Source organism: Hemitrygon akajei, unplaced genomic scaffold, assembly GCF_048418815.1.
Source record: "Hemitrygon akajei unplaced genomic scaffold, sHemAka1.3 Scf000033, whole genome shotgun sequence".
Lineage (NCBI taxonomy): Eukaryota > Metazoa > Chordata > Chondrichthyes > Myliobatiformes > Dasyatidae > Hemitrygon > Hemitrygon akajei.
Genome location: NW_027331919.1, coordinates 12851058 through 12995236, shown reverse-complemented (window position 1 = coordinate 12995236; position 144179 = coordinate 12851058). Strand labels below are relative to the sequence as shown.

Genomic DNA, 144179 nt, shown 5'->3' with positions numbered 1-144179 from the left:
AAAGAGGGCAAAAAAGAGAACGAGAAATGGAAGTGCTAAAACTCTTCAGAACGGAGGGAGAAAGGCTGAGGAGGACAGGTAGAATATTGATTACAAGCGAGGAAGACACTGTCCATGCGGTTGAGAAATACCGGAAAGACAAACGAAGGTTGGCTGAGCAGCAGGAAGAGGTGCAAAGAAAGTTAATACAAATGCAGCTCGAAGAACTCAAAAAGTAGAAAAAACAGAAAAACAAAAAGATGCTGCTAGCAACCACCGGTCCGAGTACAGCCATCGAACTGGACAAAGCACTGCTATCTGGAGGAACCGATCATACTGTAAGACAAGGGCTGGAAAACCCCATGCCAATAATCAACGTCTTTGGAGGAGCATTCCCAAAAAAAAACCCTATCAGGAACAGACTAAATTCAAACAGTCCAGGCAAGACTGAAGTCCCAAGGAGGGGGACAGAGGAGCTATGTGCAAAGGGGACCAGTGAGGAAACAGTGGGAAAGAGAGGTAGAGAGATTGTGCTGGGAATGTAATCAGCCAGGTCACATGAGAAGAGATTGTCCGTTTATACCATGGCCTGTCACACACCAGCAGGAACCGATAAGAAGGGAACTAAAGTTTAGCCAAGGACCAGCCCCCACAGGCCCAAGCGGACCTGTGAACCCCTATGCGAGGTATTAGGGGTGCCCCGAGAACTCGAGTGGGAAGGGACATTACCCAATGATAACAAGGGAGGCAGATGAGGAACCCATTGTTCAGGTTATGTTAGAAGGGCAACTGACACCAATGATGATAGATACTGGAGCCACGTACACTTGCGTACAGCCACAGTATGCCCTTCACCTTCCCATGTCAGGAAAGATTATTAAGACGGTAGGGTTCTCGGGGAAAACACAGTTGACACAGTGCAAGGCTCCAGTGCGGTTGAGAATGGGAAATAAAGAAATTGTTTTGCCAGTGCTAGTATTTAAAGGAACTCCGACTAATTTGTTAGGCAGAGATGCCTTATTGAAATTGGAATTAAAATTAGAATGCACCAGAAATGGGCTGAGTGTGGAAAGAGCAGGGGCTCAATTGATAGTGCAAGAAGACAAGAAGGCTAATGTCTTTTGGATAGGAGACATCGCAGATCAGATTCAGGAAACCTGGGAAAAATGGAAAAAGGGCGTGCAGGCTATATTACCCAGGGCTGTCATGCCCAAATCTGAGCTACGTTGTACAGTGATTTTTGACGAGACTCAGAACAGGGAGTTAGAGGAGAGATGGCACCTGGAGGCATGTACCCAACAGCACCTGTAAGGGGAGGCTGTGATAATTGGAAAGCAAGGGGCAGCTTTACAAGTTAAGTGGAACACCTTTTTAGAAAAATGGTACAGGATACCGGAGGCTGCGCCCCACGTAACGTTGTTGGTAAACAAGGGATATCAGTCTAAAGACTTAGGACCCTTAGTTAAGAGTGCTGAAACCGTAACAGTGTGGAGGAAAATCACGCCAGAGGTGTGGATATCAGAAGACAACAATTGCATTAAAATAATGGTAAGTGTAGATATGGTAGGGACAGTGAGAGAGGTCGAAATAACTCCCCAACCACACATGCCCGTGCTGGGAAAGGAAAGAGGCCAGCAGAAAGATAAAAGGTTAGATGAGTTGCCGTCTATTCTGTGGTCACAGCATGACACGGACGTAGGGAAAATAAAAACAGCTAGTCCGGTGGAAATAAGGCTGAGAAGGGGAGCAATTCCACGCAGGAGACCACAATACCCTCTAAGACCAGAAGCAGAAGAGGGAATAACATCGACAGTGCAGGGGTTGCTTGAAATAGGAGTGCTTAAAAGAACAAACAGTCCATGCAATACCCCGTTGCTGCCGGTCTTAAAAGCAGATAAATCTAAGTGGAGATTGGTGCATGATTTGCGAGCGGTAACTGATGTGGTAGAGGACTGGCCAACGGTAGTCCCCAACCCACACACGCTTTTGACTAATGTTCCACCAGAAGCAAGTTACTTTTCAGTGATTGATTTGTGTTTGGCTTTCTTCAGCATTCCTCTGGCCGACCAGTGTTTGCATTTACTTACAGAGGTGCTCAGTATACCTATACCAGAATGCCGCAAGGATTTAAACATTCACCACACGTTTTTAATCAGGTGTTGAAGGCAGACCTAGAGGGCATACCATTGGAAAGTACATTGTTACAGTATGTGGATGACCTGTTGATTTGCTCCCACAGTAAGGAACAGTGTGAGCAGGACACTATAACTCTGTTAGAGAAGCTGGCGCACGGAGGACATAAAGTATCCAAAAAGGAACTGCAATTTTGCACGCAGCAAGTGGAATACTTAGGCAGGGTAATATCCAAGGGAGTGAAGGCGATAGCACCAGATCAGATTGAGGCAATAACTAAGGCCCCAAAACCCCAGACTGTAGGGCAGATGATGACGTTTTTGGGAATGGCAGGGTACAGCTCAGATTGGATAGGAGAATATGCTGAGATTGTGGCACCTTTGAGAAAGATAATGAAAGAAGCAGGACATACAAATTTGAAGAACGGATTACAGTGGAATGGAGAGGCGGAGATAGCTTTCAATACTATTAAGCAGGAATTGCAGTCAGCACCAGCATTAGCTTTGCCTGACTACGAGAAGGTTTTTCATTTGTATGTATCCAACCGACAGGAGGGTTATGTCACAGCGGTTCTAACACAAGAGACAGGCACAGGAAAAGCAAAGCAGCCGATAGCATACTACAGTACAAGACTAGATGAGGTGGCTCAGGGGTATCCACCCTGTTATCAGGGATTGGCGGCGCTGTACTATGCATATGAAAAGGCATCATCTGTAACCCTGGGCTATCCTGTAACTCTGTACACACACCACAAAGTAGCAGAATTGCTGGAAAGAGGGAAATTTGCGCTGACGCCAGCCAGGATAGCAGCGTATCAGATGCTATTGACATTTCCAGACATAACAATACAGAGATGCACTACCAGTAATATAGCCGATTTTGTCCCTTTGGGCTATGAAGGAGAACCCCATGATTGTGTAGGGAAGACGATGGCCAAATTGAGAGCAGATTTACGGTCAGAACCACTAGAGGATATAGATAAAAAGGCTCTGTTCGTAGCTGGCTCTTGTTATAGGGATTACGATGGAAATCATGCAGGGTTCTCAGTAGTGCAGCGGGATCAGTCGAGCTATAAGATTATTAGGATGGAGTCCTGTCCCCAACCGTGTTCCGCCCAACTAGCGGAAATCAAAGCCCTGACAGCTGCGTGTGAAATGATGGAAGGTGAGAAAGTAGACATCTACACTGATTCGGCATATGCTCATGGAGTATGCCATTTGTTCGGGGCAGTGTGGAAGCAGAGAGGTTTTAAAAAAAGGTAATGGAGATCCCATACAACAATGTCAGCAAATTCTAGACTTAATAAAAGCCATAATGAAACCTAAAGCATTGGCTATAGTAAAATGCCAGGCACATAAAAAGGGAAATGATGTAATAACAAAGGGAAATCAAGCTGCGGACGAGGCAGCCAGAAAAGCGTCTGGATGTACGTCAGCTGCCATTGCCCCCCAGGTAAGCCTAGCTCCAGAACCTGTGGTAGAGGACCTAATTGAAATACAAGGTAAGGCAACTTTGGCAGAACAGACGATGTGGAGATGAAGGGGGGCCAAGCAGAACCTGAAAGGCTTGTGGAACACGGAAGACGGTTTGTTGGTAGCGCCCACCCCTCTACTGACGGTTCTGATTTCAGAAGCGCATGGGATTGACCATTGTGCAAGGGGGGAAGTGATAAAGAAAATAAAGAAGGATGGTTTTTGGTCGCCTTATATCCAGGCTTCAGTGGACTTTGTCTTGTCACAGTGCGAGGTATGCGCACAGAATAATGTTCGGAAGGGAATTACAACCCCAATAGGTCACATTCCTGTACCTGAAGGACCATTTAAACATCTAGTGATCGATTACGTAGACATGATAAAGACAGTGAGAGGGAAGAGGTACATGCTGGTAGTAATTGATCGATTTAGCAGATGGGTGGAGGCGGTACCTTCAAGAGATCAAGGGGCAAAGACAGGGGTAAAATTTCTGACAACCGAAGTGATCCCAAGGTTTGGAATACCTACAGAAGTTAGCTCAGACAATGGTTCAGCTTTTATCCAGAAAGCGGTCAAATTGGTACTACAGGCGCTGAGGATACAGCAAAGATTTGGATGTGTATACCACCCTCAGTCGCAGGGCATGGTAGAGAGAATTAATGGAACCCTGAAAGCCAAACTGAACAATATCTGTGCAGATACTAAACTTAATTGGGTCGGTGCTTTACCGTTAGCGTTGATGAGTTACCGCATGCAAACTAATTGAATGACATGCCTGACACCGCATGAGATGCTCACTGGGAGGCCCATGCCAGTGCCCCAGTGGAGAGGGCCGTATAAAGGACCTAGTTTGGAACAATTGGAAATAGAATTGAAACAATACATGCAGCAGCTAACTATGATACATAGGTCTATTTATGCCCAGGAAAAACAGAAAGAGCCGGAGACCGTACAAGGGGAAGGACCGATCAAACCAGGAGACCAGGTTTACGTGCGAGTTTTTCGGAGAAAGTGGAACGAGCCGAGAAGGGAAGGACCCTTTACGGTGACCAAGGCGTCACCCACCGCAGTTCAGGTAGAAGGACGCTCCCACATGGTACCGTCTGAATCACTGCACGAGGGTAGTCCCGCAGGGGCAATCAGGTGAGGCGTCCGAGGTAAGTGAATCGGAGGAGCAGTTAGCAGGAGACAGACAGGAGGAACAAGAAGCTGACACCGCACCTCAGGTGTTTGATCAGTTGGTAAGGGAAATTTTTGGTCCTGAGGACGGGCCTGAAGACCCTCAGGATGTGGTGGTGGACAGTAGGGCTTCTTCAGATAATGGGGATGAGCTGGGAACGACCAGTCGTGCCCCTGTGGACAAAGCACCCACATACTCCAGTGCAGACTTGGGAACCATTAGTGTGGCAGATACGGAATGGGACTGTTAAGTCCCCACAGAACCTACAGAAAAGAAGTAAGAGGAGCACAACACTTACCTCCTCGCCATGGTTACAGACACGTACTAATCAGTGGTATCAATGGGCAACTTACACGGCAGGAATGATGGAGCGACAGAATTACTACCTGTGCTCAAGGGAAAGCCCCACTCAGCATGTAGTCCCCATGCCTTATAACTCCTCCACCTGCACGCGGTGGCAAAGAGAGCACAGGGGAGCAATGTGAACGACAGTGTCCAGGTCCGATTAAGGCTTGCTCCCTGAAGCTTTGTGTTATAACAGACCCCTGCTATCAAAGCTGTATGGGGAACGCACCAATGTGCCCATATTGGTGTATGTTCTATCAGGCTTCCTCGCAGTTTGTGTGATGTTTGGAGAGAAGTGCTGTACTTTTATACCAAATAACACTAGTCCGGAAGGATCGGTTACTAAGGCAATGTATACGTTGAAAAGTCTAAGAAAGGAAGTTAAACAGAATGCAGGGTCCGGACATCAGTTATTTGACTGGTGAGACAGTAGACTCGGAGGATGGGGAGCATGGCTGACTAAGATGGCAAAAACTGTCAGTATTGTATTGTTGAGCTGTGCTGTTTTCCTCCTTGTCTCAAGTCTCTTGTCGTGCGTGCTGCAACCAAACAATTTCCGATGCTCGTGGCAATTACTGAAGCAAGCTTAGTGGAGAAAGAAACACCGAAAATGTATCGTTACAGCCTACAACACCTGCAGGATGAACAAGAGCAAAACGACAGTGTGGGAGTAGATTGCAAGGGCTTCTGAGTTTTTTTCCCCCTGTCGCAGGTACAAAGGGACAGGTTTTTGGCTCAGCGGCCCAGGGTAACAGGGAGAGAATACTTTGAGGTCTTGGCGCAGAAAATTGTAGTTTAACCCGCGATTTGGGAATAAGTGCTTGAGTTTATTGGGGCTTTTGTGCGCGGGCTCTTAAGTCTTCTTTCTCTGTGTGAGACCCTATGGGTCTCAAAGGGGGGATATACTGGAGTATAAAAGTTGCATTGTTTGCTGTGTAATCAGTACTATGTAGTCAGCTTTGAACTTGCTATTTGTTATGCACGTATCCAATTTAGTAGGAGAATGAAATCTTAAGAATGTAGAAGACAATGGTGTGTTAATGAGAGGTAGCTAAGAGATGTAGATTAGCAAACACGAGGAAATCTGCAGATGCTGGAAATTCAAACAACACACACAGAATGCTGGTAGAACACAGCAGGCCAGGCAGCATCTATAGGGAGAGGCGATGTCGACGTTTCGGGCCGAGACCCTTCGTCACGACTAACCTATCTTTCATTTCGGTTAGTCCTGACGAAGGGTCACGGCCCGAAACGTCGACATCGCTTCTCCCTATAGATGTAGATTAAAACAGGATTAAGTCAATGGGTAGAAACAATAGTGGCGGATGTACTTGTGATACGCAACTGTAGACCGATTGGATATGCTAATGCAACTAAACCAGGAGATTGCTATAAAAAATGCTATGTACAAGGATCGGTGGGCAATCGGCGACTAGCTCAACGACTGTTTCAGCTTTGATTTGCAAATTAAAGTTCAACACTTCTTGAAGAACCTTCTGCGTCTCCTGGTCGTTTGTGGGGACCGAGAAACAAAGACAGTCAGCAGTCGGCAGATTGCTCTCGGGGGTGGAGGCGTTGTGGTTGAAGGCCGGAACATTCCTGAGAAGGAGATCCGGGCGGGAATCCTCGCCTGTCCTGGATTCATGGGCTGAGTTCGGCTCGTCGATCTGCGGTCGACATGGGCGCTGGGTCCTGTTCGCCTCCGGATAGTGTTCCCAAAGGCTCCGGTATTTTTGATCGGGGGCGATCAGAGACTGACGGATCTGTAACACTGAGGGAGACGGTGAAGGGGGTGTCGGTGATGCTACAGAGAGCGGGGTGTCGGTACCACGGTGAGGGGTGTGAGTGGGAATAAAAGGATCCTTTTCTGGTCGGCTGCCAGTGACCGGTGATGTTCTGCCGGGGCCGGTGTTGGGACCGCTTCTCTTTATGCTGTGTTCCAGTGATTTAGATGATGGAATAGATGGCCTTGGTGCCAAGTTTGCAGCTACGGAGAGGGTGCAGAGGAGATTTACCAGGATGTTGCCTGGTTTGGAGAACAAGTCATATGAAGCAAGGTTAGCAGAGCTGGGACCCTTCTCTTTGGAGCGTAGAATGAGAGGGGACTTGATAGAGGTCTAGACGATTATGAGAGGCATAGATAGGGTGGATAATCAGTACCCGTTTCCCAGGGCACCAATAGCAAACACCAGAGGGCATAGGCACAAAATTAAGGGAGGGAAGTTTAGGGGAGACATCGGGGGTAAATTTTTTACACAGAGGGTTGTGAGTGCCTGGAAGGACTTGCCAGGGATGGTGGTGGAGGCTAAAACATTAGGGGTGTTTAAGAACCTCTTGGACAGGCACACGGATGAAAGAAAAACAGAGGGTTACGGGGTAGAACTTTTTTTAAAGGATTATATGGGTCGGCACAACATGGAGGGCTGAAGGGCCTGTACTGTTCTATGGTGTGTCAGTGGCAACATAATGGGAAACGGGACTGTGGGGTCAGCGATTAGTTTGGGGACAGACATAAGCCTGAGGGAGAGTGTGGGTCAGTGGGTGTATTCCGGAGGCTGACACAGGGCTGTGTTGTGGAAGTGGGAGATGTTGGGGTCTGCTACAGGTCAGTGGTGAGTGAGGGTGTCAGTGACTTTGGGGACACACGGGGCTGTGTTGTGGAAGTGGGAGATGTTGGGGTCTGATACAGGTCAGTGGTGAGGGAGGGTGTCAGTGACTTTGGGGACTGACACAGGGCTGTGTTGGGGAAGTGGGAGATGTTGGGGTCTGCTACAGGCCAGTGGTGAGGGAGGGTGTCAGTGACTTTGGGTACTGACACAGGGCGGTGTTGGGGAAGTGGGAGATGTTGGGGTCTGCTACAGGTCAGTGGTGAGTGAGGGTGTCAGTGACTTTGGGGACACACGGGGCTGTGTTGTGGAAGTGGGAGATGTTGGGCTCTGCTACAGGTCAGTAGTGAGGGAGGGTGTCAGTGACTTTGGGGACTGACACAGGGCGGTGTTGGGGAAGTGGGAGATGTTGGGGTCTGCTACAGGTCAGTGGTGAGGGAGGGTGTCAGTGACTTTCGGGACTGACACAGGGCTGTGTTGGGGAAGTGGGAGATGTTGGGGTCTGCTACAGGTCAGTGGTGAGGGAGGGTGTCAGTGACTTTGGGGACTGACACAGGGCTGTGTTGTGGAAGTGGGAGATGTTGGGCTCTGCTACAGGTCAGTGGTGAGGGAGGGTGTCAGTGACTTTGGGGACTGACACAGGGCTGTGTTGGGGAAGTGGGAGATGTTGGGGTCTGCTACAGGTCAGTGGTGAGGGAGGGTGTCAGTGACTTTGGGGACTGACACAGGGCTGTGTTGGGGAAGTGGGAGATGTTGGGCTCTGCTACAGGTCAGTGGTGAGGGAGGGTGTCAGTGACTTTGGGTACTGACACAGGGCGGTGTTGGGGAAGTGGGAGATGTTGGGGTCTGCTACAGGTCAGTGGTGAGGGAGGGTGTCAGTGACTTTGGGACTGACACAGGGCTGTGTTGGGGAAGTGGGATATGTTGGGGTCTGCTACAGGTCAGTGGTGAGGGAGGGTGTCAGTGACTTTGGGGACTGACACAGGGCTGTGTTGGGGAAGTGGGAGATGTTGGGCTCTGCTACAGGTCAGTGGTGAGGGAGGGTGTCAGTGACTTTGGGTACTGACACAGGGCGGTGTTGGGGAAGTGGGAGATGTTGGGGTCTGCTACAGGTCAGTGGTGAGGGAGGGTGTCAGTGACTTTGGGACTGACACAGGGCTGTGTTGGGGAAGTGGGATATGTTGGGGTCTGCTACAGGTCAGTGGTGAGGGAGGGTGTCAGTGACTTTGGGGACTGACACAGGGCTGCGTTGGGAAAGTGGGAGATGTTGGGGTCTGCTACAGGTCAGTGGTGAGGGAGGGTGTCAGTGACTTTGGGGACTGACACAGGGCTGTGTTGGGAGAGTGGGAGATGTTGGGGTCTGCTACAGATCAGTGGTGAGGGAGGGTGTCAGTGACTTTGGGGACTGACACAGGGCTGTGTTGGGGAAGTGGGAGATGTTGGGGTCTGCTACAGGTCAGTGGTGAGGGAGGGTGTCAGTGACTTTGGGGACTGACACAGGGCGGTGTTGGGGAAGTGGGAGATGTTGGGGTCTGCTACAGGTCAGAGGTGAGGGAGGGTGTCAGTGACTTTGGGGACTGACACAGGGCGGTGTTGGGGAAGTGGGAGATGTTGGGGTCTGCTACAGGTCAGTGGTGAGGGAGGGTGTCAGGGACTTTGGGGACTGACACAGGGCTGTGTTGAGGAACTGGGAGATGGGGTCTGCTACAGGTCAGTGGTGAGGGAGGGTGTCAGTGACTTTGGGGACTGACACAGGGCTGTGTTGGGGAAGTGGGAGATGTTGGGGTCTGCTACAGGTCAGTGGTGAGGGAGGGTGTCAGTGACTTTGGGGACTGACACAGGGCTGTGTTGGGGAAGTGGGAGATGTTGGGGTCTGCTACAGGTCAGTGGTGAGGGAGGGTGTCAGTGACTTTGGGGACTGACACAGGGCGGTGTTGGGGAAGTGGGAGATGTTGGGGTCTGCTACAGGTCAGTGGTGAGTGTGGGTGTCAGTGACTTTGGGGACTGACACAGGGCTGTGTTGGGAGAGTGGGAGATGTTGGGGTCTGCTACAGGTCAGTGTTGAGGGAGGGTGTCAGTGACTTTGGGGACTGACACAGGGCTGTGTTGGGAGAGTGGGAGATGTTGGGGTCTGCTACAGGTCAGTGGTGAGGGAGGGTGTCAGTGACTTTGGGGACTGACACAGGGCTGTGTTGGCGAAGTGGGAGATGTTGGGGTCTGCTACAGGTCAGTGGTGAGGGAGGGCGTCAGTGACTTTGGGGACTGACACAAGGCTGTGTTGGGGAAGTGGGAGATGTTGGGGTCTGCTACAGGTCAGTGGTGAGGGAGGGTGTCAGTGACTTTGGGGACTGACACAGGGCTGTGTTGGGGAACTGGGAGATGTTGGGGTCTGCTACAGGTCAGTGGTGAGGGAGGGTGTCAGTGACTTTCGGGACTGACACAGGGCTGTGTTGTGGAAGTGGGAGATGTTGGGGTCTGCTACAGGTCAGTGGTGAGGGAGGGTGTCAGTGACTTTGGGGACTGACACAGGGCTGTGTTGGTGAAGTGGGAGATGTTGGGGTCTGCTACAGGTCAGTGATGAGGGAGGGTGTCAGTGACTTTGGAGACTGACACAGGGCTGTGTTGGGGAAGTGGGAGATGTTGGGGTCTGCTACAGGTCAGTGGTGAGGGAGGGTGTCTGTGACTTTGGGGACTGACACAGGGCTGTTTTGGGGAAGTGGGAGATGTTGGGGTCTGCTACAGGTCAGTGGTGAGGGAGGATGTCAGTGACTTTGGAGACTGACACAGGGCTGTGTTGGGAAAGTGGGAGATGTTGGGGTCTGCTACAGGTCAGTGGTAAGGGAGGGTGTCAGTGACTTTGGGGACTGACACAGGGCTGTCTGCTGGAGTTGTCATTTGAGGTGGTTTTCCCCTTGACAGAAAAGTGGCCTCTCAGGTCGTGTACGAGAAGAACGCTGGAGAGTTCGAATGCAAAGGATGTACATGGTACACTCATCTCTCCCGCTGCAGTCAGGTTCGCCATCGTTTCATCTGTGAGAAGCCTGCACCTCTGTGCCCGGATATTTCTGAAAAGATCCGGGATCTCTGTCAACAGCCCGTGGGTCCGACTCCAATCACATGACAACACCCTCGTTCTCCCCATCTCTCTCTCTCCGACTCTCACTAACCCATCCTCTCTGCCCCTCGTCCCTAACCTCCCTCCTTCTATCGCTCTCACTCGCCATCTTGCTTTCTCTTTACCCTCGTCCCTCTGAACTCTCTCTCTTTCTCATCCTCCACCCCTCCGACCTTCGCTGTTACATCCTCATTTTCCTTCCTCTCACTACCTTGCCTCCCTTTCCCAAACTCTTCCCCCTTCCGATTATTCTCTCTCTTCCCATTCTCTACTCCCTCTCGACCCCGCTCTCCCTTTTATCCAACCCCTCTCGCTCTCCCTCTCCCCTCTTCAGCTGCTGGCACCTCAATCACGTGCGCTGTTGCTCTCGATACCCCAGTCCCGGGGGAAATAAAGCGCACGCATTCACCTGATCTGTGCCCCCCTCGTGCTTTCATACGTCTCTGAAATGTCACAGAACAGATCCTCAACATTCCCGAGCTCTCTCCGTATCCCAGTCCCCGTAGTCCTGGCAAGTTCCTCGCAAATCTTCCCCCGCACTCCTCCCAGCTCGGGTGCATCTTTCCCCCAGCAGGGCGACCAGAACCGAACACCGGACTCCAAGTGCGGCCTCACCGAAGTCTTGTACAACTGGGACGTGACCCCCGACTCCCGTACTCAGTGTCCCGACTGACGGAGGTCGGCGTGTCGAATGTCCCGTCCCCCTGTGTCGCATCTCTTCTGTCGGCTTCACGGTCCGATTTACCATCGGTGATTTACACGACCTGAGATTTGTTCTTTTTTGGTAAAGCAAAAAGGATGTAAAGTTAATGGACGGAGGGGGATATAAAGAGAAGGGAGGGGGAAAGGAGTGGAAGAAGGGGATTAGAGAAGGAGTGAAATACAGAGGGGTATGTATCACTCATGCTGAGCCTTGTTGTCCTGGGGAATTGTGTCCCATCGACACCCCCCCCCCAACACACCCACTGCTCTGCTCATCGCCGGGGATTCAGACCCTCTGTGCGGGGGAAACCACGACCCCGGGGACAAACACCCGACACCCACCGAAGCAAGCGAGCCCCCTCCCTCCGAGTGAAATGAACAACTCCTCACAGTCTCTCTCTTCCCTAATATCTCTCCCCCTCCCTCTTTCTCCCTCCCTCCTTATCTCTCCCTCCCTCCCGCTCCATCCCTCCTTCTCTCCCCCTCCCTCCGAGTGAAATGAACAATTCCTCAGTCTTTCTCTCTCTTCCCGAATCTCTCCCTCCCTCCCTCCTTCTCTCTCACTCCCCCGTCCCTCCGAGTGAAATGAACAACTCCTCAGTCTCTCTCTCTTCCCTAATATCCCTCCCCCTCACTTTCTCTCCCTCCCTCTCCATCCCTCCTTCTCTCTCTCCCCCCGTCCCTCCGAGTGAAATGAACAACTCTTCACTCTCTCTTCCCTAATATCTCTCCCCCTCCCTCTCTCCCTGCTTCTCTCCCCCTCCCCCTCCCTCTCTCCCTGCTTCTCTCCCCCTCCCCCTCCCTCCGAGTGAAATGAACTACTCAGTCTCTCTCTCTTCCGTAATATCTCTCCCCCTCCCTCCCTCCTTCTCTCTCTCTCCCTCCTCACTCCCCCATCCCTCCTTGAAGTGAACAACTGCTCAGTCTCTCTCTCTCTCCCTCCCTCCGAGTGAAATGAACAACTCCTCAGTCTCTCTCTCTCTTCCCTATCTCTCCCCCTCCCTCTATCCCTCCTTCTCTCTCTCCCTCTCTATATCTCTTCTCTCTATATCCCCCTTTCCTATTTTAAAGGATGTAAGGTTAATGCAAATTACAAATATATATATATATATATAATAAATACGGCAGAAATGTCGGGGGTGCTCTGACGCATCCAAACACCTGATGGCGGAGGGGAAGAAGGTGTTGATGAATCGTCGAGTTTTCAGGCTCCTCTCCCTTCCCCGATGGCGGCAGTGAGCCGGGAGCCTGTCCCGGTGCTGAGGGAGTCACGGTGATGAGGATCTCCATCATCTAGTTCCAGAGGGAGGTTCGCTGGCCCAGGATCCGGAGCCTGTGGATCAGAACGGAGGGGAGGATGATGCTGAACGCCGAGCTGGTCTCAGTCATCAGCAGCCTGGCGTCGGTGTTATAATGCCAAGGGACCAGGGGAGAGCGAGTGAGATCGTATCCGCGGTAGACCTTTCGTCGAGTTTCCCCAAATCACAGCGGGCCCACGTCCTCTCTGGAGAAGGGGTCGGCTCTGGGTATGACCAGCCTCTCAACCAGATCCCCGCACTTGATTCCCAATCGTTCCCAATTCCTCTCAATCACCAGCACCTGGTTTCTATTACCACCAGAGGATAAGACTCCGACAGCTCCGGTCAGCCCTTGCCAGATTGTTGGTCGACTCTCAGAGAGAGAAGAACCTTGCTCCAAGTCACGACACCAACTGGGTGGCAGTGTGAAATGTATGGAAGATGTTATGAGAATGCAGGGTGACTTGGACAGGTTGGGTGAGTGGGCAAATGTATGGCAGATGCAGTTTAATGTGGGTAAATGTGAGGTTATCCGCTTTGGTGGCAAGAACAGGAAGGCAGATTACTATGTAAATGGAGTCAAGTTAGGAAAAGGGGAAGTACAGCGAGATCTAGGTGTTCTTGTACATCAGTCAATGAAAGCAAGCATGCAGGTACAGCATGCAGTGAAGAAAGCTAATGGCATGCTGGCCTTTATAACAAGAGGAATTGAGTATAGGAGTAAAGAGGTCCTTCTGCAGCTGTACAAGGCCCTGGTGAGACCCCACCTGGAGTATTGTGTGCAGTTTTGGTCTCCCGATTTGAGGAAGGACATTCTTGCTATTGAGGGAGTGCAGCGTAGGTTCACAAGGTTAATTCCCGGAATGGCGGGACTGTCATATGTTGAAAGATTGGATCGACTGGGCTTGTATACACTGGAGTTTAGAAGGATGAGAGGGGATCTGATTGAAACATATAAGATTATTAAGGGATTGGACACGCTGGAGGCAGGAAGCATGTTCCCGCTGATGGGTGAGTCCAGAACTAAAGGCCACAGTTTAAGAATAAGGGGTAGGCCATTTAGAACTGAGATGTGGAAAATCTTTTTCACCCAGAGAGTGGTGGAAGTGTGGAATGCTCTGTACCAGAAGGCAGTGGAGGCCAATTCACTGGATGCATTCAAGAGAGAGTTAGATAGATCTCTTATAGATAGCGGGGTCAAGGGATATGGGGAGAGGGCGGGAACGGGGTACTGATTGTGTATGATCAGCCACGATCACAGTGAATGGCGGTGCTGGCTAGAAGGGCCGAATGGCCTACTCCTGCACCTATTGTCTATTGTCAAAGCAGTTAATCCCAATAGCTGTGAGTGTCACTGGGCGATTGTTGTCGAGACAGCTCTCCCTACTCTTCTCCGGCACTGCTGTGATTGTCGTCTTTTGAAGCAGAGGGGAAATTCAGACTGCAGCGGAGAGACACGTCCTCGGATACTCCAACCTCCGCTGCTGTTCTCCTCACATCAGTCGACACATCCCTCACCTGCACGCCTCTCCGTCTCCTTCGACCCCTTCAACATCTACCACAATCCCCTTCTCCGTCATCGCCTCCCTCCCCGTGACCCACCACAGCCCCCTCGTCTCTGTCACATCCCCTCCCTCCCCAAACGCCTCCCTCCCCGATACCCACCACAGCCATGCAGCCCCCTCGTCTCTGTCACACCCACTCCCTCCCCAAATGCCTCCCTTCCCGATACCCACCACAGCCCCATCGTCACTGTCACACCCCCTCCCTCCCCGATACCCACCACAGCCATGCAGCCCCCTCGTCTCTGTCACACCCCCTCCCTCCCCAAACGCCTCCCTCCCCGATACCCACCACAGCCATGCAGCCCCCTCGTCTCTGTCACACCCACTCCCTCCCCAAATGCCTCCCGTCCCGATACCCACCACAGCCCCATCGTCTCTGTCACACCCCCTCCCTCCCCGATACCCACCACAGCCATGCAGCCCCCTCGTCTCTGTCACACCCACTCCCTCCCCAAATGCCTCCCTTCCCGATACCCACCACAGCCCCATCGTCTCTGTCACACCCCCTCCCTCCCCAAACGCCTCCCTCCCCGATACCCACCACAGCCCCCTCGTCTCTGTCACACCCCCTCTCTCCCCAAACGCCTCCCTCCGCGATACCCACCACAGCCCCCTCGTCTCTGTCACACCCCCTCCCTCCCCAAACGCCTCCCTCCCCGATACCCACCACAGCCCCCTCGTCTCTGTCAAACCCCCTCCCTCCCCAAACGCCTCCCTCCCCGATACCCACCACAGCCCCCTCGTCTCTGTCAAACCCCCTCTCTCCCCAAACGCCTCCCTCCCCGATACCCACCACAGCCCCCTCGTCTCTGTCAAACCCCCTCCCTCCCCAAACGCCTCCCTCCCCGATACCCACCACAGACCCCTCGTCTCTGTCACACCCCCCTCTCTCCCCAAACGCCTCCCTCTCCGATACCCACCACAGCCCACTCGTCTCTGTCACACCCCCCTCCCTCCCCGATACCCACCACAGCCCACTCGTCTCTGTCACACACCCTCTCTCCCCAAACGCCTCCCTCCCCGATACCCACCACAGCCCCCTCGTCTCTGTCACACCCCCTTCCTCCCCAAACGCCTCCCTCCCCGATACCCACCACAGCCCCCTCGTCTCTGTCACACCCCCTCTCTCCCCAAACGCCTCCCTCCCCGATACCCACCACAGCCCCCTCGTCTCTGTCACACCCCCTTCCTCCCCAAACGCCTCCCTCCCCGATACCCACCACAGCCCCCTCGTCTCTGTCACACCCCCCTTCCTCCCCAAACGCCTCCCTCCCCGATACCCACCACAGCCCCCTCGTCTCTGTCACACCCCCTCCCTCCCCAAACGCCTCCCTCCCCGATACCCACCACAGCCCCCTCGTCTCTGTCAAACCCCCTCCCTCCCCAAACGCCTCCCTCCCCGATACCCACCACAGCCCCCTCGTCTCTGTCAAACCCCCTCTCTCCCCAAACGCCTCCCTCCCCGATACCCACCACAGCCCCCTCGTCTCTGTCAAAACCCCCTCCCTCCCCAAACGCCTCCCTCCCCGATACCCACCACAGCCCCCTCGTCTCTGTCACACCCCCTCTCTCCCCAAACGCCTCCCTCCCCGATATCCACCACAGCCCACTCGTCTCTGTCACACCCCCTCCCTCCCCGATACCCACCACAGCCCACTCGTCTCTGTCACACCCCCTCCCTCCCCGATACCCACCACAGCCCCCTCGTCTCTGTCACACCCCCTCTCTCCCCAAACGCCTCCCTCCCCGATACCCACCACAGCCTCCTCGTCTCTGTCACACCCCCTCCCTCCCCAAACGCCTCCCATCCCGATACCCACCACAGCCCCCTCGTCTCTGTCACACCCCCTCTCTCCCCAAACGCCTCCCTCCCCGATACCCACCACAGCCCCCTCGTCTCTGTCAAACCCCATCTCTCCCCAAACGCCACCCTCCCCGATACCCACCACAGCCCCCTCGTCTGTGTCACACCCCCTCTCTCCCCAAAAGCCTCCCTCCCCGATACCCACCACAGCCCCCTCGTCTCTGTCACACCCCCTCCCTCCCCAAACGCCTCCCTCCCCCAATACCCACCACAGCCCCCTCGTCTCTGTCACACCCCATCTCTCCCCAAACGCCTCCCTCCCCGATACCCACCACAGCCCCCTCGTCTCTGTCACACCCCCTCCCTCCCCAAACGCCTCCCTCCCCGATACCCACCACAGCCCTCTCGTCTCTGTCTCACCCCCTCCCTCCCCAAACGCCTCCCTCCCCGATACCCACAGCCCCCTCGTCTCTGTCACACCCCTCCCTCCCCAAACGCCTCCCTCCCCGATACCCACCACAGCCCCCTCGTCTCTGTCACACCCCCTCCCTCCCCAAACGCCTCCCTCCCCGATACCCACCACAGCCCCCCTCATCTCTGTCACACCCCCTCCCTCCCCGATACCCACCACAGCCCCCTCGTCTCTGTCACACCCCCTCTCTCCCCAAACGCCTCCCTCCCCGATACCCACCACAGCCCCCTCGTCTCTGTCACACCCCCTCCCTCCCCAAACGCCTCCCTCCCCGATACCCACCACAGCCCACTCGTCTCTGTCACACCCCCTCTCTCCCCAAACGCCTCCCTCCCCGATACCCACCACAGCCCCCTCGTCTCTGTCACACCCCCTCCCTCCCCGATACCCACCACAGCCCCCTCGTCTCTGTCACAACCCCCTCCCTCCCCGATACCCACCACAGCCCCCTCGTATCTGTCACACCCCCCTCCCTCCCCGATACCCACCACAGCCCCCTCGTATCTGTCACACCCCCTCCCTCCCCGATACCCACCACAGCCCCCTCGCCTGTGTCACACCCCCTCCCTCCCCGATACCCACCACAGCCCCCTCGTCTCTGTCACACCCCCTCCCTCCCCAAACGCCTCCCTCCCCGATACCCACCACAGCCCACTCGTCTCTGTCACACCCCCTCTCTCCCCAAACGCCTCCCTCCCCGATACCCACCACAGCCCCCTCGTCTCTGTCACACCCCCTCCCTCCCCGATACCCACCACAGCCCCCTCGTCTCTGTCACACCCCCTCTCCCTCCCCGATACCCACCACAGCCCCCTCGTATCTGTCACACCCCCTCCCTCCCCGATACCCACCACAGCCCCCTCGTATCTGTCACACCCCCTCCCTCCCCGATACCCACCACAGCCCCCTCGTCTCTGTCACACCCCCTCCCTCCCCGATACCCACCACAGCCCCCTCGTATCTGTCACACCCCTTCCCTCCCCGATACCCACCACAGCCCCCTCGTCTCTGTCACACCCCCTCCCTCCCCGATACCCACCACAGCCCCCTCGTATCTGTCACACCCTCTCCCTCCCCGATACCCACCACAGCCCCCTCGTCTCTGTCACACCCCCTCCCTCCCCAAACCGCCTCCCTCCCCGATACCCCACAGCCCCCTCGTCTCTGTCACACCCCCTCTCTCCCAAAACGCCTCCCTCCCCAATACCCACCACAGCCCCCTCGTCTCTGTCAAACCCCCTCCCTCCCCAAACGCCTCCCTCCCCGATACCCACCACAGCCCCCTCGTCTCTGTCAAACACCCTCCCTCCCCAAACGCCTCCCTCCCCGATACCCACCACAGCCCCCTCGTCTCTGTCACACCCCCTCCCTCCCCAAACGCCTCCCTCCCCGATACCCACCACAGCCCCCTCATCTCTGTCACACCCCCCTCCCTCCCCGATACCCACCACAGCCCCCTCGTCTCTGTCACACCCCCTCTCTCCCCAAACGCCTCCCTCCCCGATACCCACCACAGCCCCCTCGTCTCTGTCACACCCCCTCCCTCCCCAAACGCCTCCCTCCCCGATACCCACCACAGCCCACTCGTCTCTGTCACAACCCCCTCTCTCCCCAAACGCCTCCCTCCCCGATACCCACCACAGCCCCCTCGTCTCTGTCACACCCCCTCCCTCCCCGATACCCACCACAGCCCCCTCGTATCTGTCACACCCCCTCCCTCCCCGATACCCACCACAGCCCCCTCGTCTCTGTCACACCCCCCTCCCTCCCCGATACCCACCACAGCCCCCTCGTATCTGTCACACCCCCTCCCTCCCCGATACCCACCACAGCCCCCTCGTCTCTGTCACACCCCCTCCCTCCCCAAACGCCTCCCTCCCCGATACCCCACAGCCCCCTCGTCTCTGTCAAACCCCCTCCCTCCCCAAACGCCTCCCTCCCCGATACCCACCACAGCCCCCTCGTCTCTGTCACACCCCCTCCCTCCCCAAACGCCTCCCTCCCCAATACCCACCACAGCCCCCTCGTCTCTGTCAAACCCCCTCCCTCCCCAAACGCCTCCCTCCCCGATACCCACCACAGCCCCCTCGTCTCTGTCACACCCCCTCTCTCCCCGATACCCACCACAGCCCCCTCGTCTCTGTCACACCCCCTCCCTCCCCAAACGCCTCCCTCCCCGATACCCACCACAGCCCCCTCGTCTTGTCACACCCCCTCCCTCCCCGATACCCACCACAGCCCCCTCGTCTCTGTCATACCCCCTCCCTCCCCGATACCCACCACAGCCCCCTCGTCTCTGTCACACCCCCCTCCCTCCCCAAACACCTCCCTTTCTGTGTTGACAGGGATTTGTGGAGAGAATGGTGGAGAGTTGAATTCTGGAGTTAGACTCCCCTCTTCAACCGCAAATCAATCTCTCAGTTCTGAGCCTATACTGAATGGTCAGAGGGGACAGTGGGCAGAGAGGGAGATTCGCTGTTTCATAATACCTCACTGTGTAATCGGACCGTGCAGAAGGAGCTGCACTCTGTGTCTGAACCCGGGAGTGTGTGATGGGACGGTGTGGAGGGAGATTCACTCTGTGTCTGACCCCGGGAGTGTGTGATGGGACGGTGTGGAGGGGGATTCACTCTGTGTCTGACCCCGGGAGTGTGTGACGGGACGGTGCGGAGGGAGATTCACTCTGTGTCTGACCCCGGGTGTGAGTGTGATGGGACGGTGTGGAGGGAGCTTCACACTGTGTCTGACCCCGGGAGTGTGTGATGGGACGGTGCGGAGGGAGATTCACTCTGTGTCTGACCCCGGGAGTGTGTGATGGGACGGTGTGGAGGGAGATTCACTCTGTGTCTGACCCCGGGAGTGTGTGATGGGACGGTGTGGAGGGAGATTCACACTGTGTCTGTCCCCGGGAGTGTGTGATGGGACGGTGTGGAGGGAGATTCACACTGTGTCCGACCCCGGGTGTGTGTGATGGGACGGTGTGGAGGGAGATTCACTCTGTGTCTGTCCCCGGGAGTGTGTGATGGGACGGTGTGGAGGGAGATTCACACTGTGTCCGACCCCGGGAGTGTGTGATGGCACGGTGTGGAGGGAGATTCACTCTGTGTCTGACCCCGGGAGTGTGTGATGGGACGGTGCGGAGGGAGATTCACACAGTGTCTGGCCCCGGGAGTGTGTGATGGGACGGTGTGGAAGTAGATTCACTCTGTGTCTGACCCCGGGAGTGAGTGTGATGGGACGGTGTGGAGGGTGATTCACTCTGTGTCTGACCCCGGGAATGTGTGATGGGACGGTGTGGAGGGAGATTCACTCTGTGTCTGACCCCGGGAGTGTGTGATGGGACGGTGCGGAGGGAGATTCACTCAGTGTCTGGCCCCGGGAGTGTGTGATGGGACGGTGTGGAGGGAGATTCACTCTGAGTCTGGCCCCGGGAGTATGTGATGGGACGGTGGGGAGGGAGATTCACTCTGTGTCTGGCCCCGGGAGAGTGTGATGGGATGGTGTTGAGGGAGATTCACTCTGTGTCTGACCCCGGGAGTGTGTGATGGGACGGTGTGGAGGGAGATTCACTCTGTGTCTGACCCCGGGAGTGTGTGATGAGACAGTGTGGAGGGAGATTCACTCTGTGTCTGATTCCGGGAGAGTGTGATGGGACGGTGTGGAGGGAGATTCACTCTGTGTCTGACCCTGGGAGTGTGTGATGAGACGGTGTGGAGGGAGATTCACTCTGTGTCTGACCCCGGGAGAGTGTGATGGGACGGTGTGGAGGGAGATTCACTCTGTGTCTGACCCCGGGAGTGTGTGATGGGACGGTGCGGAGGGAGATTCACTCTGTGTCTGGCCCCGGGAGTGTGTGATGGGACGGTGCGGAGGGAGATTCACTCAGTGTCTGGCCCCGGGAGTGTGTGATGGGACGGTGTGGAGGCAGATTTACTCTGAGTCTGGCCCCGGGAGTGTGTGATGGGACGGTGCGGAGGGAGATTCACTCTGTGTCTGAGCCCGGGAGTGTGTGATGGGACGGTGCGCAGGGAGATTCACTCTGTGTCTGACCCCGGGAGTGTGTGATGGGACGGTGTGGAGGGAGATTCACTCTGTGTCTGACCCCGGGAGTGTATGATGGGACGGTGAGGAGGGAGATTCACTCTGTGTCTGGCCCCTGGAGTGTGTGATGGGACGGTGTGGAGGGAGATTCACTCTGTGTCTGACCCCGGGAGTGTGTGATGGGACGGTGTGGAGGGAGATTCACTCTGTGTCTCACCCCGGGAGTGTGTGATGGGTCGGTGTGGAGGGAGATTCACTCTGTGTCTGATCCCGGGAGTGTGTGATGGGATGGTGTGGAGGGGGCTTCACTCTGTGTTTCACGCCGGTATTCCATCCTCCATCCGTCTCGTACTCGGGACCTCAGTGACTCACGTCTGATATTCGAGCCGATATTAACTGTCTGCGGGGTACAGGAGGGGGGACGGTTAGCCAGGAAGGGGGTTAATTTGAGACGAGATCCTGGGCACCCAGACTCTGCCAGTCCGACCTCCCTCAGCCTGGAGCTGAGAAGCTACTGTGTCAGTGTGAGGAGCTCCGACCCACTGTTACAGTGCACAGGGTGCGGGGGGCAGCGGAAACCTCAAACAAACTCAAGTCCGACACCAAGGCAGGAAGTTACAGCGGTTTATTGAGTTCATCATGATAAATGCAAATTAAACAGTATGTGAGCAGCTGACTTGCGGGAATAAATACACTGTTGTAGCGATGTACTATGTACAGAGCTAGAGACAACGACTCGCAGTCGGTGAGTCTGTTCCAGACTAGTTTATTCAAACTTCTCGGCGCTGGTATTTAATCCCTGGCTATTTGTGAGCCGATGCGCCTGCGCATTTAATCCCGAGTGCCCGCCCTCTCCGAGCGGAAATGACGTCAGAGGTGCTCACCGCGCTGGCTATTTGTGAGTCTATGCGCATGCGCAGAAAGTGGTTCGCCACACTGTTCCCGACTCTCAGTCACTCACAATTAACTGACCGGTAACAACGGGTGACCGGTAGATTAATCAGTCCCGTGTATCACCGTCACTCTGCATCCAATCACACTTCAGGGCCGTGTCCGGGATCGCTGCGGATCCGAGGCCATTGCCGAGGGATTTGTCAATTTAACACCATTGTATCGGCCAGACAGCCGAATGCACCGTCCTCGGCAACGGGAGCAAAAGGATTCTCTCCCGGGACACCGGTGTCCCAGACTGAGCCCCGGCCCCCCGGGACACCGGTGTCCCAGACTGAGCCCCGCCCCCCCGGGACACCGGTGTCCCAGACTGAGCCCCGCCCCCCTCCCCGGGACACCGGTGTCCCAGACTGAGCCCCGGCCCCCCTCCCCCGGGACACCGGTGTCCCAGACTGAGCCCCGGCCCCCCGGGACACCGGTGTCCCAGACTGAGCCCCGGCCCCCCGGGACACCGGTGTCCCAGACTGAGCCCCGCCCCCCCGGGACACCGGTGTCCCAGACTGAGCCCCGGCCCCCCCCCCGGGACACCGGTGTCCCAGACTGAGCCCCGGCCCCCCTCCCCCGGGACACCGGTGTCCCAGACTGAGCCCCGACCCCCCCCCGGGACACCGGTGTCCCAGACTGAGCCCCGACCCCCCCGGGACACCGGTGTCCCAGACTGAGCCCCCCCCCCCCCCCCGGGACACCGGTGTCCCAGACTGAGCCCCGGCACCCCCCCCGGGCTCCTCCTGTCCGGGTAATTCCCCGGGGGGGTCACGCGGGAGAGTCTCGATCCCGCACATCCGGCGGAAGTGGCGCCGCCGGACAACGGGCGGAAATGCGTCACCGCGGGAGTGCTTCCGATATCACCGAGCTCGAGACCGGAGCCAGTTCCGTTAAAACCGTTGGGAATCAGCCCCGGCGCGCGGCCATTAAAGGTAAGGGCGGGAGTTAAAGGGGAGGGGGAGTTAAAGGGGAGGGGGGAGTTAAAGGGGAGGGGTAGTTATAGGGGAGGGGGAGTTAAAGGGGAGGGGTAGTTATAGGGGAGGGAGAGTTAAAGGGGAGGGGGAGTTAAAGAGGAGGGGTAGTTATAGGGGAGGGGGGGGTTAAAGGGGAGGGGGAGTTAAAGGGGATGTGGAGTTAAAGGGGAGGGGGGAGTTAAAGGGGAGGTGTGAGTTAAAGGGGAGGGGTAGTTATAGGGGAGGGCGGGGAATCGGCTCCATTCCGCGGGCGGGGATGTTCACACATTCAGATGTTCACAGTTTCACTCTCAGTCCGGGTCTGACTCCCTGCAGAGATCTCAGTTCCTTCTCCCCGGTCTGACTGAACCTATTCCCGTACAGCCTGAAACAGATGGGAGAATGAAGATGAAATAAACAGATCACACAACAGTGTCAGTAACAGGGGACCGGGGTTAATGTTTCAACAACACTCACAGACAAATATCACCAGAAAACCCGCGGATCCGCTGACATTTTATCACATTGAACATTAACACAAACACTCACCCGATCGACATCAGACTCGGGAGGGTCAGTATGAGGCGGCGGAGAGCGGGGACAGATCCGTCTGTCAGAGAGTTGAATGTCAGGTCCAGCTCCGTCAGGGATGGTTTTGTACTGAGAGCGGAGACAAGATCCTCGGCCCCTGAATCTGTGAGACCGACTTTCCACAGCCTGGAGATGAGAGAGAGTGAGGGTGAAGGACACAGAGAGACAGGAGACGGTACAAATCCCCAGTGTTTATCAGTAACACTATTACTGATTACATTAATGTTCAGTGTCAGACACCCAGTGACTGTAAACACAATCTCCCACAGTCTGGTACTTACTCCAGTTTCTGTATTTTACACTCCGGGTTCCTCAGAGCCGCAGACACCAGTTTCACTCCTGAATCTCCCAGTTTATTATAACTCAGGTCCAGCTCCGTCAGTGATGGGTTTGTACTGAGAGCGGAGGCGAGATCCTCGGCCCCAGAATCTGTGAGACCGACATTGACCAGCCTGGAGATGAGAGAGAGTGAGGGTGAAGGACACAGAGAGACAGGAGACGGTACAAATCCCCAGTGTTTATCAGTAACACTATTACTGATCACATTAATGTTCAGTGTCAGACACCCAGTGACTGTAAACACAATCTCCCACAGTCTGGTACTTACTCCAGTTTCTGTATTTTACACTCCGGGTTCCTCAGAGCTGCAGAGACCAGTTTCACTCCTGAATCTCCCAGTTCATAATAATTCAGGTCCAGCTCCGTCAGTGATGGGTTTGTACTGAGAGCGGAGACGAGATCCTCGGCCCCAGAATCTGTGAGACCGACATTGTTCAGCCTGGAGATGAGAGAGAGTGAGGGTGAAGGACACAGAGAGACAGGAGACGGTACAAATCCCCAGTGTTTATCAGTAACACTATTACTGATCACATTAATGTTCAGTGTCAGACACCCAGTGACTGTAAACCAATCTCCCACAGTCTGGTACTTACCGCAGTTTCTGTATTTTACACTCCGGGTTCCTCAGAGCTGCAGAGGCCAGTTTCACTCTTGAATCTCGCAGTTCCCAATCACTCAGGTACAGCTCCGTCACTGATGGGTTTGTACTGACAGCGGAGGCGAAATCCTCGGCACCAGAATCTGTGAGATTCCTCATCCTGGAGATGAGAGAGAGTGAGGGTGAAGGACACAGAGAGACAGGAGACGGTACAAATCCCCAGTGTTTATCAGTAACACAATTACTGATCACATTAATGCTCAGTGTCAGACACCCAGTGACTGTAAACACAATCTCCCACAGTCTGGTACTTACCACAGTTTCTGTATTTTACACTTCGTGTTCCCCAGAGCCGACAACACCAGTTTCACTCCTGAATCTCCCAGTTTATTATAATTCAGGTCCAGCTCCGTCAGTGATGGGTTTGTACTGAGAGCGGAGACGAGATCCTCGGCACCAGAATCTGTGAGACCGACATCCCTCAGCCTGGAGATGAGAGAGAGAGTGAGGGTGAAGGACACAGAGAGACAGGAGACGGTACAAATCCCCAGTGTTTATCAGTAACACTATTACTGATTACATTAATGTTCAGTGTCAGACACCCAGTGACTGTAAACACAATCTGCCACAGTCCGGTACTTACCACAGTTTCTGTATTTTACACTCCGGGTTCCTCAGAGCCGACAACACCAGTTTCACTCCTGAATCTCCCAGGTTATTCTTCCCGAGTCTAAACACAAACAGACAAATTGATGAACAAAGTGATACAAACCGTGGGTCTGAGGGTAATTCTCTCAAGCGGATATTTCAGGAAACATTAAACCCTTCCGTAAATCACTGATCGGAGTTCCCATCACTGTCAATGTCCCTCACTGCCCAGCTCCAGGGTATTCACCCAATGTCAGTCATTTAGTCTGTTGCTGTGACCCTGTGAACTCCACATTTTCTGTCTCGTTCTCCGTTGCCTAGAAAAGTGTTACTGACCACAGAGTGTCACAAGGGGCAGGGATGGGGGTGATATAGCCCCACAGTGAGGAAGCTTTGTGAATCGGGAAATGTCGATGGGAAATGGAGGAAGAGACCCCACCTGAGGGAACGGATGGAAAGACACAAGAGGAAAGGGATGGGGAAACGAGATCCCACAGGAGGAAGTGGGATGGGGAAAAGAGATACCACAGTTATGGGGGGATGGGGAAGGAGAGATCCCACCGGGGTACGGGGAAGAGAGATCCCACAGGAGAAAGGGGGATGAGGATGAGAGATCCCACAGGAGGAAGGGGGATGGGGATGAGAAATCCCACAGGAGGAAGAGGATGGGAAAGAGATATCCCACAGGAGGAAGAGGAAAGGGGAAGAGAGATCCTAGAGGAGGAAGTGGATGGGGAAGAGAGATCCCGCAGTAGGAAGCTGAATCAGGAAAAGAGATCCCACAGGAGAAAGGAGATTGGGAAAAGAGATCTACAGGAGGAAGGGGATGGGGAGGAGATATCCCACAGGAAGAAAGGGATGGGGAAGAGATATCACACAGGAGGGAGGGGATGAGGAAATGAGATCCGGCAGGAAGAAGTGGGATGGGGAAGGGAGATCCCACAGGAAGAAGGGGATGGGGAAGAGGTCCCATAGGAGGAAGGAGATGGGGAAGAGAGATCCAACAGGAGGAAATGGATGGGGAAGAGAGATCCCACAGGAGCAAGGAGGATGGGGAAGAGATCCCACAGGAGGAAGGAGGATGGGGAAGAGATCCCACAGGAGTAAATGGATGGGGAAAAAGAGATCCCACAGGAGGAAATGGATGGGGAAAAGAGTTCCCACAGGAGGAAGGGGGATGGGGAAGAGAGTTCCCACAGGTGGAAGGGGTTAGGAAAGAGAGATCCTATGGGAGGAAAGGGAATGGGAAGGAGAGATCCCACAGGAGGAAGGTGGATGGGGAAGAGAGATCCCACAGGAGGAAGGGGAATGGGGAAGAGGTCCCATAGGAGGAAGGAGATGGGGAAGAGAGATCCAACAGGAGGATGGGGATGGGGAAGAGAGATCCCACAGGAGGAAGGAGGATGGGGAAGAGATCCCACAGGGTGAAAGAGATTGGGAAGAAAGATCCCACAGTCGGAAACGGAATCAGCAGGAGAGATCCCACGGGAGAAGGGGAGGGCAATGAGAGATCCCTCCGGAGAAAGGGGGATGGGGAAGAAATTTCCAGCAGGAGGAAGTGGATGGGGAAGAGTGATCCCACAGTAGGAAGCAGAATCAGGAAGAGAGATCCAACAGGAGGTAGGGGGATGGGGAAGAGAGATCCCACAGGAGGATGGGGGATGGGGACGAGAGATCCCACAGGAGGAAGGGGGATGGGTAAGTGAGATCCCACAGGAGGAAGAGGGATGGGGTAGAGAGATCCCACAGTAGGAAGGGGGATGTGGAAGAGAGATCCCACAGGTGGAAATGGATGGGGAAAAAGAGATCCCTCCGGAGTAAAGGGGGATAGGGAAGAGAGATCCCACAGGAGGAAAGGGGGATAGGGAAGAGAGATCCCACAGGAGGAAAGGGGGATAGGGAAGAGAGATCCCACAGGAGGAAAGGGGGATAGGGAAGAGAGATCCCACAGGATGAAGGATGATGGGGAAGAGAGATCCCACAGGATGAAGGATGATGGGGAAGAGAGATGCCACAGGAGGAAGGGGGATGGGGAAGAGAGATCCCACAGGAAGAAGGAGATGGAAAAGAGAGATCCCACAGGTAGAAATGGATGGGGAAAAAGAGATCCCTCCGGAGGAAAGGGGGATAGGGAAGAGAGATCCCACATGAGGAAGGGCGATGGGGTAGAGAGATCCCACAAGAAGAGGTGGATGGGGAAGAGAGATCCCACAGGAGGAAGGGGATGGGGAAGAGAGACCCAACAGGAGGAAGGAGATGGGGAAGAAACATCCTACAGGAGGGCAGGGGTTAGGAAAGAGATCCTACGGGAGGAAGGGCAATGGGACGGAGAGACCCCACAGGGGGAAGTCGGATGGGGCAGGGAGATCCCACAGGAGGAAGGGGATGTGGAAGAGAGATCCCACAGGAGGAAGGACGTTGGGGAACAGTGATCTCTCTGGAGGAAGGGGGATGGGGAAGAGAGATCCCACAGGAGGAAGGGGATGGGGAAGAAATTTCCGGCAGGAGGAATTGGATGGGGAAGAGAGATCCCACAATAGGAAGCAGAATCAGGAAGACAGATCCAACAGGAGGTAGGGTGATGGGAAAAAGAGATACCACAGGAGGAAGGGGGATGGGGAAGAGAGATCCCACAAAAGGAGGGGGATGGGGAAGAGATATCCCACAGGAGGAAGGGGATGAGGAAGAGAGATCCCATAGAAGGAGGGGGGATGGGGAAGAGAGATCCCTCAGGAGGAAGGGGATGGGGAAGAGAGATCCGACAGGAGGAAGGGAATGGGAAGGTGAGATCCCTCAGGAGGAAGGGGATGGTGAAAAAGAGATCCCACAGGAGGAAGGGGGATGGGTAATTTCAACATACAGGTGAACTGGGAGAAACAGTTTGGTGCTGGACCCCAGGATAGGGGGTTTGTAGAGTGCCTACGGGATGCATTCTTGGAACAGCTTGTACGAGAGCCGACCAGGGACAAGGCTATTCTGGATTTAGTCTTGTGTAATGAACAGGGTTTGATAAGTGATCTTGAAGCAAAGGAGCCATTAGGAGGTAGTGACCATAACATGATATGTTTTTATCTACAGTTTGTGAAGGATAAGGGCAGCTCGGAGGTGTCAGTGTTGCAGTTGAACAGGGGAAACTATGTAGCCATGAGGGAGGAGCTGGCCAAAGTTGACTGGATGGATAGCCTAGCAGAAAAGACAGTGGAACAGCAATGGCAGGTATTCTTGGGAATAATGCGCAAGGTGCAAAATCAGTTTGTCCCCAGAGAAGGAAGGAATCAAAGGGGGGAAAGGGGCCACAGTGGTTTACAAAGGAAGTCAGAGATTGCAGAACATTAAAAAAAAGGAAGTATGACAGAGCTAAGGTGAGTGGGAGGACAGATGATTGGGACTGGACAAGATAGAGGCAGGAAATATGTTCCAGATGCTGGGAGAGTCCAGTAGCAGAGGGCATGGTTTGAGAATAAGGGGTAGGTCATTTAGGACAGAGTTAAGGAAAAAATTATCCCAGAGAGTTGTGGGTGTCTGGAATGTACTGCCTTGGAAGGAAGTGGAGGCCAATTCTCTGGATGCTTTCAAGTAGGAGCTAGATAGCTATCTTATGGATAGGGGAATCAAGGGATATCGGGACAAGGCAGGAACCGGGTATTGATAGTAGATGATCAGCCATGATCTCAAAATGGCGGTGCAGGCTCGAAGGGCCGAATGGTCTACTTCTGCACCTATTGTCTATTGTCCCACAGGAGGAAGGGGAATGGGGAAGAGAGATCCCACAGGAGGATGGGGGATGTGGAATAGAAATCCCACAGGAGGACGGGGGATGGGGAGGAAATTTCCAGCAGGAGGAGGTGGATGGGGAAGAGTGATCCCACAGGAGGATGGGAGATGGGGAAGAGAGATCCCACAGGAGGAAGGGGGCTGGGGAAGAGAGATCCCGCAGGAGGAAGGGAGATGGGGAAGAAAGATCCCACAGGAGGAAGGGGGCTGGGGAAGAGAGATCCCACAGGAGGGTGGGAGATGGGGAAGAGAGATCCCACAGGAGGAAGGGGGCTGGGGAAGAGAGATCCCACAGGAGAATGGGAGATGGGGAAGAGAGATCCCACAGGAGGAAGGGGGATGTGGAAGAGAGATCCCACAGAGGGAAGGAGGATTGGGAAGAAATTTCCGGCAGGAGTTATTGGATGCGGAAGAGAGATCCCACAATAGGAAGCAGAATCAGGAAGAGAGATCCGACAGGAGGTAGGGGGATGGGAAAGAGAGATACCACAGGAGGAAGGGGATTGGGAAAGAGAGATCCCACTGGAGGTAGGGGGCTGGGGAAGAGAGATCCCACAGGAGGATGGGAGATGGGGAAGAGAGATCCCACAGGAGGAATGGGGCTGGGGAAGAGAGATCCCACAGGAGGAAGGAGAATGGAAAAGAGAGATCCCACTGGAGGTAGGGGGCTGGGGAAGAGAGATCTCACAGGAGGATGGGAGATGGGGAAGAGAGATCCCACAAAAGGAGGGGGATGGGGAAGCGAGATCCCACAGGATGAAGGGGATGAGGAAGAGAGATCTGACAGGAGGAAGGGGGATGGGGAAGAGAGATCCCATAGAAGGAGGGGGAATGGGGAAGAGAGATCCCACAGGAGGAAATGGATGTGGAAAAGAGATCCCACAGGAGGTAGGAGGATGGGGAATTTCAACATGCAGGTGAACTGGGAGAAACAGTTTGGTGCTGGACCTCAGGATAGGGGGTTTGTAGAGTGCCTACGGGATGCATTCTTGGAACAGCTTGTACGAGAGCCGACCCGGGACAAGGCTGTTCTGGATTTAGTCTTGTGTAATGAACAGGATTTGATAAGCTATCTTGAAGTAAAGGAGCCATCAGTAGGTAGTGACCATAACATGATATGTTTTTATATACAGTTTGAGAAGGATAAGGGCAGCTCGGAGGTGTCAGTGTTGCAGTTGAACAGGGGAAACTATGGAGCCATGAGGGAGGAGCTGGCCAAAGTTGACTGGACGGATATCCTAGCAGAAAAGACAGTGGAAAAGCAATGGCAGGTATTCTTGGGAATAATGCACAAGGTGCAAAATCAGTTTGTCCCCAGAGAAGGAATTATTCAAAGGGGGGAAAGGGGCCACAGTGGTTGACAAAGGAAGTCAGAGATTGCAGAACATTAAAAAAAAGGAAGTATGACAGAGCTAAGGTGAGTGGGAGGACAGATGATTGGGAAGTTTTTAAAGAACAACAGAACTTAACTTAAAAGGCAATACGGGGAGAATAAAATTAGGTATGAACGCAAGCTAGCCAGGAATATAAAGGAAGATAGCAAAAGCTTTTTTAGGTATGTGAAGAGAAAGAAGAAAGTTAAGAACAATGTTGGGCCCTTGAAGAATGAATTGGGTGAAATTGTTATGGGAAACAGAGAAATGGCAGAAGAATTTAATGAGTACTTTAGATCTGTCTTCACTAGGGAAGACACAAGCAATCTCCCAGATGTATGGATGGGCCAAGGACATAGGGTAACAGAGGAAATGAAACCGATTGACATTAGGAAGGAAACGGTGATGAGTAGACTGATGGGACTGAAGGCTGACGAATCCCCAGGTCCAGATGGTCTGCATCCTAGGGTACTAAAGGAGGTGGCCCTGGAAATTGCAGATGCATTGGTAATCATTTTCCAATGTTCCTTAGATTCAGGAATAGTTCCTGAGGATTGGAGAATGGCTAATGTTATCCCATTTTTTAAGAAAAGAGGGAGGGAGAAAACAGAGAACTATCGACCTGTCAGCCTGACATCAGTGGTGGGGAAGATGCTAGAGTCCATTATTAAGGATGAAATAGTGGCATGTCTAGATAGCAGTGATAGGATTGGGCCGAGCCAGCATGGATTTACCAAGGGTAAATCATGCTTGACTAATCTGTTGGAGTTTTTCGAGGATGTAACCAGGAAGTTAGACGGGTGAGATCCAGTGGATGTAGTGTACCTCGATTTTCAGAAGGCATTTGATAAGGTCCCACATAGGAGATTGGTGGGTAAAATCAAAGCTCACGGCATCGGGGGGAAGACATTGACATGGATAGAAAACTGGTTGGCAGATAGAAAGCAAAGGGTTACGGTGAATGGGTGTTTCTCGGAATGGCAGGTGGTGACCAGTGGGGTGCCACAGGGCTCGGTATTGGGAGCACAGCTGTTTACAATTTACATCAATGTTTTAGATAAAGGCATTGAGAATAACATCAGCAATTTTGCTGACGATACTAAGCTGGGTGGCAGTGTGACATGTGATGAGGATGTTAGGAGAATTCAGGGTGACTTGGATAAGCTGGGTGAGTGGGCAGATACTTGGCAGATGACGTTTAATGTGAATAAGTGTGAGGTTATCCACATTGGGAGTAAGCACAGGAAGGCAGATTATTATCTGAACGGTGTAGAGTTAGGTAAGGGAGAAATACAGAGAGATCTAGGAGTCCTTGTTCATCAGTCACTGAAGGTGAATGAGCAAGTGCAGCAGGCAGTGCAGAAGGCTAATGGAATGTTGGCCTCTATTACAAAGGGAATTGAGTACAAGAGCAAGGAAATCTTCTTGCATTTGTACAGAGCCCTGGTGAGACCACAGCTGGAGTATTGTGTACAGTTTTGGTCTCCAGGGTTAAGGAAGGACATCCTGGCTGTAGAGGAAGTGCAGCGTAGATTTACGAGGTTAATTCCTGGGATGTCTGGACTGTCTTACGCAGAGAGGTTAGAGAGACTGGGCTTGTACACACTGGAATTAAGGAGATTGAGAAGGGATCTGATTGAAACATAGAGGTTTAAGGGACTGGACAAGGTAGAGGCAGGAAATATGTTCCAGATGCTGGGAGAGTCCAGTAGCAGAGGGCATGGTTTGAGAATAAGGGGTAGGTCATTTAGGACAGAGTTAAGGAAAAACTTCTTCTCCCAGAGAGTTGTGGGGGTCTGGAATGCACTGCCTTGGAAGGAAGTGGAGGCCAATTCTCTGGATGCTTTCAAGAAGAAGCTAGATAGCTATCTTATGGATAGGGGAATCAAGGGATATCGGGACAAGGCAGGAACCGGGTATTGATAGTAGATGATCAGCCATGATCTCAAAATGGCGGTGCAGACTCGAAGGGCCGAATGGTCTACTTCTGCACCTATTGTCTATTGTCCCACAGGAGGAAGGGGGATGGGGAAGAGAGATCCCACAGGAGGATGGGGGATGTGGAATAGAGATCCCACAGGAGGACGGGGGATGGGGAGGAAATTTCCAGCAGGAGGAGGTGGATGGGGAAGAGTGATCCCACAGTAGGAAGCAGCATCAGGAAGAGAGATCCAACAGGTGGTAGGGGGATGGGAAGAGAGATACCACAGGAGGAAGGGGATCCGGAAGAGAATTCTCACAGAAGGAAGGGAGATGGGGAAGAGAGATCCCACAAGAGGAAGGAGAATGGGAAAGAGAGATCCCACGGAAGGTAGGGGGCTGGGGAAGAGAGATCCCACAGGAGGATGGGAGATGGGGAAGAGAGATCCCACAGAAGGAATGGGGCTGGGGAAGAGAGATCCCACAGGAGGATGGGAGATGGGGAAGAGAGATCCCACAGGAGGAATGGGGCTGGGGAAGAGAGATCCCACAGGAGGATGGGAGATGGGGAAGCGAGATCCCACAGGAGGATGGGGGATGTGGAATAGAGATCCCACAGGAGGACGGGGGATGGGGAGGAAATTTCCAGCAGAAGGAGGTGGATGGGGTAGAGTGATCCCACAGTAGGAAGCAGCATCAGGAAGAGAGATCCAACATGTGGTAGGGGGATGGGAAGAGAGATACCACAGGAGGAAGGGGATCCGGAAGAGAATTCTCACAGAAGGAAGGGAGATGGGGAAGAGAGATCCCACAAGAGGAAGGAGAATGGGAAAGAGAGATCCCACGGAAGGTAGGGTGCTGGGGAAGAGAGATCCCACAGGAGGATGGGAGATGGGGAAGAGAGATCCCACAGGAGGAATGGGGCTGGGGAAGAGAGATCCCACAGGAGGATGGGAGATGGGGAAGAGAGATCCCACAGGAGGAATGGGGCTGGGGAAGAGAGATCCCACAGGAGGATGGGAGATGGGGAAGAGAGATCCCACAGGAGGATGGGAGATGGGGAAGAGAGATCCCACAAGAGGAAGGAGAATGGGAAACAGAGATCCCACTGGAGGTAGGGGGCTGGGGAAGAGAGATCCCACAGGAGGATGGGAGATGGGGAAGAGAGATCCCACAGGAGGATGGGAGATGGGGAAGAGAGATCCCACAGGAGGAAGGGGGCTGGGAAAGAGAGATCCCACAGGAGGATGGGAGATGGGGAAGAGGGATCTGACAGGCAGAAGGGGGATGGGGAAAAAGAGATCCCTCAGTAGGAAAGGGGCTGGGGAAGAGAGATCCCACATGAGGAAGGGCGATGGGGTAGAGAGATCCCACAAGAAGAGGTGGATGGGGAAGAGAGATCCCACAGGAGGAAGGGGATGGGGAAGAGAGATCCGACAGGAGGAAGGAGAATGGGGAAGAAACATCCTACAGGAAGGAGGGGGTTAGGAAAGAGATCCTACGGGAGGAAGGGCAATGGAACGGAGAGACCCCACAAGGGGAAGTCGGATGGGGCAGGGAGATCCCACAGGAGGAAGGGGATGTGGAAGAGAGATCCCTCTGGAGGAAGGGGGATGGGGAAGAGAGATCCCACAGGAGGAAGGGGATGGGGAAGAAATTTCCGGCAGGAGGAATTGGATGGGGAAGAGAGATCCCACAATAGGAAGCAGAATCAGGAAGAGAGATCCAACAGGAGGTAGGGTGATGGGAAAAAGAGATACCACAGGAGGAAGGGGGATGGGGAAGAGAGATCCCACAGGAGGTAGGGGGATGGGAAAGAGATACCACAGGAGGAAGAGGATCCGGAAGAGAGATCCCACAAAAGGAGGGGGATGGGGAAGAGATATCCCACAGGAGGAAGGGGATGAGGAAGAGAGATCCCATAGAAGGAGGGGAGATGGGGAAGAGAGATCCCTCAGGAGGAAGGGGATGGGGAAGAGAGATCCGACAGGAGGAAGGGAATGGGAAAGTGAGATCCCACAGGAGGAAATGGATGGTGAAAAAGAGATCCCACAGGAGGTAGGAGGATGGGGAATTTCAACATGCAGGTGAACTGGGAGAAACAGTTTGGTGCTGGACCCCAGGATAGGGGGTTTGTAGAGTGCCTACGGGATGCATTCTTGGAACAGCTTGTACGAGAGCCGACCAGGGACAAGGCTATTCTGGATTTAATCTTGTGTAATGAACAGGGTTTGATAAGTGATCTTGAAGCAAAGGAGCCATTAGGAGGTAGTGTCCATAACATGATATGTTTTTATCTACAGTTTGTGAAGGATAAGGGCAGCTCGGAGGTGTCAGTGTTGCAGTTGAACAGGGGAAACTATGGAGCCATGAGGGAGGAGCTGGCCAAAGTTGACTGGACGGATAGCCTAGCAGAAAAGACAGTGGAACAGCAATGGCAGGTATTCTTGGGAATAACGCACAAGGTGCAAAATCAGTTCATCCCCAGAGAAGGAAGGATTCAAAGGGGGGAAAGGGGCCACAGTGGTTGACAAAGGAAGTCAGAGATTGCATAGCATTAAAAAAAAAAGGAAGTATGACAGAGCTAAGGTGAGTGGGAGGACAGATGATTGGGAAGTTTTTAAGGAACAACAGAACTTAACTAAAAAGGCAATACGGGGAGAAAAAATGTGTTACGAACGCAAGCTAGCCAGGAATATAAAGGAAGATAGCAAAAGCTTTTTGCGTATGTGAAGAGAAAGAAGATAGTTAAGAACAGTGTTGGGCCCTTGAAGAATGAATTGGGTGAAATAGTTATGGGAAACAGAGAAATGGCAGAAGAATTTAATAAGTACTTTAGATCTGTCTTCACTAGGGAAGACACAAGCAATCTCCCAGATGTATGGATGGGCCAAGGACATAGGGTAACAGAGGAAATGAAACAGATTGACATTAGGAAGGAAACGGTGATGAGTAGACTGATGGGACTGAAGGCTGACAAATCCCCAGGTCCAGATGGTCTGCATCTTAGGGTACTAAAGGAGGTGGCCCTGGAAATTGCGGATGCATAGGTAATCATTTTCTAATGTTCTTTAGATTCAGGATCAGTTCCTGAGGATTGGAGAATGGCTAATGTTATCCCATTTTTTAAGAAAGGAGGGAGGGAGAAAACAGAGAACTATCGACCTGTCATCCTGACATCAGTGGTGGGGAAGATGCTAGTGTCCATTATTAAGGATGAAATGGTGGCATATCTAGATAGCAGTGATAGGATTGGGCCCAGCCAGCATGGGTTTACCAAGGGAAAATCATGCTTGACTAATCTGTTGGAGTTTTTCGAGGATGTAACCAGGAAGTTAGACGGGTGAGATCCAGTGGATGTCGTGTACCTCGATTTTCAGAAGGCATTTGATAAGGTCCCACACAGGAGATTGGTGGGTAAAATCAAAGCTCACGGTATCGGGGGGAAGACATTGACATGGATAGAAAACTTGTTGGCAGATAGAAAGCAAAGGGTAGCGGTGAATGGGTGTTTCTCGGAATGGCAGGTGGTGACCAGTGGGGTGCCACAGGACTCGGTATTGGGACCACAGCTGTTTACAATTTACATCAACGATTTAGATAAAGGCATTGAGAATAACATCAGCAAATTTGCTGATGATACTAAGCTGGGTGGCAGTGTGACATGTGATGAGGATGTTAGGAGAATTCAGGGTGACTTGGATAAGCTGGGTGAGTGGGCAGATACTTGGCAGATGACGTTTAATGTGAATAAGTGTGAGGTTATCCACATTGGGAGTAAGCACAGGAAGGCAGATTATTATCTGAACGGTGTAGAGTTAGGTAAGGGAGAAATACAGAGAGATCTAGGAGTCCTTGTTCATCAGTCACTGAAGGTGAATGAGCAAGTGCAGCAGGCAGTGCAGAACGCTAATGGAATGTTGGCCTCTATTACAAAGGGAATTGAGTACAAGAGCAAGGAAATCTTCTTGCATTTGTACAGAGCCCTGGTGAGACCACAGCTGGAGTATTGTGTACAGTTTTGGTCTCCAGGGTTAAGGAAGGACATCCTGGCTGTAGAGGAAGTGCAGCGTAGATTTACGAGGTTAATTCCTGGGATGTCTGGACTGTCTTACGCAGAGAGGTTAGAGAGACTGGGCTTGTACACACTGGAATTAAGGAGATTGAGAAGGGATCTGATTGAAACATAGAGGTTTAAGGGACTGGACAAGGTAGAGGCAGGAAATATGTTCCAGATGCTGGGAGAGTCCAGTAGCAGAGGGCATGGTTTGAGAATAAGGGGTAGGTCATTTAGGACAGAGTTAAGGAAAAACTTCTTCTCCCAGAGAGTTGTGGGGGTCTGGAATGCACTGCCTTGGAAGGAAGTGGAGGCCAATTCTCTGGATGCTTTCAAGAAGAAGCTAGATAGCTATCTTATGGATAGGGGAATCAAGGGATATCGGGACAAGGCAGGAACCGGGTATTGATAGTAGATGATCAGCCATGATCTCAAAATGGCGGTGCAGACTCGAAGGGCCGAATGGTCTACTTCTGCACCTATTGTCTATTGTCCCACAGGAGGAAGGGGGATGGGGAAGAGAAATCCCACAGGAGGATGGGGGATGTGGAATAGAGATCCCACAGGAGGATGGGGGATGGGGAGGAAATTTCCAGCAGGAGGAGGTGGATGGGGAAGAGTGATCCCACAGTAGGAAGGAGAATGGGAAAGAGAGATCCCACTGGAGGTAGGGGGCTGGGGAAGAGAGATCCCACAGGAGGATGGGAGATGGGGAAGAGAGATCCCACAGGAGGAATGGGGCTGGGGAAGAGAGATCCCACAGGAGGATGGGAGATGGGGAAGAGAGATCCCACAGGAGGAAGGGGGCTGGGGAAGAGAGATCCCACAGGAGGATGGGAGTTGGGGAAGAGAGATCCCACAGGAGGATGGGAAATGGGGAAGAGAGATCCCACAGGAGGAAGGGGGATGTGGAAGAGAGATCCCACAGAGGGAAGGAGGATTGGGAAGAAATTTCCGGCAGGAGTTATTGGATGCGGAAGAGAGATCCCACAATAGGAAGCAGAATCAGGAAGAGAGATCCAACAGGAGGTAGGGGGATGGGAAAGAGAGATGCCACAGGAGGAAGGGGATTGGGAAGAGAGATCCCACAGGAGGAAGGGAGATGGGGAAGAGAGATCCCACAGGAGGATGGGGGATGTGGAATAGAGATCCCACAGTAGGACGGGGGATGGGGAGGAAATTTCCAGCAGGAGGCATTTTGGCAGGAATAACCCAAATAGAACATACAGGGTAAATGGTAGGGCATTGAGAAATGCAGTGGAACAGAGAGATCTAGGAATAACAGTGCATAGTTCCCTGAAGGTGGAGTCTCATGTAGATAGGGTGGTGAAGAAGGCTTTTGGAACGCTGGCCTTTATAAATCAGAGCATTGAGTACAGAAGTTGGGATGTAATGTTAAAATTGTACAAGGCATTGGTAAGGCCAAATTTGGAATATTGTGTACAGTTCTGGTCACCGAATTATAGGAAAGATATCAATAAATTAGAGAGAGTGCAGAGACGATTTACTAGGATGTTACCTGGGTTTCAGCACTTAAGTTACAGAGAAAGGTTGAACAAGTTAGGTCTCTATTCATTGGAGCGTAGAAGGTTGAGGGGGGATTTGATCGAGGTATTTAAAATGTTGAGAGGGATAGATAGAGTTGACGTGAATAGGCTGTTTCCATTGAGAGTAGGGGAGATTCAAACAAGAGGACATGATTTGAGAGTTAGGGGGCAAAAGTTTAAGGGAAACACGAGGGGGTCTTTCTTTACTCAGAGAGTGATAGCTGTGTGGAATGAGCTTCCTGTAGAAGTAGTAGAGGCCAGTTCAGTTGTGTCATTTAAGGTAAAGTTGGATAGGTATATGGACAGGAAAGGAGTGGAGGGTTATGGGCTGAGTGTGGGTAGGTGGGACTAGGTGAGATTAAGAGTTCAGCACGGACTAGGAGGGCCGGAATGGCCTGTTTCCGTGCTGTGATTGTTATATGGTTATAGGAGGTGGATGGGGAAGAGTGATCCCACAGTCGGAAGCAGCATCAGGAAGAGAGATCCAACAGGTGGTAGGGGGATGGGAAAGAGAGATACCACAGGAGGAAGGGGATCCAGAAGAGAATTCCCACAGAAGGAAGGGAGATGGGGAAGAGAGATCCCACAAGAGGAAGGAGAATGGGAAAGAGAGATCCCACTGGAGGAAGGGGGCTGGGGAAGAGAGATCCCACAGGAGGATGGGAGATGGGGAAGAGAGATCCCACAGGAGGAAGGGGGATGTGGAAGAGAGATCCCACAGAGGGAAGGAGGATTGGGAAGAAATTTCCGGCAGGAGTTATTGGATGCGGAAGAGAGATCCCACAATAGGAAGCAGAATCAGGAAGAGAGATCCAACAGGAGGTAGGGGGATGGGAAAGAGAGATACCACAGGAGGAAGGGGATTGGGAAGAGAGATCCCACAGGAGGAAGGGAGATGGGGAAGAGAAATCCCACAAAAGGAGGGGGATGGGGAAGCGAGATCCCACAGGATGAAGGGGATGAGGAAGAGAGATCTGACAGGAGGAAGGGGGATGAGGAAGAGAGATCCCATAGAAGGAGGGGGGATGGGGAAGAGAGATCCCACAGGAGGAAATGGATGTGGAAAAGAGATCCCACAGGAGGTAGGAGGATGGGGAATTTCAACATGCAGGTGAACTGGGAGAAACAGTTTGGTGCTGGACCTCAGGATAGGGGGTTTGTAGAGTGCCTACGGGATGCATTCTTGGAACAGCTTGTACGAGAGCCGACCCGGGACAAGGCTGTTCTGGATTTAGTCTTGTGTAATGAACAGGATTTGATAAGCTATCCTGAAGTAAAGGAGCCATTAGGAGGTAGTGACCATAACATGATGTGCTTTTATCTGCAGTTTGAGAAGGATAAGGGCAGCTCGGAGGTGTCAGTGTTGCAGTTGAACGGGGAAACTATGGAGCCATGAGGGATGAGCTGGCCAAAGTTAACTGGACGGATAGCCTAGCAGAAAAGACAGTGGAACAGCAACTGCAGGTATTCTTGGGAATAATGCACAAGGTGCAAAATCAGTTCATCCCCAGAGAAGGAAGGATTCAAAGGGGGGAAAGGGGCCACAGTGGTTGACAAAGGAAGTCAGAGATTGCATAGCATTAAAAAAAAAGGAAGTATGACAGAGCTAAGGTGAGTGGGAGGACAGATGATTGGGAAGTTTTTAAAGAACAACAGAACTTAACTTAAAAGGCAATACGGGGAGAATAAAATTAGGTATGAACGCAAGCTAGCCAGGAATATAAAGGAAGATAGCAAAAGCTTTTTACGTATGTGAAGAGAAAGAAGATAGTTAAGAACAATGTTGGGCCCTTGAAGAATGAATTGGGTGAAATTGTTATGGGAAACAGAGAAATGGCAGAAGAATTTAATGAGTACTTTAGATCTGTCTTCACTAGGGAAGACACAAGCAATCTCCCAGATGTATGGATGGGCCAAGGACATAGGGTAACAGAGGAAATTAAACAGATTGACATTAGGAAGGAAACGGTGATGAGTAGACTGATGGGGCTGAAGGCTGACAAATCCCCAGGTCCAGATGGTCTGCATCCTAGGGTACTAAAGGAAGTGGCCCTGGAAATTGCGGATGCATTGGTAATCATTTTCCAATGTTCCTTAGATTCAGGATCAGTTCCTGAGGATTTGAGAATGGCTAATGTTATCCCATTTTTTAAGAAAGATGGGAGGGAGAAAACAGAACTATCGACCTGTCAGCCTGACATCAGTGGTGGGGAAGATGCTAGAGTCCATTATTATCGATGCAATGCTCCTCAGACAGGATGAAGAGGTCAATACTCCCCAATGCCATTAGGCTTTACAATTCAACCGCCAGGACTTAAGAACTTTTTAAAAGCTATTATTAATGCTTTTTGATATAGTGATTTAGATGCATATCATATTTTTTTTTACTGAGTTAAGTATTGTATGTAATTAGTTTTGCTACAACAAGTGTATGGGACATTGGAAAAAAAAAGTTGAATTTCCCCATGGGGATGAATAAAGTATCTATCTATTAAGGATGAAATAGTGGCATATCTAGATAGCAGTGATAGGATTGGGACGAGCCAGCATGGATTTACCAAGGGTAAATCATGCTTGACTAATCTGTTGGAGTTTTTCGAGGATGTAACCAGGAAGTTAGACGGGTGAGATCCAGTGGATGTAGTATACCTCGATTTTCAGAAGGCATTTGATAAGGTCCCACATAGGAGTTTGGTGGGTGAAATCAAAGCTCAGGGCATCGGGGGGAAGACATTGACATGGATAGAAAACTTTTTGGCAGATAGAAAGCAAAGGGTAGCGGTGAATGGGTGTTTCTCGGAATGGCAGGTAGTGACTAGTGGGGTGCCACAGGGCTCGGTATTGGGACCACAGCTGTTTACAATTTACATCAACGATTTAGATGAAGGCATTGAGAATAACATCAGCAAATTTGCTGATGATACTAAGCTGGGTGGCAGTGTGACATGTGATGAGGATGTTAGGAGAATTCAGGGTGACTTGGATAGGCTGGGTGAGTGGGCAGATACTTGGCAGATGATGTTTAATGTGAATAAGTGTGAGGTTATCCACTTTGGGAGAAAGAACAGGAAGGCAGATTATTATCTGAACGGTGTAGAGTTAGGTAAGGGAGAAATACAAAGAGATCTAGGAGTCCTTGTTCATCAGTCACTGAAATTGAATGAGCAAGTACAGCAGGCAGTGAAGAAGGCTAATGGAATGTTGGCCTTTATTACAAAGGGAATTGAGTACAAGAGCAAGGAAATCTTCTTGCATTTGTACAGATCCCTGGTGAGACCACACCTGGAGTATTGTGTACAGTTTTGGTCTCCAGGGTTAAGGAATGACATCCTGGCTGTAGAGGAAGTGCAGCGCTGATTCACGAGGTTGATTCCTGGGATGTCTGGACTGTCTTACGCAGAGAGGTTAGAGAGACTGGGCTTGTACATGCTGGAATTAAGCAGATTGAGAAGGGATCTGATTGAAACATAGAAGATTATTAAGGGATTGGACAAGATAGAGGCAGGAAATATGTTCCAGATGCTGGGAGAGTCCAGTACCAGAGGGCATGGTTTGAGAATAAGGGGTAGGTCATTTAGGACAGTGTTAAGGAAAAATTTCTCCCAGAGAGTTGTGGGTGTCTGGAATGTACTGCCTCGGAAGGAAGTGGAGGCCAGTTCTCTGGATGCTTTCAAGAAGGAGCTAGATAGCTATCATATGGATAGGGGAATCAAGGGATATGGGGACAAGGCAGGAACCGGGTATTGATAGTAGATGATCAGCCATGATCTCAAAATGGCGGTGCAGGCTCGAAGGGCCGAATGGTCTACTTCTGCACCTATTGTCTATTGTGCCACAGGAGGAAGGGGGATGGGGAAGAGAGATCCCACAGGAGGATGGGGGATGTGGAAGAGAGATCCCACAGGAGGACGGGGGATGTGGAAGAGAGATCCCACAGGAGGAAGTGGATGGGGAAGAATGATCCCACAGTAGGAAGCAGCATCAGGAAGAGTGATCCAACAGGTGGTAGGGGGATGGGAAAGAGAGATACCACAGGAGGAAGGGGATCCGGAAGAGAGTTCCCACAGAAGGAAGGGAGATGGGGAAGAGAGATCCCACAAGAGGAAGGAGAATGGGAAAGAGAGATCCCACTGGAGGTAGGGGGATGGGAAAGAGAAATCCCAGAGGAGGAAGGGGGCTGGGGAAGAGAGATCCCACAGGAGGATGGGAGATGGGGAAGAGAGATCCCACAGGAGGAAGGGGGATGTGGAAGAGAGATCCCACAGAGGGAAGGAGGATTGGGAAGAAATTTCCGGCAGGAGTTATTGGATGCGGAAGAGAGATCCCACAATAGGAAGCAGAATCAGGAAGAGAGATCCATCAGGAGGTAGGGGGATGGGAAAGAGAGATACCACAGGAGGAAGGGGATTGGGAAGAGAGATCCCACAGGAGGAAGGGAGATGGGGAACAGAGAGATCCCACAAAAGAAGGGGGATGGGGAAGCAAGATCCCACAGGATGAAGGGGATGAGGAAGAGCGATCTGACAGGAGGAAGGGGATGAGGAGGAGAGATCCCATAGAAGGAGGGGGGATGGGGAAGAGAGATCCCACAGGAGGAAATGGATGTGGAAAAGAGATCCCTCAGGAGGTAGGAGGATGGGGAATTTCAACATGCAGGTGAACTGGGAGAAACAGTTTGGTGCTGGACCTCAGGATAGGGGGTTTGTAGAGTGCCTACGGGATGCATTCTTGGAACAGCTTGTACGAGAGCCGACCCGTGACAAGGCTGTTCTGGATTTAGTCCTGTGTAATGAACAGGATTTGATAAGCGATCTTAAAGTAAAGGAGCCATTAGGAGGTAGTGTCCATAACATGATATGTTTTTATCTACAGTTTGAGAAGGATAAGGGCAGCTCAGAGGTGTCAGTGTTGCAGTTGAACAGGGGAAACTATGGAGCCATGAGGGAGGAGCTGGCCAAAGTTGACTGGATGGATAGCCTAGCAGAAAAGACAGTGGAACAGCAATGGCAGGTATTCTTGGGAATAATGCGCAAGGTGCAAAATCAGTTTGTCCCCAGAGAAGGAAGGAATCAAAGGGGGGAAAGGGGCCACAGTGGTTGACAAAGGAAGTCAGAGATTGCAGAACATTAAAAAAAAGGAAGTATGACAGAGCTAAGGTGAGTGGGAGGACAGATGATTGGGCAGTTTTTAAGGAACAACAGAACTTAACTAAAAAGGCAATACGGGGAGAAAAAATGAGGTACGAACGCAAGCTAGCCAGGAATATAAAGGAAGATAGCAAATGCTTTTTACGTATGTGAAGAGAAAGAAGATAGTTAAGAACAATGTTGGGCCCTTGAAGAATGAATTGGGTGAAATTGTTATGTGAAACAGAGAAATGGCAGAAGAATTTAATGAGTACTTTAGATCTGTCTTCACTAGGGAAGACACAAGCAATCTCCCAGATGTATGGATGGGCCAAGGACATAGGGTAACAGAGGAAATGAAACAGATTGACATTAGGAAGAAAACGGTGATGAGTAGACTGATGGGACTGAAGGCTGACAAATCCCCAGGTCCAGATGGTCTGCATCCTAGGGTACTAAAGGAGGTGGCCTTGGAAATTGCGGATGCATTGGTAATCATTTTCTAATGTTCCTTAGATTCAGGATCAGTTCCTGAGGATTGGAGAATGGCTAATGTTATCCCATTTTTTAAGAAAGGAGGGAGGGAGAAAACAGAGAACTATCGACTTGTTAGCCTGACATCGGTGGTGGGGAAGATGCTAGAGTCCATTATTAAGAATGAAATGGTGGCATATCTAGGTAGCAGTGATAGGATTGGGCCGACCAGCATGGATTTACCAAGGGTAAATCATGCTTGACTAATCTTTTGGAGTTTTTCGAGGATGTAACCAAGAAGTTAGACGGGTGAGATCCAGTGGATGTAGTGTACCTCGATTTTCAGAAGGCATTTGATAAGGTCCCACATAGGAGATTGGTGGGTAAAATCAAAGCTCAGGGCATCGGGGGGAAGACACTGACATGGATAGAAAACTTTTTGGCAGAGAGAAAGCAAAGGGTAGCGGTGAATGGGTGTTTCTCGGAATTGCAGGTGGTGACTAGTGGGGTGCCACAGGGCTCGGAATTGGGACCACAGCTGTTTACGATTTACATCAACGATTTAGATGAAGGCATTGAGAATAACATCAGCAAATTTGCTGATGATACTAAGCTGGGTGGCAGTGTGACATGTGATGAGGATGTTAGGAGAATTCAGGGTGACTTGGATAGGCTGGGTGAGTGGGCAGATACTTGGCAGATGACGTTTAATGTGAATAAGTGTGAGGTTATCCACTTTGGGAGTAAGAACAGGAAGGCAGATTATTATCTGAACGGTGTAGAGTTAGGTAAGGGAGAAATACAAAGAGATCTAGGAGTCCTTGTTCATCAGTCACTGAAGGTGAATGAGCAAGTGCAGCAGGCAGTGAAGAAGGCTAATGGAATGTTCGCCTTTATTACAAAGGGAATTGAGTACAAGAGGAAGGAAATCCTCTTGCATTTGTACAGAGCCCTGGTAAGACCACACCTGGAGTATTGTGTACAGATTTGGTCTCCAGGGTTAAGGAATGACATCCTGGCTGTAGAGGAAGTGCAGCGCTGATTCACGAGGTTGATTCCTGGGATGTCTGGACTGTCTGCCGCAGAGAGGTTAGAGAGACTGGGCTTGTACACGCTGGAATTAAGGAGATTGAGAGGGGATCTGATTGAAACATATAAGATTATTAAGGGATTGGACAAGATAGAGGCAGGAAATATGTTCCAGATGCTGGGAGAGTCCAGTACCAGAGGGCATGGTTTGAGAATAAGGGGTAGGTCATTTAGGACAGAGTTAAGGAAAAACTTCTCCCAGAGAGTTGTGGGGTTCTGGAATGCACTGCCTCGGAAGGTAGTGGAGGCCAATTCTCTGGATGCTTTCAAGAAGGAGCTAGATAGGTATCTTATGGATAGGGGAATCAAGAGATATGGGGACAATGCAGGAACCGGGTATTGATAGGAGATGATCAGCCATGATCTCAAAATGGCGGTGCAGGCTCGAAGGGCCGAATGGTCTACTTCTGCACCTATTTTCTATTGTCCATTGTCCCACAGGAGGAAGCGGGCTGGGGAAGAGAGATCCCACAGGAGAATGGGGATGTGGAAGAGAGATCCCACAGGAGGAAGCAGAATCAGGAAGAGAGATCCAACAGGTGGTAGGGGGATGGGAAAGAGAGATACCACAGAGGAAGGGGATTCGGAAGAGAATTCCCACAGAAGGAAGGGATATGGGGAAGAGAGATCCCACAAGAGGATGGGGGATGGGGAAGAGAGATCCCACAGGCGGATGGGGAAGATATCCCACAGGACAAAAGAGATGGGCATGAGAGATCCCACAGGAGGAAGGGGGATGGGGAAGAGAGATCCCACAGGAGGAAGGGAATGGGGAAGAGAGATCCCACAGGAGGAAGGGGGATGGGGAAGAGAGATCCTACAGGAGGAAGGGGGGTGGGGAAGAGATATCCCACAGGAGGAAGGGGATGGGGAAGAGAGATCCCACAGGAGGAAGGGGGATGGGGAAGAGAGATCCTATAGGAGGAAGGGGGATGGGGAAGAGAGATCCCACAGGAGGAAGGGGATGGGGAACAGAGATCCCACAGGAGGAAGGGGATGGGGAAGAGAGATCCCACTCGAGGAAGGGGGATAGGAAAGAGTGATCCTACGGGAGGAAATGGAATGGGAAGGAGAGATCACACAGGAGGAAGGTGGATGGGGAAGAGAAATCCCACAGAAGGAAGTGGGATGGGGAAGACAGATCCCACAGGAAGAAGTGGGCTGGGGTAGATTAATCCCACAGAAGGAAGTGGGATGGGGAAGACAGATCCCACAGGAGGAAGTGGGATGGGGAACAGAGTTCCCACAGGTCGAAGGGGGATAGAAAAGAGAGATCCTACGGGAGAAAGGGAATGGGAAGGAGAGATCCCACAGGAGGAAGGCGGATGGTGAAGGGAGATCCAACAGGAGGAAGAGGGATGAGGTAGAGAGATCCTATAGGTGGAAGGGGGATGGGTAAAGGAGATCCTACACGAGGAAGGGGATGGGGAAGAGAGATCCTATAGGAGGAAGGGGGATGGATAAAGGAGATCCTACACGATGAAGGGGATGGGGAAGAGAGATCCCACAGGAGGAAGGGGGATGGGGAAGGGAGATCCAACAGGAGGAAGGGGGATGGGGAAGAGAGATCCCACAGGAGGAAGGGGGATGGGGAAGAGAGATCCCACAGGAGGAATTGGGATGGGGAACAGAGTTCCCACAGGTCGAAGGGGGATGGAAAAGAGAGATCCTATAGGAGGAAGGGGGATGGGGAAGAGAGATAACACAGGAGGAAGGGGGATGGGGAAGAGAGATCCTACAGGAGGAAGGGGGATGGGGAAGAGAGATCCCACAGGAGGAAGGGGGATGGGGAAGAGAGATCCCACAGGAGGATGGGGGATGGGGGATGGGGAAGAGAGATCCTACAGGAGGAAGGGGGATGGGGAAGAGAGATCCCACAGGAGGAAGGGGATGGGGAAGAGAGATCCCACAGGAGGAAGGGGGATGGGGAAGAGAGATCCTATAGTAGGAAGGGGGATGTGGAAGAGAGATCCCACAGGAGGGAGGGGATGGGGAAGAGAGATCCCACAGGAGGAAGGGGGATGGGGAAGAGAGATCCCACTCAAGGAAGGGGGATAGGAAAGAGTGATCCTACGGGAGGAATGGGGATGGGAAGGAGAGATCACACAGGAGGAAGGTGGATGGGGAAGAGAGATCCCACTCAAGGAAGGGGGATAGGAAAGAGTGATCCTACGGGAGGAATGGGGATGGGAAGGAGAGATCACACAGGAGGAAGGTGGATGGGGAAGAGAAATCCCACAGAAGGAAGTGGGATGGGGAAGACAGATCCCACAGGAAGAAATGGGATGGGGAAGATTAATCCCACAGAAGGAAGTGGGATGGGGAAGACAGATCCCACAGGAGGAAGTGGGATGGGGCACAGATTTCCCACAGGTCGAAGGGGGATAGAAAAGAGAGATCCTACGGGAGAAAGGGAATGGGAAGGAGAGATCCCACAGGAGGAAGGCGGATGGTGTAGGGAGATCCAACAGGAGGAAGAGGGATGGGGAAGAGAGATCCTATAGGAGGAAGGGGGATGGGTAAAGGAGATCCTACACGAGGAAGGGGATGGGGAAGAGAGATCCTATAGGAGGAAGGGGGATGGGTAAAGGAGATCCTACACGAGGAAGGGGATGGGGAAGAGAGATCCTATAGGAGGAAGGGGGATGGGGAAGAGAGATCCCACAGGAGGAAGGGGGATGGGGAAGAGAGATCCCACAGGAGGAAGTGGGATGGGGAACAGCGTTCCCACAGGTCGAAGGGGGATGGAAAAGAGAGATCGTATAGGAGGAAGGGAGATGGGGAAAAATGATCGTTTGGGAGGAAGGGGGATGGGTAAAGGAGATTCCACACGAGGAAGGGGATGGAGTAGAGATATCCCACAGGACGAAGGGGGATGGGGGATTTCAACATGCAGGTGAACTGGGAGAAACAGTTTGGTGTTGGACCCCAGGATAGGGAGTTTGTAGAGTGCCTACGGGATGCATTCTTGGAACAGCTTGTATGAGAGCCGACCAGGGACAAGGCTATTCTGGATTTAGTCTTGTGTAATGAACAGGATTTGATAAGCGATCTTGAAGTAAAGGAGCCATTAGGAGGTAGTGACCCTAACATGATATGTTTTTATCTGCAGTTTGTGAAGGATAAGGGCAGCTCGGAGGTGTCAGTGTTGCAGATGAACAGGGGAAACTATGGAGCCATGAGGGAGGAGCTGGCCAAAGTTGACTGGACAGATAGCATAGCAGAAAAGACAGCGGAACAGCAATGGCAGGTATTCTTGGGAATAATGCACAAGGTGCAAAATCAGTTCATCCCCAGAGAAGGAAGGATTCAAAGGGGGGAAAGGGGCCACAGTGGTTGACAAAGGAAGTCAGAGATTGCATAGCATTAAAAAAAATTAAGTATGACAGAGCTAAGGTGAGTGGGAGGACAGATGATTGGGCAGTTTTTAAGGAACAACAGAACTTAACTAAAAAGGCAATACGGGGAGAAAAAATGAGGTACGAACGCAAGCTAGCCAGGAATATAAAGGAAGATAGCAAATGCTTTTTACGTATGTGAAGAGAAAGAAGATAGTTAAGAACAATGTTGGGCCCTTGAAGAATGAATTGGGTGAAATTGTTATGTGAAACAGAGAAATGGCAGAAGAATTTAATGAGTACTTTAGATCTGTCTTCACTAGGGAAGACACAAGCAATCTCCCAGATGTATGGATGGGCCAAGGACATAGGGTAACAGAGGAAATGAAACAGATTGACATTAGGAAGAAAACGGTGATGAGTAGACTGATGGGACTGAAGGCTGACAAATCCCCAGGTCCAGATGGTCTGCATCCTAGGGTACTAAAGGAGGTGGCCCTGGAAACTGCGGATGCATTGGTAATCATTTTCTAATGTTCCTTAGATTCAGGATCAGTTCCTGAGGATTGGAGAATGGCTAATGTTATCCCATTTTTTAAGAAAGGAGGGAGGGAGAAAACAGAGAACTATCGACTTGTTAGCCTGACATCGGTGGTGGGGAAGATGCTAGAGTCCATTATTAAGAATGAAATGGTGGCATATCTAGGTAGCAGTGATAGGATTGGGCCGAGCCAGCATGGGTTTACCAAGGGTAAATCATGCTTGACTAATCTGTTGGAGTTGGACTAATCACAGGAGATCCAGTGGATGTAGTGTACCTCGATTTTCAGAAGGCATTTGATAAGGTCCCACATAGGAGATTGGTGGGTAAAATCAAAGGTCAGGGCATCGGGGGGAAGACATTGACATGGATAGAAAACTGGTTGGCAGATAGAAAGCAAAGGGTTGCGGTGAATGGGTGTTTCTCAGAATGGCAGGTGGTGACTAGTGGGGTGCCACAGGGCTCGGTATTGGGACCACAGCTGTTTACAATTTACATCAATGTTTTAGATAAAGCCATTGAGAATAACATCAGCAAATTTGCTGATGATACTAAGCTGGGTGGCAGTGTGACATGTGATGAGGATGTTAGGAGAATTCAGGGTGACTTGGATAGGCTGGGTGAGTGGGCAGATACTTGGCAGATGACGTTTAATGTGAATAAGTGTGAGGTTATCCACATTGGGAGTAAGAACAGGAAGGCAGATTATTATCTGAACGGTGTAGAGTTAGGTAAGGGAGAAATACAGAGAGATCTAGGAGTCCTTATTCATCAGTCACTGAAGGTGAATGAGCAAGTGCAGCAGGCAGTGAAGAAGGCTAATGGAATGTTGGCCTTTATTACAAAGGGAATTGAGTACAAGGGGAAGGAAATCCTCTTGCATTTGTACAGAGCCCTGGTGAGACCACACCTGGAGTATTGTGTACAGATTTGGTCTCCAGGGTTAAGGAAGGACATCCTGGCTGTAGAGGAAGTGCAGCGTAGATTCACGAGGTTAATTCCTGGGATGTCTGGACTGTCTTACGCAGAGAGGTTAGAGAGACTGGGCTTGTACACACTGGAATTAAGGAGATTGAGAGGGGATCTGATTGAAACATATAAGATTATTGAGGGATTGGACAAGATAGAGGCAGGAAATATGTTCCAGATGCTGGGAGAGTCCAGAACCAGAGGGCATGGTTTGAGAATAAGGGGTAGGTCATTTAGGACAGAGTTAAGGAAAAACTTCTCCCAGAGAGTTGTGGGGTTCTGGAATGCACTGCCTCGGAAGGTAGTGGAGGCCAATTCTCTGGATGCTTTCAAGAAGGAGCTAGATAGGTATCTTATGGATAGGGGAATCAAGGGATATGGGGACAATGCAGGAACCGGGTATTGATAGTAGATGATCAGCCATGATCTCAAAATGGCGGTGCAGGCTCGAAGGGCTGAATGGTCTACTTCTGCACCTATTGTCTATTGTCCATTGTCTCACAGGAGTAAGGGGGCTGGAGAAGAGAGATCCCACTGGCGGAAGGCGGATGGGGAAGAGAGATCCCACAGGAGGAAGGGGATGGGGAAGAGAGATCCCATAGGAGGAAGGGGGATGGGGAAGAGATATCCCACAGGAGGAAGGGGGCTGGGTAAAGGAGATCCCACACGAGGAAGGGGGATGGGGAAGAGAGATTCCACAGGAGGAAGGGGGATGGGTAAAGGAGATCCCACACGAGGAAGGGGGATGGGGAAGAGATATCCCACAGGAGGAAGGGGGATGGGTAAAGGAGATCCCACACGAGGAAGGGGGATGGGGAAGAGAGATTCCACAGGAGGAAGGGGGATGGGTAAAGGAGATCCCACACGATGAAGGGGGATGGGGAAGGGAGATTCCACAGGATGAAGGGGATGGGTTATCGAGCTCCCAGAGGAGGAAGGGGATGGGGAAGAGAGATCCCTCAGGAAGAAGAGTGATGGGGATGAGAGATCCCATAAGAGAATGGGAATGGGGAAGAGAGATCCCACAGTAAGGGGGATGGGGAAAGTGATCCGACAGGAGGAAAGGGATCGGGAAGAGAGATCACACAGAAGGCAGGGGGATGGGGAAGAGAGATCGCACAGGAAGAAGGGGGATGGGGAAAGTGATCCCACAGGAGGAAGGGGGATGGTGAAGGGAGATCCGACAGGAGGAAGGGGATGGAGAAGAGAGATACCACAGGAGTAAAGGGTTCGGGAAGTGAGATCCCATAGGAGGAAGGTGGATGGGGAAGAGAGATCCCACAGGAGGAAGGGGGATCTGGAAGAGAGATCACACAGGAGGAAGGAGTTGGGAAGAGAGATCCCACAGGAGGAAGTGGTTGGGAAGAGAGATCCCACAGGAGGAAGTGTATACGGAAGAGAGATCCCACAGGATGAAGTGGTTGGGAAGAGCGATCCCACTGGAGGAAGGGGTTGGGAAGAGAGATCCCACAGGAGGAAGGGGTTGGGAAGAGAGATCCCACAGGAGAAAGGGGGATGGGGAAGAGAGATCCCACAGGATGAAGGGGGATGGGGAAGAGAGATCCCACAGGAGAAAGGGGGAAGGGGAAGAGAGATCCCACAGGAGGAAGAGTGATGTGGAAGAGAGATCCCACAGGAGGAAGCAGAATCAGGAAGAGAGATCCAACAGCTGGTAGGGGGATGGGAAAGAGAGATACCACAGAGGAAGGGGATTCGGAAGAGAATTCCCACAGAAGGAAGGGATATGGGGAAGAGAGATCCCACAAGAGGATGGGGGATGGGGAAGAGAGATCCCACAGGCGGATGGGGAAGATATCCCACAGGACAAAAGAGATGGGCATGAGAGATCCCACAGGAGGAAGGGGGATGGGGAAGAGAGATCCCACAGGAGGAAGGGAATGGGGAAGAGAGATCCCACAGGAGGAAGGGGGATGGGGAAGAGAGATCCTACAGGAGGAAGGGGGGTGGGGAAGAGATATCCCACAGGAGGAAGGGGATGGGGAAGAGAGATCCCACAGGAGGAAGGGGGATGGGGAAGAGAGATCCTATAGGAGGAAGGGGGATGGGGAAGAGAGATCCCACAGGAGGAAGGGGATGGGGAACAGAGATCCCACAGGAGGAAGGGGATGGGGAAGAGAGATCCCACTCGAGGAAGGGTGATAGGAAAGAGTGATCCTACGGGAGGAAATGGAATGGGAAGGAGAGATCACACAGGAGGAAGGTGGATGGGGAAGAGAAATCCCACAGAAGGAAGTGGGATGGGGAAGACAGATCCCACAGGAAGAAGTGGGCTGGGGTAGATTAATCCCACAGAAGGAAGTGGGATGGGGAAGACAGATCCCACAGGAGGAAGTGGGATGGGGAACAGAGTTCCCACAGGTCGAAGGGGGATAGAAAAGAGAGATCCTACGGGAGAAAGGGAATGGGAAGGAGAGATCCCACAGGAGGAAGGCGGATGGTGAAGGGAGATCCAACAGGAGGAAGAGGGATGAGGTAGAGAGATCCTATAGGTGGAAGGGGGATGGGTAAAGGAGATCCTACACGAGGAAGGGGATGGGGAAGAGAGATCCTATAGGAGGAAGGGGGATGGATAAAGGAGATCCTACACGATGAAGGGGATGGGGAAGAGAGATCCCACAGGAGGAAGGGGGATGGGGAAGGGAGATCCAACAGGAGGAAGGGGGATGGGGAAGAGAGATCCCACAGGAGGAAGGGGGATGGGGAAGAGAGATCCCACAGGAGGAATTGGGATGGGGAACAGAGTTCCCACAGGTCGAAGGGGGATGGAAAAGAGAGATCCTATAGGAGGAAGGGGGATGGGGAAGAGAGATAACACAGGAGGAAGGGGGATGGGGAAGAGAGATCCTACAGGAGGAAGGGGGATGGGGAAGAGAGATCCCACAGGAGGAAGGGGGATGGGGAAGAGAGATCCCACAGGAGGATGGGGGATGGGGGATGGGGAAGAGAGATCCTACAGGAGGAAGGGGGATGGGGAAGAGAGATCCCACAGGAGGAAGGGGATGGGGAAGAGAGATCCCACAGGAGGAAGGGGGATGGGGAAGAGAGATCCTATAGTAGGAAGGGGGATGTGGAAGAGAGATCCCACAGGAGGGAGGGGATGGGGAAGAGAGATCCCACAGGAGGAAGGGGGATGGGGAAGAGAGATCCCACTCAAGGAAGGGGGATAGGAAAGAGTGATCCTACGGGAGGAATGGGGATGGGAAGGAGAGATCACACAGGAGGAAGGTGGATGGGGAAGAGAGATCCCACTCAAGGAAGGGGGATAGGAAAGAGTGATCCTACGGGAGGAATGGGGATGGGAAGGAGAGATCACACAGGAGGAAGGTGGATGGGGAAGAGAAATCCCACAGAAGGAAGTGGGATGGGGAAGACAGATCCCACAGGAAGAAATGGGATGGGGAAGATTAATCCCACAGAAGGAAGTGGGATGGGGAAGACAGATCCCACAGGAGGAAGTGGGATGGGGCACAGATTTCCCACAGGTCGAAGGGGGATAGAAAAGAGAGATCCTACGGGAGAAAGGGAATGGGAAGGAGAGATCCCACAGGAGGAAGGCGGATGGTGTAGGGAGATCCAACAGGAGGAAGAGGGATGGGGAAGAGAGATCCTATAGGAGGAAGGGGGATGGGTAAAGGAGATCCTACACGAGGAAGGGGATGGGGAAGAGAGATCCTATAGGAGGAAGGGGGATGGGTAAAGGAGATCCTACACGAGGAAGGGGATGGGGAAGAGAGATCCTATAGGAGGAAGGGGGATGGGGAAGAGAGATCCCACAGGAGGAAGGGGGATGGGGAAGAGAGATCCCACAGGAGGAAGTGGGATGGGGAACAGCGTTCCCACAGGTCGAAGGGGGATGGAAAAGAGAGATCGTATAGGAGGAAGGGAGATGGGGAAAAATGATCGTTTGGGAGGAAGGGGGATGGGTAAAGGAGATTCCACACGAGGAAGGGGATGGAGTAGAGATATCCCACAGGACGAAGGGGGATGGGGGATTTCAACATGCAGGTGAACTGGGAGAAACAGTTTGGTGTTGGACCCCAGGATAGGGAGTTTGTAGAGTGCCTACGGGATGCATTCTTGGAACAGCTTGTATGAGAGCCGACCAGGGACAAGGCTATTCTGGATTTAGTCTTGTGTAATGAACAGGATTTGATAAGCGATCTTGAAGTAAAGGAGCCATTAGGAGGTAGTGACCCTAACATGATATGTTTTTATCTGCAGTTTGTGAAGGATAAGGGCAGCTCGGAGGTGTCAGTGTTGCAGATGAACAGGGGAAACTATGGAGCCATGAGGGAGGAGCTGGCCAAAGTTGACTGGACAGATAGCATAGCAGAAAAGACAGCGGAACAGCAATGGCAGGTATTCTTGGGAATAATGCACAAGGTGCAAAATCAGTTCATCCCCAGAGAAGGAAGGATTCAAAGGGGGGAAAGGGGCCACAGTGGTTGACAAAGGAAGTCAGAGATTGCATAGCATTAAAAAAAATTAAGTATGACAGAGCTAAGGTGAGTGGGAGGACAGATGATTGGGCAGTTTTTAAGGAACAACAGAACTTAACTAAAAAGGCAATACGGGGAGAAAAAATGAGGTACGAACGCAAGCTAGCCAGGAATATAAAGGAAGATAGCAAATGCTTTTTACGTATGTGAAGAGAAAGAAGATAGTTAAGAACAATGTTGGGCCCTTGAAGAATGAATTGGGTGAAATTGTTATGTGAAACAGAGAAATGGCAGAAGAATTTAATGAGTACTTTAGATCTGTCTTCACTAGGGAAGACACAAGCAATCTCCCAGATGTATGGATGGGCCAAGGACATAGGGTAACAGAGGAAATGAAACAGATTGACATTAGGAAGAAAACGGTGATGAGTAGACTGATGGGACTGAAGGCTGACAAATCCCCAGGTCCAGATGGTCTGCATCCTAGGGTACTAAAGGAGGTGGCCCTGGAAACTGCGGATGCATTGGTAATCATTTTCTAATGTTCCTTAGATTCAGGATCAGTTCCTGAGGATTGGAGAATGGCTAATGTTATCCCATTTTTTAAGAAAGGAGGGAGGGAGAAAACAGAGAACTATCGACTTGTTAGCCTGACATCGGTGGTGGGGAAGATGCTAGAGTCCATTATTAAGAATGAAATGGTGGCATATCTAGGTAGCAGTGATAGGATTGGGCCGAGCCAGCATGGGTTTACCAAGGGTAAATCATGCTTGACTAATCTGTTGGAGTTTTTCGAGGATGTAACCAGGAAGTTAGACGGGTGAGATCCAGTGGATGTAGTGTACCTCGATTTTCAGAAGGCATTTGATAAGGTCCCACATAGGAGATTGGTGGGTAAAATCAAAGGTCAGGGCATCGGGGGGAAGACATTGACATGGATAGAAAACTGGTTGGCAGATAGAAAGCAAAGGGTTGCGGTGAATGGGTGTTTCTCAGAATGGCAGGTGGTGACTAGTGGGGTGCCACAGGGCTCGGTATTGGGACCACAGCTGTTTACAATTTACATCAATGTTTTAGATAAAGCCATTGAGAATAACATCAGCAAATTTGCTGATGATACTAAGCTGGGTGGCAGTGTGACATGTGATGAGGATGTTAGGAGAATTCAGGGTGACTTGGATAGGCTGGGTGAGTGGGCAGATACTTGGCAGATGACGTTTAATGTGAATAAGTGTGAGGTTATCCACATTGGGAGTAAGAACAGGAAGGCAGATTATTATCTGAACGGTGTAGAGTTAGGTAAGGGAGAAATACAGAGAGATCTAGGAGTCCTTATTCATCAGTCACTGAAGGTGAATGAGCAAGTGCAGCAGGCAGTGAAGAAGGCTAATGGAATGTTGGCCTTTATTACAAAGGGAATTGAGTACAAGGGGAAGGAAATCCTCTTGCATTTGTACAGAGCCCTGGTGAGACCACACCTGGAGTATTGTGTACAGATTTGGTCTCCAGGGTTAAGGAAGGACATCCTGGCTGTAGAGGAAGTGCAGCGTAGATTCACGAGGTTAATTCCTGGGATGTCTGGACTGTCTTACGCAGAGAGGTTAGAGAGACTGGGCTTGTACACACTGGAATTAAGGAGATTGAGAGGGGATCTGATTGAAACATATAAGATTATTGAGGGATTGGACAAGATAGAGGCAGGAAATATGTTCCAGATGCTGGGAGAGTCCAGAACCAGAGGGCATGGTTTGAGAATAAGGGGTAGGTCATTTAGGACAGAGTTAAGGAAAAACTTCTCCCAGAGAGTTGTGGGGTTCTGGAATGCACTGCCTCGGAAGGTAGTGGAGGCCAATTCTCTGGATGCTTTCAAGAAGGAGCTAGATAGGTATCTTATGGATAGGGGAATCAAGGGATATGGGGACAATGCAGGAACCGGGTATTGATAGTAGATGATCAGCCATGATCTCAAAATGGCGGTGCAGGCTCGAAGGGCTGAATGGTCTACTTCTGCACCTATTGTCTATTGTCCATTGTCTCACAGGAGTAAGGGGGCTGGAGAAGAGAGATCCCACAGGCGGAAGGCGGATGGGGAAGAGAGATCCCACAGGAGGAAGGGGATGGGGAAGAGAGATCCCATAGGAGGAAGGGGGATGGGGAAGAGATATCCCACAGGAGGAAGGGGGCTGGGTAAAGGAGATCCCACACGAGGAAGGGGGATGGGGAAGAGAGATTCCACAGGAGGAAGGGGGATGGGTAAAGGAGATCCCACACGAGGAAGGGGGATGGGGAAGAGATATCCCACAGGAGGAAGGGGGATGGGTAAAGGAGATCCCACACGAGGAAGGGGGATGGGGAAGAGAGATTCCACAGGAGGAAGGGGGATGGGTAAAGGAGATCCCACACGATGAAGGGGGATGGGGAAGGGAGATTCCACAGGATGAAGGGGATGGGTTATCGAGCTCCCAGAGGAGGAAGGGGATGGGGAAGAGAGATCCCTCAGGAAGAAGAGTGATGGGGATGAGAGATCCCATAAGAGAATGGGAATGGGGAAGAGAGATCCCACAGTAAGGGGGATGGGGAAAGTGATCCGACAGGAGGAAAGGGATCGGGAAGAGAGATCACACAGAAGGCAGGGGGATGGGGAAGAGAGATCGCACAGGAAGAAGGGGGATGGGGAAAGTGATCCCACAGGAGGAAGGGGGATGGTGAAGGGAGATCCGACAGGAGGAAGGGGATGGAGAAGAGAGATACCACAGGAGTAAAGGGTTCGGGAAGTGAGATCCCATAGGAGGAAGGTGGATGGGGAAGAGAGATCCCACAGGAGGAAGGGGGATCTGGAAGAGAGATCACACAGGAGGAAGGAGTTGGGAAGAGAGATCCCACAGGAGGAAGTGGTTGGGAAGAGAGATCCCACAGGAGGAAGTGTATACGGAAGAGAGATCCCACAGGATGAAGTGGTTGGGAAGAGCGATCCCACTGGAGGAAGGGGTTGGGAAGAGAGATCCCACAGGAGGAAGGGGTTGGGAAGAGAGATCCCACAGGAGAAAGGGGGATGGGGAAGAGAGATCCCACAGGATGAAGGGGGATGGGGAAGAGAGATCCCACAGGAGAAAGGGGGAAGGGGAAGAGAGATCCCACAGGAGGAAGAGTGATGGGGAAGAGAGATCCCAGAGGAGGAAGTGGATATAGTAGAGAAATCCCGCAGTAGGAAGCTGAATCAGGAAGGGAGATCGAAGGGGAGGAAGGAGATCGGGAAAGAATTCTACATGGGGAAGCGGATGGGGAAGAGAGATCCCACAGGAAGAAAGGAATGGGGAAGAGATATCCCACAGGAGGAAGGAGATCGCGAAAAGAGATCCCTCAGGAGGAAGGTGAATGGGTAAGAGAGATCCCACAGGAGGAAGCTGGATGTTGATAAGTGATCCCGCAGTAGGAAATGGGATGGGGAGAAGAGATACTACAGTTATGGGGAGATTGGGAAGAGAGTTCCCACAGGTGGAAGGGGGATAGGAAAGAGAGATCCTGCAGGAGGAAAGGTCACGGGGAAGAGAGATCCCACAGGAGGAAGGGGATGGGGAAGAGAGATCCCACTCGAGGAAGGGGGATAGGAAAGAGTGATCCTACGGGAGGAATGGGGATGGGAAGGAGAGTTCCCATCGGAGGAAGGCGGATGGTGAAGAGAAATCCCACAGAAGGAAGTGGGATGGGGAAGACAGATCCCACAGGAGGAAGTGGGATGGGGAACAGAGTTCCCACACGTCGAAGGGGGATAGAAAAGAGAGATCCTATGGGAGAAAGGGGAATGGGAAGGAGAGATCCCACAGGAGGAAGGCGGATGGTGAAGGGAGATCCAACAGGAGGAAGAGGGATGGGGAAGAGTGATCCTATAGGAGGAAGGGGGATGGGGAAAAATGATCGCTTGGGAGGAAGCGGGATGGGTAAAGGAGATTCCACACGAGGAAGGGGATAGGGTAGAGATATCCCACAGGAGGAAGGGGGATGGGTAAAGGAGATCCCACACGAGGAAGGGGGATGGGGAAGAGAGTTCCCAAAGGAGGAAGGGGGATGGGGAAGAGAGATACCACAGGAGGAAGGGGGACGGGGAAGAGAGATCCCACAGGAGGAAGGGGGATGGGGAAGAGAGATCCCACAGGGGGAAGTGGGATGGGGAACATAGTTCCCACAGGTCGAAGGGGGATGGGGAAGAGAGATCCTACAGGACGAAGGGGGATGGGGAAGAGAGATTCCACACGAGGAAGGGGATAGGGTAGAGATATCCCACAAGAGGAAGGGGGATGGGTAAAGGAGATCCCACACGATGAAGGGGGATGGGGAAGGGAGATTCCACAGGAGGAAGGGGATGGTTTATCAAGATCCCAGAGGAGGAAGGGGATGGGGAAGAGAGATCCCACAGGAGGAAGGGGGATCGGGAAGAGAGATCCTATAGTAGGAAGGGGGATGTGGAAGAGAGATCCCACAGGAGGGAGGGGATGGGGAAGAGAGATCCCACAGGAGGAAGGGGGATGGGGAAGAGAGATCCTATAGGAGGAAGGGGGATTTGGAAGAGAGATCCCACAGGAGGAAGGGGATGGGGAAGAGAGATCCCACAGGAGGAAGGGGATGGGGAAGAGAGATCCCACTCAAGGAAGGGGGATAGGAAAGAGTGATCCTACGGGAGGAATGGGGATGGGAAGGAGAGATCACACAGGAGGAAGGTGGATGGGGAAGAGAAATCCCACAGAAGGAAGTGGGATGGGGAAGACAGATCCCACAGGAAGAAATGGGATGGGGAAGATTAATCCCACAGAAGGAAGTGGGATGGGGAAGACAGATCCCACAGGAGGAAGTGGGATGGGGCACAGATTTCCCACAGGTCGAAGGGGGATAGAAAAGAGAGATCCTACGGGAGAAAGGGAATGGGAAGGAGAGATCCCACAGGAGGAAGGCGGATGGTGAAGGGAGATCCAACAGGAGGAAGAGGGATGGGGAAGAGAGATCCTATAGGAGGAAGGGGGATGGGTAAAGGAGATCCTACACTAGGAAGGGGATGGGGAAGAGAGATCCTATAGGAGGAAGGGGGATGGGTAAAGGAGATCCTACACGAGGAAGGGGATGGGGAAGAGAGATCCTATAGGAGGAAGGGGGATGGGGAAGAGAGATCCCACAGGAGGAAGGGGGATGGGGAAGAGAGATCCCACAGGAGGAAGTGGGATGGGGAAGAGAGATCCCACAGGAGGAAGTGGGATGGGGAACAGCGTTCCCACAGGTCGAAGGGGGATGGAAAAGAGAGATCCTATAGGAGGAAGGGAGATGGGGAAAAATGATCGTTTGGGAGGAAGGGGGATGGGTAAAGGAGATTCCACACGAGGAAGGGGATGGAGTAGAGATATCCCACAGGACGAAGGGGGATGGGGGATTTCAACATGCAGGTGAACTGGGAGAAACAGTTTGGTGTTGGACCCCAGGATAGGGAGTTTGTAGAGTGCCTACGGGATGCATTCTTGGAACAGCTTGTATGAGAGCCGACCAGGGACAAGGCTATTCTGGATTTAGTCTTGTGTAATGAACAGGATTTGATAAGCGATCTTGAAGTAAAGGAGCCATTAGGAGGTAGTGACCCTAACATGATATGTTTTTATCTGCAGTTTGTGAAGGATAAGGGCAGCTCGGAGGTGTCAGTGTTGCAGATGAACAGGGGAAACTATGGAGCCATGAGGGAGGAGCTGGCCAAAGTTGACTGGACAGATAGCATAGCAGAAAAGACAGCGGAACAGCAATGGCAGGTATTCTTGGGAATAATACACAAGGTGCAAAATCAGTTTATCCCCAGAGAAGGAAGGATTCAAAGGGGGGAAAGGGGCCACAGTGGTTGACAAAGGAAGTCAGAGATTGCATAGCATTAAAAAAAATTAAGTATGACAGAGCTAAGGTGAGTGGGAGGACAGATGATTGGGCAGTTTTTAAGGAACAACAGAACTTAACTAAAAAGGCAATACGGGGAGAAAAAATGAGGTACGAACGCAAGCTAGCCAGGAATATAAAGGAAGATAGCAAATGCTTTTTACGTATGTGAAGAGAAAGAAGATAGTTAAGAACAATGTTGGGCCCTTGAAGAATGAATTGGGTGAAATTGTTATGTGAAACAGAGAAATGGCAGAAGAATTTAATGAGTACTTTAGATCTGTCTTCACTAGGGAAGACACAAGCAATCTCCCAGATGTATGGATGGGCCAAGGACATAGGGTAACAGAGGAAATGAAACAGATTGACATTAGGAAGAAAACGGTGATGAGTAGACTGATGGGACTGAAGGCTGACAAATCCCCAGGTCCAGATGGTCTGCATCCTAGGGTACTAAAGGAGGTGGCCCTGGAAACTGCGGATGCATTGGTAATCATTTTCTAATGTTCCTTAGATTCAGGATCAGTTCCTGAGGATTGGAGAATGGCTAATGTTATCCCATTTTTTAAGAAAGGAGGGAGGGAGAAAACAGAGAACTATCGACTTGTTAGCCTGACATCGGTGGTGGGGAAGATGCTAGAGTCCATTATTAAGAATGAAATGGTGGCATATCTAGGTAGCAGTGATAGGATTGGGCCGAGCCAGCATGGGTTTACCAAGGGTAAATCATGCTTGACTAATCTGTTGGAGTTTTTCGAGGATGTAACCAGGAAGTTAGACGGGTGAGATCCAGTGGATGTAGTGTACCTCGATTTTCAGAAGGCATTTGATAAGGTCCCACATAGGAGATTGGTGGGTAAAATCAAAGGTCAGGGCATCGGGGGGAAGACATTGACATGGATAGAAAACTGGTTGGCAGATAGAAAGCAAAGGGTTGCGGTGAATGGGTGTTTCTCAGAATGGCAGGTGGTGACTAGTGGGGTGCCACAGGGCTCGGTATTGGGACCACAGCTGTTTACAATTTACATCAATGTTTTAGATAAAGCCATTGAGAATAACATCAGCAAATTTGCTGATGATACTAAGCTGGGTGGCAGTGTGACATGTGATGAGGATGTTAGGAGAATTCAGGGTGACTTGGATAGGCTGGGTGAGTGGGCAGATACTTGGCAGATGACGTTTAATGTGAATAAGTGTGAGGTTATCCACATTGGGAGTAAGAACAGGAAGGCAGATTATTATCTGAACGGTGTAGAGTTAGGTAAGGGAGAAATACAGAGAGATCTAGGAGTCCTTGTTCATCAGTCACTGAAGGTGAATGAGCAAGTGCAGCAGGCAGTGAAGAAGGCTAATGGAATGTTGGCCTTTATTACAAAGGGAATTGAGTACAAGGGGAAGGAAATCCTCTTGCATTTGTACAGAGCCCTGGTGAGACCACACCTGGAGTATTGTGTACAGATTTGGTCTCCAGGGTTAAGGAAGGACATCCTGGCTGTAGAGGAAGTGCAGCGTAGATTCACGAGGTTAATTCCTGGGATGTCTGGACTGTCTTACGCAGAGAGGTTAGAGAGACTGGGCTTGTACACACTGGAATTAAGGAGATTGAGAGGGGATCTGATTGAAACATATAAGATTATTGAGGGATTGGACAAGATAGAGGCAGGAAATATGTTCCAGATGCTGGGAGAGTCCAGAACCAGAGGGCATGGTTTGAGAATAAGGGGTAGGTCATTTAGGATAGAGTTAAGGAAAAACTTCTCCCAGAGAGTTGTGGGGTTCTGGAATGCACTGCCTCGGAAGGTAGTTGAGGCCAATTCTCTGGATGCTTTCAAGAAGGAGCTAGATAGGTATCTTATGGATAGGGGAATCAAGGGATATGGGGACAATGCAGGAACCGGGTATTGATAGTAGATGATCAGCCATGATCTCAAAATGGCGGTGCAGGCTCGAAGGGCTGAATGGTCTACTTCTGCACCTATTGTCTATTGTCCATTGTCTCACAGGAGTAAGGGGGCTGGAGAAGAGAGATCCCACAGGCGGAAGGCGGATGGGGAAGAGAGATCCCACAGGAGGAAGGGGATGGGGAAGAGAGATCCCATAGGAGGAAGGGGGATGGGGAAGAGATATCCCACAGGAGGAAGGGGGCTGGGTAAAGGAGATCCCACACGAGGAAGGGGGATGGGGAAGAGAGATTCCACAGGAGGAAGGGGGATGGGTAAAGGAGATCCCACACGAGGAAGGGGGATGGGGAAGAGATATCCCACAGGAGGAAGGGGGATGGGTAAAGGAGATCCCACACGAGGAAGGGGGATGGGGAAGAGAGATTCCACAGGAGGAAGGGGGATGGGTAAAGGAGATCCCACACGATGAAGCGGGATGGGGAAGGGAGATTCCACAGGATGAAGGGGATGGGTTATCGAGCTCCCAGAGGAGGAAGGGGATGGGGAAGAGAGATCCCTCAGGAAGAAGAGTGATGGGGATGAGAGATCCCATAAGAGAATGGGAATGGGGAAGAGAGATCCCACAGTAAGGGGGATGGGGAAAGTGATCCGACAGGAGGAAAGGGATCGGGAAGAGAGATCACACAGAAGGCAGGGGGATGGGGAAGAGAGATCGCACAGGAGGAAGGGGGATGGGGAAAGTGATCCCACAGGAGGAAGGGGGATGGTGAAGGGAGATCCGACAGGAGGAAGGGGATGGAGAAGAGAGATACCACAGGAGTAAAGGGTTCGGGAAGTGAGATCCCATAGGAGGAAGGTGGATGGGGAAGAGAGATCCCACAGGAGGAAGGGGGATCTGGAAGAGAGATCACACAGGAGGAAGGAGTTGGGAAGAGAGATCCCACAGGAGGAAGTGGTTGGGAAGAGAGATCCCACAGGAGGAAGTGTATACGGAAGAGAGATCCCACAGGATGAAGTGGTTGGGAAGAGAGATCCCACTGGAGGAAGGGGTTGGGAAGAGAGATCCCACAGGAGGAAGGGGTTGGGAAGAGAGATCCCACAGGAGAAAGGGGGATGGGGAAGAGAGATCCCACAGGAGGAAGGGGGATGGGGAAGAGAGATCCCACAGGAGGAAGTGGGATGGGGAACAGCGTTCCCACAGGTCGAAGGGGGATGGAAAAGAGAGATCCTATAGGAGGAAGGGAGATGGGGAAAAATGATCGTTTGGGAGGAAGGGGGATGGGTAAAGGAGATTCCACACGAGGAAGGGGATGGAGTAGAGATATCCCACAGGACGAAGGGGGATGGGGGATTTCAACATGCAGGTGAACTGGGAGAAACAGTTTGGTGTTGGACCCCAGGATAGGGAGTTTGTAGAGTGCCTACGGGATGCATTCTTGGAACAGCTTGTATGAGAGCCGACCAGGGACAAGGCTATTCTGGATTTAGTCTTGTGTAATGAACAGGATTTGATAAGCGATCTTGAAGTAAAGGAGCCATTAGGAGGTAGTGACCCTAACATGATATGTTTTTATCTGCAGTTTGTGAAGGATAAGGGCAGCTCGGAGGTGTCAGTGTTGCAGATGAACAGGGGAAACTATGGAGCCATGAGGGAGGAGCTGGCCAAAGTTGACTGGACAGATAGCATAGCAGAAAAGACAGCGGAACAGCAATGGCAGGTATTCTTGGGAATAATGCACAAGGTGCAAAATCAGTTCATCCCCAGAGAAGGAAGGATTCAAAGGGGGGGGGGGAAAGGGGCCACAGTGGTTGACAAAGGAAGTCAGAGATTGCATAGCATTAAAAAAAAGGAAGTATGACAGAGCTAAGGTGAGTGGGAGGACAGATGATTGGGCAGTTTTTAAGGAACAACAGAACTTAACTAAAAAGGCAATACGGGGAGAAAAAATGAGGTACGAACGCAAGCTAGCCAGGAATATAAAGGAAGATAGCAAATGCTTTTTACGTATGTGAAGAGAAAGAAGATAGTTAAGAACAATGTTGGGCCCTTGAAGAATGAATTGGGTGAAATTGTTATGTGAAACAGAGAAATGGCAGAAGAATTTAATGAGTACTTTAGATCTGTCTTCACTAGGGAAGACACAAGCAATCTCCCAGATGTATGGATGGGCCAAGGACATAGGGTAACAGAGGAAATGAAACAGATTGACATTAGGAAGAAAACGGTGATGAGTAGACTGATGGGACTGAAGGCTGACAAATCCCCAGGTCCAGATGGTCTGCATCCTAGGGTACTAAAGGAGGTGGCCCTGGAAACTGCGGATGCATTGGTAATCATTTTCTAATGTTCCTTAGATTCAGGATCAGTTCCTGAGGATTGGAGAATGGCTAATGTTATCCCATTTTTTAAGAAAGGAGGGAGGGAGAAAACAGAGAACTATCGACTTGTTAGCCTGACATCGGTGGTGGGGAAGATGCTAGAGTCCATTATTAAGAATGAAATGGTGGCATATCTAGGTAGCAGTGATAGGATTGGGCCGAGCCAGCATGGGTTTACCAAGGGTAAATCATGCTTGACTAATCTGTTGGAGTTTTTCGAGGATGTAACCAGGAAGTTAGACGGGTGAGATCCAGTGGATGTAGTGTACCTCGATTTTCAGAAGGCATTTGATAAGGTCCCACATAGGAGATTGGTGGGTAAAATCAAAGGTCAGGGCATCGGGGGGAAGACATTGACATGGATAGAAAACTGGTTGGCAGATAGAAAGCAAAGGGTTGCGGTGAATGGGTGTTTCTCAGAATGGCAGGTGGTGACTAGTGGGGTGCCACAGGGCTCGGTATTGGGACCACAGCTGTTTACAATTTACATCAATGTTTTAGATAAAGCCATTGAGAATAACATCAGCAAATTTGCTGATGATACTAAGCTGGGTGGCAGTGTGACATGTGATGAGGATGTTAGGAGAATTCAGGGTGACTTGGATAGGCTGGGTGAGTGGGCAGATACTTGGCAGATGACGTTTAATGTGAATAAGTGTGAGGTTATCCACATTGGGAGTAAGAACAGGAAGGCAGATTATTATCTGAACGGTGTAGAGTTAGGTAAGGGAGAAATACAGAGAGATCTAGGAGTCCTTGTTCATCAGTCACTGAAGGTGAATGAGCAAGTGCAGCAGGCAGTGAAGAAGGCTAATGGAATGTTGGCCTTTATTACAAAGGGAATTGAGTACAAGGGGAAGGAAATCCTCTTGCATTTGTACAGAGCCCTGGTGAGACCACACCTGGAGTATTGTGTACAGATTTGGTCTCCAGGGTTAAGGAAGGACATCCTGGCTGTAGAGGAAGTGCAGCGTAGATTCACGAGGTTAATTCCTGGGATGTCTGGACTGTCTTACGCAGAGAGGTTAGAGAGACTGGGCTTGTACACACTGGAATTAAGGAGATTGAGAGGGGATCTGATTGAAACATATAAGATTATTGAGGGATTGGACAAGATAGAGGCAGGAAATATGTTCCAGATGCTGGGAGAGTCCAGAACCAGAGGGCATGGTTTGAGAATAAGGGGTAGGTCATTTAGGACAGAGTTAAGGAAAAACTTCTCCCAGAGAGTTGTGGGGTTCTGGAATGCACTGCCTCGGAAGGTAGTGGAGGCCAATTCTCTGGATGCTTTCAAGAAGGAGCTAGATAGGTATCTTATGGATAGGGGAATCAAGGGATATGGGGACAATGCAGGAACCGGGTATTGATAGTAGATGATCAGCCATGATCTCAAAATGGCGGTGCAGGCTCGAAGGGCTGAATGGTCTACTTCTGCACCTATTGTCCATTGTCTCACAGGAGTAAGGGGGCTGGAGAAGAGAGATCCCACAGGCGGAAGGCGGATGGGGAAGAGAGATCCCACAGGAGGAAGGGGATGGGGAAGAGAGATCCCATAGGAGGAAGGGGGATGGGGAAGAGATATCCCACAGGAGGAAGGGGGATGGGTAAAGGAGATCCCACACGAGGAAGGGGGATGGGGAAGAGAGATTCCACAGGAGGAAGGGGGATGGGAAAAGGAGATCCCACACGAGGAAGGGGGATGGGGAAGAGATATCCCACAGGAGGAAGGGGGATGGGTAAAGGAGATCCCACACGAGGAAGGGGGATGGGGAAGAGAGATTCCACAGGAGGAAGGGGGATGGGTAAAGGAGATCCCACACGATGAAGGGGGATGGGGAAGGGAGATTCCACAGGATGAAGGGGATGGGTTATCGAGCTCCCAGAGGAGGAAGGGGATGGGGAAGAGAGATCCCTCAGGAAGAAGAGTGATGGGGATGAGAGATCCCATAAGAGAATGGGAATGGGGAAGAGAGATCCCACAGTAAGGGGGATGGGGAAAGTGATCCGACAGGAGGAAAGGGATCGGGAAGAGAGATCACACAGGAGGAAGGGGGATGGGGAAAGTGATCCCACAGGAGGAAGGGGGATGGTGAAGGGAGATCCGACAGGAGGAAGGGGATGGAGAAGAGAGATACCACAGGAGTAAAGGGTTCGGGAAGTGAGATGCCATAGGAGGAAGGTGGATGGGGAAGAGAGATCCCACAGGAGGAAGGGGGATCTGGAAGAGAGATCACACAGGAGGAAGGAGTTGGGAAGAGAGATCCCACAGGAGGAAGTGGTTGGGAAGAGAGATCCCACAGGAGGAAGTGTATACGGAAGAGAGATCCCACAGGATGAAGTGGTTGGGAAGAGCGATCCCACTGGAGGAAGGGGTTGGGAAGAGAGATCCCACAGGAGGAAGGGGTTGGGAAGAGAGATCCCACAGGAGAAAGGGGGATGGGGAAGAGAGATCCCACAGGATGAAGGGGGATGGGGAAGAGAGATCCCACAGGAGAAAGGGGGAAGGGGAAGAGAGATCCCACAGGAGGAAGAGTGATGGGGAAGAGAGATCCCAGAGGAGGAAGTGGATATAGTAGAGAAATCCCGCAGTAGGAAGCTGAATCAGGAAGGGAGATCGAAGGGGAGGAAGGAGATCGGGAAAGAATTCTACATGGGGAAGCGGATGGGGAAGAGAGATCCCACAGGAAGAAAGGAATGGGGAAGAGATATCCCACAGGAGGAAGGAGATCGCGAAAAGAGATCCCTCAGGAGGAAGGTGAATGGGTAAGAGAGATCCCACAGGAGGAAGCTGGATGTTGATAAGTGATCCCGCAGTAGGAAATGGGATGGGGAGAAGAGATACTACAGTTATGGGGAGATTGGGAAGAGAGTTCCCACAGGTGGAAGGGGGATAGGAAAGAGAGATCCTGCAGGAGGAAAGGTCACGGGGAAGAGAGATCCCACAGGAGGAAGGGGATGGGGAAGAGAGATCCCACTCGAGGAAGGGGGATAGGAAAGAGTGATCCTACGGGAGGAATGGGGATGGGAAGGAGAGTTCCCATCGGAGGAAGGCGGATGGGGAAGAGAAATCCCACAGAAGGAAGTGGGATGGGGAAGACAGATCCCACAGGAGGAAGTGGGATGGGGAACAGAGTTCCCACACGTCGAAGGGGGATAGAAAAGAGAGATCCTATGGGAGAAAGGGGAATGGGAAGGAGAGATCCCACAGGAGGAAGGCGGATGGTGAAGGGAGATCCAACAGGAGGAAGAGGGATGGGGAAGAGTGATCCTATAGGAGGAAGGGGGATGGGGAAAAATGATCGCTTGGGAGGAAGCGGGATGGGTAAAGGAGATTCCACACGAGGAAGGGGATAGGGTAGAGATATCCCACAGGAGGAAGGGGGATGGGTAAAGGAGATCCCACACGAGGAAGGGGGATGGGGAAGAGAGTTCCCAAAGGAGGAAGGGGGATGGGGAAGAGAGATACCACAGGAGGAAGGGGGACGGGGAAGAGAGATCCCACAGGAGGAAGGGGGATGGGGAAGAGAGATCCCACAGGAGGAAGTGGGATGGGGAACAGAGTTCCCACAGGTCGAAGGGGGATGGGGAAGAGAGATCCTACAGGACGAAGGGGGATGGGGAAGAGAGATTCCACACGAGGAAGGGGATAGGGTAGAGATATCCCACAAGAGGAAGGGGGATGGGTAAAGGAGATCCCACACGAGGAAGAGGATAGGGTAGAGATATCCCACAGGAGGAAGGGGGATGGGTAAAGGAGATCCCACACGATGAAGGGGGATGGGGAAGGGAGATTCCACAGGAGGAAGGGGATGGTTTATCGAGATCCCAGAGGAGGAAGGGGATGGGGAAGAGAGATCCCTCAGGAAGAAGAGTGATGGGGATGAGAGATCCCACAAGAGGATGGGAATGGGGAAGAGAGATCCCACAGTAAGGGTGATGGGGAAAGTGATCCGACAGGAGGAAAGGGATCGGGAAGAGAGATCACACAGAAGGCAGGAATATGGGGAAGAGAGATCCCACAGGAGGAAGGGGGATGGGGAAGCGAGATCCCACAGGAGGAAGTGGGATGGGGAACAGAGTTCCCACAGGTCGAAGGGGGATGGGGAAGAGAGATCCTACAGGAGGAAGGGGGATGGGGAAGAGAGATCCCACAGGAGGAAGGGGATGGGGAAGAGAGATCCCACAGGAGGAAGGGGGATGGGTTAGAGAGATCCTATAGGAGGAAGGGGGATGGGGAAAAATGATCGCTTGGGAGGAAGGGGGATGGGTAAAGGAGATTCCACATGAGGAAGGGGATAGGGTAGAGATATCCCACAGGAGGAAGGGGGATGGGTAAAAGTGATCCCACACGAGGAAGGGGGATGGGGAAGAGAGATTCCACAGGAGGAAGGGGATGGGTTATCGAGATCCCAGAGGAGGAAAGGGATGGGGAAGAGAGATCCCTCAGGAAGAAGAGTGATGGGGATGAGAGATCCCACAAGAGGATGGGAATGGGGAAAACAGATCCCACAGTAAGGGGGATGGGGAAAGTGATCCGACAGGAGGAAAGGGATCGGGAAGAGATCACACAGAAGGCAGGGGGATGGGGAAGAGAGATCCCACAGGAGGAAGGGGGATGGGGAAGAGAGATCCCACAGGAGGAAGGGGGATGGGGAAAGTGATCCGACAGGAGGAAGGGGATGGAGAAGAGAGATACCACAGGAGTAAAGGGTTCGGGAAGTGAGATCCCATAGGAGGAAGGTGGATGGGGAAGAGAGATCCCACAGGAGGAAGGGGGATCTGGAAGAGAGATCCCACAGGAGGAAGTGGTTGGGAAGAGAGATCCCACAGGATGAAGTGGTTGGGAAGAGAGATCCCACTGGAGGAAGGGGTTGGGCAGAGAGATCCCACAGGAGGAAGGGGTTGGGAAGAGAGATCCCACAGGAGAAAGGGGGATGGGGAAGAGAGATCCCACAGGATGAAGGGGGATGGGGAAGAGAGATCCCACAGGAGAAAGGGGTATGGGTAAAGGAGATTCCACACGAGGAAGGGGATAGGGTAGAGATATCCCACAGGAGGAAGGGGGATGGGTAAAGGAGATCCCACACGAGGAAGGGGGATGGGGAAGAGAGTTCCCAAAGGAGGAAGGGGGATGGGGAAGAGAGATACCACAGGAGGAAGGGGGACGGGGAAGAGAGATCCCACAGGAGGAAGGGGGATGGGGAAGAGAGATCCCACAGGAGGAAGTGGGATGGGGAACAGAGTTCCCACAGGTCGAAGGGGGATGGGGAAGAGAGATCCTACAGGACGAAGGGGGATGGGGAAGAGAGATTCCACACGAGGAAGGGGATAGGGTAGAGATATCCCACAAGAGGAAGGGGGATGGGTAAAGGAGATCCCACACGAGGAAGAGGATAGGGTAGAGATATCCCACAGGAGGAAGGGGGATGGGTAAAGGAGATCCCACACGATGAAGGGGGATGGGGAAGGGAGATTCCACAGGAGGAAGGGGATGGTTTATCGAGATCCCAGAGGAGGAAGGGGATGGGGAAGAGAGATCCCTCAGGAAGAAGAGTGATGGGGATGAGAGATCCCACAAGAGGATGGGAATGGGGAAGAGAGATCCCACAGTAAGGGTGATGGGGAAAGTGATCCGACAGGAGGAAAGGGATCGGGAAGAGAGATCACACAGAAGGCAGGAATATGGGGAAGAGAGATCCCACAGGAGGAAGGGGGATGGGGAAGCGAGATCCCACAGGAGGAAGTGGGATGGGGAACAGAGTTCCCACAGGTCGAAGGGGGATGGGGAAGAGAGATCCTACAGGAGGAAGGGGGATGGGGAAGAGAGATCCCACAGGAGGAAGGGGATGGGGAAGAGAGATCCCACAGGAGGAAGGGGGATGGGTTAGAGAGATCCTATAGGAGGAAGGGGGATGGGGAAAAATGATCGCTTGGGAGGAAGGGGGATGGGTAAAGGAGATTCCACATGAGGAAGGGGATAGGGTAGAGATATCCCACAGGAGGAAGGGGGATGGGTAAAAGAGATCCCACACGAGGATGGGGGATGGGGAAGAGAGATTCCACAGGAGGAAGGGGATGGGTTATCGAGATCCCAGAGGAGGAAAGGGATGGGGAAGAGAGATCCCTCAGGAAGAAGAGTGATGGGGATGAGAGATCCCACAAGAGGATGGGAATGGGGAAAACAGATCCCACAGTAAGGGGGATGGGGAAAGTGATCCGACAGGAGGAAAGGGATCGGGAAGAGATCACACAGAAGGCAGGGGGATGGGGAAGAGAGATCCCACAGGAGGAAGGGGGATGGGGAAGAGAGATCCCACAGGAGGAAGGGGGATGGGGAAAGTGATCCGACAGGAGGAAGGGGATGGAGAAGAGAGATACCACAGGAGTAAAGGGTTCGGGAAGTGAGATCCCATAGGAGGAAGGTGGATGGGGAAGAGAGATCCCACAGGAGGAAGGGGGATCTGGAAGAGAGATCCCACAGGAGGAAGTGGTTGGGAAGAGAGATCCCACAGGAGGAAGTGGTTGGGAAGAGAGATCCCACAGGAGAAAGTGGATACGGAAGAGAGATCCCACAGGATGAAGTGGTTGGGAAGAGAGATCCCACTGGAGGAAGGGGTTGGGCAGAGAGATCCCACAGGAGGAAGGGGTTGGGAAGAGAGATCCCACTGGAGAAAGGGGGATGGGGAAGAGAGATCCCACAGGATGAAGGGGGATGGGGAAGAGAGATCCCACAGGAGGAAGTGGTTGGGAAGAGAGATCCCACAGGAGGAAGTGGTTGGGAAGAGAGATCCCACAGGAGAAAGTGGATATGGAAGAGAGATCCCACAGGATGAAGTGGTTGGGAAGAGAGATCCCACTGGAGGAAGGGGTTGGGAAGAGAGATCCCACAGGAGGAAGGGGTTGGGAAGAGAGATCCCACAGGAGAAAGGGGGATGGGGAAGAGAGATCCCACAGGATGAAGGGGGATGGGGAAGAGAGATCCCACAGGAGAAAGGGGTATGGGGAAGAGAGATCCCACAGGAGGAAGGGGGATGGGGAAGAGAGATCCCACAGGAGGAAGGGGATGGGGAAGAGAGATCCCACAGGAGGAAGAGGGATGGGGAAGAGAGATCCCAGAGGAGGAAGTGGATATAGTAGAGAAATCCCGCAGTAGGAAGCTGAATCAGGAAGGGAGATCGAAGGGGAGGAAGGAGATCAGGAAATAATTCTACATGGGGAAGCGGATGGGGAAGAGAGATCCCACAGGAAGAAAGGAATGGGGAAGAGATATCCCACAGGAGGAAGGAGATCGCGAAAAGAGATCCCTCAGGAGGAAGGTGAATGGGGAAGAGAGATCCCACAGGAGGAAGCTGGATGTTGATAAGTGATCCCGCAGTAGGAAATGGGATGGGGAAAAGAGATACTACAGTTATGGGGGGATTGGGAAGAGAGTTCCCACTGGTGGAAGGGGGATAGGAAAGAGAGATCCTGCAGGAGGAAAGGTCACGGGGAAGAGAGATCCCACAGGAGGAAGGGGATGGGGAAGAGAGATCCCACTCGAGGAAGGGGGATAGGAAAGAGTGATCCTACGGGAGGAATGGGGATGGGAAGGAGAGATCCCACCGGAGGAAGGCGGATGGGGAAGAGAAAGCCCACAGAAGGAAGTGGGATGGGGAAGACAGATCCCACAGGAGGAAGCGGGATGGGGAACAGAGTTCCCACAGGTCGAAGGGGGATGGGGAAGAGAGTTCCCAAAGGAGGAAGGGGGATGGGGAAGAGAGATACCACAGGAGGAAGGGGGACGGGGAAGAGAGATCCCACAGGAGGAAGGGGGATGGGGAAGAGAGATCCCACAGGAGGAAGTGGGATGGGGAACAGATTTCCCACAGGTCGAAGGGGGATGGGGAAGAGAGATCCTACAGGACGAAGGGGGATGGGGAAGAGAGATTCCACACGAGGAAGGGGATAGGGTAGAGATATCCCACAAGAGGAAGGGGGATGGGTAAAGGAGATCCCACACGAGGAAGAGGATAGGGTAGAGATATCCCACAGGAGGAAGGGGGATGGGTAAAGGAGATCCCACACGATGAAGGGGGATGGGGAAGGGAGATTCCACAGGAGGGTTTATCGAGATCCCAGAGGAGGAAGGGGATGGGGAAGAGAGATCCCTCAGGAAGAAGAGTGATGGGGATGAGAGATCCCACAAGAGGATGGGAATGGGGAAGAGAGATCCCACAGTAAGGGTGATGGGGAAAGTGATCCGACAGGAGGAAAGGGATCGGGAAGAGAGCTCACACAGAAGGCAGGAATATGGGGAAGAGAGATCCCACAGGAGGAAGGGGGATGGGGAAGCGAGATCCCACAGGAGGAAGTGGGATGGGGAACAGAGTTCCCACAGGTCGAAGGGGGATGGGGAAGAGAGATCCTACAGGAGGAAGGGGGATGGGGAAGAGAGATCCCACAGGAGGAAGGGGATGGGGAAGAGAGATCCCACAGGAGGAAGGGGGATGGGTTAGAGAGATCCTATAGGAGGAAGGGGGATGGGGAAAAATGATCGCTTGGGAGGAAGGGGGATGGGTAAAGGAGATTCCACATGAGGAAGGGGATAGGGTAGAGATATCCCACAGGAGGAAGGGGGATGGGTAAAAGAGATCCCACACGAGGAAGGGGGATGGGGAAGAGAGATTCCACAGGAGGAAGGGGATGGGTTATCGAGATCCCAGAGGAGGAAAGGGATGGGGAAGAGAGATCCCTCAGGAAGAAGAGTGATGGGGATGAGAGATCCCACAAGAGGATGGGAATGGGGAAAACAGATCCCACAGTAAGGGGGATGGGGAAAGTGATCCGACAGGAGGAAAGGGATCGGGAAGAGATCACACAGAAGGCAGGGGGATGGGGAAGAGAGATCCCACAGGAGGAAGGGGGATGGGGAAGAGAGATCCCACAGGAGGAAGGGGGATGGGGAAAGTGATCCGACAGGAGGAAGGGGATGGAGAAGAGAGATACCACAGGAGTAAAGGGTTCGGGAAGTGAGATCCCATAGGAGGAAGGTGGATGGGGAAGAGAGATCCCACAGGTGGAAGGGGGATCTGGAAGAGAGATCCCACAGGAGGAAGTGGTTGGGAAGAGAGATCCCACAGGAGGAAGTGGTTGGGAAGAGAGATCCCACAGGAGAAAGTGGATACGGAAGAGAGATCCCACAGGATGAAGTGGTTGGGAAGAGAGATCCCACTGGAGGAAGGGGTTGGGCAGAGAGATCCCACAGGAGGAAGGGGTTGGGAAGAGAGATCCCACAGGAGAAAGGGGGATGGGGAAGAGAGATCCCACAGGATGAAGGGGGATGGGGAAGAGAGATCCCACAGGAGAAAGGGGTATGGGTAAAGGAGATTCCACACGAGGAAGGGGATAGGGTAGAGATATCCCACAGGAGGAAGGGGGATGGGTAAAGGAGATCCCACACGAGGAAGGGGGATGGGGAAGAGAGTTCCCAAAGGAGGAAGGGGGATGGGGAAGAGAGATACCACAGGAGGAAGGTGGACGGGGAAGAGAGATCCCACAGGAGGAAGGGGGATGGGGAAGAGAGATCCCACAGGAGGAAGTGGGATGGGGAACAGAGTTCCCACAGGTCGAAGGGGGATGGGGAAGAGAGATCCTACAGGACGAAGGGGGATGGGGAAGAGAGATTCCACACGAGGAAGGGGATAGGGTAGAGATATCCCACAAGAGGAAGGGGGATGGGTAAAGGAGATCCCACACGAGGAAGAGGATAGGGTAGAGATATCCCACAGGAGGAAGGGGGATGGGTAAAGGAGATCCCACACGATGAAGGGGGATGGGGAAGGGAGATTCCACAGGAGGAAGGGGATGGTTTATCGAGATCCCAGAGGAGGAAGGGGATGGGGAAGAGAGATCCCTCAGGAAGAAGAGTGATGGGGATGAGAGATCCCACAAGAGGATGGGAATGGGGAAGAGAGATCCCACAGTAAGGGTGATGGGGAAAGTGATCCGACAGGAGGAAAGGGATCGGGAAGAGAGATCACACAGAAGGCAGGAATATGGGGAAGAGAGATCCCACAGGAGGAAGGGGGATGGGGAAGCGAGATCCCACAGGAGGAAGTGGGATGGGGAACAGAGTTCCCACAGGTCGAAGGGGGATGGGGAAGAGAGATCCTACAGGAGGAAGGGGGATGGGGAAGAGAGATCCCACAGGAGGAAGGGGATGGGGAAGAGAGATCCCACAGGAGGAAGGGGGATGGGTTAGAGAGATCCTATAGGAGGAAGGGGGATGGGGAAAAATGATCGGTTGGGAGGAAGGGGGATGGGTAAAGGAGATTCCACATGAGGAAGGGGATAGGGTAGAGATATCCCACAGGAGGAAGGGGGATGGGTAAAAGAGATCCCACACGAGGAAGGGGGATGGGGAAGAGAGATTCCACAGGAGGAAGGGGATGGGTTATCGAGATCCCAGAGGAGGAAAGGGATGGGGAAGAGAGATCCCTCAGGAAGAAGAGTGATGGGGATGAGAGATCCCACAAGAGGATGGGAATGGGGAAAACAGATCCCACAGTAAGGGGGATGGGGAAAGTGATCCGACAGGAGGAAAGGGATCGGGAAGAGATCACACAGAAGGCAGGGGGATGGGGAAGAGAGATCCCACAGGAGGAAGGGGGATGGGGAAGAGAGATCCCACAGGAGGAAGGGGGATGGGGAAAGTGATCCGACAGGAGGAAGGGGATGGAGAAGAGAGATACCACAGGAGTAAAGGGTTCGGGAAGTGAGATCCCATAGGAGGAAGGTGGATGGGGAAGAGAGATCCCACAGGAGGAAGGGGGATCTGGAAGAGAGATCCCACAGGAGGAAGTGGTTGGGAAGAGAGATCCCACAGGAGGAAGTGGTTGGGAAGAGAGATCCCACAGGAGAAAGTGGATACGGAAGAGAGATCCCACAGGATGAAGTGGTTGGGAAGAGAGATCCCACTGGAGGAAGGGGTTGGGCAGAGAGATCCCACAGGAGGAAGGGGTTGGGAAGAGAGATCCCACTGGAGAAAGGGGGATGGGGAAGAGAGATCCCACAGGATGAAGGGGGATGGGGAAGAGAGATCCCACAGGAGGAAGTGGTTGGGAAGAGAGATCCCGCAGGAGGAAGTGGTTGGGAAGAGAGATCCCACAGGAGAAAGTGGATATGGAAGAGAGATCCCACAGGATGAAGTGGTTGGGAAGAGAGATCCCACTGGAGGAAGGGGTTGGGAAGAGAGATCCCACAGGAGGAAGGGGTTGGGAAGAGAGATCCCACAGGAGAAAGGGGGATGGGGAAGAGAGATCCCACAGGATGAAGGGGGATGGGGAAGAGAGATCCCACAGGAGAAAGGGGTATGGGGAAGAGAGATCCCACAGGAGGAAGGGGGATGGGGAAGAGAGATCCCACAGGAGGAAGGGGATGGGGAAGAGAGATCCCACAGGAGGAAGAGGGATGGGGAAGAGAGATCCCAGAGGAGGAAGTGGATATAGTAGAGAAATCCCGCAGTAGGAAGCTGAATCAGGAAGGGAGATCGAAGGGGAGGAAGGAGATCAGGAAATAATTCTACATGGGGAAGCGGATGGGGAAGAGAGATCCCACAGGAAGAAAGGAATGGGGAAGAGATATCCCACAGGAGGAAGGAGATCGCGAAAAGAGATCCCTCAGGAGGAAGGTGAATGGGGAAGAGAGATCCCACAGGAGGAAGCTGGATGTTGATAAGTGATCCCGCAGTAGGAAATGGGATGGGGAAAAGAGATACTACAGTTATGGGGGGATTGGGAAGAGAGTTCCCACTGGTGGAAGGGGGATAGGAAAGAGAGATCCTGCAGGAGGAAAGGTCACGGGGAAGAGAGATCCCACAGGAGGAAGGGGATGGGGAAGAGAGATCCCACTCGAGGAAGGGGGATAGGAAAGAGTGATCCTACGGGAGGAATGGGGATGGGAAGGAGAGATCCCACCGGAGGAAGGCGGATGGGGAAGAGAAAGCCCACAGAAGGAAGTGGGATGGGGAAGACAGATCCCACAGGAGGAAGCGGGATGGGGAACAGAGTTCCCACAGGTCGAAGGGGGATGGGGAAGAGAGTTCCCAAAGGAGGAAGGGGGATGGGGAAGAGAGATACCACAGGAGGAAGGGGGACGGGGAAGAGAGATCCCACAGGAGGAAGGGGGATGGGGAAGAGAGATCCCACAGGAGGAAGTGGGATGGGGAACAGAGTTCCCACAGGTCGAAGGGGGATGGGGAAGAGAGATCCTACAGGACGAAGGGGGATGGGGAAGAGAGATTCCACACGAGGAAGGGGATAGGGTAGAGATATCCCACAAGAGGAAGGGGGATGGGTAAAGGAGATCCCACACGAGGAAGAGGATAGGGTAGAGATATCCCACAGGAGGAAGGGGGATGGGTAAAGGAGATCCCACACGATGAAGGGGGATGGGGAAGGGAGATTCCACAGGAGGAAGGGGATGGTTTATCGAGATCCCAGAGGAGGAAGGGGATGGGGAAGAGAGATCCCTCAGGAAGAAGAGTGATGGGGATGAGAGATCCCACAAGAGGATGGGAATGGGGAAGAGAGATCCCACAGTAAGGGTGATGGGGAAAGTGATCCGACAGGAGGAAAGGGATCGGGAAGAGAGATCACACAGAAGGCAGGAATATGGGGAAGAGAGATCCCACAGGAGGAAGGGGGATGGGGAAGCGAGATCCCACAGGAGGAAGTGGGATGGGGAACAGAGTTCCCACAGGTCGAAGGGGGATGGGGAAGAGAGATCCTACAGGAGGAAGGGGGATGGGGAAGAGAGATCCCACAGGAGGAAGGGGATGGGGAAGAGAGATCCCACAGGAGGAAGGGGGATGGGTTAGAGAGATCCTATAGGAGGAAGGGGGATGGGGAAAAATGATCGCTTGGGAGGAAGGGGGATGGGTAAAGGAGATTCCACATGAGGAAGGGGATAGGGTAGAGATATCCCACAGGAGGAAGGGGGATGGGTAAAAGAGATCCCACACGAGGAAGGGGGATGGGGAAGAGAGATTCCACAGGAGGAAGGGGATGGGTTATCGAGATCCCAGAGGAGGAAAGGGATGGGGAAGAGAGATCCCTCAGGAAGAAGAGTGATGGGGATGAGAGATCCCACAAGAGGATGGGAATGGGGAAAACAGATCCCACAGTAAGGGGGATGGGGAAAGTGATCCGACAGGAGGAAAGGGATCGGGAAGAGATCACACAGAAGGCAGGGGGATGGGGAAGAGAGATCCCACAGGAGGAAGGGGGATGGGGAAAAGAGATCCCACAGGAGGAAGGGGGATGGGGAAAGTGATCCGACAGGAGGAAGGGGATGGAGAAGAGAGATACCACAGGAGTAAAGGGTTCGGGAAGTGAGATCCCATAGGAGGAAGGTGGATGGGGAAGAGAGATCCCACAGGAGGAAGGGGGATCTGGAAGAGAGATCCCACAGGAGGAAGTGGTTGGGAAGAGAGATCCCACAGGAGGAAGTGGTTGGGAAGAGAGATCCCACAGGAGAAAGTGGATACGGAAGAGAGATCCCACAGGATGAAGTGGTTGGGAAGAGAGATCCCACTGGAGGAAGGGGTTGGGCAGAGAGATCCCACAGGAGGAAGGGGTTGGGAAGAGAGATCCCACAGGAGAAAGGGGGATGGGGAAGAGAGATCCCAGAGGAGGAAGTGGATATAGTAGAGAAATCCCGCAGTAGGAAGCTGAATCAGGAAGGGAGATCGAAGGGGAGGAAGGAGATCAGGAAATAATTCTACATGGGGAAGCGGATGGGGAAGAGAGATCCACAGGAAGAAAGGAATGGGGAAGAGATATCCCACAGGAGGAAGGAGATCGCGAAAAGAGACCCCTCAGGAGGAAGGTGAATGGGGAAGAGAGATCCCACAGGAGGAAGCTGGATGTTGATAAGTGATCCCGCAGTAGGAAATGGGATGGGGAAAAGAGATACTACAGTTATGGCGGGATTGGGAAGAGTGTTCCCACTGGTGGAAGGGGGATAGGAAAGAGAGATCCTGCAGGAGGAAAGGTCACGGGGAAGAGAGATCCCACAGGAGGAAGGGGATGGGGAAGAGAGATCCCACTCGAGGAAGGGGGATAGGAAAGAGTGATCCTACGGGAGGAATGGGGATGGGAAGGAGAGATCCCACCGGAGGAAGGCGGATGGGGAAGAGAAAGCCCACAGAAGGAAGTGGGATGGGGAAGACAGATCCCACAGGAGGAAGCGGGATGGGGAACAGAGTTCCCACAGGTCGAAGAGGGATGGGGAAGTGAGATCCTGCAGGACGAAGGGGAATGGGGAAGAGAGATCCCACAGGAGGATGGGGGATGGGGAAGAGAGATCCCACAGGAGGAAGGGGGATGGGGAAGAGAGATCCTATAGGAGGAAGGGGGATGGGGAAAAATGATCGCTTGGGAGGAAGGGGGATGGGTAAAGGAGATTCCACACGAGGAAGGGGATGGAGTAGAGATATCCCACAGGAGGAAGCGGGATGGGTAAAAGAGATCCCACACGAGGAAGGGGGATGGGGAAGGGAAGTTCCACAGGAGGAAGGGGATGGGTTATCGAGATCCCAGAGGAGGAAGGGGATGGGGAAGAGAGATCCCTCAGGAAGAAGAGTGATGGGGATGAGAGATCCCACAAGAGGATGGGAATGGGGAAGAGAGATCCCACAGTAAGGGGGATGGGAAAGTGATCCGACAGGAGGAATGGGATCGGGAAGAGAGATCACACAGAAGGCAGGGGGATGGGGAAGAGAGATCCCACAGGAGGAAGGGGGATGGGGAAAGTGATCCGACAGGAGGAAGGGGGATGGGGAAAAATGATCGCTTGGGAGGAAGGGGGATGGGTAAAGGAGATTCCACACGAGGAAGGGGATAGGGTAGAGATATCCCACAGGAGGAAGGGGGATGGGGAAGAGAGATCCCACAGGAGGAAGGGGGATGGGGAAAGTGATCCGACAGGAGGAAGGGGATGGAGAAGAGAGATACCACAGGAGGAAGGGGGATGGGGAAGAGAGATCCTATAGGGGGAAGGGGGATGGGGAAAAATGATCGCTTGGGAGGAAGGGGGATGGGTAAAGGAGATTCCACACGAGGAAGGGGATAGGGTAGAGATATCCCACAGGAGGAAGGGGGATGGGTAAAGGAGATCCCACACGAGGAAGGGGGATGGGGAAGAGAGTTCCCAAAGGAGGAAGGGGGATGGGGAAGAGAGATACCACAGGAGGAAGGGGGACGGGGAAGAGAGATCCCACAGGAGGAAGGGGGATGGGGAAGAGAGATCCCACAGGAGGAAGTGGGATGGGGAACAGAGTTCCCACAGGTCGAAGGGGGATGGGGAAGAGAGATCCTACAGGACGAAGGGGGATGGGGAAGAGAGATTCCACACGAGGAAGGGGATAGGGTAGAGATATCCCACAAGAGGAAGGGGGATGGGTAAAGGAGATCCCACACGAGGAAGAGGATAGGGTAGAGATATCCCACAGGAGGAAGGGGGATGGGTAAAGGAGATCCCACACGATGAAGGGGGATGGGGAAGGGAGATTCCACAGGAGGAAGGGGATGGTTTATCGAGATCCCAGAGGAGGAAGGGGATGGGGAAGAGAGATCCCTCAGGAAGAAGAGTGATGGGGATGAGAGATCCCACAAGAGGATGGGAATGGGGAAGAGAGATCCCACAGTAAGGGTGATGGGGAAAGTGATCCGACAGGAGGAAAGGGATCGGGAAGAGAGATCACACAGAAGGCAGGAATATGGGGAAGAGAGATCCCACAGGAGGAAGGGGGATGGGGAAGCGAGATCCCACAGGAGGAAGTGGGATGGGGAACAGAGTTCCCACAGGTCGAAGGGGGATGGGGAAGAGAGATCCTACAGGAGGAAGGGGGATGGGGAAGAGAGATCCCACAGGAGGAAGGGGATGGGGAAGAGAGATCCCACAGGAGGAAGGGGGATGGGTAAAGGAGATCCCATAGGAGGAAGGGGGATGGGGAAAAATGATCACTTGGGAGGAAGGGGGATGGGTAAAGGAGATTCCACATGAGGAAGGGGATAGGGTAGAGATATCCCACAGGAGGAAGGGGGATGGGTAAAAGAGATCCCACACGAGGAAGGGGGATGGGGAAGAGAGATTCCACAGGAGGAAGGGGATGGGTTATCGAGATCCCAGAGGAGGAAAGGGATGGGGAAGAGAGATCCCTCAGGAAGAAGAGTGATGGGGATGAGAGATCCCACAAGAGGATGGGAATGGGGAAAACAGATCCCACAGTAAGGGGGATGGGGAAAGTGATCCGACAGGAGGAAAGGGATCGGGAAGAGATCACACAGAAGGCAGGGGGATGGGGAAGAGAGATCCCACAGGAGGAAGGGGGATGGGGAAAAGAGATCCCACAGGAGGAAGGGGGATGGGGAAAGTGATCCGACAGGAGGAAGGGGATGGAGAAGAGAGATACCACAGGAGTAAAGGGTTCGGGAAGTGAGATCCCATAGGAGGAAGGTGGATGGGGAAGAGAGATCCCACAGGAGGAAGGGGGATCTGGAAGAGAGATCCCACAGGAGGAAGTGGTTGGGAAGAGAGATCCCACAGGAGGAAGTGGTTGGGAAGAGAGATCCCACAGGAGAAAGTGGATACGGAAGAGAGATCCCACAGGATGAAGTGGTTGGGAAGAGAGATCCCACTGGAGGAAGGGGTTGGGCAGAGAGATCCCACAGGAGGAAGGGGTTGGGAAGAGAGATCCCACAGGAGAAAGGGGGATGGGGAAGAGAGATCCCACAGGATGAAGGGGGATGGGGAAGAGAGATCCCACAGGAGAAAGGGGTATGGGGAAGAGAGATCCCACAGGAGGAAGGGGGATGGGGAAGAGAGATCCCACAGGAGGAAGGGGATGGGGAAGAGAGATCCGACAGGAGGAAGAGGGATGGGGAAGAGAGATCCCAGAGGAGGAAGTGGATATAGTAGAGAAATCCCGCAGTAGGAAGCTGAATCAGGAAGGGAGATCGAAGGGGAGGAAGGAGATCAGGAAATAATTCTACATGGGGAAGCGGATGGGGAAGAGAGATCCCACAGGAAGAAAGGAATGGGGAAGAGATATCCCACAGGAGGAAGGAGATCGCGAAAAGAGACCCCTCAGGAGGAAGGTGAATGGGGAAGAGAGATCCCACAGGAGGAAGCTGGATGTTGATAAGTGATCCCGCAGTAGGAAATGGGATGGGGAAAAGAGATACTACAGTTATGGCGGGATTGGGAAGAGTGTTCCCACTGGTGGAAGGGGGATAGGAAAGAGAGATCCTGCAGGAGGAAAGGTCACGGGGAAGAGAGATCCCACAGGAGGAAGGGGATGGGGAAGAGAGATCCCACTCGAGGAAGGGGGATAGGAAAGAGTGATCCTACGGGAGGAATGGGGATGGGAAGGAGAGATCCCACCGGAGGAAGGCGGATGGGGAAGAGAAAGCCCACAGAAGGAAGTGGGATGGGGAAGACAGATCCCACAGGAGGAAGCGGGATGGGGAACAGAGTTCCCACAGGTCGAAGGGGGATGGGGAAGTGAGATCCTGCAGGACGAAGGGGAATGGGGAAGAGAGATCCCACAGGAGGATGGGGGATGGGGAAGAGAGATCCCACAGGAGGAAGGGGGATGGGGAAGAGAGATCCTATAGGAGGAAGGGGGATGGGGAAAAATGATCGCTTGGGAGGAAGGGGGATGGGTAAAGGAGATTCCACACGAGGAAGGGGATGGAGTAGAGATATCCCACAGGAGGAAGCGGGATGGGTAAAAGAGATCCCACACGAGGAAGGGGGATGGGGAAGGGAAGTTCCACAGGAGGAAGGGGATGGGTTATCGAGATCCCAGAGGAGGAAGGGGATGGGGAAGAGAGATCCCTCAGGAAGAAGAGTGATGGGGATGAGAGATCCCACAAGAGGATGGGAATGGGGAAGAGAGATCCCACAGTAAGGGGGATGGGAAAGTGATCCGACAGGAGGAATGGGATCGGGAAGAGAGATCACACAGAAGGCAGGGGGATGGGGAAGAGAGATCCCACAGGAGGAAGGGGGATGGGGAAAGTGATCCGACAGGAGGAAGGGGGATGGGGAAAAATGATCGCTTGGGAGGAAGGGGGATGGGTAAAGGAGATTCCACACGAGGAAGGGGATAGGGTAGAGATATCCCACAGGAGGAAGGGGGATGGGGAAGAGAGATCCCACAGGAGGAAGGGGGATGGGGAAAGTGATCCGACAGGAGGAAGGGGATGGAGAAGAGAGATACCACAGGAGGAAGGGGGATGGGGAAGAGAGATCCTATAGGGGGAAGGGGGATGGGGAAAAATGATCGCTTGGGAGGAAGGGGGATGGGTAAAGGAGATTCCACACGAGGAAGGGGATAGGGTAGAGATATCCCACAGGAGGAAGGGGGATGGGTAAAGGAGATCCCACACGAGGAAGGGGGATGGGGAAGAGAGTTCCCAAAGGAGGAAGGGGGATGGGGAAGAGAGATACCACAGGAGGAAGGGGGACGGGGAAGAGAGATCCCACAGGAGGAAGGGGGATGGGGAAGAGAGATCCCACAGGAGGAAGTGGGATGGGGAACAGAGTTCCCACAGGTCGAAGGGGGATGGGGAAGAGAGATCCTACAGGACGAAGGGGGATGGGGAAGAGAGATTCCACACGAGGAAGGGGATAGGGTAGAGATATCCCACAAGAGGAAGGGGGATGGGTAAAGGAGATCCCACACGAGGAAGAGGATAGGGTAGAGATATCCCACAGGAGGAAGGGGGATGGGTAAAGGAGATCCCACACGATGAAGGGGGATGGGGAAGGGAGATTCCACAGGAGGAAGGGGATGGTTTATCGAGATCCCAGAGGAGGAAGGGGATGGGGAAGAGAGATCCCTCAGGAAGAAGAGTGATGGGGATGAGAGATCCCACAAGAGGATGGGAATGGGGAAGAGAGATCCCACAGTAAGGGTGATGGGGAAAGTGATCCGACAGGAGGAAAGTGATCGGGAAGAGAGATCACACAGAAGGCAGGAATATGGGGAAGAGAGATCCCACAGGAGGAAGGGGGATGGGGAAGCGAGATCCCACAGGAGGAAGTGGGATGGGGAACAGAGTTCCCACAGGTCGAAGGGGGATGGGGAAGAGAGATCCTACAGGAGGAAGGGGGATGGGGAAGAGAGATCCCACAGGAGGAAGGGGATGGGGAAGAGAGATCCCACAGGAGGAAGGGGGATGGGTAAAGGAGATCCCATAGGAGGAAGGGGGATGGGGAAAAATGATCGCTTGGGAGGAAGGGGGATGGGTAAAGGAGATTCCACATGAGGAAGGGGATAGGGTAGAGATATCCCACAGGAGGAAGGGGGATGGGTAAAAGAGATCCCACACGAGGAAGGGGGATGGGGAAGAGAGATTCCACAGGAGGAAGGGGATGGGTTATCGAGATCCCAGAGGAGGAAAGGGATGGGGAAGAGAGATCCCTCAGGAAGAAGAGTGATGGGGATGAGAGATCCCACAAGAGGATGGGAATGGGGAAAACATATCCCACAGTAAGGGGGATGGGGAAAGTGATCCGACAGGAGGAAAGGGATCGGGAAGAGATCACACAGAAGGCAGGGGGATGGGGAAGAGAGATCCCACAGGAGGAAGGGGGATGGGGAAGAGAGATCCCACAGGAGGAAGGGGGATGGGGAAAGTGATCCGACAGGAGGAAGGGGATGGAGAAGAGAGATACCACAGGAGTAAAGGGTTCGGGAAGTGAGATCCCATAGGAGGAAGGTGGATGGGGAAGAGAGATCCTATAGGAGGAAGGGGGATGGGGAAAAATGATCGCTTGGGAGGAAGGGGGATGGGTAAAGGAGATTCCACACGAGGAAGGGGATGGAGTAGAGATATCCCACAGGAGGAAGCGGGATGGGTAAAAGAGATCCCACACGAGGAAGGGGGATGGGGAAGGGAAGTTCCACAGGAGGAAGGGGATGGGTTATCGAGATCCCAGAGGAGGAAGGGGATGGGGAAGAGAGATCCCTCAGGAAGAAGAGTGATGGGGATGAGAGATCCCACAAGAGGATGGGAATGGGGAATAGAGATCCCACAGTAAGGGGGATGGGAAAGTGATCCGACAGGAGGAATGGGATCGGGAAGAGAGATCACACAGAAGGCAGGGGGATGGGGAAGAGAGATCCCACAGGAGGAAGGGGGATGGGGAAAGTGATCCGACAGGAGGAAGGGGGATGGGGAAAAATGATCGCTTGGGAGGAAGGGGGATGGGTAAAGGAGATTCCACACGAGGAAGGGGATAGGGTAGAGATATCCCACAGGAGGAAGGGGGATGGGGAAGAGAGATCCCACAGGAGGAAGGGGGATGGGGAAAGTGATCCGACAGGAGGAAGGGGATGGAGAAGAGAGATACCACAGGAGGAAGGGGGATGGGGAAGAGAGATCCTATAGGGGGAAGGGGGATGGGGAAAAATGATCGCTTGGGAGGAAGGGGGATGGGTAAAGGAGATTCCACACGAGGAAGGGGATAGGGTAGAGATATCCCACAGGAGGAAGGGGGATGGGTAAAGGAGATCCCACACGAGGAAGGGGGATGGGGAAGAGAGTTCCCAAAGGAGGAAGGGGGATGGGGAAGAGAGATACCACAGGAGGAAGGGGGACGGGGAAGAGAGATCCCACAGGAGGAAGGGGGATGGGGAAGAGAGATCCCACAGGAGGAAGTGGGATGGGGAACAGAGTTCCCACAGGTCGAAGGGGGATGGGGAAGAGAGATCCTACAGGACGAAGGGGGATGGGGAAGAGAGATTCCACACGAGGAAGGGGATAGGGTAGAGATATCCCACAAGAGGAAGGGGGATGGGTAAAGGAGATCCCACACGAGGAAGAGGATAGGGTAGAGATATCCCACAGGAGGAAGGGGGATGGGTAAAGGAGATCCCACACGATGAAGGGGGATGGGGAAGGGAGATTCCACAGGAGGAAGGGGATGGTTTATCGAGATCCCAGAGGAGGAAGGGGATGGGGAAGAGAGATCCCTCAGGAAGAAGAGTGATGGGGATGAGAGATCCCACAAGAGGATGGGAATGGGGAAGAGAGATCCCACAGTAAGGGTGATGGGGAAAGTGATCCGACAGGAGGAAAGGGATCGGGAAGAGAGATCACACAGAAGGCAGGAATATGGGGAAGAGAGATCCCACAGGAGGAAGGGGGATGGGGAAGCGAGATCCCACAGGAGGAAGTGGGATGGGGAACAGAGTTCCCACAGGTCGAAGGGGGATGGGGAAGAGAGATCCTACAGGAGGAAGGGGGATGGGGAAGAGAGATCCCACAGGAGGAAGGGGATGGGGAAGAGAGATCCCACAGGAGGAAGGGGGATGGGTAAAGGAGATCCCATAGGAGGAAGGGGGATGGGGAAAAATGATCGCTTGGGAGGAAGGGGGATGGGTAAAGGAGATTCCACATGAGGAAGGGGATAGGGTAGAGATATCCCACAGGAGGAAGGGGGATGGGTAAAAGAGATCCCACACGAGGAAGGGGGATGGGGAAGAGAGATTCCACAGGAGGAAGGGGATGGGTTATCGAGATCCCAGAGGAGGAAAGGGATGGGGAAGAGAGATCCCTCAGGAAGAAGAGTGATGGGGATGAGAGATCCCACAAGAGGATGGGAATGGGGAAAACATATCCCACAGTAAGGGGGATGGGGAAAGTGATCCGACAGGAGGAAAGGGATCGGGAAGAGATCACACAGAAGGCAGGGGGATGGGGAAGAGAGATCCCACAGGAGGAAGGGGGATGGGGAAGAGAGATCCCACAGGAGGAAGGGGGATGGGGAAAGTGATCCGACAGGAGGAAGGGGATGGAGAAGAGAGATACCACAGGAGTAAAGGGTTCGGGAAGTGAGATCCCATAGGAGGAAGGTGGATGGGGAAGAGAGATCCCACAGGAGGAAGGGGGATCTGGAAGAGAGATCCCACAGGAGGAAGTGGTTGGGAAGAGAGATCCCACAGGAGGAAGTGGTTGGGAAGAGAGATCCCACAGGAGAAAGTGGATATGGAAGAGAGATCCCACAGGATGAAGTGGTTGGGAAGAGAGATCCCACTGGAGGAAGGGGTTGGGAAGAGAGATCCCACAGGAGGAAGGGGTTGGGAAGAGAGATCCCACAGGAGAAAGGGGGATGGGGAAGAGAGATCCCACAGGATGAAGGGGGATGGGGAAGAGAGATCCCACAGGAGAAAGGGGTATGGGGAAGAGAGATCCCACAGGAGGAAGGGGGATGGGGAAGAGAGATCCCACAGGAGGAAGGGGATGGGGAAGAGAGATCCCACAGGAGGAAGAGGGATGGGGAAGAGAGATCCCAGAGGAGGAAGTGGATATAGTAGAGAAATCCCGCAGTAGGAAGCTGAATCAGGAAGGGAGATCGAAGGGGAGGAAGGAGATCAGGAAATAATTCTACATGGGGAAGCGGATGGGGAAGAGAGATCCCACAGGAAGAAAGGAATGGGGAAGAGATATCCCACAGGAGGAAGGAGATCGCGAAAAGAGATCCCTCAGGAGGAAGGTGAATGGGGAAGAGAGATCCCACAGGAGGAAGCTGGATGTTGATAAGTGATCCCGCAGTAGGAAATGGGATGGGGAAAAGAGATACTACAGTTATGGGGGGATTGGGAAGAGAGTTCCCACTGGTGGAAGGGGGATAGGAAAGAGAGATCCTGCAGGAGGAAAGGTCACGGGGAAGAGAGATCCCACAGGAGGAAGGGGATGGGGAAGAGAAAGCCCACAGAAGGAAGTGGGATGGGGAAGACAGATCCCACAGGAGGAAGCGGGATGGGGAACAGAGTTCCCACAGGTCGAAGGGGGATGGGGAAGTGAGATCCTGCAGGACGAAGGGGAATGGGGAAGAGAGATCCCACAGGAGGATGGGGGATGGGGAAGAGAGATCCCACAGGAGGAAGGGGGATGGGGAAGAGAGATCCTATAGGAGGAAGGGGGATGGGGAAAAATGATCGCTTGGGAGGAAGGGGGATGGGTAAAGGAGATTCCACACGAGGAAGGGGATGGAGTAGAGATATCCCACAGGAGGAAGCGGGATGGGTAAAAGAGATCCCACACGAGGAAGGGGGATGGGGAAGGGAAGTTCCACAGGAGGAAGGGGATGGGTTATCGAGATCCCAGAGGAGGAAGGGGATGGGGAAGAGAGATCCCTCAGGAAGAAGAGTGATGGGGATGAGAGATCCCACAAGAGGATGGGAATGGGGAAGAGAGATCCCACAGTAAGGGGGATGGGAAAGTGATCCGACAGGAGGAATGGGATCGGGAAGAGAGATCACACAGAAGGCAGGGGGATGGGGAAGAGAGATCCCACAGGAGGAAGGGGGATGGGGAAAGTGATCCGACAGGAGGAAGGGGGATGGGGAAAAATGATCGCTTGGGAGGAAGGGGGATGGGTAAAGGAGATTCCACACGAGGAAGGGGATAGGGTAGAGATATCCCACAGGAGGAAGGGGGATGGGGAAGAGAGATCCCACAGGAGGAAGGGGGATGGGGAAAGTGATCCGACAGGAGGAAGGGGATGGAGAAGAGAGATACCACAGGAGGAAGGGGGATGGGGAAGAGAGATCCTATAGGGGGAAGGGGGATGGGGAAAAATGATCGCTTGGGAGGAAGGGGGATGGGTAAAGGAGATTCCACACGAGGAAGGGGATAGGGTAGAGATATCCCACAGGAGGAAGGGGGATGGGTAAAGGAGATCCCACACGAGGAAGGGGGATGGGGAAGAGAGTTCCCAAAGGAGGAAGGGGGATGGGGAAGAGAGATACCACAGGAGGAAGGGGGACGGGGAAGAGAGATCCCACAGGAGGAAGGGGGATGGGGAAGAGAGATCCCACAGGAGGAAGTGGGATGGGGAACAGAGTTCCCACAGGTCGAAGGGGGATGGGGAAGAGAGATCCTACAGGACGAAGGGGGATGGGGAAGAGAGATTCCACACGAGGAAGGGGATAGGGTAGAGATATCCCACAAGAGGAAGGGGGATGGGTAAAGGAGATCCCACACGAGGAAGAGGATAGGGTAGAGATATCCCACAGGAGGAAGGGGGATGGGTAAAGGAGATCCCACACGATGAAGGGGGATGGGGAAGGGAGATTCCACAGGAGGAAGGGGATGGTTTATCGAGATCCCAGAGGAGGAAGGGGATGGGGAAGAGAGATCCCTCAGGAAGAAGAGTGATGGGGATGAGAGATCCCACAAGAGGATGGGAATGGGGAAGAGAGATCCCACAGTAAGGGTGATGGGGAAAGTGATCCGACAGGAGGAAAGGGATCGGGAAGAGAGATCACACAGAAGGCAGGAATATGGGGAAGAGAGATCCCACAGGAGGAAGGGGGATGGGGAAGCGAGATCCCACAGGAGGAAGTGGGATGGGGAACAGAGTTCCCACAGGTCGAAGGGGGATGGGGAAGAGAGATCCTACAGGAGGAAGGGGGATGGGGAAGAGAGATCCCACAGGAGGAAGGGGATGGGGAAGAGAGATCCCACAGGAGGAAGGGGGATGGGTAAAGGAGATCCCATAGGAGGAAGGGGGATGGGGAAAAATGATCGCTTGGGAGGAAGGGGGATGGGTAAAGGAGATTCCACATGAGGAAGGGGATAGGGTAGAGATATCCCACAGGAGGAAGGGGGATGGGTAAAAGAGATCCCACACGAGGAAGGGGGATGGGGAAGAGAGATTCCACAGGAGGAAGGGGATGGGTTATCGAGATCCCAGAGGAGGAAAGGGATGGGGAAGAGAGATCCCTCAGGAAGAAGAGTGATGGGGATGAGAGATCCCACAAGAGGATGGGAATGGGGAAAACATATCCCACAGTAAGGGGGATGGGGAAAGTGATCCGACAGGAGGAAAGGGATCGGGAAGAGATCACACAGAAGGCAGGGGGATGGGGAAGAGAGATCCCACAGGAGGAAGGGGGATGGGGAAGAGAGATCCCACAGGAGGAAGGGGGATGGGGAAAGTGATCCGACAGGAGGAAGGGGATGGAGAAGAGAGATACCACAGGAGTAAAGGGTTCGGGAAGTGAGATCCCATAGGAGGAAGGTGGATGGGGAAGAGAGATCCCACAGGAGGAAGGGGGATCTGGAAGAGAGATCCCACAGGAGGAAGTGGTTGGGAAGAGAGATCCCACAGGAGGAAGTGGTTGGGAAGAGAGATCCCACAGGAGGAAGTGGATATGGAAGAGAGATCCCACAGGATGAAGTGGTTGGGAAGAGAGATCCCACTGGAGGAAGGGGTTGGGAAGAGAGATCCCACAGGAGGAAGGGGTTGGGAAGAGAGATCCCACAGGAGAAAGGGGGATGGGGAAGAGAGATCCCACAGGATGAAGGGGGATGGGGAAGAGAGATCCCACAGGAGAAAGGGGTATGGGGAAGAGAGATCCCACAGGAGGAAGGGGGATGGGGAAGAGAGATCCCACAGGAGGAAGGGGATGGGGAAGAGAGATCCCACAGGAGGAAGAGGGATGGGGAAGAGAGATCCCAGAGGAGGAAGTGGATATAGTAGAGAAATCCCGCAGTAGGAAGCTGAATCAGGAAGGGAGATCGAAGGGGAGGAAGGAGATCAGGAAATAATTCTACATGGGGAAGCGGATGGGGAAGAGAGATCCCACAGGAAGAAAGGAATGGGGAAGAGATATCCCACAGGAGGAAGGAGATCGCGAAAAGAGATCCCTCAGGAGGAAGGTGAATGGGGAAGAGAGATCCCACAGGAGGAAGCTGGATGTTGATAAGTGATCCCGCAGTAGGAAATGGGATGGGGAAAAGAGATACTACAGTTATGGGGGGATTGGGAAGAGAGTTCCCACTGGTGGAAGGGGGATAGGAAAGAGAGATCCTGCAGGAGGAAAGGTCACGGGGAAGAGAGATCCCACCGGAGGAAGGCGGATGGGGAAGAGAAAGCCCACAGAAGGAAGTGGGATGGGGAAGACAGATCCCACAGGAGGAAGCGGGATGGGGAACAGAGTTCCCACAGGTCGAAGGGGGATGGGGAAGTGAGATCCTGCAGGACGAAGGGGAATGGGGAAGAGAGATCCCACAGGAGGAAGGGGGATGGGGAAGAGAGATCCCACAGGAGGAAGGGGGATGGGGAAGAGAGATCCTATAGGAGGAAGGGGGATGGGGAAAAATGATCGCTTGGGAGGAAGGGGGATGGGTAAAGGAGATTCCACACGAGGAAGGGGATGGAGTAGAGATATCCCACAGGAGGAAGCGGGATGGGTAAAAGAGATCCCACACGAGGAAGGGGGATGGGGAAGGGAAGTTCCACAGGAGGAAGGGGATGGGTTATCGAGATCCCAGAGGAGGAAGGGGATGGGGAAGAGAGATCCCTCAGGAAGAAGAGTGATGGGGATGAGAGATCCCACAAGAGGATGGGAATGGGGAAGAGAGATCCCACAGTAAGGGGGATGGGAAAGTGATCCGACAGGAGGAATGGGATCGGGAAGAGAGATCACACAGAAGGCAGGGGGATGGGGAAGAGAGATCCCACAGGAGGAAGGGGGATGGGGAAAGTGATCCGACAGGAGGAAGGGGATGGAGAAGAGAGATACCACAGGAGGAAGGGGGATGGGGAAGAGAGATCCTATAGGGGGAAGGGGGATGGGGAAAAATGATCGCTTGGGAGGAAGGGGGATGGGGAAGAGAGATCCCACAGGAGGAATGGGATGGGGAAGAGAGATCCCACAGGAGGAAGGGGGATGGGTTAGAGAGATCCTATAGGGGTAAGGGGGATGGGGAAAAATGATCGCTTGGGAGGAAGGGGGATGGGGAAAGGAGATTCCACACGAGGAAGGGGATAGGGTAGAGATATCCCAAAGGAGGAAGGGGGATGGGTAAAGGAGATCCCACACGAGGAAGGGGGATGGGGAAGAGAGATTCCACAGGAGGAAGGGGGATGGGTAAAGGAGATCCCACACGATGAAGGGGGATGGGGAAGGGAGATTCCACAGGATGAAGGGGATGGGTTATCGAGCTCCCAGAGGAGGAAGGGGATGGGGAAGAGAGATCCCTCAGGAAGAAGAGTGATGGGGATGAGAGATCCCATAAGAGAATGGGAATGGGGAAGAGAGATCCCACAGTAAGGGGGATGGGGAAAGTGATCCGACAGGAGGAAAGGGATCGGGAAGAGAGATCACACAGAAGGCAGGGGGATGGGGAAGAGAGATCGCACAGGAGGAAGGGGGATGGGGAAAGTGATCCCACAGGAGGAAGGGGGATGGTGAAGGGAGATCCGACAGGAGGAAGGGGATGGAGAAGAGAGATACCACAGGAGTAAAGGGTTCGGGAAGTGAGATCCCATAGGAGGAAGGTGGATGGGGAAGAGAGATCCCACAGGAGGAAGGGGGATGGGGAAGCGAGATCCTACAGGAGGAAGGGGGATGGGGAAGAGAGATCCCACAGGAGGAATGGGATGGGGAAGAGAGATCCCACAGGAGGAAGGGGGATGGGTTAGAGAGATCCTATAGGAGTAAGGGGGATGGGGAAAAATGATCGCTTGGGAGGAAGGGGGATGGGGAAAGGAGATTCCACACGAGGAAGGGGATAGGGTAGAGATATCCCAAAGGAGGAAGGGGGATGGGTAAAGGAGATCCCACACGAGGAAGGGGGATGGGGAAGAGAGATTCCACAGGAGGAAGGGGGATGGGTAAAGGAGATCCCACACGATGAAGGGGGATGGGGAAGGGAGATTCCACAGGATGAAGGGGATGGGTTATCGAGCTCCCAGAGGAGGAAGGGGATGGGGAAGAGAGATCCCTCAGGAAGAAGAGTGATGGGGATGAGAGATCCCATAAGAGAATGGGAATGGGGAAGAGAGATCCCACAGTAAGGGGGATGGGGAAAGTGATCCGACAGGAGGAAAGGGATCGGGAAGAGAGATCACACAGAAGGCAGGGGGATGGGGAAGAGAGATCGCACAGGAGGAAGGGGGATGGGGAAAGTGATCCCACAGGAGGAAGGGGGATGGTGAAGGGAGATCCTACAGGACGAAGGGGGATGGGGAAGAGAGATTCCACACGAGGAAGGGGATAGGGTAGAGATATCCCACAAGAGGAAGGGGGATGGGTAAAGGAGATCCCACACGAGGAAGAGGATAGGGTAGAGATATCCCACAGGAGGAAGGGGGATGGGTAAAGGAGATCCCACACGATGAAGGGGGATGGGGAAGGGAGATTCCACAGGAGGAAGGGGATGGTTTATCGAGATCCCAGAGGAGGAAGGGGATGGGGAAGAGAGATCCCTCAGGAAGAAGAGTGATGGGGATGAGAGATCCCACAAGAGGATGGGAATGGGGAAGAGAGATCCCACAGTAAGGGTGATGGGGAAAGTGATCCGACAGGAGGAAAGGGATCGGGAAGAGAGATCACACAGAAGGCAGGAATATGGGGAAGAGAGATCCCACAGGAGGAAGGGGGATGGGGAAGCGAGATCCCACAGGAGGAAGTGGGATGGGGAACAGAGTTCCCACAGGTCGAAGGGGGATGGGGAAGAGAGATCCTACAGGAGGAAGGGGGATGGGGAAGAGAGATCCCACAGGAGGAAGGGGATGGGGAAGAGAGATCCCACAGGAGGAAGGGGGATGGGTAAAGGAGATCCCATAGGAGGAAGGGGGATGGGGAAAAATGATCGCTTGGGAGGAAGGGGGATGGGTAAAGGAGATTCCACATGAGGAAGGGGATAGGGTAGAGATATCCCACAGGAGGAAGGGGGATGGGTAAAAGAGATCCCACACGAGGAAGGGGGATGGGGAAGAGAGATTCCACAGGAGGAAGGGGATGGGTTATCGAGATCCCAGAGGAGGAAAGGGATGGGGAAGAGAGATCCCTCAGGAAGAAGAGTGATGGGGATGAGAGATCCCACAAGAGGATGGGAATGGGGAAAACATATCCCACAGTAAGGGGGATGGGGAAAGTGATCCGACAGGAGGAAAGGGATCGGGAAGAGATCACACAGAAGGCAGGGGGATGGGGAAGAGAGATCCCACAGGAGGAAGGGGGATGGGGAAGAGAGATCCCACAGGAGGAAGGGGGATGGGGAAAGTGATCCGACAGGAGGAAGGGGATGGAGAAGAGAGATACCACAGGAGTAAAGGGTTCGGGAAGTGAGATCCCATAGGAGGAAGGTGGATGGGGAAGAGAGATCCCACAGGAGGAAGGGGGATCTGGAAGAGAGATCCCACAGGAGGAAGTGGTTGGGAAGAGAGATCCCACAGGAGGAAGTGGTTGGGAAGAGAGATCCCACAGGAGAAAGTGGATATGGAAGAGAGATCCCACAGGATGAAGTGGTTGGGAAGAGAGATCCCACTGGAGGAAGGGGTTGGGAAGAGAGATCCCACAGGAGGAAGGGGTTGGGAAGAGAGATCCCACAGGAGAAAGGGGGATGGGGAAGAGAGATCCCACAGGATGAAGGGGGATGGGGAAGAGAGATCCCACAGGAGAAAGGGGTATGGGGAAGAGAGATCCCACAGGAGGAAGGGGGATGGGGAAGAGAGATCCCACAGGAGGAAGGGGATGGGGAAGAGAGATCCCACAGGAGGAAGAGGGATGGGGAAGAGAGATCCCAGAGGAGGAAGTGGATATAGTAGAGAAATCCCGCAGTAGGAAGCTGAATCAGGAAGGGAGATCGAAGGGGAGGAAGGAGATCAGGAAATAATTCTACATGGGGAAGCGGATGGGGAAGAGAGATCCCACAGGAAGAAAGGAATGGGGAAGAGATATCCCACAGGAGGAAGGAGATCGCGAAAAGAGATCCCTCAGGAGGAAGGTGAATGGGGAAGAGAGATCCCACAGGAGGAAGGGGGATCTGGAAGAGAGATCCCACAGGAGGAAGTGGTTGGGAAGAGAGATCCCACAGGAGGAAGTGGTTGGGAAGAGAGATCCCACAGGAGAAAGTGGATATGGAAGAGAGATCCCACAGGATGAAGTGGTTGGGAAGAGAGATCCCACTGGAGGAAGGGGTTGGGAAGAGAGATCCCACAGGAGGAAGTGGATATGGAAGAGAGATCCCACAGGATGAAGTGGTTGGGAAGAGAGATCCCACTGGAGGAAGGGGTTGGGAAGAGAGATCCCACAGGAGGAAGGGGTTGGGAAGAGAGATCCCACAGGAGAAAGGGGGATGGGGAAGAGAGATCCCACAGGATGAAGGGGGATGGGGAAGAGAGATCCCACAGGAGAAAGGGGTATGGGGAAGAGAGATCCCACAGGAGGAAGGGGGATGGGGAAGAGAGATCCCACAGGAGGAAGGGGATGGGGAAGAGAGATCCCACAGGAGGAAGAGGGATGGGGAAGAGAGATCCCAGAGGAGGAAGTGGATATAGTAGAGAAATCCCGCAGTAGGAAGCTGAATCAGGAAGGGAGATCGAAGGGGAGGAAGGAGATCAGGAAATAATTCTACATGGGGAAGCGGATGGGGAAGAGAGATCCCACAGGAAGAAAGGAATGGGGAAGAGATATCCCACAGGAGGAAGGAGATCGCGAAAAGAGATCCCTCAGGAGGAAGGTGAATGGGGAAGAGAGATCCCACAGGAGGAAGCTGGATGTTGATAAGTGATCCCGCAGTAGGAAATGGGATGGGGAAAAGAGATACTACAGTTATGGGGGGATTGGGAAGAGAGTTCCCACTGGTGGAAGGGGGATAGGAAAGAGAGATCCTGCAGGAGGAAAGGTCACGGGGAAGAGAGATCCCACAGGAGGAAGGGGATGGGGAAGAGAGATCCCACTCGAGGAAGGGGGATAGGAAAGAGTGATCCTACGGGAGGAATGGGGATGGGAAGGAGAGATCCCACCGGAGGAAGGCGGATGGGGAAGAGAAAGCCCACAGAAGGAAGTGGGATGGGGAAGACAGATCCCACAGGAGGAAGCGGGATGGGGAACAGAGTTCCCACAGGTCGAAGGGGGATGGGGAAGTGAGATCCTGCAGGACGAAGGGGAATGGGGAAGAGAGATCCCACAGGAGGAAGGGGGATGGGGAAGAGAGATCCCACAGGAGGAAGGGGGATGGGGAAGAGAGATCCTATAGGAGGAAGGGGGATGGGGAAAAATGATCGCTTGGGAGGAAGGGGGATGGGTAAAGGAGATTCCACACGAGGAAGGGGATGGAGTAGAGATATCCCACAGGAGGAAGCGGGATGGGTAAAAGAGATCCCACACGAGGAAGGGGGATGGGGAAGGGAAGTTCCACAGGAGGAAGGGGATGGGTTATCGAGATCCCAGAGGAGGAAGGGGATGGGGAAGAGAGATCCCTCAGGAAGAAGAGTGATGGGGATGAGAGATCCCACAAGAGGATGGGAATGGGGAAGAGAGATCCCACAGTAAGGGGGATGGGAAAGTGATCCGACAGGAGGAATGGGATCGGGAAGAGAGATCACACAGAAGGCAGGGGGATGGGGAAGAGAGATCCCACAGGAGGAAGGGGGATGGGGAAAGTGATCCGACAGGAGGAAGGGGATGGAGAAGAGAGATACCACAGGAGGAAGGGGGATGGGGAAGAGAGATCCTATAGGGGGAAGGGGGATGGGGAAAAATGATCGCTTGGGAGGAAGGGGGATGGGGAAGAGAGATCCCACAGGAGGAATGGGATGGGGAAGAGAGATCCCACAGGAGGAAGGGGGATGGGTTAGAGAGATCCTATAGGGGTAAGGGGGATGGGGAAAAATGATCGCTTGGGAGGAAGGGGGATGGGGAAAGGAGATTCCACACGAGGAAGGGGATAGGGTAGAGATATCCCAAAGGAGGAAGGGGGATGGGTAAAGGAGATCCCACACGAGGAAGGGGGATGGGGAAGAGAGATTCCACAGGAGGAAGGGGGATGGGTAAAGGAGATCCCACACGATGAAGGGGGATGGGGAAGGGAGATTCCACAGGATGAAGGGGATGGGTTATCGAGCTCCCAGAGGAGGAAGGGGATGGGGAAGAGAGATCCCTCAGGAAGAAGAGTGATGGGGATGAGAGATCCCATAAGAGAATGGGAATGGGGAAGAGAGATCCCACAGTAAGGGGGATGGGGAAAGTGATCCGACAGGAGGAAAGGGATCGGGAAGAGAGATCACACAGAAGGCAGGGGGATGGGGAAGAGAGATCGCACAGGAGGAAGGGGGATGGGGAAAGTGATCCCACAGGAGGAAGGGGGATGGTGAAGGGAGATCCGACAGGAGGAAGGGGATGGAGAAGAGAGATACCACAGGAGTAAAGGGTTCGGGAAGTGAGATCCCATAGGAGGAAGGTGGATGGGGAAGAGAGATCCCACAGGAGGAAGGGGGATGGGGAAGCGAGATCCTACAGGAGGAAGGGGGATGGGGAAGAGAGATCCCACAGGAGGAATGGGATGGGGAAGAGAGATCCCACAGGAGGAAGGGGGATGGGTTAGAGAGATCCTATAGGAGTAAGGGGGATGGGGAAAAATGATCGCTTGGGAGGAAGGGGGATGGGGAAAGGAGATTCCACACGAGGAAGGGGATAGGGTAGAGATATCCCAAAGGAGGAAGGGGGATGGGTAAAGGAGATCCCACACGAGGAAGGGGGATGGGGAAGAGAGATTCCACAGGAGGAAGGGGGATGGGTAAAGGAGATCCCACACGATGAAGGGGGATGGGGAAGGGAGATTCCACAGGATGAAGGGGATGGGTTATCGAGCTCCCAGAGGAGGAAGGGGATGGGGAAGAGAGATCCCTCAGGAAGAAGAGTGATGGGGATGAGAGATCCCATAAGAGAATGGGAATGGGGAAGAGAGATCCCACAGTAAGGGGGATGGGGAAAGTGATCCGACAGGAGGAAAGGGATCGGGAAGAGAGATCACACAGAAGGCAGGGGGATGGGGAAGAGAGATCGCACAGGAGGAAGGGGGATGGGGAAAGTGATCCCACAGGAGGAAGGGGGATGGTGAAGGGAGATCCGACAGGAGGAAGGGGATGGAGAAGAGAGATACCACAGGAGTAAAGGGTTCGGGAAGTGAGATCCCATAGGAGGAAGGTGGATGGGGAAGAGAGATCCCACAGGAGGAAGGGGGATCTGGAAGAGAGATCACACAGGAGGAAGGAGTTGGGAAGAGAGATCCCACAGGAGGAAGTGGTTGGGAAGAGAGATCCCACAGGAGGAAGTGTATACGGAAGAGAGATCCCACAGGATGAAGTGGTTGGGAAGAGAGATCCTATGGGAGAAAGGGGAATGGGAAGGAGAGATCCCACAGGAGGAAGGCGGATGGTGAAGGGAGATCCAACAGGAGGAAGAGGGATGGGGAAGAGAGATCCTATAGGAGGAAGGGGGATGGGTAAAGGAGATCCCACACGAGGAAGGGGGATGGGGAAGAGAGATTCCACAGGAGGATGGGGGATGGGGAAGGGAGATTTCTCAGGAGGAAGGGGATGGGTTATCGAGATCCCAGAGGAGGAAGGGGATGGGGAAGAGAGATCCCTCAGGAAGAAGAGTGATGGGGATGAGAGATCCCACAAGTGGATGGGAATGGGGAAGAGAGATCCCACAGTAAGGGGGATGGGGAAAGTGATCCGACAGGAGGAAAGGGATCGGGAAGAGAGATCACACAGAAGGCAGGGGGATGGGGAAGAGAGATCCCACAGGAGGAAGGGGGATGGGGAAGAGAGATCCCACAGGAGGAATGGGGATGGGGACAAGAGATCCGACAGGAGGAAGGGGATGGAGAAGAGAGATACCACAGGAGGAAAGGGATCGGTAAGTGAGATTCCATAGGAGGAAGATGGATGGGGAAGAGAGATCCCACAGGAGGAAGGAGTTGGGAAGAGAGATCCCACAGGAGGAAGGAGTTGGGAAGAGAGATCCCACAGGTGGAAGTGTTTGGGAAGAGAGATCCCACAGGAGGAAGTGGTTGGGAAGAGAGATCCCACAGGAGAAAGGGGGATGGGGAAGAGAGATCCCACAGGAGGAAGGGGGATGGGGAAGAGAAATCCCACAGCAGGAAGGGGGGTGTGGAAGAGAAATCTGACAAGAGGAAGGGTAATGGCTAAGAGAAATCCAACAGGAAAAAGGGGGATGGGGAAGAGCGATCCCACAGGATGAAGCGGGATGGGGAAGGGTGATCGCACGGGATGAAGGGGGATGGGGAAGAGAGATCCCACAGGATGAAGGGGGATGGGGAAGGGTGATCGCACAGGATGAAGGGGGATGGGGAAGAGAGATCCTATAGGAGGAAGGGGGATGGGGAAGGGTGATCGCACAGGATGAAGGGGGATGGGGTAGAGTGATCCTACAGGATGAAGGGGGATGGGGAAGAGAGATCCCACAGGATGAAGGGGGATGGGGAAGGGTGATCGCACTCGATGAAGGGGGATGGGGAAGTGTGATCGCACGGGATGAAGGGGGGTGGCATTTGTCACAATTCATCTCAATCTGATTTACTGCAGTTTTACCCAAATCCGTTTACTTTGAAACAGCACAATGGAACCGTTTCACAGTTCTGAGTGAGAGATAAATCAAGTTACCTCAACTCCTGGCACTTGTGCAGCCCGGGTCCCAGCCGCTGGATTCCTTCACACTGAATGTGGCAGTTCTCCAGGTCGAGGTGTTTTATTGTATCACAGAGTCCGATGGCATGAGACAGGACCGCGCAGTCAACCGGGGTCAGTGTCATTCCACTGAATGAAAGTGTTTTCAGAGATCCCAGTGCGGCCTGAGCCAGTCCACGATTCTGAGACTCAAACAGGTAGTGCAATGTGTTCAGGAGTTTCCTTCTACCAATGTCACCCGTGTTTCTACTCTGGCGTTTAACCTTGTTCTTCAACCAGTCAATCACCCGGCAGGTTGTTTGATGAGGAAATGGACCCAGAAACTCCTCCAGGCCCCGAGCTGTCATTGGGTTGGAGAGACCAGCAACAAAACGGAGAAATACCTCAAATCGCCCATCTTTTGTCTTGTGGGCTTCAGTGAGGAATTTCAGGATATCCTCGGGATGTACAGTCAGGAATTGTGCGACTGCAGCTACAAACTCTTGGATGGTGAGGTGTGGGAATGTGTACACCACGCTCTGGGCAGAATCCTCTCTCTCCAAAAGCTCCATCAGGAACCCGGACAGGAACTGGGAAGGCTGCAGATTGAACTTGATCAAATCTCCGTCTGCAAACACAATCTTCTTCTCGGACACTCCTCTGTAGGCCATCTGACCCACCCTGAGTAACACATCACGGGGGTTCTCAATCTCACGGCCGTGATTTTTCAGGATATTGTAAATATAGTAGGAGTACAGTTGAGTGATGGTCTTGGGAACTCTCTGCGGGTCCCTGACTCTTTGTGTGAAGAAGGGGCCCAGTGCCAGAGCGAGGATCCAGCAGTAGGAGGGGTTGTAGCTCATAGTGTACAGGATCTCGTTCTCCTTTACGTGTTTGAAAACAGCTGCTGCCACCGTCTGATCTTCAAAATGCCTGATGAAATATTCCTTCCGTTCCTCACCAACAAATCCCAGGATTTCAGCCCAGACACCGATCTTTGCCTTTTTCAATAAATGTAACACAGTGGGGCGGGTGGTCACCAGCACTGAACACCCTGGGAGCAGCTTGCCCTGGATTAAACTGTACACAATGTCAGACACCTTGCACCGGAATTCAGGATCTGTGCATGAGTCCTGAGGGTCTGTGTTTCTCCGGCTGTCAGCAAAATCAATTGTGTCGTTGAATTCATCCAAACCATCAAATATAAATAGTATTCCCTCTGGATTCTTCCACAGTGATTTCAGGACATTCCCGAGGTAAGGATAGAAAAACAGCACCAGGTTCGAGAGGTTTATTGTACAATTGATCGTGTTTAAATCTCGGAACTTGAAACTGAGGACGAACTGGAACTGTTGGTAAATTTTTCCCGTGGCCCAGTCATATACAATCTTTTGTACCATTGTGGTTTTCCCGATCCCTGGGACTCCGGCCACTGCTGCCGAACTCCCAGATTTTGATTTACTCCGGGAAAAGCTGCTCTGGAACAACTGATCAGTCCGGATTTTTTCCAGCTCCCTGCGGAGATGTTTCTCTCTCCACTCCTCGTGGTCTCTGCCTCTTGCCAGCAGCTCATGTTCCACCAGTGTCCAATCTCTAAGAGTAGAAATGACCGTGAGCTCAGCGTATCGATCAACCAGCTGGAAAACCTTCACCTTCTCCCTCATCAGGATCGTGTTCACTCTCAGTGTTTCAGTTTGTGCCCGCAGAGTCTCCTTGTGTTTCTGTTGAACATCTTCCATGGGAACAGAGAACGTATTCAAAATGTTAACCAGCTCAACTGACAAAGAACTTTATAACTACAGTTCAATATTCAGTGTTTGAGGTTACATGAATTAATTCAATGCTTCCATGGATATTAGGACAGAAAGTAAAATTCTGTACACAGACACTGGAACTAACAGCGATGATTGTCCCAGAAAAATATCCAATCCTCATATTCTGACACTAATTACAGATGAAGGTGAACATTCCCTGATATCCTATTGCAATCCTGACTGCACTCCCGTTACAACATTTCACTATATTTAAAGCATTGTTGCGTCATTAACAGATGATGTTAATGTTGACCTGGTGTGGGAATATGGAGAGCAGGACAACGTGCATTTTTGCAAAGCTACACACTGGGGTGTCACGGGTGTCCACTGCTCTTGCATCAAAACAGGAGCAGAATATGCGGGAAATACTCAAGCCGGGCAGCGCCTGGGGGAGAATCGCAGTGAACTTGCGGATCGATAACCCTTCGGAATGACAAGAAATAAAATGGCTAGTTTGCAGTCCAACCGGGACACTCCAATATGGAGAGGAAGCTTTTGCCGATGTAGCAAGCTCCGTCTCTCCCTGCATCTGATGAACACAAAGGAACGGCAGAGACTGACACAGCCTGGCACCAGAGATGTTTCAGGAGATGCCAGTCTGCGTTGAACATTATTTAAGACTGCCTCAGGGGCTCTAGATCCACTGGGTTTACTCCAAAACTCTTCCCTATGAGGGGTACAGTTACAGAGCCGTGGATGTTTGAGATCAGAGCTTTCCTGTTGCTGGGTGAGCTGCCAATCACGGCCGACCAGACCCATCTGCCCAAAGCGACTGGTTGTAAGGGACCAGTAACCCGCCTTTACCCCTTCTGCTGTCGGAAGAAACGCTTCCACCGGGCTTAGTGGCTGAGGCAAACGCCTGCATCCCAGCTGCCCGCTTTCCTACTGTTCCCAAGTCTCTGGATTCCAACAGTCACCAACACACCCCTGTACCAGGGAAGAGAAAAGGACTTAGGGTATGATCGTGCCATCATTCAGCAACCAACACACACACACACACACACACACACACACACACACACACAGACACACACACACACACACACACACACACACACTCACAGTCTCTCACACACACACACACACACACACACACACAGTCTCTCACACACACACACACACACACACACACACACACACACACACACACACACACACACACACACACACACACACACACACCCCCCCCCCCCCCCCCTCTACCAGGGAAGAGAAAAGGACTTAGGGTATGTTTTGCTTCATGGTCATGAATGCTTGGTGGAACCCCGGGATGTGCATGCCCTCAAATCCTTTTGTTCCCCGGATCTGAAGCACCTGGTGCTGCTGTGTAAACCTTTCATGTTACTGCAGGAGTTCCCGGCTGTTATTATCACAGCTGTGTAATACGTCCCCCAGATGTGTGTTATTGTCACCGAGGGGGAATGTTTGCCACCAGAAACCAGTCAGGATTGCCCAAACCAGCAACTCTGGATCAGCCGTTCCGTGTGAACAGCACTTGCCGCGTGACCGACAGCTTACATTGCCGGTGATCAGCTGGAGCTCTGGAAACGCAGTTCCGATCTGGGCAAATTCATCCAGACAGCGAAACGACAATACAGAGACAGGATTCGGGGACAACTCTCCGCCAACAACACACACAGCTTATGGCCAGGTCTACACACCGTCACTGATTTCAGCTTACATTGCCGGTGATCAGCTGGAGCTCAGGAAACGCAGCTCCGATCTGGGCAAAGCCATCCAGTCAGTGAAACGACAATACAGAGACAGGATTCGGGGACAACTCTCCGCCAACAACACGCACAGCTTATGGCCAGGTCTACACACCGTCACTGATTTCACAGCTCAGTGCAGTGATGCTGTCTGTCTCCCAGAGGAGCTAAATCTTTTCACGCTCGGTTCGACATCGCCGACACTGAGCCCCCGAGGAGAGCCGCCAAAGCGGTCTGCACATTGGTCATCTTTGAGTCTGAAGTACGCGGGTGTTTCCAGCGAGTGGACAGACACAAGGCTGCGGGAACGGGCAGATATTTTTAATCTCTCCCCCTCAAAGTGTAGAGTGCCCTCCTGTTTCAAATCATCCACCATTGTCGCTGTACCTGAAACCACCAAGGCAGCATGTCTGAACGTCTGGCGTCCTATCACACCCACCTCAATAATAAGCAAATGCTTTGCGAGGCTGTCTATGGACTACATCTGCAGCTTGCTGCCACACACACTGGACCCACTACAATCCTCCTACTGACACAACCGATCGACACAACACTCACTGCTCTACACACTGTCTTTAAACATCCCGAGAAGAGGGATGTCTATGTCAGAATGCTGCTCTTGGACTACAGTTCAGCATTCAACACCATCATTCCCTCCAGGCTTGACCAGAAGCTCAGTGACCTCGGCCTTCACCCTGTCTTGTGCAGCGTGATCGTGGAGTTCCTGTCAGATCGCCGGCAAGTGGTAAGAGTGGGCTCCCTCACCTCTGCCACTCAATATAGGTGCCCCTCAGGGCTGTGTCCTAAGCCCCCTCCTTTACTCTCTGTATACGCATGACTGTGTCGCCACCCACAGCTCCAATCTGCTAATTAAATTTGCTGACGATACTACATTTATTGGCCAAATCTCAAATAATACCAAGGTAGCCTACACAGAAGAAGTAGATAGATAGATACTTTATTCATCCCCATGGGGAAATTCAACCTTTTTTCCAATGTCCCATACACTTGTTGTAGCAAAACTAATTACATACAATACTTAACTCAGTAAAAATATGATATGCATCTAAATCACTATCTCAAAAAGCATTAATAATAGCTTTTAAAAAGTTCTTAAGTCCTGGCGGTAGAATTGTAAAGCCTAATGGCATTGGGGAGTATTGACCTCTTCATCCTGTCTGAGGAGCATTGCATCGATAGTAACCTGTCGCTGAAACTGCTTCTCTGTCTCTGGATGGTGCTATGTAGAGGATGTTCAGGGTTTTCCATAATTGACCGTAGTCTACTCAGCGCCCTTCGCTCAGCTACCGATGTTAAACTCTCCAGTACTTTGCCCACGACAGAGCCCGCCTTCCTTACCAGCTTATTAAGACGTGAGGCGTCCCTCTTCTTAATGCTTCCTCCCCAACACGCCACCACTAAGAAGAGGGCGCTCTCCACAACTGACCTATAGAACATCTTCAGCATCTCACTACAGACATTGAATGACGCCAACCTTCTAAGGAAGTACAGTCGACTGTGTGCCTTCCTGCACAAGGCATCTGTGTTGGCAGTCCAGTCTAGCTTCTCGTCTAACTGTACTCCCAGATACTTGTAGGTCTTAACCTGCTCCACACATTCTCCATTAATGATCACTGGCTCCATATGAGGCCTAGATCTCCTAAAGTCCACCACCATCTCCTTGGTCTTGGTGATATTGAGACGCAGGTAGTTTGAGTTGCACCATATCACAAAGTCCTGTATCAGTTTCCTATACTCCTCCTCCTGTCCATTCCTGACGCACCCCACTATGGCACATGGCAAGACTCCGAGTTATATTGGAAGTCTGATGTGTACAGGGTGAACAGGACCGGAGAGAGTACGGTTCCCTGCGGCGCTCCTGTGCTGCTGACCACCGTGTCAGACCTACAGTCTCCCAACCGCACATACTGAGGTCTATCTGTCAAGTAGTCCACAATCCAATCCACCATGTGAGAGTCTACTCCCATCTCCGTTAGTTTGTGCCTTAAGATCTTGGGCTGGATGGTGTTAAGGGCACTAGAGAAGTCAAGGAATGTAATCCTCACAGCACAACTGACCCCATCTAGGTGAGAGAGTGATTTGTGCAGCAAATACGTGATAGCATCCTCCACTCCCACCTTCTCCTTATATGCAAACTGAAGAGTCATCACCCTGACACAATGGTGTCAAGAAAACAACTTCTCCCTCAATGTCGGAAAAACGAAGGAGATGGTTGCAATGTCGCAAAATCAGGAGGAGTGGAGATAGGCTAACCCCTGTTGACCTCAATGGATCTGGGGTTGAGAGTGTGAACAGCTTTAAGTTCCTCGGCAGAAACATCACTGAGGACCTCACGTGGTCTGTGCACACCAGCTGTGGGTGAAAGAAAGGCACAACAGCACCTCTTTCACCTCAGATGGTTGAGGAGGTTTGGTCTGGGCCTCCGAATGCGAACAATTTTCTACAGGGGTGCAACTGAGAGCATCCCGACTGGCTGCGTCACTGCCTGGTACGGGAACCGTACTTCCCTCGATCGCAGGACTCTGCGGACAGTGGTGCGGACAGCCCAGCCCATCTGCAGATGTGAACTTCCCACTATTCATGACATTACAGAGACAGGAGGGTAAAAAGGGACCAGAGGATCATTCTGGACCCAAGTCTCACCACGCACACACTGTCCCAGCTCCTCCTATCAGAGAAACGGTACCGCAGCTTAAAAGCCAGGACCAACAGGCTCCGGGACAGCTTCTTCCACCAGGCCATCAGACTGATTAAATCACGCTGATACAATCCTGTTTCTACAATTGTGCTGCTGGCACTGAAAACAGTTTTCACAACTTCTGTCCCTGATATCAAACCTGATTCTGAGAGTTTTTATCTGACTGTTGTGTCATTTGTTTTCGATCTGTGACGCATCATACTCACACCGTCCTATTTCGTATCAAAGTGCGCTCCAGTGCACATGGTGTCTGCTAGAAATTGTTCTTTAAGTTCTTACTTTTCTTTGCGTATTTTCTAGATCCGTTTCAGACCAGGAAACTATACCAAAAGAATCCATCAATATGGGCCCAGTGAATGTTTACTCCCTTTGTTGTACTTTTACTGTTCAGCTCTGTTTGGCAGATTTCCTTCATCCTTGATGTAAATTCAGATTTTCCTTTATCACAAGATGATCTATTTTCCTTTGCTTATTGATATCCTACGTATATGTTTCATATTCATCCATCGGCTGCCTTGTATCCTGATGCCTGTTTGATATTCTGCCGGCTTTATTGCACCTTTCTTTATGTTTCATGTTCTGTACTTTTCTAGTCTCAAGTTTATACCTTTGGAAATTAGTTCCATTATTTGAATTATTTGTCTTAGCTTTACTGATGCAAGAGCAAATAATTTCGAATCATCAATGTATAGCAGTGTCAAGGTATAATTTTTTTTTTTTTTCTGATTTTATACCTGAGATTTCTCCGTTTCAGTAAATTATGATCGGGTTTAAAGCCGGACAAAACCATAGTGGGCTTAAAGATTCACAATGGGAAATCCCTACATTTATTTTGATAACGGTGTTTGTTCATTTGTGGTTGTTAATAGGGTGATTATTGTCCACCAGTGCTTTATTAGATGTTGTTGAAATTTCACAAGTCTTGGATGAATCTTATATATACTTGGAACTTCTGTTAGCCAACCAAGGGAGAGAATCAAATGTTTTTTGATACAATATAACATTAAAAGATGTCTGCTTTCCTCAGTGTTGGATATAGAATAACATAATTGATTATCAGTTGTTCTTAAATTCGTTCATACGCTAAAGGTATTCTTTCCGCTTTTCTGTACGTATTATGGCTATCTAAATAAGTGGTTATTGTTTATGAGATACATAATGTTACAATTTTATATATAAAATTCTCTTATTATTAGGAGCCAGTAATAACATAGTAGGTGAACATTCAACAGTCATAAATGCAGAATTAAAGCTGTCCTTGAGGCTGGTGGTACGTACCTTCAGCTTTTTATATTTTCTGCCGCATGGGAGTATGAAAGGGAGAATGTTTGAGGGTTCATCAGCAAGACTTTGGGTGGGGGCTTGTGTCTGGCTAACTTAATTGAGTTCCTCCAGGAGCTGATAAATATGATGGATGAAGTTACAGATGGATATTGTCTACTTGGATATTGGTAGAATCTTTGACAAGGTTCCCACGTGGGAGGCTCATACACAAGGTTAACATGCCTGGGAACTGTGGTGAATTGCCCTGGCTGGCGGGGAACCATATCGCAAGAAATTGCTTTCGCTGGCGGGTGGTGAATCTGTGAAATTATTGTCATAGTTGGCAGAGGAAGACAAGTCAATGGTCATACTAAAATGCAGGTCTATGTTCCTGATTCGGAAGAACGTCAACATTTACAGAAGGCAAGATAATGGGGTTGAGAGGAATTGCGGAGCAAATTCACTGAGCTGAATGGCTTAACAGTCTGCTTAAGTATGATGGTTTTAAGGTGCATCTAGAGTATTGTGTTCACTTCTGATTGTCCAGCACTGCGGATGATTGGAGAGGGTGCAGAACAGGTTCACCTGGATGTTGCTTGGATTCGGTGGCATGTGAGGCAAGTACAGCTTTGAGAATCAGAATTGAGTGCAGCTGCTTTACGATGGAGGAGGTGCTTGGGAATCTGAAAGGTCTGAAGAGAGAAAGGTCACCTGGACTGGGTCATACAGTGTGTCAGGAGCCTGTCTGGGGATACCCAGAGCATTAGGACCCGGAGTGGAGGGTTCAGCAGACACAAGGGCTGGATGAATACATTAACAGCTGGAACAGCTGGAAAAATACACTTTACAATGTTCAGGCTGCAACGAGAGATGATCTGAATTGTAACCTGAAACCAGAGATCGGCGAATGATTGATGGTGGATTTTCGTTCCCAGATTCTGCCAAGTCACAGTCTAACATTTGAGATGTGGTGTGAACTGAGCATTTCATCACTCACCTGTCAGTTCAGTGGGTAACTCAGACAACCCTTGTGCGATGTTTATGTATTCCTCTGGGTCAGGACCTGTTTAAATCAACAAAAGAGTTCATGAAAACAAAACTAAATAATTACAACTATTCAGTTCAATGTGCCTTTGTGTTCAGTGCGTGGTTTTAACATACCGAGCTCCTGTATTTCCCTCAGTATCCTGTCCAACTTCGGTAACTCAGTCCTCCACATCACAAAGGATTCCCACATCGCCCTCTGGGCACGGGAGCCTTTGCCATTCACCAAACTGAGGAAGAGTCTGGAACTCTCTGTCCGGTTTCCCTTCTCTGTCAGTTCAGTGACTTTCTATAAAAGCAAACAATTAATTTATTGTGGAGTAGATGGACAGACATGGCGAATCTCACAGATTAATATTCATCCTGGATTAATGAGCTGAGGTGAGTTTGACCGACGGTGCTGATAAGATGCAAAATTAATTTTAGACTGAATGCCTGTTCAACAGTCCAGATATGCAGCCCTTGCACTTATGTCATACAACGATATGACTATTACAGCACAGTAACACAGTCCGTGCCGAGCGCTTACTCTCACCTAGTCCCACCTACCTGCACTCAGCCCATAACCCTCCATTCCCTTCCTGTCCATATACATATACAGTTTTTTTAAATGCCACTTCTACTGTAAGCTCATTCCACACAGTTACCACTCTCTGAGTAAAGAAGTTCCCCCTCGTGTTACCCCTTAACTTTTGCCCCCAACTCTCAACTCATGTCCATTTGTTTGAATCTCGCCTACTCTCAATGGAAAAAAGCCTATCCATATCAACTCTATCTATCCCCTCATAATTTTAAATGCCTCTATCAAATGCCCCCCCCCCCGAAACTTCAACGCTGTAAAGAATAAAGACTTAACTTGTTCAACCTTTCTCTGTACTTAGGTGCTGAGACCCAGGTAACATTCTAGTAAATCTCCTCTGTACACTCTATATTTTGTTGACATCTTTATGAATAATTCGGTGGCCAGAACTGTACACAATACTCCAAATTTGGCCTTACAAATGCCTTGTACAATTTATCTTTACTTCCCAACTCCTGCACTCAATGCTCTGATTTAAAAAGGCCAGCATACCAAAAGCTTTCTTCACCACCCTATCCACATGAGATTCCACCTTCAGGGAACTATGCACCATTATTACTAGTTCACTGTGTTATACTGCACTCTTCAACGCCCTACCATTTACCATGTATGTCCTATTTTGATTAGTCCTACAAAAATAAAGCACCTCACACTTATCAGCTTTAAACTCCATCTGCCATCTTTCAGCCCACTCTTCTAACTGTCCTAAATCTCTCTGTAAGGTTTGAAAACTACTTCATTTTCCACAACGCCACCTATCTTAGTATCACCTGTATACTTAGTAATCCAATGTACCACCCCATCATCCAGATCATTAATGTATATTGCAAACAACATTGGACCCAGTACAGATCCCTGAGGCACACCACTAGTCAACGGCCTCCAACCTGACAAACAGTTATCCACCACTACTCTCTGGCATCTCCCATCCAGCCACTGTTGAATCCATTTATTACTTCAATATTAATACCTAACGATTGAACCTTCCTAACTAACCTTCCGTGCGGAACCTTGTCAAAGGTCTGACTGAGGTCCGGTACACGGATAAATACAGCAGGTGTGAGAGGAGAAGGTGACTCTGAACCTGCAGTTCCCAGTGCTCCCCACCTGAACAGCTGAAACAGATCTACTGAAGACAAAGGTCTGACTGAGGTCCGGTACACTGATAAATACAGCAGGTGTGAGAGGAGAAGGTGCCTCTGAACCTGCAGTTCCCAGTGCTCACCACCTGAACAGCTGAAACAGATCTACTGAAGACAAAGGTCTGACTGAGGTCCGGTACACTGATAAATACAGCAGGTGTGAGAGGAGAAGGTGACTCTGAACCTGCAGTTCCCAGTGCTCCCCACCTGAACAGCTGAAACAGATCTACTGAAGACAAAGGTCTGACTGAGGTCCGGTACACTGATAAATACAGCAGGTGTGAGAGGAGAAGGTGACTCTGAACCTGCAGTTCCCAGTGCTCCCCACCTGAACAGCTGAAACAGATCTACTGAAGACAAAGGTCTGACTGAGGTCCGGTACACTGATAAATACAGCAGGTGTGAGAGGAGAAGGTGACTCTGAACCTGCAGTTCCCAGTGCTCCCCACCTGAACAGCTGAAACAGATCTACTGAAGACAAAGGTCTGACTGAGGTACGGTACACTGATAAATACAGCAGGTGTGAGAGGAGAAGGTGACTCTGAACCTGCAGTTCCCAGTGCTCACCACCTGAACAGCTGAAACAGATCTACTGAAGACAAAGGTCTGACTGAGGTCCGGTACACTGATAAATACAGCAGGTGTGAGAGGAGAAGGTGACTCTGAACCTGCAGTTCCCAGTGCTCCCCACCTGAACAGCTGAAACAGATCTACTGAAGACAAAGGTCTGACTGAGGTCCGGTACACTGATAAATACAGCAGGTGTGAGAGGAGAAGGTGACTCTGAACCTGCAGTTCCCAGTGCTCCCCACCTGAACAGCTGAAACAGATCTACTGAAGACAAAGGTCTGACTGAGGTACGGTACACTGATAAATACAGCAGGTGTGAGAGGAGAAGGTGACTCTGAACCTGCAGTTCCCAGTGCTCACCACCTGAACAGCTGAAACAGATCTACTGAAGACAAAGGTCTGACTGAGGTCCGGTACACTGATAAATACAGCAGGTGTGAGAGGAGAAGGTGACTCTGAACCTGCGGTTCCCAGTGCTCCCCACCTGAACAGCTGAAAGAGATCTACTGAAGACAAGTCAGAGATCAAAGTCTCCATTGCCATGTAGAACTCATAGAACGTGCAGGAGATTAATATCGATCACTATTCCCTCTGATATCAGCAGTTCAGTGACAGTACACTAAATACACTCACCTCATTTTCTTCCCTACTGAAATGTCCCTCCTTTGTCAACATCCAACTGAGACTTTCAACTTTTTCTTCAATCGCTTGTTTGAGTCTGTCCCTGTAGAACTTGGTCAGTTGGTACAGTCGATACTCGCCCCCCTCTGCCAGGAGGTCGGAGATTGTAAACTCTGTCTCTGCGAATATAAAATGAGAATGTAGTCACAAACTCAAATATCGCTTGTCTCCACCGCTCTCACCCAGCCCTAACAAACCAGTCATGTCTTGAACCTTATTGTTTACCTGCTTTCAGCTGGAAACACGTATTTTGCCCTAATCTCCAACACTGGCCTTAAAAAACCGACCCATCAATGCGCTGTGCGAGACGTTCCCAGAAGGAACCCATTCACCAGAAACCTGTCTCTCCCACCGTCCCACCCACTCACCGATTTCAGTTTAAAATGGGCCATAAATGTTGGGACTGTCGCTTCCCAGAGATACTCTCTCTATCCTGGTGAATACATTTCCCATAACTCATATCCTGGAAATTCTCTCTTATCTGGAGAGCTGCATTTCCTCCGATACACATCCTGGAAATCCTCAGAACAGGTAGGACATTTCCTCTAGTGCGGGAACCGGTGCCACACTACACCGACTGCACCACGCCCACACTTTATCCCTCTCTGACCAACCCTCCAACAAGGAATCACATTTACCCGCTTCCCACCTCATTCTGCGAACACATCACCCTCATGTCTCACTCACCCACTCCCTGTTGGGCACTTGACAATTCCGTGTTTAATGAGTTTCCGAGCTGACAGGAAGTCGCCTCACTTGTGCCGGTTCCAGGGTCCTGCTCAGTGTCTCTGACGTCACTGTCTCTGGGCTGACAGGCAGTCGCCTCACTTGTGTCGGTTCCAGGGACCTGCTCAGTGTCTCTGACGTCACTGTCTCTGGGCTGACAGACAGTCGCCTCACTTGTGCTGGGTCCAGGGTCCTGCTCAGTGTCTCTGACGTCACTGTCTCTGAGCTGAATTTGCTCCTCCTCCTCTGCGGCTGGACCGCATTCCATTGGGACATTGCTCTCAATCTGACCCTGCTTTGGAACCTTGCTTCCCGTGTCTCGATCATCTTCCCTCGATGAGTTGCCTGGTAAAAACCTCTTGAGTACTTTCTGTACCGGATTTAATTTCCCACCTGCAGTAAATGATGAATTGCAGGTTTAGAGTGATTTATACTCGAACAAGGATTCACAACGGGTGTCTGCAATGGAGCCGGGACTCCGGCTGACCGGATTTGGAGTGGGACTGTGCTGGTGAATGTGAACCACACTTCCTGCCAGGTGACCATCACGGTAAGCCAGTGAGTGGACACATCCACTCCCAGTAAAAGAACTGGATAGACACAGTAATACTGATCACCGACTACGCATTAGCTGAACACACCAATAACCAGCGGTTATTAATGGAAAGACATTAGGTGATACCGGGAATTATCATTGGGATTATCTCCCACAAACATAAATCTCCCTGGATCACAAACTGTCCAGCCAGCTGTATCACTCACAGACAAGCCACTGGATTACTCGTGGTCCGATCCTCCAGATCGAATGTTTTCCTGTTGCTTTGTCACACACTGTCTTGTCCCCTGGGTCAAAGACTGACCACTGCCTTGAGACGGACAACGTCCAGCCCCCTGGGTTACAGATTGAACATAACCTTGAAGCCCATGATGCCTGGTCCCCTGGGTCTCATCATGTCTCCTGGATAATAATTGTCATGTAGCAACTATACAAGTCATTGGCAAAGGGAGAGTCTTGCGTGCAGTTCCAGTAGCTGAACAAAGTCTCGCTGAGAGAGCTTTGCATTTGCTAAGGATGCAGTTGCTAGCAATCTACAGGATGGATGTGATTCAGCTGGGAAGAGTGTCGGGGAGATTCACAAGTACGTTACCGGATGGGGTTGTTTGTTATCTGGTTCGGCTGGGAGTTTGCCCCGGAACACGGGAGCTTGAAGGGTAAACTTGCACACGTAAAACAGAATCAGGTTTATTATCACCGGCATGTGTCGTGAAATTTGTTAACTTAACAGCAGCAGTTCAATGCAATAGGTAATCTAGCAGGGAAAAAATAATAATGATTAAAATTTTTAAAAAGTACACAATTAAACCAATTATGTATATTGAATAGATTTTTTAAAAATGTGCAAAAACAGAAAGACTGTATATTTTGAACAAAGTTAGGTAGTGTCCAAAGATTCAATGTCCATTTAGGAATGGGATGGCAGAGAGGACGAATCTGTTCCTGAATCACTGAGTGTGTGCATTCAGGCTTCTGTACCTCCTCCCTGATGGTAACAGTGAGAAAAGGGCATGCCCTGGGTGCTACACGTCCTTAATAATGGACGCTGCCTTTCTGAGACACCGCTCCCTGAATATTTACAACTTCCGGCAGCTTCTCTCGGTCCTGTGCAGTAGCCCCTCCATACCAGACAGTGACAGACCGATGCAGACCACAAATGAAGTGTCTCCTGATCCTCAGCTATTTCCAAAGCTGGCAATGTTCTCGGCTCGGCTACAGAAAGCAGAGTTCGGAAAACTCCCCTCATCTACTTTGCGCAGCGAGGGGGGAGTTGAGAGCTGCCCGGACAAAACCTGAAGTGTTGTATTATCGCACAATCTCTGAAATCCAGGAAATGCTCTTGTCACCTGCCTCTGAATTTTATAAATGAAAGTTGAAGATGTCTTTCACCTCTAAACAGGCCCTGATGTGCAACAAACCCTGAACCTAGATAATGTTGTAGGGGTGGAACTGGACTCTCTGACGGTGGTGTCTGAAAAGAGGATGCTGTCCAAGTTGCATGCCATCTTGGACAATGACTCCCATCCACTCCATACTGTACTGGCTAGGCACAGAAGTACATTCAGCCAGAGACTCATTCCACCGAGATGCAACACTGAGCGTCATAGGAAGTCATTCCTGCCTGTGGCCATCAAACTTTACAACTCCTCCCTCGGAGTGTCAGACACCCTGAGCCAATAGGCGGGTCCTGGACTTATTTCCACTTGGCATGATTAACTTATTATTATTTAATTATTTATGGTTTTATATTGCTATATTTCTACACTATCCGTGGTTGGTGCGGCTGTAACGAAATCCAATTTCCCTTGGGATCAATAAAGTATGTCCGTCTGTCTGTAGACTTTTACGTAACAAACAGCACCGCTGTCACATTCCTGTTTGTGTTTCACTCTCACGCTGCTGATTCAGGGTCTCCGGCTCCTTTCACTCAAGTGAAGCTTTGCCTGGTGAGTGGAGTCATTCGACCATTACTGGTGTCAGGTCCCTGCGCTGGAACTGTTGGACCGATCGATTACACAAAGTCACTTTACCAGTGGGATCAATGACACTGCTTGATGAAACTTTTTCTCTGCCTTGTTAGCACCTGTGTAAGTTTCTTCATCTGAACTATTGTGCACCAACAGGGCAGAAGTTTAGTTATAAAGATCCAGGTGAACATACCTGTAGCCATTCTGATTCTGACTGACGGTTGTTGATTGTCGTCGTCGTGTTTACACTTTGATCCCGGTTCTGGACAGCTGGACAGCTGGTGATGCCCTGAATTACACACAACAAGCAGACAGTGAGTCAGAGAGAGTAGGATTACTTTGCAAATTAGGAACCAAACATCAACTCCCACACCATGTCTGTATGTCCGTTCAGTGATACCTGGAGCGTCATTTTGATAGAATCACAGAGCAACAGAGCACAGATACTGACCCTTCAGCCCATCAAGACAATGCTGACCACAGTTTAAACTGAGATGGTCCTAATTTTCTAAGTTGGGCACGTTTCCCTCCTGTTCTAATTTGCTCTTATTCTTAATACTTATAGTACTGAATTAAACACATTTCCAGCTGACTACATGATGCCCTGTCCACATCCAATCCTCCCACAGTCTCTGTGAACTTTGCATCTGCCTTTATATCAACTCTTCTATCACCTGACAAACATTCTGGTTCCCATCGCACAACGACCGAGTTTAAACCGACCCCGGCAGCTCCTGCAGTCCTGGCTGCAAGAACATTTGTTCATCTCGTACAGATTTAACCCAATCCTTTGGTATAGTGTCAAATGGGAACATAACTTCATTGTAAAACCTAATTCTGCTTAATCACAGATCCGTAGGTTCTGACCATTTAATAATCCACAAGTACTTCATGGTGTCAGGGTATGCAAATATAAATTATTATTTGGAATTTGCTAGTTCGGACTGAATGAAGTGTGGTGTTGGGACATTTGGCTTCAAGGGGGTTTGCTGTCAGCAGAGGCTCGCACGACGATATACTCGAGGGCAAGTATATCATTGCAGCTTGCAATAGACAGAGGAGTCAATGACATGTTGCTGTAGTTCATGGTGATTCCACATTTCTGCAATCACTACAGTAGGAAAGAAATGCGGCACCTTCTAAAGGGGGGAAATTCTGAGCGTATTTTGAGATAATTGTGACATAACACAGACAAAGCAAGGAAACGTCAGAAGAGACGAGTTTGAAATGGGCAAACAGTGTAAGGGAATGTGCGTGGCTTCACAGAGCTGATGCTGACAGCACATTAGCAGATCTGCAATGATTGCAACTGGGACTGATAGAGGCATAAATGGTATTTCTAGGCTTATTCAGTCTCACTCCAGCTATTTTCTACCTTCCTTGGTACATAAATGTAATGTCTTAAAGGACTAACGTTTGAGTAAATGAGACTCACCAAACTTTCTCCTGAGTGAGTCAATGGAAACTCTGATTCAGACGGGTTCTCTCCAGTTGGTGCACTCAGTTCTCGAACTGGTTCACTTGTTGCTGTTCCCTCGTCTTCAGTTGTGATTTCTTCCAGTCGTGGGTTTTCCTTCCAATAAATCTCTCAACACATCTCTTTGACCAGAGAGATAATGAAGCGTGTTAATAATACAAAGGAAAATAAAGCATTGAATTTAAATATTGAACGCATATATAATAATCTGAGTGAAGAAATCTGTGACTGCTCCTCACACTTTACAAAACCTGACATGGGATGCAAAAGAACAGACAAAAATGCTGGAGGAACTCATCAGGCCAAGTAACATCTGTACATCGACTCTACTCTCTTCCATAGACGCTGAGTTCCTCCAGCATTGTGTGTGCGTTGCTTGGATTTCCAGAAACTGCAGATTAACTCTTTTCCTGTGATAGGATACAAATAAGTCATCATTCAGTCATGGTAGAAGACACAAGTCATAATACATAGAAGTAGAATTAGGTGACTCTAGTCTTCTCCAGAATCAGTCATGGATGATTATGTTTCCAACACCGTATTCTTGCTTCCCTGCTACAACACTCAACCTATTTAGCAATCCACACGAATATACCCAACGATTTTCCACTGAGGCTAGGGGAGAAAAAAGAAACAGAGGACATGGGTTAAGGGTGAAGGGGGGGGGGAGTTTAAAGGGAACATGGAGGGGGGGTGCTTCTTCACACAGAGAGTGGTAGGAGTGTGGAATGAGCTGTCAGATGAAGTGGTGAATGCAGGCTCTCTTTTGACATTTAAGAAAAACTTGGACAGGTGCATGGATGTGAGGTGTATGGAGGGATATGGTCCAGGGGCAGGTCAGTGGGACTCTGCAGAAAAATGGTTCGGCACAACCAAGAAGGACCAAAAGGCCTGTTTCTGTGCTGTAATGTTCTATGGCTCCTCGATAGCCTCCACCACCCTCTGTGGCTTCAAACTCCACAGACCAACCAACATTTAGATAAAGTAATTGCTCTTGTCCCAGTTTTAAAGTGAACTTCCTTTATTCTGAGGCGGCACTCTCAGATCCCAGACTCTCCGTCTAAACAAGACATCCTTTCTATTCCCACTGCGTCCAGACGTTGTTATTCAGTTGGTGTAAATAATCAACCCCGCTCTAACTATCCCCCCCCCACCAACCCCAATCACAATCCCCCTGAGCTCCACTGAACACAGGCCCAGGGCCATCAAATGCTCCACATGCATGGCTGGCAGTGACTAGTGGGTTAACGCAAGGCTCAGTGCTGGGACCCCAATTGTTTACAATATATATTAATGATTTATACGAGTGAATTATATGCAGGCATCTCCAAGTTTGCGGATGACACGAAGCTGGGTGGAGGTGTTAGCTGTGAGGAGGATGCTAGGAGGATGCAGGGTGACTTGGATAGGTTGAGTGAGTGGGCAAATTCATGGCAGATGCAATTTAATGTGGATAAATGTGAGGTTATCCACTTTGGTTGCAAGAACAGGAAAACAGATTATTATCTGAACGATGGCTGATTAGGGAAAGAGGAGGTGCAACGAGACCTGGGTGTCATTGTACAGCAGTCATTGAATTTGGGCATGCAGGTACAGCAGGCGGTGAAAAAGACAAGTGGTATGTAGGCATTCATAGCAAAAGGATTGGAGTACAGGAGCAGGGAGGTTCTACTGCAGTTGTACAAGGCCTTGGTGAGACCGCACCTAGAGTATTGTGTGCAGTTTTGGTCCCCTAATCTGAGGAAAGACATTCTTGCCATAGAGAGTGTACAGAGAAGGTTCACCAGATTGATTCCTGGGATGGAAGGACTTTCATATGAAAAAGACTGGATCTACTAGGCTTATACTCACTGGAATTTAGAAGATTGAGGGGGGATCTTATTGAAACGTATACAATTCTAAAGGGATTGGACAGGCTGGATGCAGGAAGATTGTTTCCGATGTTGGGGAAGTCCAGAACGAGGGGTCACAGTTTAAGGATAAAGGGGAAGCCTTTTAGGACCGAGATGAGGAAAAACATCTTCACACAGAGAGTGGTGAATCTGTGGAATTCTCTGCCACAGGAAACAGTTGAGGCCGGTTCATTGTCTATATTTAAGAGGGAGTTAGATGTGGCCCTTGTGGTGAAAGGGATCACGGGGTATGGAGAGAAAGCAGGTACAGTGTTCTGAGTTGGATGATCAGCCATGATCATACTGAATGGCGGTGCAGGCTCGAAGGGCCGAATGGCCTACTCCTAGACCTATTTTCTATGTTTCTATAATGCTTATCATTCCTCAGATTATTCTTTGAACCTTGTTAGCAACAACTGTACTGAATACATTTCCGGGGAAAACAGGACAATTGGTACCAGGATAATGTACCGGAAAAAGCTCTCGTTTCTTTACTCTTCTATCAAATCTCACAAAACGAGCGCTGCTGCACTGGTCGATTCGCAGGAGATTTAAAGTTTTCCAGGGTGAATGTAATAAAGTGATACTGGAATTACCAGAAACGCTCAGCAGGCAAGGAACAGCTGTGGGGAGACGGAAATCGTTAGCGATTCCAGTTTCCTAACCTTCCGTCAGAATGGATTCAAACATCATTCAGGTTTTAGTAAAAATTCTTGGGTTGTTCTCCATGGAACGGTGGGGACTGAGGGAAGATCTGACAGAGGTTTATAAGATTATGAAAGACATAGACAGAGTGGACAGGGAGCATGTTTTCGCTGGTTAGAAATGTCTAATACTAGAGGACATGTAATGAAGGTGTGAGAGAGAAGATGCAAAGGAAATGTGAGGTATTACTCAGAGAGGTGTGGATGCCTGGATTGCCCTGTCTGTTATGGTGGTGGAAGCAAATACACTGGAGGTTTTTTAAGAGACGTTTAGATAGGCACATGGGTGTGAGGAAGATTGAGAGGATATGGACCTTGTGTAGGAGGGAGTCATTAGTTTATTTCGGGGGGTGTTGATTTTCTTTTCAGCTGGTTTGGCACACCATTGTGGCGGGAAGGCCTGTTCCTGTGATGTACTGTTCCATGTTATGTTCTTTCTTCAACATCTTGAATTTTTCTTTGACTCACACTGGCAGATAGACAGGTGACAGTCAGGGGGAATTTCCAAATGCAAATTGAATTCTGAAACCCCGGTCTACTTCTGGTGCAAACACAAAACAGCGTATTTAATCAGAGCCTTTCCCTGTGAGGGATGGGATGGGGACTCGTTCTCTAACGTCACTGTATGGACAGACAATCAATGTCAGTCTGCAGATGTCCAGACACTCCTGTGACTAATGTCACTTTATGGACATATGATCAATGTCACAGACCCAACAGTTGTGCAATATTGCAAAGGAAGAATGGCTGAATCAAAAATGCAATGAAGTAGAAGGCTATATTAACAACAGCAAAGATATGCACAAAAAATGGAAATTACTGGAATTAAGGAAACCTCCTCTACAGGATGCATGACAGATGAATAAAGTATGTGAGAGCTGGATTCAATATATAGAGCAGCTTTTTCTGAAGATAGTAGAGGGGAACCCCCAGATATTAAACACCCTAATTCTGGCCCACCGATTGCCAAAGAAGAAATAACTAAAGCAATGAAAAGCCATGAATCATGATAAGGCCACTGGACCTGATGAAATATCAATGGAACTGATACAAGCCCAAGAAGATCTGGGCATAGACATTCTTTCTGAAGTGTTTAATGGCGTATATGAGTCTGGTGCATTCCCTGACGATCTCTTGAAATCAGTGTTTATAACTCTGCCTAAAATTCCTGGAACTATTGGCTGTGAAAATTATAGAACAATCAGTCTAATGAATTACATAATAAGGATTTTATTGAGAATGGTTCTGAGTCGAATTTTAAAAAAGTTAAGGCCAGAAATTTCTAAACTGCAATATGGGTCTATTTAGGATAGAGGAGCTCGGAACACAATTTTCATAATGCAAATACTTTCAGAAAGGGCAATTGAATATTAAAATGATGTATTTTTATGTTTTATTGATTTCAGTAAAGCATTCGACAAAGTGCAACATGAAAAATTATTTCAAATTCTCACTAATCTAAACATTGACGGAAGGGCAAATAACCGAGAAATAGAAGACCTAGATGGGATAAAAATTTAAGGTGTTTACAGCAACAATATTCAGACGATACCTCCCTAATAGCAAGTGATGCAGAAGACCTACAAATCCTCCTAGACAAAGTAGTACAAACAAGTGTAAATTTTGGTCTAACAATCAACTGTCAGAAAGTCCAAATTTATCGTAACATCAAAAGAGCAGAATTCTCTCAAGTGCCAATTGTCCATCGGAAACAAAAGAGGTTGAACAAAAGACCAGCTGTAATTACCATGGTAGCTTTATATCACAAGATGCTAGAAGTAAAGTAGAAATAAAAATAAGAATTGCCATTGCCAAAAACTACTTCCAAAAAATGAAACCCATTTTTTCCCAACAGAAAAAAAAATCTTAAGCTACTAGCGTGTTACATCTGGTCAATCTTGCCGTGTGCTTCCGAAACATGGACGATGACATCAGAACTCCAAAGAAACTTAGAAGCAACAGAAATGTGGTTTCTTAGAAGAATGCTGAAAATATCATATAGCGATGGGGTAACTAATGAGACAATACTCCAACATGCCCAGACAAAAAGATCTTTAATGAGAACATTAAATTAGAGGAAAGTTAAATTCCTGGGCCATGTCATCAGAAAGGGAGAAATAGAATGCCTTACATTGCAAGGCCGTATGCCTGGGAAACGCTGTAGAGGAAGGCAAAGAAGAAAACATATGGACACTGTGAAAGAACTAACAGATCTAAGTCTGTGAGGGATCATTGGATGTGGAGAGTCATGATCGCCCAAGCATATAAGGCGCAAGTCACATGCAGCAGAAGAATCAATGAAAGTCTCATATGTCCAGACCCTCCTGTGATTAACGTCACTTTATGGACAGACAATCAATATTTTTAAACAATCAAACTTTATCGATTGTCTTTTGTTTATTATTGCGGTCTCCATCATTTTGTGTTTTTTTTTTCTTTTCTATCTTGTTTTGGATCCAGAGTAACAATTATTTTGTTCTCCTTCACACTTGTGTACTGGAGTGACATAAACAATTCTGGATCTTGAACCCTGGGGAGAATACCACGACCAACCACATTATCTAAACTCCCACTTGATTGCATCAGCTCCTACAATGTCACCCTCATTCTCCTCTGGAATAAAGATCCAGCTCGGACAAACGCTTCCTATGACTCGGCCCTCTAGTCTAGGCAACATCTTCAGCGATCTCTTCTGCTCCCTCTCCGGCTTGCAAATATATTTACTACAGAAGGGTGAACACAACTGTACATAATACTCTGTGGAGCCATGTAGATTCATATACAAATCAATGGCATGAATAGTGAATTACAGAGGTCTCAACACTGACAGACACACCCCACTCGTCACAGGCCTCCATTCGCTAAAACCATCTTCTATCATCTCCCTCTGCTTCTTGTTCTGGAACCGGGAGTGAATCCTCCTCGCCAGCTCCCCGTGACTCCTTCCTGACCGAACCTCCCCAATCAGCTGACGCGCGGTATTTTGTTACAGACTTTACCAAAGTTCAGAAAAACAACATCACTGCACAACTTCACCCAACTCCCTAGTGAACTCTTAAATAATCTCCAAAATAGTTGACAGATATGATGTCCTATTGGGCAGTGTAGAGGGTGATTTCCCCATGACTAATGCCCAACCGCCCGAGACTTCAGCTTCACTCCAGACTGAGAAAGTTCCGATCCCAGCTGTGGAATTACCAACCTGGACTGAAGCCCGCATACTGCCAGTTCCATATCCTCAGAGTCACCAGCCCAATATCATCACCCATACACAGACGCTTTGGTGCGGGCGATTTGCCGTGGTGTTCCTGCCATGTCCGATTCACAAACTAAGGTGGAACTGGAACTTAATGACCCTCTGCCGGGGCCGGGGCTCAGGCTGATTCCCCGGTCTGTGTGGAGGATGCGGATACACTTCAGCCTGTCCCCAGCAGCAAAACCGAGCACATTTGATCACACAATCTTCCTGCTGTGAGGGATCTTGCCCAGCACAGCTGGCTGCCATGTTTCCCGCAGTGTAGCAGGAACAAAATGTAAAATTACAAAGTAGAAAATGCTGGGGATTCAGTACATCAGACTACGTCTCTGAAAGTGAAATGGTGGAAGACCCAGTTCCAGAACTGAGACTGTCCGAGATCTGCTGAACGTCTCCAGTATTTTTCTCCTCCTTACTTTAAATTTCCTGCAACTGTAGTATTTCCTCCCTCTTCATTTTAATGCACAGATAGTAACTGATTGCCACCCGTGACTGTCAATGCCACCCCACCGCAACCAATTTGTCAGTTGTCAGTTCATTCTGACCCTGGTGTAACACAGCCCATACAGTCAATGCTCACAGCATCCTTTCCCCCCACTGTCGCTCTGTGCATTTGCCCCTGAGGCCGCTGTCTCTGCGCTGAGAGGCCGTGACCACAGAACCAGTGAAACACTCGCTGCCGCAACTTAATATCAGCAGCATATGGTAGTAAAACTAGAAATACTGCCGAGACCAGTGGGCTTATTATAACCCCGTAACACAGACCAGTACAGTTCTTGCTCCTACCTGGTGCTGGATTCCTGAGTCTGGTTTCAGTGAATCCGAGCATCTGAATTTTATTGTCCCTAACAGTAAGTGAACACACCCTGAGCAAAGTTCGGTTGATAACACGGTCATAAACCTGAACCTCAGACTATTCAGTATGTAAGGTCACACCTTGTTCGGCAACGATTCTGCTGAAACATAGAAAGACTCATTTTACGTGAATGACACTTTCTAACATGGATCAAACGAGAATCACTACTTCAGTGCTAACGGTGATATGTTGACCTTTCTCTAAAAAGACTGATCTGATTCAGAGAGGAATCATAACCCCATTCGGGTCCTCCTCTGTTGGCGTCTTCGCTTCGATTTATGGTTCATATTGGGATCCGTTTATTGTCAAATTATAAACTCCAGCATCAGCTCAGGGAAAAGATCACTGTGAGATTATTGCAGAGACAGCGGAAGAAAGGGCGCATTGAACTCTGATGAAATATTATGCCTCTGCAGTTTTTTTCTCTGAAGACTGGTCATTTCGTTTGTCCAGATTTAACCATGTCCCCATTGACTGGAGCCGCACTGATTTCAACGTCAGCCTGCTTATAAAGATCCAATTTAACAGTGGTCCGCGGTTGGACCGGTACAGTAATGGGCCGATTGGGCAGCAACTGTGCCGAGATAAGTATAGCTGCATAGAGATAACAACCGGTCAAAGTCGACAGCAAATAAGGACGCCCTTCTCCTTCAGTGTATTTTTCTCTTACTGGAAACTGGTTACAGCATCACAGGAGTAATCATATGAAATTGTGATCATTTCCCGCTGGCGATTTTTCCCGACAAGTCCTTTACTTTACAAATAGATGTACCGTTGCTCGTCAGAAAACGATTGGGAAAAAACAACAAACATTAAATTCACTGAGTCTCTTATTTGTCCGTGTGCGCTGCTGCAATGTTGAATAATTAACAGGGCTTTCGCCCCCTCAGTTCTGTTCCACCATTCCCCCTCACTATGTTGCATCACAGTGACACCGCCTGCAATAATTTACTCCCTTGCCTCTGAAGACTCAGTGTTTTGCGGAATTAAACAGATTGGAATTTTTAAAAATATCTGCTTCTATTTTCCTTTTAAAAGAGTTCCACATTATAAAATTAACTTCATCTGTCTTCACCGGCTCCAGCTTGCTCTAAAGCAGCAAATGGTAGTATTGATATGGTAGCAATGCAAGAAATACGCCGTGACAAGGGGGCTTATTAAAATACCATAACACAGCCCAGTACAGTTCTTACTCCTACCTGGTGCTGGACTCCTGAGTCTGGTTTCAGCGAATCCGAGCAACTGAATTTTATTGGCCCTAACAGTAAGTGAACACACCCTAAGCAACGTTCAGTTGATAACACGCTTAGAAACCTGAACTTCACCCTATTCAGCACGTAACGCCACACCCTGTTCCACAACAATTGTAGTGAAAATCGCAAAGACTCATATTGCTTGAATGAGCCTTTCAATGATGATATTGATATGGTAGAAATATTAAAAATACTGCCGTTACATGCAGGCTTATTAAAACACCATAACACTGCGAGTACAGTCAATGTTCCTACCTGATGCAGAACTCCTAGGTCTGGTTTCAGAGAATCCGAGTATCTGAATTTTATTGTCCCTAACAGTAAGTGAACACACCCTGAGCAATGTTCAGTTGATAACACGTTCATAAACCTGAACTTCACCCTATTCAGCATGTAACACCGCACCTTTTAGCACAACGCTTGTGTTAAACCACACAAAGACTCACCTTTCTTCAATGCGTCTTTATAACATGCGGTCCGAACCATAATTGATACTTCATTGCGCGAACTTTTACCACCTCCAGAGAGGAATCATAACCCGCATCCTGATCCCGTTCCGTTGGTGACGTCGCTTTGAGTAATTGTTCACCTTGGGAGCAGTTTATTGTCAGATTATAAACTCCAGCAACAGCTCAGGGCAAAGATCGCTGCGGGTTTATTTCACAGAGACAGCAGAAGGAAAGGCGCTCTCTTTTCAACACTGGACATCCCCTTTCTCCAGATTTAAAAGTGCCCCCGAAACCTGGATTTGCACTGATTTTAAGTTGGCCCATTTAAGAGCCCTCTTTAACAGTTGTAACATTTGGGTAACGGGCAACTCGGGAGCGGCTGTGCCAAGATTACCGGCTCCCAGAGATAACAACCAGTCAAAGTCGTCAGCAAGATAAGGACGCCCTTCTCCTTCAGTTTATTGCTCACTTATTGGAAACAAATTGCAGGATCACAGCGCCAATTGAAAAAAAAATCTGTTTCTCTTGTCCTTTGAGGAAGCGAATTTCAAAGGCACACTAGTTGCACCTCAGAAAAATAACCTCATCTATCTTCACCTGTTTCAGCTCCCCCGACAGCAGCAAACACGTACTCCACATTCCTATCAAGCTCCGCGTGATGTTCAATGTCCCGAGCAAGGGGTCAATTCATTTATCTAAAATAATAATTCAGTCCATTTCCCACTGGTGAATTTGCCTGAAATCTCATTTACTTTACACCTACATCAATCGTTTATCATCAGTGAGTTATGGAATAACTGGAAACATTAAATTCATTTGGTGGAGGTTGTTGCTGGCATATTGAATTAGTAGCAGATATTCTCTATTTCCATTTGAAGAAATAACAAGCAGGATAGAGAGAGGTGAATTGGTTGATGATGTGTACTTGGATTTTCGAAATTCCTGTGATAAGGTGCTACACTTGAGGCTGCTTAACAATCTACGAGCCCATGGTATTACAGGAAAGATTCTAGCATTGATAAATCGGTGCCTGATTGGCTGCAGTTCTTATGGTCTTATGGAAATGCAGCTTCCCTGGAGGTGGAGGAAAGAAGTGGAGGAGGCAGTGGGAAGACATGGTTTGTCAGGTCTGAAAACGAGGTGAATTTACCATAACCAGACTGAATCGGAAAACCATTGTGAGGGTATTTTAAATGTCAGAAGCAGGGGAGATGTGATCGCATCTTTTTAGGGCAGGGGTTGTGTCTCCATCAGACCCTCAGTGAGATGATTCAAGTTACAATGTGCAGCGATGAAAGCACAGTGTTTAGGGCCGGATTTAATCACTGATTCTGACACAGTGAGAGGCTTAGTTTACTGTAAGGAAGCAACATTAATGGAAGAAGACAAAGAAACTTTATCAATTGCCAGTTGCTTAGTTAAAGTGTCCAGTCGGTATGTTACCTTGACAGAAACAGATATTCGCTGTGGTGACACAGGGGTTTCGTCTGATTAATTTTAAATTGGAGAGGGGTGTGGGGTTTTGAAATCAATGCCTTGTGTTGCCACCATCTTTAAATTAGCGCGTCCGGAGTGGTGGATCACACAGCACGGAAAGAGGCCTTTGGCCGGCCATACCTGTTCTGACCATCAACCCACTGCCTACACTGGTCCCGTTTATCAGTACTTGGTTCATGGCCGACTGTATCTCGGCAGTTTCAATGCACTCCAGGATTATTCCCTGGATCATATCTTGAATGACGGATCAACATGAGGTACTCGCCGGTTCTCCCGGAGTTTGCTTGTGGCTCGGCAGGACACAAGTATATTGGTCAAGGCCCCAATATAGGGGCGTTGCCTCTCTCGGTAACTTGGGATATATCTCATCAGGGCCTGGAGACACATACGCTTTAATGCACTTTAAGAGACCCAACACTGTCTCTTCCTTTACTTCAAAATGCCCGAGCATACTAGTACTCTCGGCACTGATCTCCCTATCCTCCGTAACTACTGATGTAAGTTACTCATTAAGGGCATCACACACGTCCTGGAGGGCTCTGTTTGATTCGACCTTACCAAGCTTTACATACTTTTCCTTTTCCTGTTTGACTAAACTCATCACTTCTCTCCACATTTAAGGTTCTCTTGCGCTGCCAATCTGGTCGTTTCTTGGTACAGGAATGTAGCCGCCCCTATACTCCGTGCAGATGGACTCTAGACATCCTCCACGTGTCAGATGTGGACTTGCCAGAAACAGTTGTTACCCACTAACTCTCCATAGTTCTTGCTTAGTGAATTCGTAATTTACCCTGATCCAATTCTTTACTCTCCCGCAAAGTCTACACTTTCCTTCTCTATAGCTCTCTTAAACTTAAGGAGTTCTGCCCTAAACATTCACCCACCATATGGTCGGGTATCTAGCTAGCGTAATTACCCAACATCAGTTTCAGTACAGCTCCTGCTTTTGTTAGACTATCTACATACTGATTTAAGATGTCATCCTAGATAGCAAAAATAGTTGAAGATCGAAAATCGGGGAGCTTTTAATAATCAAAACAAGACAATTAATAAAGGAATAAGCTGAAAAGGTGAAATATGAAGGCAAGCTAGATAATAATATAAAATAAGATAGCAAAATAAAGTATCATAAAGAAGCACAGTGACGTATCATATTCAAATGTGATTAATATGCATAGAATCTAACATGGTCCGGTCTGCATTTCCCCACTAATTACTATTTTAGCCGCTGTTCGGATCAACCATTGATCTGAGCCGGAAATTTTCACACGGCCTGAAGGAAGCGCTGCATCTCTGATGTGCTCCTTTTTGTAATGCTCATCTGTAAATATTTAGAATGGACTGACAAAAAACACATTCATTTGTCTTTATCTATTAATGGAAGGATATGATAAATTATAGAGCAACAAAGAAAAATCTCGCAGATTTCATGAACTGTTTTCCAGCTGCATTTTCATTCATCTGCGCTGCAACAAATGCTCCGTGACGCGAGCACTTTCCTCACAGCGCAGCCGCACACCGGCGCAGCTCAGAAGGAACAGTGACAGTCTCTCTCTCTCCTGGTTAACCCAAACTGCCTTGTCAGTGACAACCTGTTGTTGGAAACAGGAAAATCGCACAAATCAGCACCAAATCTCACCCATATTCTAGATGCTAAATGCACTAAATGGCCGTGTTATTAGGCACAGCCGCTCATTAATGGGAATCTTTTAATCGCGCGGCAGCAACCCAAAGGATAAAATCATGAAGATATGGTCAAGAGGTTCAGTTGTTGTTCAGGCCAAACATCCGAATCTGGAATTAGGGTGGTCTAAGTGACCTTGACCGTGGAATGACCGCTGGTGCCAGACAGGGTAGCATGAACATTACGGAAACGGATCATCTTCTTGGATTTTCACGCACAATTCGCTCGGTTTACAGTGAATGGTGCGAAAAACCAAACGAAAGAAAGTCCAGTGAGAAGCAGTTCTGAGGGTGAAAACGCCTTGTTACTGGGAAACATCAAGGAGATTGACTAAACTGATTAAATCCGACAGGAAGGCAACAGTAACTTAAATAGCCATGCGCTCCCATAGCCGGGGTGCGGAAGAGCGTCATTGAACGCCGAGCATTGGATTTGGACGGGGTACAGCCGCGGTAAACTCCGAACATACACTCAGTGGCCATATCATTAGGTACAGGATGCAGATAAAAATTGCCCACTGAGTGTAGACGTCCATAATTTTAACAACTGCCAGTGAGATTTACTACAGGATTTTTATTTTTATTTTAAAAATCACTGCCAGATATACACCGTCTTTGCTCACAAAATTACACAGAATAAAAAAAAGTTTTAGTTGCTATTTTAAGCCTCAACATCCCGTCTGTTACAGGGAAGTGCGATACTGCGCCATGTTCAAATGTTTGTGTTCCTCGCGATTAGTATGCATAGATTCCAAGGATTTTATGTTCCCTTAAGGTTAACCCACCCTTGTCATCACGACAATGTTTAGTTCACCATCTTGTCTACGTCATCCGGTTGTGGGAAACGGTAATGAATAAATAGATCCAGATCACATTCATGATAACACCCGAGATGGGGGTTAGTGGGTTGTCTAATTCGGAAATACAGTCAGTGGTAATTTTACGAAGTGCACCTGTACACCAGCTCGTTAACGCTGATCAACAAATCACGTGGCAACATCTCAGTCACTTTAAAAAAATGCAGAAATGGTCAGGAGTTCCAGGTGTTGTTCAGAACAAACATCAGATTGAGGAAAAATGTCAACTCAGTGACTTTGACAGTGGAATGATTGTTGGTTCCAGACGGATTAATGTGATTATCTCTGGGGTTGTCACGCACATCTGTCTCGATTTACAGAGAATGGTGCGAAATTCAAACAGACAGACATCCAGTGACTGGTCAGTCCTGAACGGGAGAAGGCTTGTGTGTATAAGAGAGACTGGAGGAGAATGGACAGACTGATTCAAGCTGCCGGGAAGGCGATAGGCTGTCTAAAAGCACAGGTTGCAACAGGGATAACGGCCGGTGAGTGAGTGGGCCAGTGAGGGAGTGGAACTTTGAGGCTTTGACTCGAGAGGCTTCCACAAGAAGAGGCAGAGGACGAGCTTATTCCCAGTTAGTCTTTACAATGCCTCCTGAGGCGGTGATGTGACTCTCCTGTGAGATGTGGCAGTCTTGGGGGATTTGGAAGACCGTGTGGGGAATCTGGAGCAGCAGCTGGATGACCTTCGACTCATAACTTCGAAACAAGAGGACATGAGTTGAGAGTTAGTTGGCAAATGTTTAGGGGTAACACGAGGGGAGTTTCTTTGCTGAGAGAGTGGTAGCTGTGTGGAACGAGCTTCCAGTAGAAGTGGTAGAGGAAGGTTCGGTATTGTCATTTAAAGTAAAATTGGATAGGTATATGGACAGGAAAGGAATGGAGGGTTATGCGCTGAGTGCGGGTCGGTGGGACTAGGTGAGAGTAAGCGTTTGGCATGGACTAGAAGGGCCGAGATGTCGTGTTTCCGGGCTGTAATTGTTATCTGGTTATATGGAGAGACATTGACAGTAAGAGCGACAGAGTTGGAGTGAAAGAGAGAGGAAGGGAGATGAAACAAGAGGACATGAGTTTAGAGTTAGGGGGCAAAGGTTTAGTGGTAACACGAGGGGGAGCTTCTTTACTCAAAGAGTGGTAGCTGTGTGGAACGAGCTTCCAGTAGAAGTGGTGGAGGCAGGTTCGATATTGTATTTTAAAGTAAAATTGGATAGGTATATGGGCAGGAAAGGAATGGAGGGTTATGGGCTGAGTGCGGGTCAGTGGGACTAGGTCAGAGTAAGCGTTCGGCACGGACTAGAAGGGCCGAGATGGCCTGTTTCTGTGCTGTAATTGTTATATGGCTATAAGGGGAGAATGAGGCAGACATAGATGAGAGCTACAAGGAGGTAGTCACACCAAGGCTGCCGGACGCAGGTCGGTGGGTGACAGTCCGAGGGGGGAAAGCGAAGGTGAGTAGACAGGTAGTGCAGAGCACCCCTGTAGCCATTCCCCTGAATAATAACTTTACCGTCCTGGATACTGTTGGCGGGGACGACCTGCCAGGTGTGAGCCACGGTGGCAGGGCCTCTGGCACTGAGTCTGACACGGTGCTGCAGAAGGATGGGACGGAGAAGAGGAGAGCTGTTTCGTCAGGGGAGCAGACAGGAAATTTTGTGGACGTGAGAAGGAACCCCGCATGGTACGTTGCCTCCCGGGTGCCAGGGTCCGGGATGTCTCTGACCAGGTGCCAAGACATCCTGGTACAAGAGGGGAAAGCAACCAGAAGTCGTGATACATGTTGGTACCAAGGACAATAGGCAGGAAGAGGGAAGAGGGCCTGAAGTGTAAGTTTCGGGAACTAGGCAGAAGGCTGAAGAACAGGACCTCAAGTGTGGCGTTCTCGGGATTGTTGCCAGTTCTACGTGATAGTGATGGTAAGAATTGGAGGAGATGGCAGTTGAATGCGTGGCTGAGGGGTTGGTGCAGGGGGCACGGTTTTAGATTTTTGGATCATTGCGATCTCTTCTGGGGAATGTTGGACCTGTACAGGTTAGATAGGTTGCACCTGAAATCGAGGGTGTTATGAGTGCTGAACAGACCTGGTAGAAATGGGGTGCAGAGTTAACCATAACCCCCCCCCCCCCGCCACTTTGAGGACTATGAACTATTCCTATTGCCATGCTGCCAATGAGAGAGAGAGATGAAGCACAGAAGCAGGGACATCTACTACAGATAAGAGAGAGAGAGAGAGAGAGAGAGAGAGAGAGAGAGAGAGAGAGAGATGAGAGAGAGAGAGAGAGAGAGAGAGAGAGAGAGAGAGAGAGAGAGAGAGAGAGAGAGAGAGAGAGAGAGAGAGAGAGAGAGAGAGAGAGAGAGAGAGAGAGAGAGAGAGAGAGGTATTTGTTTTTTGTATTATGGCTTCATACTGGAGTGTTTACTTTCGCTACAAGGACGTTACTTTGCTCGTTAACATTCCTAAGGAGACAGCAGGTGTGGCCTGATTTGATGGAGATGGTCATTTTGTGTTGATTGATGGCTGATACCCCGTCAGTGGGGATATAAGATAGGTGTGGGGAGACACCCTCAGACACACCAGAGGACACTGACCGAGTGTTGTGCTGCCAAAGGAAAGTGGGGGGCTTCGAGGACCGAATCAGGAGATCGGTCAACAAAGCTCACAGTGTGACGGCAGGGCCGGTGGGGACTTGTGTGTGTGTGTCCACTCATGCCAGAGTAACGAGTCCACCACAGAAGAATGGTCTGGCCGAGGACGGAGGGGACATAACCGAATGACCACAACGGTATGAAGGAGTAAGAAGACAACGGAAGGTTTGCCTGCTGTAGCTGTTACATCTCGCTCGCTTTCTCTCTCTCTTCCAACAAATTACAATACAACAATCGCAACTACCTCAGCACACATGAACTGCACTGAACTCTATATTCTCTTAGGACAATTCATTTACCCCTAGACATTGTTTATCATTGTTGATTATTATTTCTACACTTCTATGTTTATTATTGCTGACCTGTTTTATATGTATCTTTGCATTTTTGATACTGTATGCTGCAGTTTACTAATAAGCACCTTTAGTTTTCGGAACCACCAGACTACAACGGATTCTTCTATTTCTGCTGGTCTATAAACCCAGTTCCGGGATACGTAAAAAAAATTGGGGGCTCGTCAGGTATTTGATTTGCAAATTGTTGAGCTGTTGAATCGGAACAGAAGTCCCGTATCTGATCTGGTTGTGTCGATAACCAGGCGGGAAACCAGCCGAAATGTATATTGACAAATTTTTAAAAGAGCTAACTACGGGGGCATTAGAGGATGCCAGAAAGGTGGAATTATTGAATTGGTGAGACAAATGCATCTCTCGGCGGTGAAACAGGCGATGAGAAATTTGGAGATACAAAGGACGATAGCTTTGTATTATTTATCCCAAGGTGTGTTCCCGTCGGTGGCATTGGAAATGTTCCCTGACAGGAAACCAACTGAAAGTGAACTTCAGGTACAGTTAGAAAGATTGTTGGCTGAGGAGAAGGAGAAAAGGGAGCATGAACTCCGGATAAGGCAACTGGAGGCTGAGTAGGAACGGGAAGAGTGGAAGTTTGAGCTGGAACAAGAGAAGTTAAATGCATCGAAGGGAAGGGATCAGGCAGTAGACCCTAACAAGGGGTTCAGGATTGGTCAGGAGATTAAGTTGGTACCCCCATTCGAGGAGATGGATGTCGATGGGTACTTCCTCCTTTTTGTGAAAGTGGTTTTGAATCAGAACTGGCCTAAGGGGAAATGGGCCGTTCTGGTACAGAGCGTACTTAGGGGGAATGCTCAGCAAGCGTATTCGGGATTGTCTATGGATGCGTCTAAAGATTATGATGATGTAAAAAAGGCTATACTAAAGAGTTATGAATTGGTTCCAGAGGCATCCCGGCAGAAGGTCCGGAATTTGAGGAGGCAGTGTGACCGCACGTATTTAGAGTTTGCCCGTGAGATGCAAATGTATTGTGAGCGGTGGTGCGCCTCAAAAGCGGTCAATGGAAATGTTGATAGGCTTCAACACCTGATGCTCATCGAGCAACTTAAAAGTTGACTCCCTGAAGGTATGAAGACGTACTTGGACGAGAAGGAGACAGAGACTCTGTCTGCGACTGCCAAGTTAGCAGACAAGTATGCCTTAACCCACAAGACAAAATTTCCCCTAATTAAGAGCTACCACAGGAATACTAGGGACGGTAGAGAAAGCCCACCGGCTAAGGCAGAGAATAAGCTGGGAACTAGCGGAAAAGACAAGGAGGAGGAAAAGCAGGTTGGCAAAAGGTTCCCAACTTTATGTGTTACAATTGTGGGAAAGCGGGCCACATACCATTTAAGTGCTTTGCTCCGAAGAAGGAGACCGGAAAAGGAAAGACGACAACTCCGACTGGTTGCATTGAGCCGGTCAACAGACCGATGAGGAAGGCGAGGTTAGGTAGAGCCCGAGAGGGGCGTGAGAGGTTTATTTCGGAGGGGATGTTATCTGTGAAGGAGTGAGAAACCCCAGTTTCAGTGCGGATCTGTAAAGATGCTGGTGATGTGTATTCAGCAGTGAAGCTGACAAGCAAACCTGTAAGTGCTGAGGACCCGCCCATAGATTACAAGATTTATCCCGCATGCGCAAAACTCGCTGCTTGTCGAGAAAGGCGGCTGAGACAGGAACCAGTTTAAATAAGTCTAGTGTTGATTTAGCAGAGACGTTTCTACCGACCCTGTACCAGGAGAGGTTAGAGGATGGTGAAGAGTTGAATAGTGGGGTTAAGGAAAGCCAATCCACGTCAACTCTATCTATCCCCCTCATAATTTTAAATACCTCTATCAAGTGCCCCCTCAACCTTCTACGCTCTAAAAAGACATTTTTATCAGCCCTGTCCCAGGAGAGGTTAGACGGTGGTAAAACGGAGCACAGTGGAGCTCAGGAAAGTAAGGGAGACGAAGCAGATTTAGTGTTGTCAAGGAACGGAATTTTGAACCTTGCCCATAAGACACCCCTAGGTGAACATTTTGGAGTGAGGGAGGAGGTTATGGAGGCACTGAACGATGATGGGAAACAGATGGGGCAGGTAGAAATTCCAGGGTTGGACACTGGTGATTTATATCGATTGAAAGAGCTGTTTGCAGTTGAAGAATTTAAATGTGTTCCCGATCATGATGTAAGGGCTGTCCTAGATGAAAAGGATGCCGCTAACTTGAGGGAGTCTGCTGGATTAGCAGACGAGTTTGTTTTAACCCGCAATGTTGAGTTTACTCCGAAGGGGAGTTGCCCAGAGAGTAACTGGGAGGATCGGGGAACTTAAAATTTGAAAAGGGGACTGATATTGAAAGCCGAGAAGAGGCAGATGTCCCGTTTGCTTGTGTTCAGGATGGGAAATATGTGGAGTCAAAGGGTACTGAACCTTGTGTGGAGACACCGAGAAGGGCTGAGGTGTCTGATTTGGTTGTTAACAATGGTTTGTTAACAAGGTGCCTGCGAATCAACTACAGTTTGTTTTGAAATTTAAGGAAAAACAACTTGGTGATGTTGTTCAAATATGTGATTTAGAGAGGCAGAACTTGAAGTGATCTTTTAATCAAGAGGGATCACCTATGTGTCAAACCGGAAACTAATAGAATTAAAGATGCTGAAGATAAAATTAAAAACCCGCTGAAAATTAGAGAGTGGTTTGAAAGTTGAGCAAATGAGCTTAGTCTGGAAACCATTAGTGATAAGCTAGCTCCTGTGAAAGGAGTCTGTGAAGGCCTATTCCACACTGGTGAGCTAGCTAACCACGTGAGAGTTAAGTGGAAAAGAGGCAAGGGTTGATCAAATGCCACTTTGAATAACAGGATCAGGTTTTGCGGGAATTTGACTTTTGTTAGACGAAGCATGTGAAAGATAAAAACCCCATGGAAGATTGACTATTTGAATATTGAGTTTAAAAGTAAAATAGAGATTAGCATTTGCACAACATTCTGTAATGCACAACATTATAATCACACATGTATTAGTACTCACTTTGTAATATACACCTAAGCTACGAATACAATTCAATGGTATTTTTTGGCTAGCATGAAGAATAAAAATAGACGGTTATTAAGTTGGTGTCTGTTGTTACAAGATTTCGATATTAAAATACAACATGTGAAGGGGAGTGACAATGTAATTGCTGATTGTTTATCGAGATGTTAATTTGAAACTATACCTCTATAATTCTTTTAGTTAAAGGACCACTTCTGCATTATAGTAGATTCTGTAGTGTGCTTTACTAGTTAATTTTCACCCTGGTGAAAATTCCTTGATGGATGGGTGTGCTATTAGTGCTGAATAGACCTGATGGAAATGGGGTACAGAGTTAACCATTTCCCCCGCCCCCCTTGAGAACTATGAACTATTCCTATTGCTATGCTGCTAATGAGAGAGAGAGATGAAGCACAGAGGCATGGACATCTGCTACAGATAAGAGAGAGAGAGAGAGGGAGAGACATAATTGATTTATGTATTAGGGCATCTTCCTGCATTGTTTACCTTTCACTGCAAGGCCGTTACTTTGCTCGTCAACATTTCGAAGGAGACAGCAGGAGATGCCTGATTTGATGGACATGGTCATTTTGAGTTGATGGATGGCTAATAACCCGTCACTGGGGATAAAATACAGGTATGGGGAGACACCCACAGACCCACCAATGGACACTGACCGAGTGTTGTGCACCCACAGGAAGGTGGGGGCTTCAAGGACCGAATCAGGATATCGGTCAATAAAGCTTACAGTGTGACGGCAGAGCCGGTGGGGACGTGTGTGTGTGTCCACTCATGCCAGAGTGACGAGTCCACCACAGAAGAACGGTCTGGCCGAAGTCATAATCGAATGACCACAACGGTACGAAGGAATAAGACGACAACGGAAGGTTTGCCTGCTGCAGCTATTACATCTCGCTCTCTCTCTCTCTATCCAACAAATTACCATATAACAACCGCAACTACCTCAGCACACATGAACTACACTGAACTCAATATTCTCTTATGACAATTCATTTACCCCTAGACATTGCTTATCGTTGTTGATTATTATTTCTATACTTCTATGTTTATTATTGCTAACCTGTTTTATATGTATATTTGCATTTTTATACTGTATTGTGTAGTTTACTAATAATCACCTTTATTTTTCGGTACCACCAGACTCCAACAGATTCTTATATTTCTGCTGGTCTGTAAACCCAGTTACGGGGTACGTAACAAAGGGGAGCAATATCTTTGCAGGTAGGTTTGCTAGCATTGTTCAGGATGTTTAAACAAATTTGCAAGGGGGTGAGACCCGGAGGGATCGAGCAGTGACAGAAGTGCATGGAGCAAAGTCAGATCAAACATATAGAGAGGCTTTGAGGAAAGAGATGCAGAATAAAGGATGCAAAGGTAGTAAGGTAGAAGAGCTAATGTGTGTATGTTTCAATGCAAAAAGCATCAGGAACAAAGGTGATGAACCGAGAGCTTGGATACATACATGGAATTATGATGTAGTGTCCATTAAAGAGACTTGGCTGGCACCAGGGCAGAAATGGATTCTCAATATTCCTTGTTTTCAGTACTTTAAGATTGATAGAGAGGGGGGAGAAAGGGGAAGAGGGGTGGCATTACTGGTCAGGGATACAATTACAGGTATAGAAAGGGTGGGTAACGTAGCAGGATCCTCTTTTTAATCAGTATGGGTGGAAGTCAGGAAAAGGAAGAGAGCAGTTACTCTATTGGGGGTATTCTATAGGCCCCCTGGTAGCAGCAGAGATACAGAGGAGCAAATTGGAAGAGAGATATTGGAAAGGTGCAAAAGTAACAGGGTTGTTATCATGGGTAACTTTAACTTCCCTAATATTGATTGGCACCTGATTAGTTCCAAGTAATCCAAGTTCCAATTAATTCCTGACACAGTATGTTGACAGTCCGACTAGGGGGAATGCCATACTAGATCTTCTATTAGGTAACGAACCGGGTCAGGTCACAGATCTCACAGGGGGTGAGCATCTGGGGGACAGTGAACACCGCTTCCTGGCCTTTAACATTATCATGGAAAAGGATCAGAGAGGATCAGAGAATCAGAGAGGACAGGAACATTGTTAATTGGGGAGGGCAATGTATGAGGCTGTAAGGCTAGAACTTGCGGGTGTGAATTGGGATGATGTTTTTGCAGTGAAATTTGCAATATACATGTGGTTGATGTTTATGGATCTCTTTCAGGATGTTAGGGATACATTTGTCTCGGTGAGGAAGATAAAGAATTATAGAGTGAAGGAACCATTGGTGACAAGTGAGGTGGAAAATCTATTCAGGTCGAAGAAGGCAGCATACATGAAGTTTAGGAAGCAAGGATCAGATGGGTATATTGAGGAATATAAGGTGGCAAGAAAGGAGCTTAAGAATGGGCTGAGAAGAGGAAGAACGGAGCATGAGAAGGCCTTGGCGAGTAGGTTAAGGAAGAACCCCAAGGCATTCTTCAATTATGTGAAGAACAAAAGGAAGACAGGAGTGAATGTAGGATCGATTAGAGGTAAAAGTGGGAAGATGTGTCTGGAGGCTGTAGAGGTAGTCGAGGTCCTCAATGAATACTTCTCTTCGGTATTCACCAATGAGAGAGAAGTTGATAACGGTGAGAACAATATGAGTGAGGTTAATGTTCTGGAGCATGTTGATATCAAGGGAGAAGAGGTGTTGGAGTTAAACTACATTAGGACGGATAAGTCCCCGGGGACTGATGCGATACTCCCCAGGCTGCTCCACGAGGCGAGGAAACGTATTGCTGAGCTTCCGGCTAGGAACTTTATGTCCTCGTTGTCCACGGGAATGGTACCGGAGGATTGGAGGAATGCGAATGCTGTCTACTTGTTCAAAAAAGTTAGTAGGGATAGGCTGTGTAATTATAGACCAGTGAGCCTTACGTTTGTGGTGGGAAAGCTGTTGGAAACGATTCTTAGAGATAGGATCTATAGGCATTTAGGGAACCATGGTCTGATCAGGAACAGTCAGCATGGCTTTGTGAAGGGCAGATCGTGTCCAACAAGTGGATGTGATCTACATGGATTTTAGTAAGGGATTGTACAAGATTCCACTCAGTACGCTTATTCAGAAAGTCAGAAGGCATGAGATCCAGTGAAGTTTGTCCAGGTGGATTCAGAATTGGCTTGCCTGCAGAAGGCAAATTGTCGTGGTGGAGGGAGTACATTCAGATTGGAGGGTTGTGACTAGTGGTGTCCCACAAGGATCTGTTCTGGGACCTCTAATTTTTGTGATTTTTATTAACCACCTGGATGTAGGGGCAGAATGGTGGGTTGGAAGGTTTGCAGACGACACAATGGTTGGCGGTGTTGTGGATAGTTTAGAAGATTGTAGAAGATGACAGAGAGACATTGATAGGATGCAGCAGTGGGTTGAGAAGTGGCGGATGGCGTTCAACCCGGAGAAGTGTGAGGTGGTACACTTTGAAAGGACAACTTCAAGGCAGAGTACAAAGTAAATGACAGGATACTTGGTAGTGTGGAGGAGCAGAGAGATCTGGGGGTACATGTCCACAGATCCCTGAATGTTGCCTTACAGGTAGATAGGGTAGTTAAGAAAGCTTATGTGGTGTTAGCTTTCATAAGTCGAGGGATAGAGTTTAAGAGTCGCAATGTAATGATGCAGCTCTATAAAACTTTATTCAGGCCACACTTGGAGTACTTTGTCCGGTTCTGGAGGGGAGAGAGTGGGGGGGAGAGGGGGGAGAGAGGGGGACAGAGAGGGGGTAGACAGAGGGGAGAGAGAAGGTGGGGTAGAGAAAGAAGGTACAGAGGGTTAGGGCGAGAAGGGGGAGTGGGGAGAAAGGGGGAATAGAGAGTGAGGGAGACTGTCTTCAACTGCTTTCAGTTCCTCTCAGAACAGGAAGTATTTTGTCGACCTCTCTGTCAAAACGACGCAGGATACTTTATTTCTCATCAAATGTCCCACTGATTATATCAAACTACTACGGATGCAATCAAGTACATTGTTTAAAAATAAAACAGCAATCTAAACACCACCGTGTAAACTTAAATTGTGAATTCTTCACAATCACTAAAAAAAGCCAAGATCACAGAGGTTTCCACAGGACAACTCACACGGTGCAGATGTCTCTCTGCTAAACCTTCTTTTGATCTCCCACTTACCCACACACTTCTGACAGAAAGGAATCAACACTGCAGGCGGTGATCCACAACAGATCTCACCAACCGAATCTATAATGGAACCATCACATCTTTAGGCCCCTCGCCGCCGCCCTCCGTCCCCGCTATAAACTGCAGTGTGAGTAGTTCTCATAATTTCGCCCTCTCCCAGTAGCTACCTATCGAAATGTCGTAAAGGGTAGACAAATAGTGTCGATCCCGCCAGCGATGGAATAAGCAAAGCGAACCCTCAGTTCCCTCGGTCAGGGATCGGTAAAACCCCGAGTGTGGACGGATCGGCCTCCTGCTGTTGCAAGCAGTAGCCCGGGGACAGTTCCGAGATGCGGGAAGCTCGCACCTCCCGAGCCTTTGCTGATGATTCGGAGCTGGGTTGAAAGTGCGGTGTTTCCGCTAACACCTCCAACTACACCGTTTTCCCGCGGGACATGCACAGGAAGCCGATGCACTCAATTAGCTAAAGGGATTTATTATTTTTTTTTCAAAAGCGATTCCATACACTTCAATTGTTGAACAACCGAATAAGTTTTCAGTCTCATTTAAGTGGTAACTGCCTTTGTGATGTTTATATTTCAGTATATAGAGCTTCTTACCTTGTACAGCGGCTCCAGGTTCTGTTACCACCCTGTCCCAGTGAGGCTGTGTTAATGTTTCTGTAAGTAATGGACACACCTTGGTTAATGTTCAGTCAGCTCCTGGTGATAATCATTAACTAAAGCCACAGCTTTATCAGCGACTCTCTCCGTGTCCTTTTCCTTACTACAGGGTACGTTCTGTCTCCAAACAAACATCACCATGGAGATGAAATGTGATCTCAGTGAGTTTGAGAGTGGAATGTTTGTCGGTGCCAGAGGGTGCAGTTTGAATATCGCAGGAATTGCTGAACTCCAGGGATTATCCCGTTCAACAGTCTCAGTTTTGCGGAGAATGGCGCGGGAGAAGATCAGTGAGCGGCCGTTCTGAGAGCAGAAACGCCCTGTTAATGAGAAAGATGGAATGAGAAAAGCGAGATTGGTTCAACCTGCCGGGAAGACGACAGTAACTCAAATAACCACGCTGCAAATGCATTGTGCAGAGAGGCGTCATTGGACGCGTAACATGTCGAACATTAAAATGAAGGGGCTACAGACGTGGAAAACCACGTACATACAATCAGTGGCCGCCGTATTAGGTACGGGACGTGCACAGTACAGTGCCCATTGATTTGTGGTTTTGTCAGCCAGAAGTTGCTGATGGGAGATTGAATTACATTGGCATCCCGCATTGACTGTGATGTCGGCTCATCAATCCTGACTCTCACCTGTAACATCTCACTCATTTGTGTATCAAGGGGCACTACACTGCAGGATTACAATATTAACTGAAAGACTCTCCTTCTCCTGAATACTGAGGACGGTCATTCCCATGACACACTAGACCCACACAGAGAGAGAAAAGCATCTCAACTGTCTTCAACTGGCGCTGCCTGGTTTCAGATCCTCACACAACAGGAACTATTTTGTTCACGTCCCTATCAAACTCCGCGGGACATTTTATGACTCATCGAAGTTCCCATTCATTTTACCAAATTTCCGCGGATACAATCAAGTACGTTGCTATTTAAAAAAAACTGTAATGCATACAAACAGGTCTCCCCTGTTTTACGTAACACCTCAGGTCAAGTTCACAACAGATTCCTCACAGAAAAACACACGGGGGCAGATATCTATCTACTAAACCTTCTTTTGTTTTCCCACCTACCCACTCACATCGGACAGAAGGGAATCAACAAAGCAGAAGGTGATCCACAACAGGTCCCACCAATGGACTATATAATGGAACCATCAACTCCTTATACCGCCTTCCCCGACAAAACGCACTCCTCCCCGGCTGTAATCTCCAATGTGGGTGGTTGCATACTTTTGACCATCAACCGAAATGCTGTCTAGGATGGACAGAGAGTATCGATTCCGCCAGTGAGGAAATAAACAAAGCGAATCCCCAGTTCCCTCGGTCAGAGTTCGGTAAAGCCCCGAGTGTGGGCGGATAGGCTTCCTGTTACAGCAAGTAGTATCCCGGGGACAGTTCCGAGATGCGGGAAGCTCGCAGCTCCCGTGCTTTGCTGATGATTCGGAGCTGGGTTAAAAACACCGCCAACTACACCATTTTCCCGCGGGACATGCACAGAGAGCCGATGTATGCAGTTAGATGAAGGGAATTATTAATTCATTTAAAAGCGATTCGCGACAGTTCTAATATCGATCAACACAATACGTTATCAGTCTCATTCAATTGTTCATAAAAGTGGCTGACTTCCTTTGTGAAGTTTATATTTCAGTATATAGAGCTTCTTAACTTGTACAGCGGATGCGGGTTCTGTTACCACCCTGACCCAGTAAGGCTGTGTTACGCCTTCTGTAAGTAATGAACACAGCCTGGTTAATGGTCAGTCAGCTCCTGGTGATAATCATTAACTAAAGCCACAGCTTTATTAGCGGTTCTATCCCTATTCTGTTCCTTAGTACAGGGTACGTTCTGTCTCCAACAAACATCACCATGGAGATGAAATGTGATCTCAGTGATTTTGAGAGTGGAATGTTTTTTTGCTGCAAGAGGGTGCAGTTTTATAGACAATAGACAATAGCTGCAGGAGTAGGCCGTTTATAGAACCCCTTATACTTAAACTGTGGCCTTTGGTGCTGGACTCCCACAACATCCGGAACATGTTTCCTGTCTCTGGAGTGTCCAATCCCTTAATAATCATGTGTTTCAATCAGATCGCCTCTCATCCATCTAAATTCCAGTGTATAAAAGCCCAGCCGGCTCCAATCTTTCAACAAGTGAAAGTCCCGCCATGCCCGGGAATCAAACTCGTGAACCTATGCTGCGCTCCTTCAATAGCAAGAATGTCCTTCCTCAAACTTGGAGATCAGAACAGAAAACAATACTCCAGGTGTGGTCTCACCTGGGCCCTGTGCAAATGCGGAAGGACATCTTTGATCCTATACGCAACTCTCCTAGTTATGAAGGCCAACATGCCATTAGCTTTCTTCACTGCCTGCTTTACCTGCATGCTTACTTTCTGTGACTGATGAACAAGGACACCTAGATCTCGTTGTACTTCCCCTTTTCCTAACTTGACACCATTCAGATAGTAATCTTCCTTCCTGGTCTTGCCACCAAAGTGGATAAACTCGCATTTATCCACATTAAGCTGCATCTGCCATGAATCTGCCCACTCACCCAACCTGTCCAAGTCACCCTGCATTCTCATAGCATCCTCTTCATATTTCACACTGCCACACAGCTTCGTGTCATCTGCAAATCTGCTAATGTTACTTTTAATACCTTCATCTAAATCATTAATATATATATATTTATATATAGCTGCAGTCCCAAATGTGAACTAATTTTGCCGACTGATCACCTGTGTGGGACCTTATCAAAGGCATTCTGAAAGTCCAGGTACACTAAATCCACTGGCTCTCCCTTGTCCATTTTCGTAGTAACATCCTCAAAAGATTCCAGAAGATCAGTCAAGCATTATTTCCCCTTCGTGAATCCATGCTGACGCGGACCCATCCTGATACTGCTATCCAAATGTGCCGCCATTTCATATTTTATGATTGACTCCAGCATCTTCATCACCACTGATATCAGGCTAACTGGTCTATAATTCCTTGTTTTCCCTCTCTCTCCTTTTATAAATAGTGGGATAACATTAGCTATCCTCCAATCCTCAGGAACTGATCCTGAAACTATGGAACATTGGAAAATGATTACCAATGCGTCCGCGATTTCTAGAGCCACCTCCTTAAGAAGCCTGGGATGCAGACCATCAGGCCCTGAGGATTTATCGGCCTTCAGTCCCATCAGTCTACCCAACACAATTTTCTGCCGAATGTTAATTTCCTTCAGTTCCTCCGTTACCCTAGGTCCTCTGGACACTATTACATCTGGGAGATTGTCTGTGTCTTCCCTAGTGAAGACAGATCCAAAGTACCTGTTCAACTCGTCTGCAATTTCCTTGTTCACCATAATAAATTCACCCGTTTCTGCCTTCAAGGGCCCAACTTTGGTCTTATCTATATTTTTCCCCCTCTTCACATACCGAAAGAAGCTTTTACTATCCTTCTTTATATCCTTATCTAGCTTACCGTCGTACATCATCTTTTCTCTCCGTATTGCCTTTTTAGTAATCTTCTGTTGCTCTTTAAAAGTTTCCCAATCCTCTGGCTTCCTGCTCATCTTTGCTGTGTTATGTCTGCGATGTCTCCGAGGTTCTTACAATACTTACGGTAAGAACCAACCATTCCCAAAAACGGTTTTGACGCTTTCTTGCCTGTCGGAACGGGAACCTCAGCAATAGCCTCAACCTTGGCCTGCACAGGTGCCAGTTGACCCTGGCCTACTACATAGCCAAGATACGTGACAGTGGCATGGCCAAATTCACTTTCATCAAGGTTTACATTGATATTTGCCTTGGACAGTTTCAAACTGTGTCTCTACTGCAGAGATATGCTCCGCCCAGGTGTCATTCCATTCAATCAAGTCATCAATATAAGCCCCTGTATTTTTTAAACGTTGAACCACTGAATTCATCATCCTTTGGAACCTCCCTGAAGCATTGTTTTCAACCCAAACGGTAAAACCTAATACTCATACAATCCAGGTGGTGTCACAAATGCAGATATTTCTTTAGCCATTTCTGTTAAAGGAACACACCCGTAACCTGTCGGCAGGTCAATCTTTCTAAGGCATTTAGCCTTCCCCACTCTGTCAATACAGTCATCCGCTCTGTGGATGGGATAAGCATCTGTCTTAGTTACTGAGTCAACTTTCCTGTGATCAGTACAGAATCTCATACTCCCATCCAACGAAGGGACAATCACGCACGGTGACGCCCAATCTGATGTGGATGGCTTAATTATGCCGGCTGTTAGCATGTATTAAATTTATTTTTTCAAACCTTTTTTTTGGTCTTGGTTCATTCTGTAAGGGTGTTGCTTAATGGGATCAGCTGAATCTACAATTACGTCATGCATCACCGCCTTAGAATGTCAGGGAATTAATCTTTATAGTTGTTAATTAAGCTCTTCAGTTGTTTTTGTTGCTTTGACTGCAAATGCTTAATCTTTCCACCGAGATTTTTCCAAAAAAAATATTCGCTGAGTCTTGTGAAAACTACAGGGAATTCTTAAAAGTGATCTGGTATTCCAGTAATAAACTTGACTGGTCAAAGAACACTGAGGCTGTCTACAAGAAGGGTCAGAGCCGTCTCTACTTCCTGAGGAGACTGAAGTCCTTTAACATCTGCCGGACGATGCTGGGGATGTTCTACGAGTCTGTGGTGGCCAGCGCTATCATGTTTGCTGTTGAGTGCTGGGGCAGCAGGCTGAGGGTAGCAGACACCAACAGAATCAACAAACTAATTCGTAAGGCCAGTGATGTTGTAGGGGTGGAACTGGACTCTCTGATGGTGTCTGAAAAGAGGATGCTGTCCAAGTTGCATGCCATCTTGGACAATGTCTCCCATCCAATTCATAACGCACTGGTTAGGCACAGGAGTAAGTTCAGCAAGAGACTCATTCCACCGAGATCGAACACAGAGCGTCACAGGAAGTCATTCCTGCCTGTGGCCATCAAATTTTACAACTCCTCCCTCGGAGTGTCAGGCACCCTGAGCCGATGGGCTGGCCCTGGACTTATTTCCACTTGGCATAATTTACTTCTTATTATTCAATTATTCATGGTTTTATATTACTATATTTCTACACAATTCTTGGTTGGTGCAACCGTAACGAACCCCAATTTCCCTCGGGATCAATAAAGTATGTCTGCCTGTCTGTCTGTCTGTCTGTCTGTCTGTCCGTCCGTAAAGAGCTGGAGGTGAAAATGGACGAGCTCCAGAAAATTCGCGAGTCTGAAGTGGTGACGGACAGAATATATAGAGAGGGAATTACACCCAGGGCGCAGGGCACAGGAGAGCGTGTGACAGTCATGAATGAGAAAAGGATGAAGGGGCCAGGGCAGAGTTCCCATGTAGCCATCTCTTCAAAATTTTGGTTAGCGTCACTGAGTTTCAGGGCGGGATAATCATCTAAAAATGTCCCGTCACAGTGTTCGACTCTCATGCACATAGTATGCCTCTGTGACTCAGAAGGGAAGTGGGCGTTGAGGGGTGTCCTTGAATGTTTTGTGGTGGGGGCGGAAGAATGAATGTCACGCTGCGGTGATAGTGGTGCGGGCAGGAGGTCATGTCGGCGACAACGTTAGGGGTATCTCAGATCGGGTCCTCACCATTCTTAACTGGGTGTGTGAACAGCTGGAAATGGTTGGCCATTGAGTTACCTATGACGAAGTACTGCCCTGCCAGATCCGGGAGTTAAGAGCGAAGTCAAAAGGCAGGACCTTCCTGCATTTGCTACCCGTGCACCGGGCATATGAGGCCGGAAGCAGGAAGACTGTTGAGATTAATGGTTTACTAAAGAGATGCTTTTATATCCCATTTCTCTGGAAATGGATGCTAACGCTGCATTTGGCTTCCCCACCGTTCTGCAAATATTCCTGAAGGGAATCTTCCCAAAAGGCTTTGCACCTCTGCTTGGTTCAGTGATTCTCTCCTTTGTTAAAATAGGCTAGGCCTAAACAAAGATTATACAGCTTATTCCATGGCGAAGGAGTTGTTTTTTTATACCGGTTCTCTGAAAATGGATTGAAACATGCATTTGGCTCCCTCACCACTGAATCAATCTGCAGATTTTCCTGTGTCTCTGCAGCTCTGATTTTTCAATTCAAGTGTTCTTCCCATTTACGAAATCGTCCACGCCTTTATTCCCTCTGCCAAAGAGTAAGACTGGACACTTTCCTACATGAGATTCCTTCATAATTCTTTGCCTCTTCTCCTGTCTGTCTAGTTCCTTCTGCAAGCATCCTGCTTCCTCAACTCTACCTGCCCTTCCATCTACCTTTGCATGGGTCTCAAATCCTGCTATAAAGTAACCAAATCCTTCTTTCAATCATTGACGTACAACGCGATAAGAAGCGGTCCCGGCACCGATTGCTTCGGAAGTCCACTGTTCACCGCCATCCAATCAGTAAAGGACAACTCCGGAAGGCTACAATATTAAACACCACCAGGATAGTCTGAAAGTTCTGAGCGAATGAGAAATGAGCGTAATTGCCTGTGTCCGGACATGAGGTTTTACCAG

The 144179-nt window shown here is 50.4% G+C and overlaps 1 protein-coding gene across 1 annotated transcript; it reads right to left on the bottom strand.

Annotated features, from left to right (window-relative positions):
- Positions 1-23795: 23795 nt before the first annotated feature.
- Positions 23796-137677, bottom strand: LOC140719898 (NACHT, LRR and PYD domains-containing protein 3-like). The gene is made up of 12 exons (XM_073034824.1): positions 137583-137677; positions 114321-114484; positions 113079-113174; positions 110324-110755; positions 109589-109755; positions 106781-106952; positions 106617-106682; positions 98112-99846; positions 24773-24859; positions 24445-24615; positions 24125-24289; positions 23796-23970 (listed from the first exon to the last, which is right to left on the bottom strand). The coding sequence occupies exons 3-12, from the start codon at positions 113086-113088 to the stop codon at positions 23796-23798; spliced, it is 3180 nt and encodes a 1059-aa protein (XP_072890925.1). The 5' UTR covers positions 113089-113174; positions 114321-114484; positions 137583-137677.
- Between the last annotated feature and the right edge of the window lie 6502 nt (positions 137678-144179).

Coding starts and splice junctions, on each gene's coding strand:
- LOC140719898 (XM_073034824.1), bottom strand. Junction 106,953..109,588: donor TCAGTAGGGAAGAAAATGAG/GTGAGTGTATTT, acceptor TTGCTTTTATAG/AAAGTCACTGAACTGACAGA. Junction 24,860..98,111: donor CACAAGTGCCAGGAGTTGAG/GTAACTTGATTT, acceptor GTTTGTGTTTAG/ACTCGGGAAGAATAACCTGG.